The 144,179-nt window shown below is 33.3% G+C and overlaps 9 protein-coding genes, 1 non-coding gene and 1 pseudogene across 12 annotated transcripts in view; 3 read left to right on the forward strand and 8 right to left on the reverse strand.

Annotated features, from left to right (window-relative positions):
* Positions 1–3,174: 3,174 nt before the first annotated feature.
* LOC110661276 (7-deoxyloganetic acid glucosyltransferase) lies at positions 3,175–5,299 on the reverse strand. Its single transcript, XM_021819871.2, has 2 exons — positions 4,603–5,299; positions 3,175–4,481 (listed from the first exon to the last, which is right to left on the reverse strand). The coding sequence occupies exons 1-2, from the start codon at positions 5,126–5,128 to the stop codon at positions 3,523–3,525; spliced, it is 1,485 nt and encodes a 494-aa protein (XP_021675563.1). The 5' UTR covers positions 5,129–5,299; the 3' UTR covers positions 3,175–3,522.
* Positions 5,300–54,032: 48,733 nt separating this feature from the next.
* LOC110661311 (7-deoxyloganetic acid glucosyl transferase-like) lies at positions 54,033–56,370 on the reverse strand (annotated as a pseudogene).
* A 1,006-nt stretch (positions 56,371–57,376) lies between these two features.
* LOC110661277 (7-deoxyloganetic acid glucosyl transferase) lies at positions 57,377–62,534 on the reverse strand. Of its 2 annotated transcripts, XM_058133682.1 has the most exons (3): positions 61,885–62,534; positions 60,289–61,155; positions 57,377–59,860 (listed from the first exon to the last, which is right to left on the reverse strand). In XM_058133682.1, the coding sequence occupies exons 1-3, from the start codon at positions 62,390–62,392 to the stop codon at positions 59,841–59,843; spliced, it is 1,395 nt and encodes a 464-aa protein (XP_057989665.1). In that variant the 5' UTR covers positions 62,393–62,534; the 3' UTR covers positions 57,377–59,840. The 2 variants fall into 2 exon arrangements, with proteins under 2 accessions (XP_057989665.1, XP_057989664.1); XM_058133681.1 differs by lacking the exon at positions 57,377–59,860 and having other exon boundaries at positions 60,072–61,155; positions 61,885–62,533.
* A 1,627-nt stretch (positions 62,535–64,161) lies between these two features.
* Positions 64,162–64,979, forward strand: LOC131172576 (18.1 kDa class I heat shock protein-like). Its single transcript, XM_058133683.1, has one exon. The coding sequence runs from the start codon at positions 64,305–64,307 to the stop codon at positions 64,950–64,952; it is 648 nt and encodes a 215-aa protein (XP_057989666.1). The 5' UTR covers positions 64,162–64,304; the 3' UTR covers positions 64,953–64,979.
* Positions 64,980–67,412: 2,433 nt separating this feature from the next.
* Positions 67,413–67,519, reverse strand: LOC131173526 (small nucleolar RNA R71). Its single transcript, XR_009143842.1, has one exon. It is a non-coding gene; the product is annotated as a small nucleolar RNA R71 (small nucleolar RNA).
* Positions 67,520–77,171: 9,652 nt separating this feature from the next.
* On the reverse strand, positions 77,172–78,077 carry LOC110661281 (17.3 kDa class I heat shock protein). The gene has a single exon (XM_021819874.2). The coding sequence runs from the start codon at positions 77,864–77,866 to the stop codon at positions 77,372–77,374; it is 495 nt and encodes a 164-aa protein (XP_021675566.2). The 5' UTR covers positions 77,867–78,077; the 3' UTR covers positions 77,172–77,371.
* A 474-nt stretch (positions 78,078–78,551) lies between these two features.
* LOC110661283 (uncharacterized) lies at positions 78,552–81,005 on the reverse strand. The gene is made up of 3 exons (XM_021819875.2): positions 80,524–81,005; positions 80,040–80,405; positions 78,552–79,416 (listed from the first exon to the last, which is right to left on the reverse strand). The coding sequence occupies exons 1-3, from the start codon at positions 80,806–80,808 to the stop codon at positions 78,775–78,777; spliced, it is 1,293 nt and encodes a 430-aa protein (XP_021675567.2). The 5' UTR covers positions 80,809–81,005; the 3' UTR covers positions 78,552–78,774.
* A 5,626-nt stretch (positions 81,006–86,631) lies between these two features.
* LOC110661284 (uncharacterized) lies at positions 86,632–91,314 on the reverse strand. The gene is made up of 2 exons (XM_021819876.2): positions 90,411–91,314; positions 86,632–87,129 (listed from the first exon to the last, which is right to left on the reverse strand). Exons 1-2 carry the CDS (start codon positions 90,782–90,784, stop codon positions 86,895–86,897), a joined length of 609 nt encoding a protein of 202 aa, XP_021675568.1. The 5' UTR covers positions 90,785–91,314; the 3' UTR covers positions 86,632–86,894.
* A 20,201-nt stretch (positions 91,315–111,515) lies between these two features.
* Positions 111,516–112,839, forward strand: LOC110661285 (L-type lectin-domain containing receptor kinase S.4). Its single transcript, XM_021819877.2, has one exon. It carries the CDS (start codon positions 111,654–111,656, stop codon positions 112,683–112,685), a length of 1,032 nt encoding a protein of 343 aa, XP_021675569.1. The 5' UTR covers positions 111,516–111,653; the 3' UTR covers positions 112,686–112,839.
* A 24,355-nt stretch (positions 112,840–137,194) lies between these two features.
* Positions 137,195–141,497, forward strand: LOC110661286 (proline transporter 2). 2 transcript variants are annotated; one of them, XM_021819879.2, is made up of 8 exons: positions 137,195–137,213; positions 137,471–137,694; positions 138,252–138,476; positions 138,628–138,722; positions 139,109–139,298; positions 139,830–139,954; positions 140,656–140,871; positions 140,974–141,497. In XM_021819879.2, exons 2-8 carry the CDS (start codon positions 137,598–137,600, stop codon positions 141,349–141,351), a joined length of 1,326 nt encoding a protein of 441 aa, XP_021675571.1. In that variant the 5' UTR covers positions 137,195–137,213; positions 137,471–137,597; the 3' UTR covers positions 141,352–141,497. The 2 variants fall into 2 exon arrangements, with proteins under 2 accessions (XP_021675571.1, XP_057989667.1); XM_058133684.1 differs by lacking the exon at positions 137,195–137,213 and having other exon boundaries at positions 137,242–137,694.
* A 197-nt stretch (positions 141,498–141,694) lies between these two features.
* LOC110661287 (probable sugar phosphate/phosphate translocator At3g11320) overlaps positions 141,695–144,179 on the reverse strand; it is a 3,954-nt gene continuing 1,469 nt past the window's right edge. Inside the window, exons 2-4 of the mRNA XM_021819881.2 lie at positions 144,133–144,179; positions 143,777–144,005; positions 141,695–142,260 (exon numbers count right to left, since the gene is read on the reverse strand). The exon at positions 144,133–144,179 is cut by the window's right edge and continues 57 nt beyond it. Of these exons, the coding sequence (XP_021675573.2) occupies positions 142,114–142,260; positions 143,777–144,005; positions 144,133–144,179 (423 nt within the window). The 3' untranslated portion in view covers positions 141,695–142,113. The remainder of the gene's footprint in view (positions 142,261–143,776; positions 144,006–144,132) is intronic.

Genomic DNA, 144,179 nt, shown 5'->3' on the forward strand with positions numbered 1-144,179 from the left:
GATCATTAGTATTGAATTGGGTTGATCATAATTGCTGTTGGATAATAATTGATTATTATATATATATATAAGTTATTATATTTTATTATTATTTGATATTTTTCTTTAATATTTTGAGTGTATAGGAGATTTGAATATTCAATCAGTCAGTTGAAATTTTCTCTCTTCAATTGAAATAACTATTATCTTGGAGGTTCCAGGTGAGTGGTAATTATAGTACATGACACCGTTTTAGTCCCTTTTAAAATTTCTTAGTATTAAGTTTGTTATTAAATGAAATTTTAAATCAATATTTTAACAATTATTTTATATGTGATTTTCTAGAGTTTATTTTACTATTGAATTTTATTTCGATTTTGATTAAATAATTGATTTTGTCAACTATCTCTGCATTAGACCCATTAGGATTTCGGGAACAGGCCTTTAATGTATTTATATTGATTGATATTTGACTATAAAAACTACCGATGTGTTACTGAATTAATTTGAGATTGATTTGATTTTATTGACTCTCTGAAACTATTGAAATACACTATTGGAATTGCACTATCAGTTATTATTTGCTATCTGAAATTTTTTTATTGATTTTGATTGATTTGTACAAATTGATTTTCTATTTTGAATTGATACCTGTGCCCAGTATCTGTTTCTGTTATCTGGCCCCGCCGTGTGGACTATCACGGTATTAGGTTGCATTGTCGAGTTATGCATCATTGCAGTTTATGGTTTGCAATATCATATGCATTGATATCTGTGAAGGAGGAGGAAGGTATCTAATATCTGGTAGCGTGCTTACCATCTGGCCTTTGGTGATGTGGGGTATCATCACCCTAGTGCACTGTACCATAAAATTTTTATTGAATGAATTTCTTTTATTTATATGTTTTATGAAGTTATTTTATTAATGATTTTGACAGCATGAGCATGATGTTATTGAATAGAAAATTGTGAAATTAATCAAGTGTCTGCCTGTTCCTATTCCGTTGTGTGCTATAATTATCATTCACTGAGCATCTAGCTCAAACCACATTTTCTCTGTCTGTTATCTATTTCAGATTAGTAGAATTATGCAGCTGATCCAATATTCAGTCCATTTTCTGAAGAGGGACAACTTTGATTTGTTCTCATAGTATGCCCGAATTCATGTTTTCTCGGGCTAATAATTAGTTTAGTTTATTGAACAGTTTAAGTTTTTATTGAAATCTGTAGAGACTCTGCAGTTTACCTATGGGATATTTATGATGTTTATTCAGCATTTTGTTTTTTTAGATTTTGGCTATTTTTGGGATTAGTAAGTGACAATATATTCATTCAAGATACTCTGATAAGGCTTGCATGATTTAAGAATACTTAAATTATGTGCCCGTCACGATTCCGAATTTTAGATCGTGACAGATTTGATGTCAACTTATCTTCTTTTATTTATATATACATGTGTGTGTGGAAGAGAAAGAGTTGAAATTGGATATCGGATGAGCATAGCATATCCGTTCAATTTTTATTAATATTAAAATTCGAAATTAGTCCTTTTAAAAATAAAAATTTTAATTTAATATACAGCTCATTCTATTTATAACCATTGGACATATATATATTGTTTGGTATGATTTCACTTCTTGTTTATAATTCTAGAGATGTGTCCTGTTAATTTATAAATTCAGAATAAAATGAAAATCATATTTAGAGGAACAATTTCTCAATCGAATAGATGTAGCTCATATTGGGTTTAATTTACCATATCTCTATAGGGTATTCGTATAATACTCCTCCTTATAACAATCATCTTGTATAATTTGAGACTATGTGGGGATAGGTATGCATTTAAATAACTGAAGATTTGTATTTGTATTTCAAATAAAAAATTATAAACTTTTTAACATGATATATATAAAATTTAAATACCTCATTATTTAACATATATTCAAGTAGATCCTAATTTATTTATAATTTCAAATATAATATATTTAAAAATTTAATTAAAAGATTTCATTGATATTTTATAATTTTAATTTCATGAATTTGATTATATTTAAGTTAAATTCCATTAATTGAAACAATTTTCAAAATTGGATCAAAATAAAAATTGCAAAGTTTGAAATTATTTACATTGGCTTTATTATATATAATAAAAATTACAAATTGTGTGGTTGTTTTCTCAAGTTTATTTATTTATTTTTAAACCTGTGGGGAGAGAAAATTTAGCGTGCGAAAGATTTTGGAATTTCCTTTTTATTTGTGATTTGTTTTCTTTAATTTATTACTTTTTCATTTCATAATTTTCATTTATGATCATAGTTATTAAACTCGATCGGGAGTTTAACCTCACTAAAGGCTCACTAAAGGATTAAATCAATAAATTATTGATTTAACTAATAGATCAACATTAGTAAATCATTAAAACAATAATTAGATATATATTTTAATAATTAATGTTTAAATATATATATATATATTAAATATTATAATTATTAATATAATTAAATAAATTTAATCAACTAAATTTTATTTTTTAGAAGCAATAATTCAACATTTATTAGGTTGTATTTATATTTTATAAGAGAAATATATTATATTTAAACTTCAAATATTTTTGTTCTCAAATTTTATAATTAATATGTTAAAATAAAAATATTTTTTTATAAATGAATAGCTATTTTATTAATATTTATGAAATATTAATTATATTAAAAATAAAAAATAAATGTATCATTTTATAGAACTTCTTATATTAATTATAAAAAAATAATGGCTAAATAATATCTTATTTATTAACTCAAATATAAATTTAAATTTTAACTATTAACTAATATTTTTAAAAAATTTTAAATTTAAAATATTTTAAATTATTGAGGTCAACTAGTCACTAAATCATCTGGTTTTTTCAAGTCAATTCTTTATTTGATTCAATGAAAAAACTGATTCAATTTTATTTTCAAATCGCTGATTCACTGGATCAATTCATCGAGTTAGTTTGAATTTTATATACACCAGGTGAAATTATTATTAGATTTTTAATTATTTCTTCCTTGGTCAAATGAAACCAGCTCCAGTTCAAGACCAACCACTCACATCAGTGTTATTATAATTTTTTCAGGGTGAAAAAAAAAAAAATCTCTCACAGTTTCTGCTCAATTGCTGCAATCAACTCGCAATCATACATGAACAACAAAGGAATTTAGCAATAGGAATCTGAAAGCGGAGCTTTTATTTATCATATAATTGTCACTAAACAGTAAACACTAATAAATTGATGACTGATAATTAAAACTAATTAAGCAAACCACAAACACAAATTTCCAGAACTTGAAAAGGATGCCTGGAATCATTCCGTGTCGCTTTCAGGATAGATATGAGATAATACCAAATCATTACTAGCCAACTACAAGCTGCAACTTTCAATACACCATTCAATTCAATTCAATTTTTATCTGCAGGATTTTTACCAGTACTAGCTTGCTTTATTCTTGAACTCTGAAACATAAAAGTAGAGCTCCACACTTCAGGGGAAGAAACAGCTCTCTGTCAATTATCATGTGCTTGCACACTGCTCATCAACCTTATATCTTCAATCAAACGATTCAGATTGCAAGAAGAGGACCCACCTTCACTCACACCCTTTGTTGCCAACTCTGCCATCCTAGCTGTTGATCTCACAAACTCTTCCCTCCTATCCACCATCAGATCATTCACCATCTTCTCCACAACCCTTCTATCGCACACATCCTTCATGTCCAATCCTAGCTTCCAAACCTCACTCACATACCTGCTATTCATTTGCTGGTCTGCAAAATAAGGCCAGCAAATCATAGGCACGCCAGCCACTATACTCTCTAAGGTGGAGTTCCATCCATTGTGTGTTAGAAACCCACCAACAGCTTTATGTGCCAAAACCTCTTCCTGGGGTGCCCATTTCACAACGTATCCCCTTTCCTTTGGTCCCTCCTGAAGCTCCTCAGGAATTTTTTCAACATCACCATCCTTATTAGTAACAGAGTCAGGCCTTATAACCCACAAGAATCGTTTCTTGCTATTAACAATACCATGCCAAAATTCCATGAGTTGCTCTCTTGTCATCACCGTAATGCTTCCAAAGCTTATGTAAAGTACAGATTGCGAAGGTTGAGTATCCAGCCATGTGATGCAGCTTCTGTCCACTTCCCAGAGACTATTCGAGGATTGATACGATGATTCTTGTGTCTTTATGCTTCTAAGTTTAGTTTTCAAGAGCTCGTGGAGGGGTCCAATGGTATAGGTTTTTGGGCAGTGTTTGCGGATTTGAGATAGTATTGGTGCTTCCAGGTCTTCGAACGTGTTGAGGATGAGGGCTTGTGCTCGAGGGGATTGCCTTGTCTCGTTCACGACCATAACGAGATGGGGATCCGTCAAGTCGCTAACTCTGCAGAAACTTGGAAGATCTCGGCACCGGAGAAACTTCTCCATGCCTGGCACTTTTGTTATGAGTCTGTCCATGTCTTCTTCTCCTTCAATTTCAACAAATAATTGTTCATTTATACAATTAGAATTATTATCAAATATCTATTAACGATATTAAACTCACCTGTTCCTCCTGCAGAAGGAAACACTGGAGACATAGATTATTACCTTTGATGGGAAGTTCGCAGCTTTCAATCATATCAGGAATGCAAAAATAACTCCAGAAACAACAAGCACTAATTGTACGGAACCAAAAGATTGGAATTCCTAGCTCAGCGGCAACATCAAGAGGAGATCCCAGGATCCCATCTCCTATGATAAAGTTTACTGGTGGCCTAGTTTCAATCAGAAGTCGTTTGAAAATTGGCTTACTGTTCACTTCCAATGACGTAATCACTTCCATTATGTTACCCGTTCGTGGGTAATCTACAGGCAGACAGTCAGGTATGGTCATGAATTGGAATCCTGGATACTTGGTAAAACGGGCTTGAACATCTGTGGAATGGGTCAGAAGTTCATGAATATGTTCTGTGTTCAGGAAGGAAACTCTAAGACCAGCAAGGCTTAGAAGCTCGGCTAGCTTGAGCATAGAATTCACATGGCCCTGGGCCGGGCAAGGAAAGATAAACACATGAGGAGTAGCAGCACGAGGAGGGGGAGGAGGAGGAGCAGGATTTGATGAGCTTTGTTCCATTTTTGCCTCTAGAAGTTTGTTCTCAGTTCCGTGAATATTGATCAACTTGAAATAAGCTTTAACCAGCACGTTTTCAAATATAATAAGTAAAATTGGGTAGATAAATTTTGGCAATGGTTTCTGAATTTATTTAGTTGTAATATTACAACCCCCTCAACTTAAGAATGCAACATAAAACAATTTCAGCATGGAGTATAGTCAGTATTTCTTTTTTCTCTCTTAAGTCATGCGTAAATTGAATTATTCTTCTCTCTATAGGCAAAATAATTTTTCATACGTAAATAGAATAATTTTACACTTTGCATAAAAGAGGAGAGAGAAATATAGACTAAGCGCATGTGAGAGCTATTGATATCAGTTTCTAACTAAAAACTCAATAATTGAATGTCAGAGAGATTTTACTATGCACAATTTAAAAATTTAGAAGATTTTATATTACATTTTAAAGTTAAAAAATTGTAATATCACAACAATATAAATTCAAGAATAATTGTTGAAATTTATCCAAAAGCCTCAACTTTTGACAGAATTATTTAAGTGTCCCTAGGCCTGGCACGGTTTGTTTCTGTTGGTACCCCTTCATCGGAATATGAATCTAAACTTGCCCCTAAAGTTCTTCCACAATTCTGATTTCGGTTTTGATTCAAGTTTAGGTTCACTTTTGATTCAGATTTTGAATTTGATTTGGATTTAATCAATATAATTCAATTCAATTTTTATCGGTTCAATAGTTTAGATTTATTTTTTCAATTTTTTTTTATCTTCTATATGAAAAATACAGTTTTAGTTCGAATAAGTCAAATTAATCATTATTTTCACTGATTTTAATCCAATTTAAACCAATCCGATTCCAGGGCGAACTGCCCTTGACCGGGGCTAGGTGTACCTGTTATTTTTTCTACTGTGGACAAAAGATTCCTGACAATTTTCACATTAAAGAAAATAAAAACTCATACGTACAGGCACATCTAATATAGACAAATACGTTGCCATCCGATTAGTGACTTAATGGCCGGGCACCTGTCATGTAATACAATAGCTCAAGCTTCAAAATATCAAAGACCGAAGGAAAAAGACACATTCCTAAAATTGGAAGTTGATTGGCGAAAATCACCCGAGGTAGAGAGAAATAAGCCTAGAAGCAAGAAGCACCAATAGTATACGAAAATGAATAATTGGGATTTGAAGTTCATTAGCAACAACATCAATAACAGGTCCCATGATTCCATCTCCTATAATGCAATTCAAAGGTGGACTAATCGTAATCAACATGTCTTTAAAGATAGGCTTAGCTATCAATTTCACTGATTCAGACATCTCCATGAATCGATCACCTGAACGTGGGTGATCTGGAAGACCATCCAATATAGTCCTGAAGCGGAAACCAGGATATTCAGCAAAACGAGCTTGAATATCTGTGAACTGAACTAGACGTTCATGATTGTATTGAGAGTTAAGAAAGGCAACTTTAAGCCTAGAAGGCCAAGAAGCTCAGCTAGTTTAAGCATGGAGTTTACATGGCCTTGGGCTGGGAAAGGGAAGATTGTGACATGAAGAGGAGCAGAATTTGGACTAATTTGTTCCATTTTTCTCAAGCGGGCACCCTAAATTTGGAGTAATTTATTCCATTTTAATTAGTTTTTACAACTAGTTTCAGGGAATGTTAATGGACTTGAAATTGTTCTGCAAGAAACGAGGGAGTCGTGCAACACCTGCATGACAGAGAAGAAGGCAATTTCTTGTCCTAGTTGAAGATAACACTGACTTGACATGTCACATGGTCGTATACTGCACATAAATTACGGAAACTTATGATGACGCTTTCTGTCTGGAGAAATTATAACGGCAGTACAATAATGGGCGGAGATATATATATATATATATATATATCTTAATAAGTGAATACATATATACGCTGCTTGGCTTTAATTCAGTGATAAAGGTATAATAAATTTTGGATTACGTCCCCGATTCTATCCGCTCTTTCATTTATCTATTAAAAAAAAAGAATATATATGTAAATGAGTCCTAAAAATCTACATCATTTTACATATATCTTTTTTGGAAAAAATATAATAATTATATATTTATTTTAATTATTATTTATTTGTCATTTTATAATTTCACCTTATATTCTTATAGGAGAACTTCGCCTAAGTAGTTTGGACTTAGTCGGTCCCAAGCTCGAATAAAAAAAGAGTAGGTGATAAGCAGCGTAAAAATTACACCACATCTTATGATATGGATTCAAATGATATAAACGTTGGGGCGTCCTCTACATACGACGCGCTACATCGGAGTCCGAGTGTAGTGAGAAATATGCAAGGGTGTAGGGCGTTCACCAAAAGTGACCCGCCATGCCGGCGCTCGGGTGTGGTGTTAAATGAGCAAGGGTTTTCACATCATGGACAGGTGTGGGTAAAGAAGTTAGTCTATAGGACAGATAATAGAACAGATAGTAGAATAGAACATCAGATAGGCATAGAGAACAATAGAAGATATCATAGAAGGAGATCAATTAGAAAGGAACATGACAGGAGGAGAATCATGGTTGGTACTTGAAATATTGGATCACTTATAGGAAAATTAATGGAGCTTGTGGATACATTGGAAAGGAGAAGGGTGAATATTGCTTGCATTCAGGAGACTAAATGGGTATGAGAGAAAAGTAAGGAAGTGGGTAATTCATGGTACAAACTGTGGTTTACCAGAAAGGAGAGAAATAAGAACGGTGTGGCCATAATCATAGACAGGACGTTAAAAGATGCTATAATAGCTGTGAAAAGAGTAGGAGATAGAATTATACTAGTAAAGTTAGTACTATAAGGAGAAACAATAAATGTAGTTAGTGTTTATGCCCCACAAATAGGACTAGATAGTGAGAGTAAACAAATGTTTTGGGAAGATATGGATGATCTAATGCAAAGCATACTGAATGAAGAGAATGTTTTCATCGATAGAGATTTGAATGGACATGTAGGAAGTGATAGGCAAGGCTATGAGAATGTTCATGGAGGTTTTGGATTTGGCAATCGAAATGAGGAGGGAAAAAGCATTCTGGATTTTGCTATGGCATACGACCTAATACTAGTAAATACCTACTTTATAAAAAGAGAGTCAAATTTAGTGACTTTCAAAAGTGGGCAACATAGAAGCCAAATTGACTTCCTCTTAACCAGGAAGACAAATAGAGCTCTATGCAAGGATTGTAAGGTCATTCCGAAAGAGGCTTTAACAAGTTAACATTGGTTAGTGGTCTTGGATGTCAAGTTTAGGAACAATTAAAGTAAGGTTAGAAGAAATAGTGTAGTTAGAACAAAGTGGTGGGAGTTCAAAGGAGTAAAGCAAGTGAAGTTCAAAAATGAGCTTCTCGAGTCCAAAGCATGGAAGTTGGATATGGGGACCAATGATATGTGGATACAGATGGCATCAAAGATTAAAGAAGTAGCTAGAAAAGTACTTTGAGAGTCTAGAGGACATGGACCACCCTCAAAAGAGATATGGTGGTGGAATGAGAAAGTATAAAAGGCAGTAAAGAGAAAGAGAAAATAGTATAAGAAATTACCTAAGTGTGATAATAATGAAGCATATGAACAGTATAAGATAACAAAGAAATAAGCAAAAAAGGCAGTTAGTCAAATAAGAGCGCAGGCCTTTAGAAAGTTATATGAGAAATTTGAAACTAAAGAATGAGAGAAAGATATTTATAGATTAGCAAGGAGAAGAGAAAAGAAATGTCAAGATTTCAATCAAGTTAGTTGCATTAAGGATAAAGAAGAAAAAATGTTGAACAAAGATGAGGACATTAAAGAAAGATGGAGAAATTATTTTGATGATATCTTTAATAATAGTTAAAATGGTAATAGCGTGAATATAAAATACAGAGCAATAGAAAAGAATGTGAATTATACTAGAAGAATTAGATCTTTAAAAGTAAAGGAAGCACTTAAGAGAATGAAAGTAGGTAAAGCCTGTGGACCTAATGGAATACAATTGAAGTGTGAAAGTGTTTGCGAGATATGGGAGTGGTATGGTTAACTAAATTATTTAATAATATTCTAAATTCAAAGAAAATGCCTGATGAATGGAGTACGAGTATTTTAGTACCTATTTTTAAAAATAAGAGAGACATACAGAGTTGCTCAAACTATAGGGGAATTAAACTCATGAGCCATACTATGAAGTTGTGGGAGAGAGTTGTGGAACATCGACTACGTCGTGATGCTTCTATGTCTCCCAATCAATTTGGCTTCATGCCTAGTCATTCAACTATGGAAGCGATCTTTCTCATTAGAAGCTTGATGGAGAAATATAGAGATGCGAGGAAAAATTTACACATGGTTTTTATCGATTTGGAGAAGGCTGATGATAGTGTTCCAAGAGATGTCTTATGGAGAGTGTTAGAATAAAAGGGGGTATCTATTAGGTACATACAAGTGTTGAAAGACATGTATGAAGGAGCAACTACTATTGTGCACACAGTGGAAGGGGACACAAGAGATTTTTCTATCTCAGTTGGATTACACCAAGGTTTAGCTGTAAGCCCTTACCTTTTTACATTAGTTTTAGATGAATTAACGAAACATATACAAGAGAGTATCCCTTGGTGCATGATATTTGTGGATGATATAGTTCTGATAGATGAGACGCAAGAAGGAGTTAATAGAAAGCTAGTGTTTTGGAGAAGTACTCTAGAGTTAAAGGATTTTAAGTTAAGTAGAATGAAGACAAAATACATGCATTACAAGTTTAGTTAAGGCCGAACTGGTGATAGAGAAGGAGTTAGTTTGGATGGAGTGATACTGTCCCAAAGTAATCACTTTAAATATTTCAGCTCAGTCATTCAAGTAGATGGGGGATGTGAGGAGGATGTTAGTCATAGGATTAAAGCCAGATGGTTCAAGTGGAGACGTGCCACGGGAGTTTTATGTGATCATAAGATTCCCAATAAGTTGAAAGAAAAATTTTACCGTACAGCCATACGACTGGTCATGTTATATGGTAGTGAGTGTTGGGCACTGAAAGAGTCGTACGTGTCTAAGATAAGAGTTGCGGAGATGAAAATGTTAAGGTGGATGAGTGGCCAAACTAGACTAGATAAAGTTTGTATTAAGAGTATTAGAGAAATGGTAGGAGTGGTACCAATTGAGGATAAGTTGAGAGAAGAGAGATTGAGGTGGTTTGGTCATGTGAAGCGTAGACATACGGAGGCTCAAGTTAGACAAGTATAGCACATTGGGGTAGAAGATAGAAAGAAAAGAAGGGGTAGACCTAAACTGACTTGGAGGAGAGTAGTACAACATGACCTAGAAACATTACACATTTTCGAGGATTTAACCAAAATCATTTAAAGTGGAGAAAGAGAATTCATATAGCTGACCCCAAATTTTTGGGATAAAGGTATAGTTAAGTTGAATTGAGTTGTATTCTTATAGGAGAAGTTTAATTTAACATATTTTTAGTTTTTTGTTTAAATTATTTTAAAATTTTAATTAATCTCCATTTAATTTAAAAATAAAGAAAATTAAGAATTTAAATTTTTTTATTTTTTAACTTAAATTAATAAATAAAAAATTTAACGTAAAATAAAAAAAATTCTTAATTTTAAATATAAATTAAGAAATTTAGTTTATAAATTTTAATTTTTGAATAAATTAAATTTAAATTAAAATTTATAAATTAATTTAAATAAAAAATTTTTTAAAAAATGGGTTAAAAATTGAACCTTTTGCCTTTCAAATCAAAATAAGTGGAGGATATGGAAATTATTATGTTAACCACATGTAATACTCATCCCAGGCTTGGTTGTTCATGTGTCAAATACAATCATATAGATGGGTATCTTCGATTAGATGTCAACCAATCTGTTTATCATTATTATTTTTTTAATTAAAATTTAAATGAAATTTAAACTCTAAATTTTATATTTTTGAAGATAATTATCATTGAGCTAGAGTTATTTAAGCTTGAAATTTTATAATTTTTTAAATATAAGTGGTTATAATTTAAGCATAAAATGCAAAATGCACTATAATTTATCAATTCAATTCACAGTATAATAAAGATTAAGTGTTTGTTTGGCATTAAATTAGGGAAGTCAAAACTGCTTTTCTAAATAAAAGCATCATTTTAGATGTTATTGAAAAAAACAGTTTGAAAATAACTGTTTTGTTATTTTAGTGTTCTTATAATTAAAACTTATCAAATTTAATTTTTAATTATTTTTTAATACTCTTTAACTAGTATATTTAAAAAATATATATTTTTTTCAACAGTAATTTCAACAGTGATGCCAAACATATCCTAAGTACCTTTCCAATTATTTGAGTTTGACTCTATAAAAATTGACTTGATTCAATTCTATGAAATTTCTATTAAATTTAAATTATTTATTTAAAGAATTAAATTCAAATTTAATTTTTTCATGTGTATTTACAACAACTAAGGGGAATTTAAATTTATTAATATTCTATATATTTATGAGTTAACTCATTTAGAGATGACAAACATGTGAAGCCAAATAGGTGTGGATTCGAGTTGTTTTGGGTCTCACCATTTGTAGATCTAAGGTCATTTGGGATAAAATATAAATTTTTAAAAATATAATTTTATTAACTGTAGATCCTTATTTTATTATTTATTATGAGTATGCGCATTAAGGCCTTGAGAAACCCGATGATAGAAAAATTATATGACTGTAAGATATAATTGGAGGTATGGAATTGAATTATTAATTTCACGGCATGATCTTGAAAAAAAAATAATAATATGTTTTTTTTTAGAAATGAATTTAATTAAATTTAAATAAAATTTTGTTTTGTTTAAGTTTAATATGGGTAGTTTTTAAATATACCTAATTAAGTTTAATTGAGCCTCATGAGTCTAAGAAAGCCTAGTTATGAATTTTAAATATGACCCATTTAATTTATTTTTTGAAAATTAAAATAAAAAAATATATTTTTCTCTATCCCTCTCCCATATAAACTCTCTCTCCCCTTTTGGTCCCACTCTCTTCCTCACTCCCTATTGGTGCCACTCCCTTTCCCTCTCTTCCTATTGGTTAGAACACCTCACTTATATCCCAGTCTCACCCAAATTCCTCAATCCCAGTTATTTAAGTTATCTGAACCTTATCATACTAGGACTTCAAACCCTACCACACCTCTTCCTCACCCACTATTGGTGCCTTCCCCTTTCCCTCTCTTCCTATTGGTTAAAACATCTCATCCATATCTCAGTCTCACCCAAATTCTGCAATCCTAGTTGTTTAAATTATCTGAACTTTATCACTCTAGGACTCCAAACCCTATCACACCTCTCTCCCAAAACCCTATAAATGCCCTATAAATACCCTACTAGAGAATGAAAGAAAGAAGGTGGAGGAGAAGACAAAAAAAAAAAGGAAAAAAATTAAAGAGAGAAATAGTTAAAATTTTTTTAGTTATTCTTTCTTTCTCGCGATATTTCTTGAAAGTTAGTTATTTTATTTTCTTTTCAAGATCTATGCCCTATAATATTTAATTCTATGCTTATTTGTCTTTTAATTTATCTTGCATGTTCATGTGTATCATGTAATCATATTTAATTTGAGGGGATACACAAATCTGCACATATTTAATTTTCTATCTCTCATATTTTTATTATTTTTTGTTATTTTTTGAATCTGTAAAAAATTTTAAAAAATTATATTCATATTTTACACGAAGCTTTATTAATTTTAGGCTCAAGAATCACTAAAAAAGCTTTAATATTTTGTAAGTCATGGCTATTTGAAGTTAGGAATTCTGTAAAATCCGATTTGCAGGATACCCGACTTGTGGAGCCCATATCTCCCTTGTTTCTTAATATTTTTATGTAAATCTGATGTCTAAAATTAAGTTTGGAATCTTGTGAATTTTTTCCAATTAGTTTCGTATTCATATCTGTTATGGTTGGTGAGTTATGAATTTTACAAAAAAGTAGTGTGATTCTGTTACTGGAAAAAGTTACGATTTGTATAGACTATTCGGCTAGGGTTTTGTTTGGTTTATAAATTTTATGATGTTGTATGATGTTTTGGCTATCTATTGTAATTTTTTTTTTATGATTTTTAGGCATGTCTAACTATTTTTCAAAAATCAAATTTCTTGCTACTGTCAATCTACCGGAATCTTAGAATTGTATATTTATGTATGTTCTTGTGTGTTCTTGAGTTCTAATTGATATTTGATTTATTTTTCTGAGTTCTCTTAATTCAAGAAGTGGTATGAAGTGTTTGGATCATGTTAGAAGACCTGGACCCTTAAGTAGTTGTAACTAATTAGGAATTTTAACCCCTTAGGAGACTAGAGTTGGAATCCAATATAAATTGTTATTAGTATTTTCTTATTTTCTTTAGTTTCTTTACTTTTTAGTTTCTTTATTTTTATTACAAACAAAATTGGTAAGTAGCCCTAAGGTAAGTTCCAACTTAGGTATTTTCGTGGAGCTTATGTGGAGCTAAACGGGAATAAGCCAGGGATATCATTGGCATATTAGAAGAGAAGACCCTTTTTTAAGGGTAGCTTGCCCCAATGGCAACTGCAATTACTAACAAGTAAGTAATCTTAAATTCCTAGAATAACCATTGGCATGAAATTATAGTAATAATAGGATTTTTATTTGGTAAATTAAAATTAACTTTGTTTTTAATTTAACTGACTTTTGCATGTAATTAATTTAAATAAATACTTTGTAAATTAAAATTAATCTTGTTTGTAAATTAAACTAACATTGGCATGTAAAATAAATTTAATTTAATACTTGGTAATTATAAAATAAATTTATATGTTAGAAATCTTTATTAGGTTATAATTGTTTGGGCCTTATATGATATTAGAATAAATTACACATGTACATAATTAATTTAATTTAATTATCCTTAGGGTAACTTGGTAAAAAATTAATTAATTAGGTAAAATAGAAACTTAGGGTTATTTGAAATTGAATTTGTTTGTAAATTAAATTTTCAATAATAAATTAATTTTAGTCATCTGGTAAATATCATTTAAATAATTAGCAACCCCATATATAGGAATTACTTATGTATGGAAATTATTTGTAAACAATAACCCTTTTGTGAATTACTTATGTGTGTAGGATTAGAATTGCATTTTTAGGATAAAGTTTAATAAGTGAATAATAAATAAGACTTCTAGAAACATTAGTAGAGGATTGGCACTCGAATTAATGAGGTTAAACCAGGAGTAAGGGGTGCCTAACACCTTCCCCTTACGTACCCATTATCCTGAACCTAGACATTGGGCTATGGTAATGACAGTTGTGGAAACTGTGCAAAGAGTAAGTTGGCATCCATGACCCTCGGAAGAAATACTGAATATGGCTCGGTTATTACCTAGGTGGCGACTCCTGCCTATCTATGCATTCGTGGCATAAATCCTTAGTACCGTGGTAGTGTTATGGGAAGACGGTACTTACTAGTGGTTTGATTTGATTAGGATTGTATGTAGTGCATGTTTAGGAAATGTTGTCTAAGGAGGTGGTACTTAAGTGAGACCATTGTGACTCCACCATCTTTCCTGGGTATTACGTAGTGCATTTTATATAATTCTAGTGGATGTTATTACGCCTCACGCCCTTCCCCCCCCCCCCCTCACACTTTGGCGACTCCACTGGGGACTAAATGGATAGTTACTCCAACATGTTTCTATTAGTCTAATATTATTCCTCTGTTAAACTTTTTGCATTGCACTACACTATCACATGGATCACCCTTACCCTTTTTAGTCCTGTCAGTACTAGCCAAGGAGACCATAGTTCTACTCGAGCCATGACGAATTGGTGAATGCTAGCACCCCATGCCTGTACCTTCGAGTATATAAAAGAGCCACAACTCCGGCCATTGTGCTTAATAAACAAGCTCTTGCATGGGTGACCCTTTTCCTACCCGATGAAGCCCATGAGCCATAGATTTCAGTCCTAGGTACCCCGTAGATTTTTGTTGTGCTGGATTTATAACCTTACTGTTCAAACCATAAGTTTTAATGGTAGTTGAGATGAACCTAGGCCTATGCATAAACCCAATATGTGTATAAGCCCAAGTCCATCTCAAAATCCGTGTTAAGCAAGTGGATGCTTACTTATGGTTACACTTTAAGGATATAAATCCTTTGTTTGTGAGGGAAGGATTGTCCTAGACCACCCCCTGTTGGTGTGTCTAGTGTACCGTAGCCTAGGATAGAATTTTTTTCTTACCCTGCGCGTGAGAGTTGAAGGTATAAGGGGGCGAAGATTCAGTTTTGGAGATTTTTTTTTTCAGTTTTGATTCAGTCTTTGGTCCAATCTTAGTTCAGTTTATATGGTTTGGTTTTTGTTCAATTTTGGTTCTATTGGTGTGGTTCGGTTTTGATTTTGTAAAATTAAAGGCAAAAAAAGAAAAAAAAGGAAAAAATGGTCCATTCATGCATTGCATTCATGTACATAGCATACTTAGGTTAACTCTTAAATCCTATTTTTTTGAGCAAACATAGCCTCAAAACACACCAAAGAGACTTCCAATCAGGTCACTTGGGTTAGGGAAGGGAAGAGACTAGTAAGGATTTCACCTGCACTACTTAAGATGGAAGCAACTATGGCCGTGCTTGATGAAATATTGAATGCCAAGATGTTTGAACTAGAAGAGAAAATTGTGGTCAACTTTAGAAAGAGGCCCCGAGGTAGGCCAATCAAATGGCATTAAAGTTATTGAGGTTCAAATTGTGTCTCACACCCCAAGAAGATTTACTCAATTCAACCAACCCTTATCCAAAGTTTGTGAGCGTCTCAAAACTCAAGACCTCCTACAGCTCTTAGAACCCAGACTACCACCAAATTCACTCCCACATAGCCATGATATCAATCAATATTGCTAGTTCCATCAAACTCATAATCATGATACCAACCAATTCTTCCAGCTTAAGCATGTGATCCAAGACCCAATTGATGCCAAAAAGATAACCGACCCGGAAACACGACCAAACATTTGCACTGGCCCTATGCCTAACCATAATTTTCTACCTTTACCAGCCTTTACATGATTTCCACCAACCTTGAATAACCCTGATTGAATTATTGACCTTACCCAACCCATCTAGAAGCTTGATGAACCTCAATCTATAATGGTTATTGACATTTGGGATAGTTCTAGTGATGATGAGGGTCCTTTGGATGTGACCAATTCTGATGGGAAGTAGCTACATTACAAGTAGATGGTTCAACTCTAACTATGTATGGTTTTTAAGTTGTTGGGATCTATGAAAATTGGATGGATTCAAAAGTAGATACTATAATGAGGGGGATGAAGTTTTTTTCTGGCATAGGCCTAGGAAAACATATAGATGGCCTGGTGACTTTTCTTGAGATGAAAAGGCAGATCATGAGGTATGGTTTTGGCTATGAGCCAACTGAAGAGGAAGAAGAGCCAAAGCCTCCTAAGTTCTTGAAAAAGTGGGGCAATTACCTGGACATATGATTAGGGGTTACTATATGTGAAAGTGCTAAAGCGGAAAATTAGGACCATTGATCTAAGGACTGCATGGAAAGCTAAGCACCTAAAGCTACATCCGTAAGTTTGAGTCTGTCCTTTGTAATGCTCACAGTAGTGATACTGATGTTTCCAATTCTGATGTACTTGATAAAGATTTTGAGGCAAAGATCAATAACTTGACCAGTCCTTTTGCTTACTTGTTTGATGTTTATTCTAATGAGCATATGCATGGCATTCATAATCATTAAGAATCAGTTTCTATTAATGCATCAAAATCGATCTCTATTAATTTGGGTGCACCAAATAATCCTAAAGACATTAAGTTAGTTGAAGATTTAACCTAAGAAGAAAGAGATAAATTTATAGCCTTGTTAACAAAGTACTAAGAAGCAAATACCTTGAGCTTAAAATCAGATGGCCGATTCCCAAGCCACACTGGTATCCCCATAGGAAAAGAGTGATCAAAAGTTAACTTAGCTAGTTATCCTAATGAGGAGTAAAATTTTGTGCTATGAAGGATTAGTAATAGCACATGTGGACCTAAAGGGAGAAGGAAAATGGTATGAATGTCACACCTTACCCCTCTGTAAGGCATAACATGATCCCATAGAATACCTAATGAACTATCGAACTTCACCTACCGATAACTCATTAAGTACCCTACAAGGGATTTTAAAACAATTTTCTTATTTTTGATGAGTGGTGAGCATTTTCTAATAAGTAATTAAAACATTTAGTTAAAATTAAAACTAGTTAATATTTTTGGCTCATTTTATTTTTTCACAAATTTTATAAAAATTTTGACAGAGTTCCATCTGTATTTTGAGAAAACAGTTCTTCAAATACCTGAAATAAAAGCACTTCCAATAATTTTCTCAACAACTAATTCAATTTCACAATCAAACTCAATCAATTTCAACAACTCCACAATCATTTCAATCAATTTCTCAAGTTTAATAATCAATAATCCTCAAGGTACTGTCAATCAATTTCATACATTCATATTTCTTTAAAGATAAATAATTTATATATACATCATACAAAAATTTACATTAAGAAAATCCAAACTAAAATTTATTACGAATTTTATACAGATTTTGTACAAGCTGCTCAAGACCCATTTTCACATGTCCATACATTTCTGTGCATTACATACATCAAAATAAATATTTACAATCAGGGTATAAATTATACCCGATAGCTTCAAAGCAGGAAGATCCTCAATCCTCAGTAGCTCAGTCTGCTGCTCCTCTAGTCTCTATATCTGCGACAGTAATAAAAGCTATCGCTGAGTACTAGGACTCAGTGGTGCACAACATACTAAAATAATCTTTATGCCGAAATAAAATCACATTTATTGAAAATTTGAACTGAGCATGCGAGTTAAACACAAAACATAATTTATGAGATTTTAATCCCAAACAATTTCATTTTGAAGTGTCAAATCACATTTCATAAAACTCACAGTTAGATCATGCCATTCAAAACAAATAGAATCTCAATAGCCAAAGGCTAAAGAGAAATCACATCACAAGGCTAACTAGCTCAAATATATGGATATCCATTCACATCCTCTTCTACTGACACACCTCAACACTTCTCCAGAGAAGGAATCAAAATTTGAAACTAACTACCCCCACTAGTCGTGCTAGTGAGGTGTTCAAATATATGGTCATGATACTGTGGTTTCAAAACTTATCTTAACAATTTGCTAAACATTGTCATTTCAAATATACACAATAACTTTCAACAATTTCGATTAAAGCATCATAAATAATGTCTCAATTCACTTTTTCAAATCATTCAAAACAATATGCAGCAAATAATTTACAAAAATTACATGTTGTGCTCAAACCTCAAGCGAGTCGCCTCTTGGCCTCGACTCGGTTCCTCGGGTTCTTTCCCGGTATTCTTTCCAACTGAAACACACAATTTTACAATGTTTCAGTATTAGAACTTAAAATAAATCCAAAATAAATTTAGCTTCACTTTTACCTAGCTCTAACGCGCTTAACTCGACGTTCTTGAAATTTTGTATTTCGGGTTACTATTTACTACACTATTCAAGTCAAATTGTTGACTTTCTAAGGCTTAATAGGTATGGGAATTCCAACTTCACCCACATACCACATTTTGGTTACCAAACTTGTTGGTTTTGGTCATTTTCTCAAAATTTAGGTCTTTTAGGCAAAATTGCCAAATTTTCAATTTTGAAGTCCTAAGTTGCACTGTTTCATTGGTCCTTTTACTGTTGGAATTTGGCAAAACTTTCTTCATAGAAAATGTTTTCTATTGTCTTAAGTTTATTCTCCTTTTTGAATCACTCCAACTAGAGTTTTTTAGCTCAAGTTATACCCAAATTACGGTTACTGTTCATGCTGCATAATTTTGTTATGGCAGATTATTGATTCCAACTTCGTTCAGCAATTTGATCAAGTTAAGTCCATAATTTGGTCTAATTTTCTTCATATGAAATGTTCTACTATGTCTTAGGTTTCCATAGGTTCAAGAATCACCTAAATCGAAGTTTTCTAGAGAGAGTTACAGCCATTGAAACTTTACTGTTCATATGGCAAATCTGCAGTTCTGCAGATTCAGGTCACTAACTTTGCTCAGTAATTTGAGTGGGTTAATGGCATAATTTGGGTTTGTGTTCATCATGAAAGTTTTAGGTCTATATCTCATCTAACCACTAGTAAAATTTCAGGTCATTTTGACCTGCCTAGCTCGAGTTATGACCAAATGAACAAATACTGTTCATTTGGTCAGTTTGTGCAGAGGCAGCCTGCAATTTTTCAACTTTGATCAATTTGTTCACTAGGTTTTAGTCACTTTTTGGGCATGCTTCCTAAATGAAAATTGTGTCATTTAGTGCCTATTTTCATCACCAATTGGTCCCATATCAATTGGACTTGTAAAATTTCATTTTTGGTCCCTCAAAGTTGACTTTTGGTCATGGTGCATACCCAATCCGAATTTGACTTTGATTCAAACACTTCTAACACACTTAATTAGGTCACAAATGGCCATTTCTTTCCTTAAACTATGTCAAAGACATCATTTAGCACTTCTTCACATTTTTGGTCCCTAAACCCTAATGTCCAAACCCTAATTCACACTAATTTTTGCATTTACTTGATTCCATGCCTTTAACCATAGTCATTCAACTAACTAAAGTTTATATACCCCTTTCAAACCATTCAATTCATGCAAATCATCCTCATAACCAAGCTGGCCTAAAATCAGTTTAGTCCCTCTACATGAAAATTTTTCATGTTTTTATGCAATTAAAATCTTGTTTAACCACAATTTTATACTAAAAATTCAATTCAAATTCAAATTAAAAGATGAAACTTACCTTAATTGAAGCTTTTTCAATCTCCCTCAAATCTTCAAATTCTTTTAATTTCTTGCTCCAAATCTTCTTCTTGAGGGTCAATTTAATGGTTTCTATAATTATTCTCAAGGATTAGGGGGTGAAATCTAAAGTTTAAGAAGCTTAAATCTAAGCTTTAATGGTGGAACAAAATAAGAAGAGAGGGAGAGGAGAGAGCTACGGGAATAAGAAAAAGAAGAAGTGAAAAAAAATCTTTTTGAATTTTTGTTTTCATGCCACATAATTGACTTGGTCAAAGATTAAATTAAATAGAATTTATTTTTAATGTCATGCATGATGTCATTTGGGTGATGTCATAATCCTATTTTCTTTTCCTTTTGTTTTGTTTTTTTTTTTTTAGCTATTTGACTTGGTCAAAAAGGTTGAAAAATTAAAATTAATTTTGACATCTTATATGATGTCATCATCATGATGTAATAAGTCTCATTTTTATTCTTTTTCTTTTTCTTTAATTCTTCAATAGTTCTTTAATTTAATTCTTGATCCCGAAATTTTCTTTTCTCTGATTTTATTTGACAGTCAGGTCAGGAGTCAGCTCTCGGGGTCAATTGACCAAATTGCCCTTCGCCGGTTCAACCCAGTTTGTAAATAATTCAATATTTCCTTCGGCTCCCTGACCTAATTATTTGACTGACTTAACAATTCTTTTTCATGATTTTCTCTTTTCCACTGTGTTTGTAAGGGTCCTAAGGATCGCAGCGTCACATTTTACGGTTCGAAATTTGAGTTTAAAACGACTTCGCAGTCCTTCCCAAGAAGGTCACCCGTCACTGTGACTCTCGGCTAGTTTAACTTCTTATGTTCTATTTTTCTTGTTTATACTTAACTAATTGGAAATTACTAATTATTTGTGTTTATGGTTTATCTAGTTGTCTTAAGTGTGGTTCTAATTTCCTTAATTGTCCGGACCGACTCCGGTCACCGGAACAGTGAAATATACTAGGCTATACAAATAGGGGTGTTACAATGAAGACATAAGGAGGTCTCTGGAAGTGAGAGAATACTCACAATAAGCCAACAAAAGAGATAGAGCAATAATTTATAGATTAGCCACTTAACTTACTTTAGCTGAGAGGTAATTTTACAAAATCTTATGTGTGATAGAAAAAAAAGACTGAGCAAATAATGAAAGAAGTACATGCAGGAATGTGTGGTCTCCATATTAATGGAAAGGTTCTAGTTAGGAAAAAATGTTCAAAACATATAAGGATTGGCCTGAAAAACTCCCTTATGTTCTTTAAGATTATTGTAGTACTGCAAGGACATCCACGGGGGCAACCCTATTCTCTTTAGCGTATGGGACTAAAGCAATGCTATCCATTAAGCAAGAGATCAGATCCTTAAGAGTGATGCTAAAAGCTAAGATCCTAAAAAATGAGTGGACTTAGAAGAGATATGAAGAACTTGCTTTGATTGATGAAAAGAGAATGTGAGCCTTGTATCATATGCAGGCTTATTAGAGGAAGATAGCCAGGTCCTTTAATAAGAAGGTGAAGCCAAGAAAGATCAAAGAGGGAGACATGGTTTTGAAACAAGCTCGACCCGTCCCTTATGATTTAAGAGGAAAGTTTAACCCAAGCTAGGATGGTCCATACATAGTCAAAAAGATCTTGCAACAGTAAGAATATCAGACCTGGATAGGAATGAATTTCAAGAATCAGTCAATTTAGACAGGCTCAAATGGTACTTTGTATGAGATAGGCCCGCTAGGCTGAAAACCTACAAAAGGCGGTCTAGGCAAAAGTAAGGGTTAAAAGAGAAAAAAAGAAAAAAAGAAAAAAAAAATGCTAGATTGAGAATCTGCATAAGGTGATCTAGGCAAAAGGAGAGATAAGAGAATATCTTGATGGAAAACATAAAAAGGCCATTCAGTAGGTTATAAAACTTATTTCTAATTTTGGAAAGTTGAAAATTTGGTAAAACTAAATGTAAGAGGGATTAATGGTGTACCTGAATAAATAAAAAAGCTTTTATTGCATTAACTAGGAATATGTTTTATTTAATTATGATTGTGAATGTTTGTGTCTTGAGGGATACATCAAAAGATTAAGTAATTGAACTACATTGTTTTGATTTAACTTATTGTCTTGTGAGCATGACAGAATAGCTGCTTGATATGAATGCCTTGGTGATTGTCTAATTTAAAAAAAAAAAAAAAAAAAAAAAAAAAAAAAAAAGAGAAAAAGAACAAGAAAAAGAAAAGAAAAAAAGAGAGCTCGCTAAGTGGGAAACCCGAAAGGGACGCTTAGGCAAAAGTTAGAACAAGCCCGCTGAAATGAAAACTCGAAAGAGCATTTCAGACAAAAGTTAAGGCACAAAGAAATGAGTTCATAGAAGAGAAAGGAGTCAAGGCAGAACAAGGTTTTGAAATAACTATAAAATAATGAAGCATGGGGGAGAGAAAAAAAAGAAAAATCAGAGGAAAATTGTATTGTGATCTTAAGGAAGTCTTTTTTTGGTGAACAGTTCTTCTCAAAAATTTTGAGGTTATAAGAAAGTTTTTACAGAAAGAGGTCCCCCAAAGGACTAAGTTTTTTTTTAGAATCTCTAGCAAAATCAGCATGCCCATGATAGGAAGTAGCATACAAGAAGCACAAAAATCACAAAAAGAGTTTTGAGATTCAATCATTTCAATTTTTTTCAAATCATAAAATAGATATTTTTTTGTAAGTCCTTAAACGTTGTTTAGGGCGCATGACATAGTTGTGTAAGGCATAGAAGAACATGCATCAACATGTCACCTGTAGGTGTGTAAGGCGTAGAATAACATGCATCACCACAGTTTCAAGTGTCGAACTACGAGGGGGTCTGATTCTTCCTCAGGATAGAGAGAAGGATACATAAGTAGTTTAGGATTGCGGTCCTAAATACGAACCCATAACATTTCATGACAGATATTTTTTGGTAAGTCCTTAGACGTTGTTTAGGGCATATGGCATAGTTGTATAAGGCGTAGAAGAACACGCATCAACATGTTACCTGTAGGTGTGTAAGGCGTAGAAGAATATGCATCACCATAGTTTCAAGTGTCAAACTACGAGTGGGTCTGATTCTTCCTCAGGATAGCGAGGGGGATACGTACGCATTGATTTCAACTTTCGCCAAAGTGGGGGGCAAACTGTAGACCCTTATTTTGTCATTTATTATGAGTATGTGCATTGAGGCCGTGAGGAACCCGATGATGAAAAAATTATATGATTGTAAGATATAATTAGAGGCATGAAACTAAATTATTAATTCCGTGGCATGATTTTGAAAAAAAAATAATATGTTTTTTTTTTGGAAATGAATTTAATTAAATTTAAATAAAATTTTGTTTTGTTTAAATTTAATATGAGTAGTTTTTAAATGTACCTAATTAAGTTTAATTGGGCCTCATGGGCCTAAGAAAGCCTATTTAGGAATTTTAAATATGACCCATTTAATTTATTTTTTTGAAAATTGATGTGGCCCAACCGCAAGTGCACGGGTCGTACAAGTAATATAGAAAAGATATCGTTCCCACGAGAAGTTGTGTTAATGATTGAATTTTTGATATAAAATGTTGACTAAATTGAACTATTTTTGAAATTAAAGCAATAAATTGATGGGTATTGGAGTATGAAATCTATATGTGTAAAATTAATAATCTATTCAACTATGTAATGATTTAACTAAATTTGCATCAAATTAAAATAAGCAAATTCAAATATGGCAATATTTAAAATGGCAAGTAATTAAATTCAATTAGAAATTGACAATGATAAAAAGGTGATTCCGGAGTTCGGGATTTCATATTCAAGCTATTTTGGGATTTTAAATTGGTTATCCAATCTTGTAGAACTTACGGGTTTTAAGGAGATTAATTCTTAAATCCTTTGAATACCCTTTCGAGTGAGACAAAGAGTGCCTTAATCAATCTAATTCTACTTTCATGGAGTTAGAGTTAATTAAGACCCATTAGGTTCTTTAATTAATCTGTGAATCCTCTTAATCCTTAGTCTATTTCTAGATCTAAGTTAATTAAGTCCAATTTCTTGATTATCTATCACAAGGCCTTCTCCTTTCGGTGCCTCAACCATGGATTAACAACATCACTTAATGGGATCCTACACTAAGCATGTCATTAAGCACACAAGAAATGAATAAAACTCATTAAGACCACAAAATATGGATTACCCAATCAAAATCTACAAAATATCTCAAATATTACATCCCTTACTCCAGAATCTATTTAAAATTACTCACTACCCATAATATTTACAAGATATTATGAGTTAATATGGAAATAAAGCTTTAATCTAAGCTAAGAAACAAGAAACCCAATGCTAGAAAGGTAGGAAAAATGTAAGAAAAGAAAGAAATCTCCAAATTTGGTTGGAAATGGTGTGGGAGATGATTGTGACTCTTCAGCTGCTGCCTGCTCCTTTCCCTTTTCTTCCTCCTTTTTTTTTTTCTTCTAAAATGGGATATGGGGCTATTTATAACTTTTTCTGACATGGAGCCCTAAAATGATGTGTTTGAGGTGAGATTTTCTGAGGGAATCTTCTGCCAGCTCATTAATGAAGTCTTTGTGGGACTGCATAAGTGGACTGCATAAGTCATGCAGTCCCTTATGCAGTTTTCGGCTGGTTTCTGGCTCTCTTATGCGAAACTGCATGACCAAGCACATAAGTTATGCACAATTCTGTGAGGTTGCATAAGGGAGGCACGAATCTGCATAAGTTATGCGACAACTTATGCACAATTCGGCAGGTATTGGAACAGTGTTTCTTCTCCTTATGCAGATCTGCATAACTTATGCTGCAAGTTATGCGCAATTTGGCCAATACATACTTCAACTTTGAAACTTGTTTTTGACATCTTTGGCTGCAGAAATCATTCCTCAAAAGTAAAATTTCTTTTTAGTCCTTCAAAAACACCATTTTTCCTACAAAACAAAGTAAAAATTACAAATTAATCTAAAATTGGCAATTATGAAAAACAACTAAATAACTAATGAAATTAGCTAAAAGTGACTAATAATCAAATGAAATGGCTATGAAATTAAACCTAAATGATTATGCAAAATGTATGAAAATATATTTTTCTCTATCCCTCTCCCATACAAACTCTCTCTCCCCTTTTGGCCCCACTCTCTTCCTCACTCCCTATTGGTGCCACCCCCTTTTCCTCTCTTCCTAATGGTTGGAACACCTCACCTATATCTCAGTCTCACCCAAATTTCTCAATCTCAGTTATTTAAATTATCTAAACCTTATCACACTAGGACTTCAAACCCTACCACACTTCTTCTTCACTCCTTATTGGTGCCTTCCCCTTCCCCTCTTTTCCTATTAGTTGAAACACCTCATCCATATCTCAGTTTTACCCAATTTCTACAATCCTAGTTGTTTAAGTTATCTGAACCTTATTACTCTAGGACTCCAAACCCTATCACACCTCTCTCCCAAAACCCTATAAATACCCTACTGGAGAAGGGAAGAAAGGAGGTGGAGGAGAAGACAAAAAAAAAAAAAAAGAAGAAAAAAAAGGAAAAAAATTAAAGAAAGAAATAGTCAAAATTCTTTTAGTTTTTCTTTCTTTCTTGCGATATTTCTTGAAGGTTAGTTTTTTTATTTTCTTTTTAAGATCTATGCCCTATAATATTTAATTATATGCTCCTTTGTCTTTTAATTTATCTTGCATGTTCATGTGGATCATGTAATCATGTTTAATTTGAGGGGATACACAACTCTGCACATATTTAGTTTTCTATCTCTCATATTTTTATTATTTTTTGTTATTTTCTGAATTTGTAAAAAATTTAAAAAAATTATATTCATATTCTAAACGAAATTTTATTAATTTTAGGCTCAAGAATCACTAAAAAAAGCTTTAATATTTTGTACATTATGACTATTTGAAGTTAGGGATCCTATAAAATCCAATTTGTAGGATACCCAACTTGTGGAGCCCATATCTCCCTTGTTTCTTAATATTTTTTTTGTAAATCTGGTGTCTAAAATTAAATTTGGAATCTTATGAATCTTTTCCAATTATTTTCACATTCATATCTGTTATGATTGGTGAGTTATGAATTTTACAAAAAAGTAGTACGATTCTGTTACTAGAAAAAGTTACGATTTGTGTCGACCATTCGGCTGGGGTTTTGTTTGGTTTATAAATTTTATGATGTTGTACGATATTTTGGCTATCTGCTGTAATTTTTTCATGATTTTTAGGCTTGTCTAACTATTTTTCAAAAATCAAATTTCTTGCTACTATCAATGTGCTAGAATATAACAATTGTATATTTATGTATGTTCTTGTGTGTTCTTGAGTTCTAATTGATATTTGATTTATTTTTCTAAGTTCTCTTAATTCAAGAAGTGTTATGAAGTGTTTGGATCATGTTAGAAGACCTGAACCCTTAAGTAGTTATAACTAATTAGGAATTTTAACCCCTTAGGAGACTAGAGTTGGAATCTAATATAAATTGTTATTAGTAGTATGCCCTAGAACATATCATTTAGTATGTATCTTGTATATGTTTTTATTAATAAAAGGCATTTTCACTTTTCCATTTATATAATATATTTATGTGTAATAGAAAAGGTCCATTGATATTTTGTTAGAAATTCTATTCTTAAGTTGTTAAGAATATGAGTGACAGTATTTCTAGCACAAAGTATCATAAGTTGATTCACAATCGAGGATACTTCACACAAAATATGACTTATCCAGAAAGATTGTATTTATGTTTGTTCCCTATGTATTTATATGAGATATAGATAAGATGTAATGGTGAGTCTCATGCCATATAACAAACATAATAGGCACTTATGCATGATAAGTTGGCCGAACCAGTAACATTTATGACAAGCACATAGAGTTTATTCTTGTCAATGTATTGTCATAAATCATATCAGTGTATATAATCTTTAGACCTGAGATAGCACAGTTATCTTGTATATAGGTGGTTTAAGTTTGATACTGCTTTCATACTTGTACTGTGTATAGGTATATGGGCATGTGTTGGCTCCTACTAGTTATATATGGAGGTAGGTATTGATCAAGATGGAATCTGTTACCCTAAGTAAATAGGAATAAAATCCTATGTTCATTTAACTGTTCTTGATGTTACAAGTTCCTGGCCAGGACAGATAGATTTAATCAAAAAAGAGTTTCTGATGAGAAAATCTTTTAATCAAGAACTGGAATTAAATATTCATAGCAAATGGGGTTTGACACAAACCATGACTCCAGCTCGAATTGGGATTTTGTAACAAAGAGATTCTAGTGCATGGTAGCATATGATTATAGGTTCATTTAAGGTAAACCTTATTACTGATTGGGTGGCCATGGCATGCTATGCTAGGTGTTAACCATGGTCTATGAGGTGCATAAAATGATTTAGAGAAATCATTTATGGTAAGAAAGAGTTCTGATAATATTAAGAGTTGATATCATATCTCATTGCCAATTAGTGATGAGCCTAGTGAGTCACACATATACACAAGTAATCACTAAGTTAAATATGATTTAATTAATTAGTTAAAGAGTTTAATTGATTAATTAAATAGGTTTGGTTTGCAATTAGATTGCAAAGTCCCTAGCATGACTTGAAACCAAATTTAGGTTATTGGATGTATAGTATAAGTTAAATTTATATTTAAAAGTGTTTAAATATGAATTTAATTATGAGAAATTAATTAATAGAGATTAATCAATTAATTTATATTTGATATAAATTGATTAGAAGGAGAGAAATAATTATTTTGGGTTAAGAACTCAAAATTAAGACACAGGAGTATTTTGGTTATTTCACAGGGTGACATGTGACACCATGAGATGGTGACACATGACACTACACATAAGCTTGCCATTTGTCTTTTAATCATGTAAGATGATCAAAGTCAAGATTAAATCTAGGTTTGACACTTGGCACAATGTGATTGGGTCAATTAAACTAAGAGTCATTCAGTACGTGACATGTGGCAAGGGTTTTAAGTGGTGACCTAGCTATATAATGTGTTGTTATAAAATAGTAAAATAATAAGGTTGCTATTCTTCTTTGGTGCAGCCACCCAAAGGAGCCTCTCCCTCTCATCTTCTTCATCTCTCATCAATTCAAAGAGAATTGCCAACATTCTCTTGAATTAAAATTGCTAGAAATCGTTTCTAGTATTCTGTATACATCTGTAATCTCTCAAAAGGCAAAACCTAAATTTCTAATTGATTGGAAAGGCTTGAGAAGCTATTCAAGGGGCTGCCATTGGTGATCTTAGTGTGGACAAGCTAGAGGGACAACATCTGGTGTCCTAAGCGAATCCCAAAGGTGCCAAACACACTGCAGTGCATCAAAAAAGGTTAGTGCATTTGTTCTTGATCTGATCTAGGGTTTTAATGAATTAATCTGTTAATTCTAAAATCTTAAATGGTAAATATAGATCCAAAAACATATTAAAAGAGTTTTAATATATTGTTTATTATTAAAATCAAATAGATAAAAATGAATCTTGTATGATGCATTTGACCTTAGATGAAAATTTTTGAATTCAATGATCTAAACTTATGTTTTTCATGCTTCCGGTCCTTCAATTGTTATTAGTATTTTCTTATTTTCTTTAGTTTCTTTATTTTTATTACAAACAAAATAGAGGGCATTTGCGTGGAGCTTATATGGAGCTAAACGGGAGTAAGCCAGGGATATCATTGCCATACTAGATGAGAAGACCATTTTTTAAGGGTAGCTTGCCCTAATGGCAATTGCAATTACTAATAAGTAAGTAATCCTAAATTCCTAGAATAACCATTGGCATGAAATTGTAGTAATAATAGGATTTTTATTTGGTAAATTAAAATTAACTTTGTTTTTAATTTAACTGACTTTTGTATGTAATTAATTTAAATAAATATTTTGTAAATTAAAATTAATCTTGTTTGTAAATTAAACTAACATTGGAATGTAAAATAAATTTAATTTAATACTTGGTAATTGTAAAATAAATTTGCATGTTAAAAATCTTTATTAGGTTGTGATTATTTGGGCCTTATGTGATATTAGAATAAATTACACATGTACATAATTAATTTAGTTTAATTATTCTTAGGATAACTTGGTAAAAAATTAATTAAGTAGATGAAATAGAAACTTAGGGTTATTTGAAATTGAATTTATTTGTAAATTAAATTCTCAATAATAAATTAATTTTAGTCATCTGGTAAATATCATTTAAATAATTAGCAACCCCATAGATAGGAATTACTTGTGCATGAAAATTGTTTGTAAACAATAACCCTTTTGTGAATTACTTGCATTTGTAGGATTAGAATTGTATTTTTAGGATAAAGTTTAATAAAGGAATAATAAACAAGATTTCTAGAAATATTAGTAGAGGACTGGCACTCGAATTAATGAGGTTAGACCAGGCGTAAAGGGTGCCTAACACCTTCCCCACTATCTCGAACCTAGACATTGGGCTACAGTAATGACGGTTGTGGAAACTCTGCAAGGAGTAAGTTGTCATCTATGACCCTCGGAAGAAATATTGAATATGTCTCGGTTATTACCCGGGTAGCGACTCCTGTCTATCTATGCCTTCGTGGTATAAATCCTTAGTACCGTGGTAGTGTTATGGGAAGATGGTACTTACCAGTGGTTTGATTTTTAAATTAATGAATTTTGAAGTTAATAATATTGTAGTCAATTTTAGATTTATGACATCTTAAATTTAAATCTTGATTAAAGTTAAATAATCTAAAAATATTTTTAAACATAATTATTTTTTTATCAACTTCGCCTAAGTAGCTTGTGCTTAGCCAGTCCCAAGCCCGGATAAAGGAGGAGGGTTGCGGTAGGTGACAACCAGCGTAAAAATTTCATCACACCTCATGATATGGATTCTTATGATATAAACGTTGGGGCGTCCTCTACTTACGATGTGCTATATCGGAGCCCAGGTGTAGTGAAAAATATGCAAAGGTGTAGGGTGTTCACCGAAAGCGATGCGCCATATCGGTGCCCGAGTGTGGTGTTAAATGAGCAAGGATTCCCACATCATGGATGAGTGTGGTAAAGAAGTTAGTCCATAGGATAGATAGTAGAAGAAATAGTAGAACAAAACACAAGATAGGCATAGAGAACAATAGAAGATATCATAGAAGGAGATTAATTAGGAAGGAATAGGATATGAGAAGAATTAGAGTTGGTACTTGGAATGTTGGATCACTTACAAGAAAATTAATGAAGCTTGTGGATACCTTAGAGAGGAGATGGGTGAATATTGCTTGCATTCAAGAGATTAAATGGGTAGGAGAGAAAAGTAACGAAGTGAGTAATTTATGATATAAAGTGTGATTTACTGGAAAAGAGAGGAACAAGAACGGAGTGAGCATAATCAGATAGGATATTGAAAGATGCCGTAATAGCTGTGAAAAGAGTAGGAGATAGAATTATACTAGTAAAGCTAGTACTAGAAGAAGAAACAATAAATGTAATTAGTGTTTATGCCCCACAAATAGGATTAGATAGTGGGAGTAAATAAAGGTTTTGGGAAGATATGGATGATCTAATGCAAAGCATACCGAATGAAGAGAATGTTTTCATCGGTGGAGTGAATGAACATGTAGGAAGTGATAGGCAAGGTTATGAGAATGTTCGTGAAGGTTTTGGTTTTGGTAGCGGAAATGAGGAGGGGAAAAGCATCATGGATTTTGCTATGGTGTATGACCTAATTCTAGCAAATACCTACTTTATAAAAAGGGAGTCACATTTAGTGACTTTTAAAAGTGGGCAACAGAGAAGCCAAATTGACTTTCTCTTAACCAGGAAGACAAATAGAGCTCTATGCAAGGATTGCAATGTCATTCCGGGAGAGGCTTTAACAAGTTAACATCAGTTAGTAGTCTTGGATGTCAAGTTTAGGAACAATTCAAGTTAGGCTAGAAGAAATATTGTAGCTCGAACAAAGTGGTGGGAGTTCAAAGAAGTAAAGCAAGTGAAGTTCAAAAATGAGCTTCTTGAGTCTGAAACATGGAAGCTGGATGTGAAGGCCAATGGTATGTGGATACAGATGGCATCAAAGATTAGAGGAGTAGCTAGAAAAATACTTGGAGAGTCTAGAGGACATGGACCACCCTCAAAAGAGAGATGGTGGTGAAATGAGGAAGTACAAAAGGCAGTGAAGAGAAAGAGAGAATGGTATAAGAAATTACATGAGTTTGATAATAATAAGGCGTATGAACAGTACAAGATAGTAAAGAAAAAGTCAGTTAGTCAAGCAAGAGCGCAGGCCTTTGAAAAGTTATACGAGAAACTTGGAACTAAAGAAGGAGAGAAATATATTTATAGATTAGCAAGGAGGAGAGAAAAGAAATGTCAAGATCTCAATCAAGTTCGGTGCATTAAGGATAAAGAAGAAAAAGTATTGGTGAAAGATGAGGACATTAAAGAAAGATGGAGAAATTATTTTGATGATCTCTTTAATAATAGTCAAAGTGGTAATAGCGTGAATATAGAGTACAGAGCAATAGAAAAGAATGTGAATTATACTAGACGGATTAGATTTTTAGAAGTAAAGAAAGCACTTAAGAGAATGAAAGTGGGTAAAGCCAGTGGACCCGATGAAATACTAATTGAAGTATAGAAGTGTTTGGGAGATATGGGAGTGGCATGGTTAACTAAATTGTTTAATAAGATTCTAAACTCAAAGAAAATGCCTGATGAATAGAGGAGGAGTATTTTCGTACCTATTTTCAAAAATAAGGGAGACATACAGAGTTACTTAAACTATAGGAAAATTAAACTCGTGAGCTATACTATGAAGTTGTGGAAAGAGTTGTGAAACATCAACTACGTCATGACACTTCAATTTCTCCCAATCAATTTGGCTTCATGCCTGGTCGTTCAACTATGGAAGCGATCTTTCTCATTAGAAGCTTGATGGAGAAATATAGAGATGTGAAGAAAGATCTACACATGGTTTTTATTTATTTGAAGAAGGCTTATGACAGTATCCCAAGAGATGTCTTATGGAGAGTGTTAGAACAAAAGAGGGTATCTATTAGGTACATACAAGTGTTGAAAGATATGTATGAAGAAGCAACTACTAGTATGCGTACAGTGGGAGGGGACACAAGAGATTTTCCTATCTCAGTTGAATTACACCAAGGTTCAGCTGTAAGCCCTTATCTTTTTACATTAATCCTAGATGAATTAACGAAACATATACAAGAGAGTATCCCTTGGTGCATGATGTTTGCAGATGATATAGTTCTAATAGATGAGACTCGAGAAGGAGTCAATAGAAGGCTAGAGCTTTGGAGAAGTACTCTAGAGTTAAAGGGCTTTAAGTTAAGTAGAACAAAGACAGAATAAATGCATTGGAAGTTCAGTGAAGTCCAAATTGGTGATAGGAAATGAGTTAGTTTGGATAGAGTGGTATTGCCCCAAAGTAATCACTTCAAATATCTCGGCTCAATCTTCCAAGGAGATGGGAGATGTGAGGAGGATGTTAGTCATAGGATTAAAGCTGGATGGTTGAAGTGGAGACTTGCCGTGGGAGTTTTATGTGATCACAAGATTCCCAATAAGTTGAAAGGAAAATTTTACCATACAGTCATACGACCAGTCATGTTGTATGGTAGTAAGTGTTGGGTAATGAAGGAGTCGTATGTGTCTAAGATAAGAGTTATAGAGATGAGAATGTTAAGGTGGATGAGTGGCCATACTAGACAAGATAAAGTCCGTAATGAGAGTATTAGAGATAAGGTAGGAGTGGTGCCAATTGAGAATAAGTTGAGAGAAGGGAGATTGAGGTAGTTTGGTTATGTAAAGCGTAAATATATGGAGGATCCAGTTAGATAAGTAGAGCACATTTGTTTAGAGGATAGAAAGAAAATAAAGGGTAGACCTAAATTAATTTGGAGGAGAGTAGTACAATATGACCTTGAAGCATTATACATTACTAAGGATTTAACTCAAAATCATTTAAAGTGGAGAAAGAGAATCCATATAGCTAACCCTAAATAAATTTTTAAGATGCATGCTTAGTTGAGTTGAATTATTTTTTTATCATAAAAAGTTTAGACTAGGAGACTCCTTTAGTTCAGCCCAATATATATCATCAATTTCATTAAGAAAGTACAGAAATTGGTAAAACTTGAACTCTTAATAATGAATCAACCTAAGATTCCTTTTTCTTGTGTTATTTCATTTGGCCGGGTTCGTAATGGTTTGTGATCCGTCCTTTTTTTTTTTTTCTGCATTGTATTTTTTATTACTTTGAAGCTTTTGGTACTATAGTTGCTTTTGTTCTGATTTTTTTTTTCAGATTTTTTTATTTAATATTCATTGTTCTAAGCGAAGTGTTTTAGGTAGTCTGATGATCGAAAAGTAGTTGAATAATATTTACTAAATTTTTCCTAAATATTTAATCAACAAAAATGATTGCTTATTAAAAAAAAAAATCAACCTTATCAACATTTTTCTAAGGACCGTCAAATTAAATCTTAATTTAATTTTAAGATGTTTGTGAGTACCATACGAATTTCACTAGAAAAGATAAAAATTTAAGGGTGTGTTTTGTTAAATTTTCTTGTTTATAGGAGGTTTATTTTGAGGGGTCAATTATAATTATTAATAATTTACAAAGAAATATATCTTTTTAATATATTTCTATTCAGAATTTCTCTCATAGCAATTTTACGTAAAATATAGTTAAAATTAAAAGAAAAAAATTTTATTTATTGGCGTGTGTATAATTTAATATGAAGACTTATTTTATTTAAAATTAAAGAACTTATTATCAATACTGTCACGACCCAACCTATGGGCCGGACCGGCACTAGGACCTGGGCCAGCCTAAAGCCTCTGAGGCCCGTAGTAAGCCTAACTGTTCATTAACCCAACTCTAAGGCCCATTTGGGCCCAGTATCAAGAAAACAAACGGACAGAGTCCGGCCATAAAATGGACTTTCCAACGGGGAGTTTTCGACTCACTCGACCTATAAACACAATAAATACTCAATTGGGGAGCTCAGCTCACCCTCCACATACTCATATCCTCATAATAATAAATGGGAGCTCAGCTCCCTCATCCAATCCATCAAACATGCATATCATTATACGTTTACAGGTCCAACATGATAATAATATTACAGACCATAATCAATAAATACTTCTAACACATGCGGAAATTCTAGGAGTAAATAAAATTACACAAATATTGATAAACAACCTGCGAAGGAGAAAAGCAGGTTAACCAAAATAAAATCCTCCTGTAGCCTGAAAAAAATATTGAACAGGAGTGAGCGTTCGACTCAGAGAGTAAAATATCAATTTTAACCATAATCTCTATAACTATCTAAAACTAATGCAACCTGTGGAATGAAATGCAACATCAGCAATAAATTCACATCATAGCATCAGAAAGGTAATTTGGAGCACTCACTCACCCTGTAGCATCAATCATAATATATGGGAGCCGATCCCCTATACAGCTCTCTTAAATCCAACCTGGTGCCAGCGAAGAACTCAGCTCGGACTTCCACTTAATAACCAAATCGAGGGTCCCAGCGAAGAACTCAAGCCGTGACTACCCCTCGAAGGATCGGGTCTCAACGAAGAACTCAAGCCGTGACTACCCGTCCTATCCATAGTCCACACCACATCACACGCACGCCAACGCACGCACACTGCTCCAAATTACCACAACAACATCATGGCACTTTAACAGTTATCAATGCATCATAAATCGTGCCTAGAGTTTAACTACATAAATATATGCATATAAGTGATGCATGGGCAGGCTGAACATATAATAATATCGAAATTACAATTAAAATTAATATTTTACTCACAGACTTGACGGCAATCACTGTGGCGGCTGGGCGGAGGAAGAAGGCTGTCCCGGCTCACCTGACAATTATATTACAATTATTTAATACAAATGACCCAATACAAATCAAGAAAAGACCCAATACGTCCTAAGTCGTGCCGAAAATCCGGCAGAGTCTCCCCTATACCTAGGACCTACCCAACCTGCAAAAGGGCTCAAAACACACTTCTATATCCACAATCCATATATCCACAACTCAATCACATCACACAGCCCCTCCTGGGCCCATCAAATCAATCATTCATCACAATATGTAAAATTTTAATTTAGTCCTTATAATTGATCATTTTTGCAAAAACTGCTCAAATAAGCTCTAAAAATTATAAAACTCTGCCCCGCGGTCCTTAGAAATATTACTAAGCTATTGCAAAAAGAATCGTAATTTTCTAAGCTACCACGAATATTTTATGGATTTTTAATCCTATTTAAGCACTAGAAAATTACGAAAAAGCAAGGTTCGGGTTTACCTTTGCCGATTCTCGACTTCTAAACGCGCCGGGATGCCTAACAATGGTGGGGTAGCCAAAACCTCGATCCATTCAATTGGAGAGTTTTCCTAGAGTGGTCTGTTCGCCGGGAAATTCACGCATCCGGACAACCGTCGAATTTCCGCGAATTGAGGATACCTACACGAAGCCCAATAATAATATATAAAAATCGGGTGTTACATTCTTCCCCTTACGTAAAAATTCGCCCTCGAATTTTACACAAGGCGTAATAAAGCACATGATTATACATTGAACAGATAAGGGTACTTGCTACGCATGTCCCGTTCTAACTCCAGTGCACTCTTCCACCGATCGACTCTCCACAAAACCTTAACCATAGGGATCTGCTTTGATATCACCGTCTCACTTGGTAGTCCACTATGGCTACAGTCGCTCCTCAAATGTCAAGTTCTCTTTAGCTCTATCACATCCTACTGCAGACATGAGAAGGATAGGGAATGTATTTCTGAGCATGGAGATGTGAAACACGGATGAACGTGAGAGAGGTTGGGTGGTAGCTCCAACCGGTAGGCAATGCTCCAACTCTATCAAGAACCTCAAAAGGTCCAATATACCGAGGTGCCAACTTGCCCTTCTTTTCAAATCTCATGACTCCTTCATTGGAGAAATCTTCAGAATACATAGTCGCCATCGCAAACTCCACATCCCTCCGTCTGGGGTCTGCATAACTCTTCTGCCTACTAAAAGCTGTTTTCAGTCGTTCCCTAATTAAAGGAACTATCTCTGAAGTGTACTGCACTAGGTCTACATCATGCACCTTCGCTTCCCCCATTTCCGTCCAACACAGAGGAGACCTATACTTTCTTCCATATAGTGCCTCATAGGGTGCCATCCCTATGCTGGAATGGTAACTGCTGTTGTAGGCAAACTCCACCAAAGCTAGCTGCTCATCCCATTTACCTCCAAAATCCAAAACACTCATGCGAACCATGTCTTCCAGTGTTTGGATTGTCCTTTCGGACTGTCCGTCTGTCTGAGGGTGGAAAGTCAGATCAAGTTCAATCAGTGTGCCAAGTGCCTCCTGCAACTTTCTCCAAAATCGAGAAGTGAATCAGCCCTCTGTCAGATATTATGGAAGCCGAAACTCCATGCAATCTGACTATTTCTCGAATGTAGAGCCGGGCATACTGTGCCAAAGAGTATGTAATCTTTACAGGCAAGAAGTGAGCTGATTTGGTTAGACGGTCTACAATTACCCATATCGAGTCATATCCTCGCGTGGTACGAGGCAACCCAGTCACAAAATCCATAGAAATCATTTCCCACTTCCATTCTGGGATAGGGAGCTCTTGCAGCTTCCCTGACGGTCTCTAGTGTTCAAACTCACCTTCTGACAAGTCAAGCACTTGGACACAAAGTCTGCTATGTCTCTCTTCATGCCATTCCACCAATAGCTATCTTTCACATCATGGTACATCTTGGTGGAACCTGGGTGGACACTGTACAGTGTGTAATGTGCCTCTCGCATGATTTCATTCCTGAGGTTGTCCACATCGGACACACATATCCTAGAACCTTGCACTAGGGCGCCATCATTGGCAAATCCGAACTCACCACCTTCACCTTGCTGTACTCTTTCTATAATCTTCATCAATTGTTGGTCTCTGTGCTGGGAAACTCTAACTCTGTCCCTCAAGTCTGGCCTTACTGAAAAGTGAGCCAACAATATCCCCTCATCTGAAAGATCTAGGATTAAACCTTGATCCATCAACTCATGTACCTCCTGAATCAACGCTTCTCTCACTGAAATGTGCGCCAAACCGCGTAAGATTTTCTCGCTAAAGCATCTGCTCCTACATTGGCCTTCCCAGGGTGGTACAGTATGGGTCAATCATAGTCTTCCAGAAGCTCCATCAATCTCCTCTGTCTCAAGTTTAAATCACTCTGTTGGAAGATGTACTTCAAACTCTTATGGTCGGTGTATATCTCGCACACTTCACCATACAGGTAGTGTCTCTAGATTTTTAGTGCAAAGACTACAGCCGCCATTTCCAAATCATGGGTGGGATAGTTCTGCTCATGCCTCTTCAGCTGCCTTGAAGCATAAGCCACTACTTTTCCATTCCGCATCAAAACACACCCTAGGCCAACTCTGGAGGCGTCACAGTACACGGTGTATCCTTCACCGCTCATAGGTAGTGTTAACACAGGGGCAGTGGTTAGACACTCCTTATCCTCATCATTATAACTGACTCTATCGAGCTCTCTTCCTGTCCTTTGCATCTTATCCACTTCCCTTTTCCTATTTTTGGTATTGTTGGTATCATTTCAACCTGCTGTACTTATTCCTTAACTTTAGTCCTATCTCATCCTTACACCTTTTCCTTCAAAGATGTCTATCCCATCATCAACTTTAACTTTCTTTTTATTTCTTAGTCTTATCTTGAATACTAGTTTCATTACTTTAAGAATTCTAACCCTATTATTTACTCCTACCAGCACATTCTTCACCTTATGTAACACTTATAATTACCCATAGAAATTTTTTTTTTTTCTTGTATCCCCTTTTTTCCAACTTAACTATCAGAACACTATCATTCCCTACCAACCTTAGTAGGAAATTGCTTATCCTGGATGAATATGAGCCCCATAAACTATAAGTTCCATCTGAACTAACACGACTGTAGGAAATATGTGTCATGCCTTAATTCCAAACAAGATACTTCACGTGTTCATTCTCCTTAATATAATCATATATACTGCCCATAGCTTTCTAAACTTCAACCTCAAATTACCCATCAGCAACAATTTCATCTATTGAAACTCATCCATAAATAGTACTTCATCTAGCTCATAGTTTAAAACAGTCACAAGCCTTAGTAGCTAACTCAATTTAACTCCTGTCATTACTCTGATCGTCCTTTCATACTTAACACTAGGTATGCACTTACTGTCATTCTCATATCAGGAAATTGTATATGAATTGGTGCCTATCAAAATCTCAAATAACTAGGTCTCCTTGCCTCAGTCTCTGCTCCTTATATAATGCTCTGGAATAAAAAACACGAGCTAAACTTGAAAAGAAAGAAAAATATCATCTATATTCAACTACGCCCGATTGTCCATATAATAACGTTTAACCTATGTTTCTTAGTCTTTCTCTTCAAATTTCATCATCTCCTAGCACAATTGTGCTCTACCTATAAGGTATCATCTGCATGAACCCTTTACTGTACCATCGTCCTTCCTGACATAATATTTTATAATTTATTAACTTTACTTATACTTGACCTATGATTCATATCTATCATCGTTTATATTGTGCCCTTAACCCTTGTTGAATCCTGAAAGATTTCTCTCGCTAATAGATTCTTTCAACACTAATTCCACCCTTATCTATGGTCATTAATTTGATCCTTAAACTTTCTAGTGATTTATTACCATCCATACTTGTCACTTTTTATTCTACCCCTACTATTGCACTGTCGTTATTGCTTCACTACAAAGTGATTCTGTTGATCACACTAAAAATGTTTGCCTGACATTCATAACGAACCTCTAACTACCTTCTCACTATCTCAAAAGTCTAACCTAAAACCTATGTGTCATTATCTATCATTCTTTTCCTCTCATCATACCTATTTGATCCCTTAGACTGACTTTTATTCAACTTACTGCTTACTAACTTCTCTTTCTCTACCTATTTAGGTAGTCCGCAATACCATCGCACACCTTCTAACATTTACTCATTATTATTGTATTCCATACCTCCATCACTTTTCTCACTAATGTGGTCCCATTTTGGGTTTTCCATCCTTGTCATTCTCCTTGCCAAGAATAACACTTAGCCTATCCTATATCTTAACTTTGTTCCTTTTATTATGTGCTCTTTAGATTGTCCTTTCATTTATTTCCTTTGTCTTACCCAAAATAGAACTTGACTATTCTATCCCTGGTTCCATTCTTCTTCCTAACATAATAGTTGTACTTGCTAACTATATCTTTCAGAGTCTCTATCGCGTTATCATATGTCTGTGCTACTCAGATTTGGTCCTTTGACCACTCTAGCTAGTACTTCCACTAGCATTTAGATTATATTGCATCTGCAATCAATTGTCCAAACTTTCATTATGCACTTTCTTTATCCATTGGCCTTCTGTGATTTATCTTCGCTAATTTATTACTCTTAACACTATTATAATTAGATTATACTATTGTTTTGAATAATTTGAAATTAGAAAGGAACTCAGCAAATTACAGTCATACTTTTATTGTATGATCTCTATTCTTATCATTTAGCTTACATAATACCCTTACCACCTCGAGAACTGATTCTGCAGTAATTTTATTTATTATTATTTTTATTATTATTATTATTATTATTTTCCATGTTTACTCAATTCCAAAACTTAAGATTTCGGGCACCCAAACCCGTCATCCAATTCAAAGGATTTACATCCATCGTGATCTGATTATATATGATTCCTATAATGAAACTTGTATCCTCTCCAGGATACCCGAGCCAACTACTCTCTACCACACTCTACAGTCCCATCTGGGACACTATTCCATAAGTCATCATTATCAGTAATAACCTTCGATCCATTCTGAAAAGATAGGACTATATCCTAACTTGCTGCAACAAAGATACTACATTTACCACCTTGCCCAAAACCATGTCAAATTAATGACTCTCCTATCATATTATAGCTCTGTGAATCATCAATTCATAGTTCCGACTTTCCCTAGGTAGTAGGGTTGTACTTTATTCCATACTGATACACACAAGGTATACTATTCTCACTCTATAAGTGTCACCTTTACTTTGCAACTAGTCCGAAACCTTTGGTCTGATGGCAACTCTTGATGTAACTCTAGCTCATGCTGGGGTAACTGAGTCACTGACTCTAGTTATCACCCAACTGTGACCTTTCAATATTCTAACTCTAGACTCTTAGCCAGGAGTTCCCAACTCCTCTGCAAATATAGAACTGCTCGCATAAGCTGTACCAAAATGTAAGCCATCTCAAACACCCTCATTATGGAGCACCATGGGGATGCACGCAGCTCTACACAATAATCTCATGTCAGTACTGTAATCTGCAGCTTACAGAGCAGACATCGAGAACATTGTATAGTTACTACAATACGTCCTGACCAACTAGGTCTCTTAATCTCTTATCTCTCCTGAATCTTCTATTATCACAAACTTATTCTGACTGGGTCATCTACTGATGACTGCCAGTAGTGGTATCCTCATTCTTATCTAGGGCAACTGTACTTTTAAAACTCACTTTTATGTACTCGTGTCTTACACGAAATGGGCACACCATTTAAACCCATACTGACAAAAATATAACATTTCTTGGAGTACGTATCCTCATGATAGATCTCACATGTCTACTAACTCTATTTCACATTTCTGTACTCCACGAAAATCAAGACACTAACGAGGTAATCTTATATTTCCCGAGGTATAACGTAGAATCTAGAAACAAAGAATTACAGAAAAGACGAAATGTAATCCTATACTCCGCATGTGACTCCTAGTAGACTCTTCCCAACACTTAGATAATTTTTCCCTATGAATCTGGAGCCTAAGCTCGATACCACATTTGTCACGACCCAACCTATGGGCGGACCAAGACTAGGACTGGGCCACCCTAAAGCCCCGAGGCCCGTAGTAAGCCTAACTGCTCATTAACCCAACTCTAAGGCCCATTTGGGCCCAGATCAAGAAAACAAGCGGACAGAGTCCGCCATAAAATGGACTTTCCAACGGGAGTTTTCGACTCACCCGACTGTAAACACAATAAATACTCAATTGGGGAGCTCACCACCCTCCACATACTCATATCCTCATAATAATAAATGGGAGCTCGGCTCCTCATCCAATCCATCAAACATGCATATCATTATACGTTTACGTGTCCAACATGATAATAATATTACGGACCATAATCAATAAATACTTCTAACACATGCGGAAATTCTAGGAGTAAATAAAATTACACAAATATTGATAAACAACTGCGAAGGAGAAAAGCGAGTTAACCAAAATAAAATCCTCCTGTAGCTTTGAAAAAATATTGAACAGAGTGAGCGTTCACTCGAGAGAGTAAAATATCAATTTTAACCATAATCTCTATAACTATCTAAAACTAATGCAACTTTGTGGAATGAAATGTAACATCAAGAATAAATTCACATCATAGCATCGTAAAGGTAATTTGGAGCACTCACTCACCTGTAGCATCAATCATAATATATGGAGCCGATCCTATACGACTCTCTTAAATCCAACCCGGTGCCAAAAGAACTCATTTCGGACTTCCACTTAATAACCAAATCGAGGGTCCCAGAAGAACTCAAGCCGTGACTACCCCTCGAAGGATCGGGTCCCAATGAAGAACTCAAGCGTGACTACCCGTCCTATCCATAGTCCACACCACATCACACGACGCCAACGCACGCACCGCTCCAAATTACCACAACAACATCATGGCACTTTAACAGATTATCAATGCATCATAAATCGTGCCTAGAGTTTAACTACATAAATATATGCATATAAGTGATGCATGGGCAAATGAACATATAATAATATCGAACTTACAATTAAAATTAATATTTTACTCACAGACTTGGCAATCACTGTGGCGGCTGGGCGGAGGAAGAAGGTTGTCCCGCTCACTTGACAATTATATTACAATTATTTAATACAATTGACTCAATACAAATCAAGAAAAGACCCAATACGCCCTAAGTCGTGCCGAAAATCCGGTAGAGTCTCCCATATACCTAGGACCTACCCAACCTGCAAAAGGACTCAAAACACACTTCTATATCCACAATCCATATATCCACAACTCAATCACATCACACAGCCCCTCCTGGGCCCATCAAATCAATCATTCATCACAATATGTAAAATTTTAATTTAGTCCTTATAATTGATCATTTTTGCAAAAACTGCTCAAATAAGCTCTAAAAATTATAAAACTCGCCTGATCCTTAGAAATATTACTAAGCTATTGCAAAAAGAATCGTAATTTTCTAAGCTACCACGAATATTTTATGGATTTTTAATCCTATTTAAGCACTAGAAAATTACGAAAAAGCAAGGTTCGGGTTTACCTTTGCCGATTCTGACTTCGGGAACGCGCTCGGGATGCCTGACAATGGTGGGGTAGCCAAAACCTCGATCCAATTCGGAGACTTTTCCAGTAGCTGGTCTGTCTGGCCGGAAATTCACAGATCCGGACAACTGTCGAATTTACGCGAATTGAGGATACCTACACGAAGCCCAATAATAATATATAAAAAAAATCAGGGGTGTTACAAATACAAGCTATTAAATCATAATCAAAATAATTATTATGAAATTTAATGAGGTAAATACTTATTAATTAATTATTAAAAATATAAATATTATGAAATTTATTTCCTTAAAAGAACTTATACAAACAATTGTTCTTAAAAAATAAAATTTAAAATTTATAAGATATAATTTCACTAAGAATAAATATTTTATCAAATGTAGAAAAACTTTTTCTATGTAATTCTTAATTTTTATATATAATGAAAATAAAATTTTTAATTTTTTCTGAAATCATGATTCTCAACTTAATATGAGCACTCTTACTAACAGAACCAATTTTCATTAGTTAAATTTTAATTAATAAGAAAAGGAATTATGAGCCAAATCATTCTATAGAATTTAATCTTTAATTTCAACAATGATATAATATTTATGCACAAGCGTTTGTAAAAAATTTGCAACCATATAATGTTTAAAGTTTACTTGTAAAAGAAAAAAGTTAACGTTTTACTTGAGAATTATATTATAATTAATAATTTTAATGGATTGATTATATATCTTGAAAGGAAATTAATATTAAAAAAAAATATTTGTGGTATGTTTAAATTAAGTTTGAATTTTATATATTAGGTATTTATTATTTAAATTTATTTGTATAGATATTTAATTAAATATAATATATATTTTTAATAATAATATTTATAAATTTATATTTTTATTTTAAATAAAATAATTTAAATATTTTATAAAATTATTAAAATTTTAAAATATAATAAATTATTAATAAAAAATAAATTTTTATATAAATTATTAATTAAAATATATGAAATTAAATAAAGTTAAATATTTTTTAAATATGGTAATAAAGTTTGAAATAAATTTAAATAATGGATAATAAATTTTAATACACTTCAAAATAAATTTAGTTTTTTAAATTATAGTTAGATTCAATTTGAATATGATAATTTACGTGAGTAACCTAATCGTTATTATCTCTGCGCACAAACTCAAAAAAATCACCTAAAGGTCCATCTCAAATGTAGAAATCCTATTACCCGAAAATCAAAACCCAACTAATACAACCCGAGAAAATACTGAGGTCTCGCTGAAAGCCATGGAGCAATGAGGTTGATAAGCAGGGACAGAGATGATGAGCACGCAGCAGCTAGGAGTCTTGAAATAAAAGAGAATAACATATATCTTAAGAAAAGACTAAACCCTGCTAAGAAATAAAAACCATCTCCAGCCAAGGAAAAGAACATCTCCTTCAGAGGATCACCAAGCAATCGGCAGAGCTTCGTAGTCTCTTTCAATCTCTTTTAGTCACTTAAGAGACATAGTGCTTCACCGATGGCACAGTAGTGTCCCTGGAGATACCAACCCATAAATCAAAACCCAATAGTCGTAGACCAAAAGGCACACATTCACAGCAAGTAAACCTATTCTTTGCTAAGTTAAGGAACTGAATAAAAGTGCTTGCATCCCTCTCGACCGATGATAGGTTCGGACAACCCAGCAGTTCAGCCTGTTGTAGATCCTCAAAGTCCCTTCCAGTGAAAACTAGACTTGCAGAAAAACAAAACCCAAAAGAAGAGAAAGGGAAACCCACACTCCGAGCTAGAGAACAGAGCCATCCCTTATCCGAAAGGGACAGGTAAAGGCCGATTACAGAGGAAGAGACAGACGCTGATAAAGAAAACAAAGAAGGGAAAATTATCTTTCCAAAGCCGGAGACAGAAGAAGTCAAAATTAGCCAAGGCATTGATTTGACTACTTTTTCATAGTTTTGAGAGACGTGCCCTATTAATTCGTTAATTTAAAATAAAATCATAATTTATAAATTCCGTCTATGCTGATGGCAGCCCATGAGCGCGTGTTGATTCAATTGGAGGATCAGTTTTTGTAGTGGTCATTGACATCATATGTCTATTTTTTTTTTTTTTTCTGAAAATGATATCTTTCGTTACTCAAGAAATGACTGGGAACATTCTATCCTCAAATGCATTAATTGGCTGGTAATGTTGGAACTCCAAGCTGAAAAAAGCTTGTCCCTTCTCATTGAATTAGCTATCCAATTTGCGTATTTATTAGCTGATCTTTTAACATGAGTAATTTTTAACATGAGTAATTTTGATCAAAGGATAGTTTGATAGAATATATTGCACATCATGAATAATAGCCTCAATTTCCCAAGGAGGGGACTCTTGAGGAGATAAAAAAGCCTGAACAAACTGAAAAGCATCTGATTCTATAACACAAGAAGTCCAACCCCCTACTGATAGCAAAATCTACTGCTTTCTTGATTGCCCATCCTTCCGCCGCTAAAGCAGATAGGCTAAAGGAAACTGACGCCCATCCATCTATAAACTCTCCTTTAGCATTTCGAGCTAATACCCCCATACCTGTTTCAAAAGAGATGTTATCAAAAGATGCATCTACATTCAGTTTTACTTCCCCAATAGGGGAAGGTGTCCACACTATTGGGCTGCTTTGGAGAATGGTCTGAGGCATAGCCAAAGAATGCCTTTGTGGAACTGTTATAGAGCATAACTCCTCAACTTCATTTTGAGCCCTTTTAAAGGTCGTCTCTGGTTCTGGAACAATGTCTTCAAAAATAGCCTTATTTCTTGTTTTCCAAATATACTAGCTAAGAAGACAAGCTAACCTTAGTTCCATTTGATCTGGATAATTGGCCATCTTCTGGCGATATTGCAACCATAACCAAAAAGATTTAAAACCATTAGCATTTGGACCAAACCCTAGTCTTGAGCCAAACCAAGTTGCAGCTGCATGAGTGCATAAGAAAATCAAGTGTTCTACAGATTCAACTGTTTGATGACATAAGGGGCAAAGAGGAGATGAAGCACTACTACGAGCATACAAATTTACTATGGTTGCTAAGGAATTAGTACAAGCCCGCCCAATAAAATTCCTGACCTTTGGGGGGACTGGGATGGACCATACCATCTTCCAGAATGAAGGAGGGGGAGATCTAGATGTTGATGGATCATATTGATTCCTTAATCTACTAACACTTTGCAGCTGGTAGTACACTGACTTGACTGTCAATTCTCCATCCTTCGAGAAATGCCAAATCCTTTTAGGGTCAAGAGGCTGTTGACACAAGGGAATTTTCCTGATTGCTGCACACTCTTCTGGAGTAAAGGATGTATATATGATGGGCAAGTCCCACTATTTTGTGCTCGCATTAATTGAGTCTGCTACATAAAGAACTGGGCTATCAGGAGGCCGTTGACTTCGAATTCTGAATTCTGACAATGAAGGAACCCATGGCTCTTGCCAAACATTGATAAAGGAGGGGCCATAAATGTGCCATCGTAATCCTATCTTTAAAGCTTCCCTTCCCATTAACACACTCCGCCATCCCCATGAAGCATTGCCTCTAACTTTAGCATCCATAAAGTCAGAGTATGGAAAATATATACCTTTTAGGATACGAGCATATAGAGAATCAGGGAATTGGATGAGTTTCCATGCCTGTTCTGTCAATAAGGCTTCATTAAAAATACTAACCTCTTTGAACCCCATACCTCCCTCTGATTTACTCTTAGTAAGATTCTTCCAATTAATCCAATGAAAATTGGATTTATCATTGAGTGCCTCCACCAAAATCTCGCTGCCAACTGATGAAGCTCTCGAATTATACTCAAGGGAAGCTTGAAAACTTGCATAATGAAATTTGGGATAGCCTGAACTACTACCTTTATCAACACTTCTTTCCCTGCTTGTGAAAGAAATTTGCTCTTTCACCCTTGGAGTTTGCTGCTTATTCAGTCTTTGAGAAAAGATAACGTATGGCTTTTTTATCTTCCCCATGAGGTTGGAAGCCCTAAATATTTAGAAAAGGCACCAGAGTTTTGAAAACCCAAAATCTGGCCTATCTGATACTGAATGTGTGGCTCTGTATTCTGGCTAAACATAATGTCTAACTTTGATGCATTGATTTTTTGCCCCGATGCTAGACTGTAAGTGTCCAGAATCTGCTTTAACCGAGTTGCTTCCTCTATTGTAGTTATCCCAAACAAAACTGTATCATCAGCAAAAAGAAAATGGGAGATAGGGGGGCAGTGCTTCTTGATCTTGTACCCTTTAATCTGATTTTGGTCCAAGGCCTGCTCAATAAATCTTGAAAGAACATCTGAGATCATAAGGAAGAGATAAGGTGATATTGGGTCACCTTGGCGCAACCCTCTAAACGTCTAAAAAAATGGAGAAAGCTCTCCATTAATCATCACTGAGTATTCTACCGTTGAGACACAGTGAAAAATCCAGTTCACCCATTGCTCACAAAATCCCATTTGACGCATGACAACCACTAAAAAATTCCAATCCACACTGTCATATGCCTTGTGGATATGTGCTTTAATTGCCATGATCCCTATTCTTCCTTTTCTTCTTAATTTTAAGCCATGGAAAACTTGATGAGCGATACATATATTATCCTGGATACTTCAGTGGGGAATTAAAGCTGACTGTGCTGGGGATATGAGATCCCTTAACCAGGGTTTCAAGCGATTTGCTAAGACCTTTGAGATAATTTTGTAAGCATAGTTACAAAGACTAATGGGTCTGTAATCAAAGAAAGACTGTGGGTTGTTATTCTTCGGGATGATAACAATATTAGTGGCATTCAGGTGGCGAGGAAGAACACTATTCTGATAAAAATCCTGCACCAATCTTACCACTTCCAGTTTGATCGTGTCCCAGTATTTTTGAAAAAACAAACCTTGGAACCCATCAGGGCCAGGGGCTTTATAAGCGCCCAAAGAGAACACTGCTAGCTTTATTTCCTCCTCCATAAAGGGGGCACAAAGGCTTTCGTTAACTCATGAGGAAACTACTTGTGGAACAGATTGCAGGATGTCCTCGAAAACCCTCAAATGTTTAGCAGAATACAACTCTTGGAAGAAAGACAAAGCTTCCTGTTTAATTATCCCATCATTACTAATCCACCTACCCCTGCTATCTCTAATTTTGACAATCTAATTTCTTTGTTGCCTCTGATTTGTTGTTGCATGAAAGAAGCGCGTATTTCTATCCCCATAAGATAACCAGTTCACTCTCGACTTCTGGAACCAATACATTTCCGCCAACTGCCATAGGTCATTTAGATTATGCTTGATTTCCCTTACTTCATCTAGATCTCCATTGAATGGATTGGAGTTAATATTGTCAAGCTGACGAGATAGCCCCTAGATTCTCTTTGCTGAGTTACCAAACCTAATATGACTCCAATTAATCAGCTGATCCTTGCACATAGATATCTTCTCCAACAAATTACCTTGATTAGAACTCCAACTATCTGAGATAAGTTGATCACACTCTGTGGATGTAACCCACTTTATGTCAAAAGCAAAAGCCTTTCCCACTTTTTTAACTTTCGGCTGAAGAATGAGAATCAATGGGCGATGATCTGAAGCTATCATCTTTTCTTGGATGAGTTGACATTGACTAAACTGATTCCTCTAGTCCGTGTTGATCACTGTCCTGTCCAACCTTTCCATGATACAGGCCTAACCTCGCTACTTATTTGACCATGTATATCTCTTCCCTTTAAAAGGCAATTCCTCCATGTCATTTTCAAAGAGAAAAGAGTTATAAGCTCTTGCAACAGCATAATTTATGCTTCTATTCCCCCATTTATCAACAAGGGAATTGCAAATGTTGAAATCACCCATAATTAGCCATGGAATTTCTTGCTACATGTCCAACTTCCTTAAGTTATTGAGAAAAGCAAAACGTCCTCGAACCTCAGGGTCAACATAAACAAAGGAGACATGCCAATGGGAAACATCTACTACCAAAACGTCAATCCATTTATTTATTGAATGTAAAATTTGGACTGGTAAATCATTCTTCCACCATAAAGCTAAACCACCAGACAATCCCTCTAGAATAACATAAAAGGAAGAATGCAAATCAAACCTGTTTTCTCCACCGTTCTAGAAAAGGCGTCCTTTGTTTAGTTTCCTAAAAGGAACACCATCTTGGGCTGGTAAACTTTTATTAGCTCTCGCAAAGCTTTCCTTGTCAGGGGATGCCCAAACCCCTGACAATTCCAACATAGGATGGTCATGGTGCTCTGGGTGGCTTTGGGCTAGGCACCGAAGCCTCAGATGAGCAGGATGGAACATTATTCAACTTGTTGTTTTCACCATTAAAGGGAGGGGTTTGTTTTGCTGACACCTCCTCAACTGTTTCCACCAAAGTAACAAGGGGCTTGCGAGCCAAATTTTTCAAGTTTGGTTTTCTAGGGCCTCTCTTTTTTATGTTCCTTTGATCAGCATGCCTTTCATTAGAGAGAGTCAGGGGTTCCAAAGACGGAGGGCTGGGTTTGCAAGCTTGCAGTTCTTGTAAAGATAGGATTGGATTCCCTGAGGGATTCTGAATGGGCTTGCCAATGATTTGTGCCCAAGAAAGGCCTATAAGAGAGCTTGGAATGGGTTGGATTTTTGGGTTTAAATTTATTGCTGGGCCTGGTTTTAGTTTTTTGGGGTTTAAAGCGTTAACATCACTTGGTTTTCTTTTGTGGGTTTGGTTTGCAGCAGCTGAAAGTTTAACTGGGTTAAAGGACATCTGTTGAGATACATGCCTTGATTCCTCTTGGATGACAGTAACTTTTTTGGTTTCTTGAACCTTTGAAACAGCTAATTGATGGCTATTATGGGAACTCAAATAATCTAATGATGGCTTTTGAGTAGGTTCAAGGCTATGGTAGGTAGGTAAGGGGTTTATTTCTGGTATGGATTGTACAATGACAGCTTTGCTTTTGGGGTTGAGGTTTTCGAAGTTTAGTTTGCTCAAGGTTGATGGGACAAGGTGGCAAGTTTCAAAGGGAGTCAGAAGGCCATGTGATAGAGGCGCTTGAGGATGACGGGCCACTGGTTTCCTTTGCAAGCCCATCGCACTGGTTTAGGCTGATCCTTATTCCTCCATTTTTTACTCCCCATATTGTTCCTGAAACTTTGAAGAGAACAGTTCTGCTCGCATCCATGGCCCAAACTCCTATCTCTTACTCCTGTTTTCTGCATTGGTTACTATGGAAATATTGGGGCAAGTTTGTATTTGATGGCCTAACACATCATACATATAGTAGAAATCAGGTAATCTCTCATACCGGAATCTGATTCTTTCCACCGACCCATCTGCTTTTTTACTAGTAAATCCTTCCAACAAAGGTTTGTTAACATCCACCTCTACCCGAATTCTTAAACAGCTACCCACATAGATATCATGGTTAGAGACCAAATCCACATCAACAAGCCTTTTAAACAGAGTCCCTATCATCCCTGCATTTTGCTTTGTCATTTGATTCAGAGGCAAACCATGTACTTGAATCCAAAAAAGGGATTGAAGAGAAATCCACTTCTTCTAACCTCATATGGGGGGACCAGTCTTTCAACACTAATAGAGAATTATTCACAGACCATGGTACCCCTTCCATTACTCTAAATTTTTCCCTTTCATCCCTTTCATGAGAGAACTTAAACAGGAAGGAGTTCTTAAATTCTGTGATCAGTTTAACATGAAATTCAAATGCCAAGGTCCAAATCTTCTTTAGAACATTTCTAAAATGATTGACAGAGAGATTTTTATTAGATAGGATCTTACCAACCAAAATAATATTTGATAGAGACTAAACCGCCAAATCATCCATCCCCAGCTCTAGAGAGACATCCTCCCACGAAAGAGTATTAGTTTTTTCGCATACAGAATTAATAGAGTCTGCTAACTGCTCCATTAAAGCTTCATAAAAGCTCAGATATAATCCAAGCCAATTCGTTGCTGAGAATTCAAGCCAGACTGAAGAGACCCACAATAGGAAGACTGCTACTATTGACACACCTACTCACCAAATCTCCACCAAAGACAGCAAAGCTTGGGCTGAAACTAAACTATTGACATCATATATCATTTCAATACTCTTGTTAAATTTTAATTTATTTGTAATTATAAATTATTGAATTTTACTAATTTTAGTTTATGATAATCATCACTGTAATTAGCTAGAGTTCAAGCTAAATATAGGACAAAAATGTTAATGGAATGATCATTGAATTAACATGTTTAGTAAAACCATCAAAATCGAAGTCAATAATTGCTAGACTATTTATTAATTATTGATTTTCATCGATGCTATTTTTAAAATTTTTTTTTTATCAGCTGATAATTTATTTAAATTTTATTTTATTTAGGTTATATTTTTTTTATTAATTTAAATTTTTTATGCTTTTAAATTAATTCTTCTATATCAATAAATTATTTATAATTCTTAAAAATAATATAAAAATATTGAAAATAATAAGTAAATTACTTATAATGTTTATTCTTATATGATAAAAATATATATATATACATTAAAAACAATGATATTTTTTAAAAATTATATTTTAATTCTAACAAATTAATAATTATATACCTATTTCAATAAATAAATAATATAATATTTATCCTTACTAATCATTTTATATATCAATAATGTAGTTTTACTAAATGCTTATAAAATTGAGTAAATTTTGTTCAAATAAAAAAATTCGATTAAATGAAATTAATTTTAAAAATTTAATTTTTCAGAATTTAGTTTAATTTTTCATTTTAAAAAATTTGATATATTCAATTTGCTCGAAAAAAATCGATAGAACTAAATAGTTTTTTTGATTAATTAATATTAACTCTCAAATTAAAGTAAAAATATAACAAAAATTATGTATAAAATGAGTTCAAAATAAGAAAAAAAAATTAAAGACCAGACTAATAAATCTAAATGAAATCAAATCACATTCGTTCGATTTAATTCAATTTTTTTCTAATTTAATTTGATTCTGTTTAATCCATTAAAAATTTCAATTATTCTTTTTTTTTTTAATTTTTCTAAAATAAACTGAATGGAGGAGGAGTATTTTAGTACCTATTTTTAAAAGTAAGGGAGACATACAGAGTTGCTCAAATTATAGAGAAATTAAACTCATAAGCCATGCTATAAAGTTGTGAGAGAGAGTTGTAGAGCATCAACTACGTCATGATACTTTTATCTCTCTCAATCAATTGGGCTTCATGCCTAGTCGTTCAACTATGGAAGCGATATTTCTCATTAGAAACTTGATGGATAAATATAGAGATGTGAAGAAAGATCTACACATGGTTTTTATTAATTTTGAGAAGGCTTATGATAGTGTTTCAAGAGATGTCTTATGGAGTGTGTTAGAACAAAAGAGGGTATCTATTAGGTACATACAAGTATTGAAAGATATATATGAATGAGCAACTACTATTATGCGCACAGTGGGAGGGAACACAAGAGATTTTTCGATCTCAATTAGATTACACCAAGGATCAGCTATAAGCCCTTACCTTTTTACATTAGTTTTAGATGAATTGACGAAACATATACAAGAGCTTATTGCTTGGTGCATGATGTTTGCGGATGATATTATTCTGATAGATGAGACGAGAGAATGAGTCAATAGAAAGCTAGAGCTTTGGAGAAGTACTCTAGAGTTAAAAGGCTTTAAGTTAAGTAAAACGAAGACAGAATACATATATTGCAAGTTCAGTGAAGGCCAAACTGGTGATAGGGAAGGAGTTAGTTTGGATGGAGTGGTACTGTCCCAAAGTAATCACTTTAAATATCTCGGCTCAATCCTTCAAGTAGATGGGGGATGTGAGTAGGATGTTAGTCATAGGATTAAAGCCGGATGGTTGAAGTGGAGATGTGTCACGGGAGTTTTATGTGATCACAAGATTCCCAATAAGTTGAAAGGAAAATTTTACCGTACAGCCATACGACCGACTATGTTATATGGTAGTAAGTGTTGGGCACAGAAGGAGTTGTATGTGTCTAAAATAAGAGTTGCAGAGATGAGAATATTAAGATGGATGAGTGGCCATACTAAACTAGATAAAGTACACAATGAGAGTATTAGAGAAAAGGTAAGTGTGGTGCTAATTGAGGATAAATTGAGAGAAGAGAGATTGAGGTGGTTTAATCATGTGAAGCGTATTAGGTTAGACAAGTAGAGCACATTAGGTTAGAGGATATAAAGAAAAAAAGTGGTAGATCTAAATTGACTTGTAAGGAGAGTAGTATAATATGACTTAGAAGCATTACAAATTTCTGAAGATTTAATCCAAAATCGTTTAGAGTGAAGCAAGCGAATCCATATAGCCGACCCCAAATTTTTGAGATAAAAGTTTAGTTGAGTTGAGTTTTCTAAAATAAACTGAATAAAAGAATTTCTCTATAAGTTATAAATAACATTTATTGCTTCTTTATTTATAATTTTTATAGTACATAATTATTATTTAAAATAATATTTAATTTAATAATATTATAATCATCTATAAAATTTTATACAAACTTGAATCAAAATCATAATTAATTAAAATTAAATGAATTGTAATCCAAATTAAAAACCAATAAAAAAAAAATAGTAGTCGAGTTTTCGCCCATTAACATGTTGAAAGTACTAGACAAATTGGGCTGACAACCCAACTATTCGGCCCTCTTTTCATTGATCGCGGAAGTTGTTATTATTATTTATTCCTTAGCACTTCTCTTGATTTTTTAATTGGCTAAATGATTAAAAAAATTCAAATATTTATAATTTTTTTAATTTTAGTTACATATATTAATTTTATAAATTTCATTTTAAATATTTCATATTATTTTTAATTTTACTATTAAATTTAATTAAAATAAATAAATTCATAATCAATAAAAACAATTTAAAATATGTTCACTAATTATTAATTTTAGTTAATCCTTTTAATTTTATTTATTTATTCAATAATTTTTAACATTTTTAATAATTTTAGAAAATTTCATATTAATAGAAAAAATATTTAATAATAAAATAATATACCTAATATTATTATAATAATTTTTAAAGTTTTCCCTAATTATATTTATAATTTAAATATTTCTCGTTATTTTATTTCAAATTTTAAAATTTAAAAAAAATCAATATATTATGATTTTCAAAATAAATGTATTTTTAAAATAAGTGTGTTATATATATATATATTAAACTGATAAAATTAAAAAAATTTAATTTAAACTAAAAAAATTAAAAAATTTAAATTTTTTTAATCATTCGGCCTTTTCAATATCGAGTATGGAATACTGAATAAGTGATATTTTAAGTCAATTTTTACGTATGATATCTGATTGAATATTTATTTGATAATTTATAAAATTAAATTCAAAAATAAAAAATTTATTGAATTTATATTTTCATCAATTAATTAGATAATGGAAACTATATTATTTATTAAAAAGTAAATAATTCTTTTAATATAGTCCTAAAATCCAATCCTGCTCAATCAGGCGAAAACAAAGTCATAATTATCCTTCTAATCATCACTAGTACTATATGCTTGCATGTTTATTAACCTTATATCCTTGATCAGACGATCCAGACAACAAGAAGAAGATCCACCTTCTGACACACTCATTCTTGCTAACTCTGCCATCCTCGCAGTTGATTCCACAAACTCCTCCCTCCTATCCACCATCAGATCATTCACCATCTTCTCCACAACCTTTCTATCACACACATCCTTCATGTCCAATCCCAGCTTCGAAACCTCACTCACAAACCTACTATTCACTTGCTGATCACCAAAATAAGGCCAGTAAATCATAGGCACGCCAGCCATTATACTCTCCAGAGTTGAGTTCCATCCACAATGTGTCAAAAACCCACCAATTGCCTTATGTACCAAAAGCTCTTCCTGCGGAGCCCATTTCACAATGTATCCTCTTTCCTTTGGTCCTTCCTGAAACTCCTTAGGAATTTCTTCAACACCATTATCATTGGTCGTAACAGATTTAGGTATTATAACCCACAAGAACTTTTTCTTGCTATTTTCAAGACCATACCAGAATTCCATGAGCTGCTCTCTTGTCATAATTGCAATACTACCAAAGCTTACATAGAGTACAGAATGCGACGCTTGGTTATCCAGCCATGTGATGCAGGTTCTGTCAACTTCCCGGAGAGTGTTTAAGGATTAATAAGGTTCTTGCTTTTTGACGCTTCTTAGTTTTGTTTTCAGGAGCTCGAGGAGGGGTCCAATTGTGTAGACATTAGGGTAACGAGTGCGTATTTGGGAGAGTATTGGTGTTTCTAGCTCTTCAAAGGTGTTGATGATGAGGGCTTGGGATTATCTAAACTCGTTGGTGATGACTAAGAGATTAGGATCTGATATGTCGCTAACTTGGCAGAAACCTGCAGGAAGGTCTCGGCATCGGAGAAATGTTTCCATGCCTGGTACTGTTGTGATTAATCGGTCCATGTCTTCTTTTCCTTTCAGTTTCAAAATATTAGACTGGTAAGTAATACAATTCAATGGAATAAATTAAAAAAGCTTGTAGAAACAAAGACTTCATCTCCACAAGGACACAAAAACTAGAGAATATTTTGGTTAGAAATTTTAAGTTTAGGCTACATGCCTTTTGTTCGTGTATCATACACAGATTTTATAATCAATTGAGTCTAGACAAAGAAAAATTTATCTACAGATAGTTTTCACTGTGAATATTAGACTCACTTCATATGAATGGTGATACATTAAAGTACATTAAATGCATTCAAAAGCATAACATAATAATGGATTTAATGCAAAAGAAAACATGCAGAATTCTTGGACACGAATTTGTTCTGAAATCAATTTAGATGATCTTCTTGGGCCATGAATGGTTAAATATATGTTCATAATTTACTTTATATATTATTTTCCCTCAAAAAATTTTTTATACATTATTTCTTTATTTATGTCGATTACAAATCAAACTCAAGACTTCTTGCTCTAAAATTAATTTCAATATGATTAAACTAAAGCTAATTAGTTTTTAAAATTCATTATTTTATATAGAAACAAGAAGATAAATTAGATTGAAAAAAAAAAAAAAAAAGAAATGTAGATATGAAGGAAGGTGAATACCTTTTGTAACAATCCACACTCAACTATTTTCAATAACTTTTAGTTCCCACTCATTCAAAATAATTAACTAAAGGCCTACCAATTCAGCAATTTTCCGAGCTAAACCCTATGTTGAATTAACACAAATAACTTTCAGGCCTTATCATTGACTCAAAGTAATTAAATTATTTGTAAGTAATTAGAGTTAAGTGATTAGATAGTGATGATTTGAGCATTACTTGGAAAATGAAGAGGATGGCACAGTAGTAATACCTTTGATAGGAAGTTCATGAGCTGCGATAATGTCACGAATAGAAAAGAAAGTCCAGAAGGCGCAAGCACTGGTAGTATGTAATTGAATAGCAGGAATTCCAACCTCAACAGCAACATCATAGACAAATCCCATCATACCATCTCCTATGATATAATTAACTGGTGGGTTACTCTCAATAACCATCTTCTTGAAAATTGGCTTGCTCTCCACTTTCATTGCCTGAAGTAACTTTCTCACCAGGTCGGCTGGTCGAGGCTCTTTTGGCAAACAATTTGGTATGGTTTTGAATTGGAATCCATGATATTTGGTGAAACGAGATTCAAAATCAGTATGACGAACTAGATGTTCATAGATAAAATCGAAACATATGAAGGTAATCTTAAAGCCAGCAAGGCATAAAAGCTCAGCTAGCTTGAGAATGGAGTTTACATGACCTTGGGCAGGAACAGGAAAGATAAGTACATGAGGAGGAGGAATGGACCCTTGTTCCATTTTTCAGGTTTTAGCTAGGTGATATCTGTTGTATATCATAATTTAATCTTAAAACCTAAACTTTATCTCCATATTTTGACCAGATTTTTTTAGTAATTTGTTAAGCTGATTTATCTCCTCTTTTAACCTTATAAAATAAATTTTTATTTGCTCCTTTATTTTCTCTAACTTTCGATCTTTTAATTTTTTATTATAAATATCAAAGTTTTATTTTTTCATAACATGATTTGCACTTCACTCTCTTTTTGGATAAATTATATAATAAAATCGATGTACATACAATGATTTCATTATAATCATTAACTATGGTGAACTCACGTGAGTTCTATTAGAATCAATGATTATAATTAAATTATTGTATGTATAACAATTATAATGGATAAACATTCTCTTTGTTGGATTTTATTTTTCTCTTGCTGTGCTTGTTCATCATTTTCACTAATATTTTTATTATTATTTTAAGATTATGAGGTTTCTGTAATTTGTTACGCATTTAGATCTGATAATAAGAGGTAACTTCATTTTTTTTGAACTTTTTTAAAAAATGTAAAAGAAGTTGAGCTTTTAAATTTAAATGATTTATTTAATTATTTCCAAATTTATTATTGATAAAATCAAGAGAATTATTTTTTTTTACTGAATATTCTATTAATTATTTATTCTATTAGATTCTCTTAATTAAAGAAAAGAAATTATTATGTGAGTTAACACAATAAATCCACTTACTTTTCTCCAAGTTTTTTTTTTTTTTTTTTTTTTGATAAGCTGGTGTTTTATTAAAAATGAACATAAAGAAAAAGAGGGAAAAATCACCAATTTAAGGACCCAGGACCCATAGGTCCAACCCCGTACACCCAACGTATAAACTACTTCAATTGGTGATGAAAAAACCCCAACAACACAGCAGCAAAACCATCACATCTGCAGATTCTTGAAACCCAAGGGATCATGGACACATGCATGTGCAGACTATACACAGCTTAATAAAGCAGCAAAGAAGGATGAATAGTGAACCCAAATTTCTTCTTTCAGTAATCAATAACTTCATTTGGAATTAGAAAATTGTCCATTATTTGCCGCCCCTTTATAAACACAGATTGTTGTGGGCTAATGATGGAGGCAATAACTGATTCTAATCAAACCCAAGATTTCTTCCCACCTCTAATGTGAGAGGGGCTTCTTTAATTAGTTGAATAGGTTGATGGGAAGGTAAAGTAGCTAAATGCTTAGAGTTCACACGCCTAATATCCTCATCAGAAACTGTGAGAGGTTTACATGTAGATTGCTTTACTTTACCGTTGGATGTCAATTTCGGGTACAGGTCCCAAAGGTCTACAACAACTCTTCCTTTTCCTCTCTGTTTTGGCAATTTGTTAAACTTTGAATTGAGAGAGAGGAATATTGGATTCTAAAGGGCTATGGACTAGAAAGTGCTTGGGCCCAGTATCATTTCTTCTAATTTCATTAGAGTTGGGCTCCAATGGGCTTGGGAGATTATTCTCACTAGAAGCTAACTCTAGCTGCGGGTGGGAGCACTGTCTCCAGCTCATCAAGGCTTAAAGGATTGGAGAAAAGCAGCGTGACCTGCTTAGTAATCATTGCCAATTCAGAATCGGCTGCTGGTGACTGGTTGCCTGCGGATAATGGAGTCCCAGTTATATTATCGATGCTGAGGGAGACATTAGTGTTTTGCTGATAGGACCCGGGTTCTGTATCTCCCAAGTTTAAAGGATGACAGTTAAGATGACGGCTAGAGTCCACCGAAGCTTCTTCACGCAACGTCCCCATTTTCTCAGGATCAAGGGAATTGTCTGCAAAATTCAGACGTTCAAAAGCGACGTTTCCATCTCCCGGTGTAACACCCAAGCCCTTCACAATCAGACTCTGATGATTCCAAGGAGGATCCAGTGGCCGATGAGGATTCTACACCTCTGGTACTGGAATTAAAAGAGGACAGAGCATCTCTTCCACCAATACAACGTTAAAACGAATTTTATCCATATCCAGTGCAATATTTTTATTAATGAAATCTAAAGAGTTAGAACAGACTAGTAATCTTGGACTTACACTGTGTAGGACCATCGACACAGATAAACTCCCCAACTTGATTCCCCATTTGTCGGAAAAACTCAAGGTTCCAACAATGCAGAGGGACACCATAAACTCTCAAATAAACAGGGCGCTTTGTGGGAGTGTGGATGGCTTCCCAAGGTTGAATGTCCATGAACCATTGCTTGAGCCAGGATTGATCACCACTAAGGAACTGATCCATGATTGCCTTGTCTTCAAAAGTTAAAAGAACGGATTTGTCACCTAGTGGGAGAACTTTAACTGTAAAAACCTTTTCAGATTCGAAGTAATGCTGTAAATGATGAATGGTATGGACATTAAGGGCTGTAGCAACAGCAGAACGCGATAGCCAATCCATATTTTCTTGTGCAGATGTAAAACTTCCAACCAGCAGGTAGGCCTTAGAGGAGTTGGGATGTGGTACTGGTGGACAAATATCAAAAACTTGCACGTTCTGCTTATTTTGGTTTCCGTAAATCGGCTGTTTCCTTGTGTACCTTGAGATGAATGCCCGGAGTTTATAGCCGCCTATCCATATATTTTTTATGTCCTTCATGGTTTGCTAAAGAAGCGCCATAGATGGAACGCGAACAAACCCAAATCTCCTTCTCTTCTGCTTAGTTTATTTGGTATGAAAATCCCAGCAATATCACCAAACTTGCAGAAAGCATTGTGTAGCCCCTTGGCATCCGATGTTGGAGGGAAATTCTCAAAATAGATGGTTGGAAGATTGCGGGTTTGGGAAAGGTGCTTCTGGTTTGGGACGTAGAAGTTTTTTGGGGGTATGTGTCGTTGAGATGGCTGGTTGCCGACGGAAGGGTTCAGATGGGAGGAAGCTGAGGAACTTGGGACTGGTGGAAGGTTGCCATTTCTTTACTTAAGCCGCCTTTTCTTCATTTGTTATTTTGCAGCTCAAAAAACCAAATTCTGAAGATACAAAATGCAAGTACCCAGAAACCAAGTTATATGCATGGTCCTTCCGCTGCTCCCAATCCAACTGGAAATTTGTGCTTTGTGCTTTAAGTTGAGCAGTAAGCATTTTACCATCCTTTTCCAAGATATCAATCAACTGGTTCTGGACAATGGTTGTTTCTTCATCTTCATCTGTTGTAAGTCTTTCCGTTTCCAATTCTCATGTGAAGCAAAACCCACCTGAGGATTAAAAGCTAGCTGTTTCTCATTTGTTGCACCTGTAGAGAGCAAAAAATTAAGTCTGAAAAACAAATTTATATATCATTAACAATAATAAAGTGAATGAGTATGGCGTCAGATGAAGGATAAGCTGCGGGAATGGCAAGGTAAGTGCGGGAAGAAAAAGATTGCAGATAGTTTCAGTCTCCCTAGGATTGTGCTTCCTATGAGTAATGCCTCTTCAATCCTTGTTTGTGATGCTTCTCTACTTATGCACGATAATGGGTACCTGCCCATCAAAGTTGTGCACTTGTTAATTTCTTCCCTTCAATTACAGAATCGCATCTTACTGTTTAGCAGTGACTTTTGATTTTTATTATGGTCCACCAAGTTTTTGTTGTTTTGTCTCAGTGAAGATCATGTAGGCCTACTATGATTTGCTCAAGGATTTCAGTTGGCTTTAACAATACTTTTACTTTTCTCCATGCTTAAGAAATAAATGACAATAATTAATACAATGCCATTGATTAAGCAAAAGTCACCATGAGTTTAATCAAGACAAATTGCTATAGTATAATCTACACACTTGTATATTAATATAATTACATAAAATCACTATCTTTTAATAGATAAATATGTGATACTAACTATGCCTATCAATGCTCATCGATTTTATATCTTGGATCAAATGCTCTAAAGAACAAGAAGAAGATCCACCTTCTGTCACACTCTTTCTTGCTAACTCTGCCATCCTAGCAGTTGATTTCACAAATTCCTCCCTCCTATCCACCATCAGATCATTCACCATCTTCTCCACAACCTTTCTATCACATACATCCTTCATGTCCATTCCCAGCTTCCAAACCTCACTCACGAACCTGCTATTCATTTGCTGATCACCAAAACAAGGCCAGCAAATCATAGGCACACCAGCCACTATACTCTCCAGAGTTGAATTCCATCCACTATGTGCCAAAAACCCACCAATTGCCTTATGTGCCAAAACCTCTTCCTGCGGTGCCCATTTCACAATGTATCCTCTTTCCTTTGGTCCTTCCTGAAGCTCCTCAGGAATTTCTTCAACACCGTCATCATTGGTAGTAACAGAATAAGGTCTTATAACCCACAAGAACTTTTTCTTGCTATTTTCAAGACCATACCAGAATTCCATGAGCTGCTCTCTTGTCATAATTGCAATACTACCAAAGCTTACATAGAGTACAGAATGCGACGCTTGGTTATCCAGCCATGTGATGCAGGTTCTGTCAACTTCCCAGAGAGGATTTAAGGATGAATAAGATTCTTGCTTTTTGATGCTTCTTAGTTTTGTTTTCAGGAGCTCGTGGAGAGGTCCAATGGTGTAGATTTTAGGGTAGCGAGTGCGTAACGGACACAGTATTGGTGCTTCTAGGTCTTCGAAAGTTTTGAGAATGAGTGCTTGGGATTCTCGTGTCTCGTTTGTGATCATCAAGAGTTTAGGGTCAGCTAAGTCGTTAACTCGGCAACAAGTTGGAAGATCTCTACACCGGAGAAAGGTTTCCATGCCTGGTACTGTTGTTATCAGACGATCCATATCTTGATTCCCTTCAATACGTATTCAAAATCCATCATCAATACAACTGAATAAACCAAGTTCCTATTTCCTACTGTAGAATTACGTTTTGTTGGAGCTAGTAGTGGCAATTAGTCAAGGCCAAAAGTCCAGTCTAATCTAAATCGAAATTGGACTAAAACCAGAATGAACTGATTTGACTGAAATTGGATTTAACTGGTTCTTTTGGCTGTAGGTCAAAATCTTATCCTGAAATTTATTCAGAATAAACTGGCAGTGGCAGCCATATCAAAGTGATAATAAAAGAAATAAATAATCATAATTTAATCATTACTGTAACTATTGACTCTAACTATTACGTAAGACTTATGATCAAAACGAATAATTACTCTAATAATTGAGGCCCCGATCCTTACAATTACACTAATCAAATTATAATCAATTATATAAAATAATTGCCATTTTATTACGTGTGTGTCTATATATATAATCAAACATGTTTTGTTTGATTATACACGGCAAACAAATTTTTATTGTTTAAATCTAATTCACAATATATATATATATATAATTGAGCCACATAATTTATAATAATATTCATCTATTTACATATTTGACTGAATATAAACAAAAATTTTCCATAGTGAATATTACTATAAAAAGTTAAAATTTCAAACTTTGGTGACTCTCTTCCAATAAAAGAATTTTCAAAATTAAAAGAAAAAAAAAAGAATTGATATAATTAATATGTGAAGGGATACCTTTAATAGGAAGTTCTCCGGCTGCAATAATGCGAGGGATAGAAAGAACCGTCCAGAAGGAGCAAGAACTAGCATTTTCAAAAGGAATAACTGGAATTCCAACCTCCTTGGCAACATCATGGACAAATCCCATAAGCATATCTGCTATGATACAGTCGATAGGTGGACTATTCTCAACCAGTATCTTCTTAAGTGTCTTGCTCGATGTTTTCATTCTCTCTATCAAGTCTTTAATTATATCAGCCATATCTTCTGGCCTTTCTGCTCGAGGAACTGACATACGATCTGGAATTTTCTTGAATTGGAATCCTGGATATTTTGTAAAACGAGCTTCAATATCTGCATGAAGGAGTAGTTGGTCATGGATGAACTGAAAGTTTAGGAAGGTAACTTTAAGACCAGAGAGGCCTAAAAGCTCAGCAAGCTTGAGCATCGGGTTGACATGACCTTGACCTGGACCTGGAAAGATTAGTACATGAGGAGGAATAATTGAGCCTTGTTGCTTCATCTTTGCTTGCAGGAAGTTGGAAACGAGTGGGGAATTAAAATGAGTGGCCTAACCCAAGCAGGTGAAGTATATTATGGCATCCACATCAAAGAAGGGGAAATTATTGGGTATACCATGGGTCCTTTTATAAATCATAGACGATGATCTTTTAGGTTAATCTTGATTTCATCATTGATGCAGTCACTTCGTTGAATATTAAAAATCAATGAATAAATATTTCGAATTGAAATATTTTATATATAAAAAATTACTTTAACAGTTGAATTTTTGAAATTATTTTAATTTCTAATATGACATCTGAAATAAAGCAAAAGGCTTATTTTGATTCTTAAAGTATGGGTTAATAGTCATAGAAGTCCTTAATGTGTTTCAAGGTCCAAATAAGCTTTTCAAGTTCTAAAAAGGATTAATTAAGTCTTTTAAACATTAAAAATAGATTAAATAAATTCTTTTACTATTTTGTAGGCAAATAAGTCTTTTAATTTTTAAAAATAGATAAAAAAAACTATATTTTACCTCTAATACAAATCCAACTAAGGATGTTCACAAAAATTTTTTAGTGCACAGGATATCATCAGTAATTTTGTGTATGTAATTTGCAACATCCTTGTGAAAATTTGATGCATCTTAAAGTGGATTGATAATTTGTTATTTATAGAATGATTTAATAAGTTTACTTACGAAAGTTTCTTGAACCTATAAAGAAATTTCTTAAATTATTTGATAAATAATAACTTATTAATTTTTTTAAAATGTTATAAATTAGATATATAGAATTACTGATAAGAACCCATAAACTAGAAGATTTTTATGCACGACCTTAGTTAGATTTATATTAGAGACAAATTATAGTTTAATCTTTTTTTAATATATTTGTAAAAGTTAAAAGATTTATTTGTCTCTAAAATAATAAAATGATTTATTGGATCTATTTTTAATAGTTGAAAGATTTATTTAATTTTTTTAAAACTAAAAAAATTTATTTAGACCTTAAAATACTTTAAAAATTTATGTGATGAATGTAATCAAGTCTATTATGTGTTATTATATTTTATATTAAAATAATATATAAGATTTAGAAAATCTGGTAAAGTTGACATAGTAGCTATGTTAACCGATATGCGGGTTATACATTTATTAATAATAATAATAAATCTAGAAAGATATATTTAGAATTATTATATGTAAATATATATATATATATAAGAAAAGCAAAAAAATAAAAAGAAAGGACCATTGATAACACTCACAAATGATCACTCAAAAAGGAAATGAATACAAAAAAAGAGATTATGAGAAAGTTTAGGAGAGGTGAATTGTGAACGATTCAATTTTTAGTTGATACGTAGCTAAGACAGCTCCTAATTTATGGGTTTTGTGTTTCTGGTCAAGTGTTATCAGCTTCGGTGTTTCAAGCTATTCAGCGTTACAGAGTTAATTTAGCTGGTTAATTAAAAATAAATAAATTGTGATTATTATTTAAAAAAAAAACTAACAGTTAATTAAATGGTAACAAGCTGCTTTCCTAATAAAGAATATATGTATATCCATCCAACAGGGCATGCATGCAGATGCAGGTGGAGCCACGAGCCCCACTCTGCAGCCATATGGCCATTTCTCAAATCGCATAAGATTGAACTCTGCAAGATGTGTAAGGAGTAGCTTGAAACAGGACTTTCCCATCCAACACGTATTTCACGATAAACGAGCTCAATTCCAGGATGAGGAATACCTTAAAAATGCTGATTAAAGAAGGACCAGACTCTTGCCTTCCACCTTTATATATAACTCATTCATATATATCATTTTCATCAAGAAAACGAGAAAAGAAGCAAGAACACTAGCACTCACTCTCAAATCCAATCACGACCAAAAAGCTAGACTCTCTTGGTAATCCAGGAGTCCATCGAGAATGGCACTAAGCCTAGGAGGACGAAGGAGCAATATCTTCGACCCCTGGTCACTAGACGTCTGGGATCCATTTGAGGGTTTCCCTCTCTTCACAGGAGCTGTGACCAGTCTCCCATCCACCCAACGGGAAACAACAGCTATTGCCACTACACGGGTCGACTGGAGGGAAACCCCAGAGGCTCACATATTCACAGTTGACCTTCCTGGGCTGAAGAAAGAGGAGGTGAAAGTGGAGATTGAGGATGGCAGAGTATTGCAGACCAGTGGAGAGAGGTGCAGTGAGTTAGAGGACATGAATGATAAGTGGCACCGTGTGGAGAGGAGCACCGCCAAGTTCTTGAGGAGGTTTAGGTTACCAGAGAATGCAAAGATGGATCAAATTAACGCTAACATGGAGAACGGTGTGCTTAAAGTAGTTGTGCCTCAGGAGCAGGCAAAGAAACCTGAGGTTAAGCCTATTGAAATGGTTAGAACAGCAGTCTCTTTTCCTGGTGCTAGAATAAAACTTTTGCACTTCCAGTGTGGTGCCGTCTGTATGATAGGGTACTGGTTTAAGCGTTTTGTTTGTGAAACATGTATCCTCCCTTTTGGTGTATTTTCAGTAGTGCATAGTTTTCAGAGGTTGTGTGAAGTTGCGTTAAAAACTTGAATAAATAGCTGCTTTCTTTCTGTTTAACATGATATGAAAATTTAATATTTTACTTTATGGGTTTTTCAGGAAAATTTTACAAATTTTTTAGCATAGCCAGATGATGCATACATTTTGCATAGTTATTTAGATTTAATTTCATAGCCATCTATTTGATTATTAGTCACTTTTAGCTAATTTCATTAGTTATCTAGTTAGTTTTTCATAATTGTCAATTTTGGATTAATTTATAATTTTTACTTTGTTTTGTAGGAAAAATGGTATTTTTGAAAGACTGAAAAGAAATTTTGCCATTGAGGAGTAACTTCTACAGCCAAAGATGTCAAAAACAAATTTTCAAGCTGAAATATACATTGACCAAATTATGCATAACTTGCCGCATAAGCTATGCAGATCTGCATAAGGAGAAAAATCACTGTTCCAATACCTGCCGAAATGTGCATAAGGAGACTGCATAGCTTATGCACATTCACGCCTCCCTTATGCACTCTCACGGAATGGTGCATAACCTATGCACCAAGTCATGCAGTTTCGTATAAGTGAACTGTAACCAGTAAAACTGCATAAGGGACTGCATAACTTATGCAGTCCACTTATGCAGTCCCATAAAGGTTTCATTAATGAGCTGGCAGAAGATTCCCTCAGAAAATTCCTCCTAGAACACACTATTTTAGGGCTCCATGTCAAAAAATGCTATAAATAGTCCCATTTTCCCATTTTAGAAGGGGGGACAAGGAGCAGAAAAGGAAAGGGAGAGGAGAGGCAGAATTTGAAGAGTCACTTTCACCTTCCATACCATTTTCAACCAAGATTTGCAGATTTCTTTCTTTCCTTATATTTTTTCTACATTTCTAGTGTTTAGTTTCTTGTTTCTTAGCTTAGATTGAAGCTTATTTTCATTTAAACTCATAATATCTTGTAAGGATTATGGATAGTGAGTAGTTTACCTTAGATTCTGGAGTAAGGGTTGTAATATTTGAGATATTTTGTGGATATTGATTGGGTAATCCATATTTTGTGGTCTTAATGAGTTTTATTCATTTCTTGTGTGCTTAATGACATGCTTAGTGTAGGATCCCATTAAGTGATGTTCTTAATCCATGGTTGAGGCACCGAAAGGAGAAGGCCCTGTGATAGATAATCAAGAAATTGGACTTAATTAACTTAGACCTAAAAATAGGCTAAGGATTAAGAGGATTCACAGATTAATTAAAGAACTTAATGGGTCTTAATTAACTCTAAGTCCACGAAAGTAGGATTAGATTGATTAAGGCACTCTTTGTCTCACTCGAAAGGGAATTCAAAGGATTTAAGAATTAATCTCCTTAAAACCCATAAGTTTCATAAGATTGGATAACCGATTTAAAATCCCAAAATAGCTCGAATATGAAATCCCGATCTCCGGAATCGCCTTTTTATCACTGCTAATTTTCAATTGAATTTAATTGCTTGCCATTTTAGAATCTTGCCATATTTGAACTTGCTTATTTCAATTTGATGCAATTTTAGTTTAGTTAATACATTGTTGAATAGAATATTAATTTTGCACATATAGATTTCACATTCTCAATACCCATCGATTCATTACTTTAATTTCAAAAATACTTCAATTTAGTCAACTTTTATATCAAAAATTCAATCATCAACACAACTCCTCGTGGGAACGATATCTTTACTGTATTACTTGTACGACCCGTGCACTTGCAGTTGGGCCACATCAAGTTTTTGGCGCCGTTGCCGGGGAGTTGTTTGTTTAAGATTGAATTCTTGATTATTTTAATTGTCTATAGTTTTATTTTAGTTTTTGTTATCTTTTCATTTTGTGTTTGTTTGTTCTTTTTCAGGTACTTTTAACCTTTTATGAGAAGAGCTAGAAGCACAAGTGACACATCCTTATTGTTCAATCCAGAAATTGAGAAATTTTGTAAAGCCAACAAGAAAGAAACCAGAAGAAGGAAAGAAGCTTTGAGAGAAACTGAATTAGAAGCAGACATGGCTGATGAAAGAATTAGAATTGGTGTTGGTAATGCTGGAAATGGTCAAAACAATGAAAATGCAGCCCAAGGTGAAAAGGTTGTAAATGCTAATGTACCTAGAGGAAGTATGATGGATCATGCTTTTCCTCGTTTTGATGACTTGAGAGAAAGCATAGCAAGACCAAGAATCAATGCAAATAGCTACAAGATGGATTTTGGAGTTCTTCAAATGATTCAGAATTCTCAATTTAGGGGACATCCTTCTGAAAATCCACACACACATCTAAAGAAGTTTGCTATGATTTGTGACATGCAAAAACAACCTGGAGTGTCTGATGATGCAGCAAGATTGAAGCTATTCCCATTCTCTTTAAAAGATAGAGCATTGGATTGGCTTGATTCTTTACCTCACAACTCCATTACAAATTGGGAGCAACTCACTGATGCATTTCTTGCACAATATTTTCCACCTGAAAAAACTCAAAAACTGAGGAATCAAATGACAGCTTTCAGACCAAGAGAAGATGAAACTCTCTATGAGTCATGGATGAGATGGAAGGAATTAGAGAGATAATGCCCACATCATGCCATTCCGAAATGGATGATAAACCAGAATTTTTACACAAATGTCACTCCTGCAATTAGAGGGATTATTGATGCTCAAATAGGAGGAGAATTTATTATGAAGCATGAAGATGAAGCTTATGAGCTATTGGAGAAAATTGCAAAGAATACTCATCTTTGGAGTAGTCCAAGAGGACCAGCTCCAACTCAAAAGAGGCAAGCTGCTGTAATGTATGATCTTGATCCGTTCAACATGATTAATGCAAAGTTTGATGCGCTTACAAATGTTTTGGCTAAGAAGATGGAAGATTTGAGTATGTTGGTTAGTTCATCATCATCATTTGGAAGTTCACAACAAGTAGCTTATGCAGAGGGAACTACCAGTTGTGGAGTAGACTATGGAGAGCAAGCAGCATATGTTGGTAATTATGGAAACAAGCAAATGGGGAATTCTTATTCTCAAACTTATAATCCAAATTGGAGGAATCATCCCAACTTTTCATGGGGAAATCAACAAAGTCAAGTTCCAAATCAGAATTTTCAATCACAACAGCAACAAGGAATTCCATATCAGCAAAATAGGCAACCATTGCCTAATTTTCAGCAAAGAAACATGAATCATGCACCTCCACCAAAACAGCAAGAACAAAGTTCCACCACAGAAGCTTTATTACAACAGATTCTTGCTAACCAAACTAAGCATGATGAGGAGATAAGAGAGATGAAAGCAAGGCTAGAACAGATGCAAACACATAACAGAATGTTGGAAAATCAGATTGCACAACAAGCATCTTCCTCAGGTACCAAGTCTTTTGGAAAACTTCCAAGTCAACCAGAAAACCCAAGAGAGCAATGTCATGCCATTACACTGAGAAGTGGTAAAATAGTGCATAATGAGAAGAGTGAAAAAAGTGAGAAAAGAGAAAATGAGGAAGTTGTTGATGAAAATGAAAAACAAGAGAATGAAAAGAAAGAGAGTGCAAGAAAAGAGAAAGAAGAGAAGTATATACCTCCAGAGCCTTACAAGCCACAGCTTCCCTTTCCACAAAGATTTCAAAAAGCCAAGCTCGATAGGCAATTTGGGAAGTTCTTAGAGGTTTTGAAGAAGCTATATATAAATATGCCTTTTATCGATGCTCTTTCCCAAATGCCCTCTTATGCAAAATTCTTGAAAGAAATTCTCTCAAATAAAAGAAGACTTGAAGATTATGAGACTGTAGCCTTAACTGAGGAATGCAGTGCTATCCTTCAAAGGAAACTTCCTCCAAAGCTCAAGGACCCAGGGAGTTTTTCAATTCCATGCCACATTGGGGAATCATGTTCTATAAAAGCTTTATGTGATTTAAGGGCTAGTGTAAGCCTTATGCCCCTCTCCATCTATGAGAAGCTCAACTTGGGAGATCTTAAGCCAACCCACATTTCTCTTGAGTTAGCTGATAGATCAATTAAGTATCCTGAAGGGATTTTAGAGAATGTGCCTTTGAAGGTTGGGAAATTCTATATACCTGTTGACTTTGTCATCTTGGACATGGAAGAGGATTCTAATATCCCAATCATTTTGGGGAGGCCTTTCCTAGCTACAGCTGGTGCTTTGATTGACGTGAAAGGTGAAAAGCTTACTCTCAGAGTCGGAGAGGATCATTTAGTCTTCAACATTGGCAATGATAAGAAGAAGCAACATGAAGATGTAGACTCTTGTTTGAGAATTGATATAGTTGATGAGTTAGTAAAAGAGCACTTTAGAAAGAGCTATCCGAAGGCCTCTCTTGAAAGTTGTCTTATCCATGAAGGGAGTATCAATGATAAAAATCCAAAAGAGGCTGCATTTGCACAACATTTGAATAGTAATCCACCTTGTCCTATAGCACCAATCTTTCAAGTTGAGCAAGTAGAGAAAAGTGAAGTAAAGCAACCATCTCTCAAAGAAAAAGATACACCAAAGGTTGTCAAGAAAGAAATGGTCGGATTTTTATATAAAGCAACAAGGATCTTCTTATGTGATGGAAAGAAAATGAAATATAGATTCATTGAAGAACCTATTGGAAACAGAGGCAATGAATTCCAATTTCAGCCACCATGAAACATGAAAAGAGTCTAGCTAAGGACTATAAATTAGCGCTCTTGGGAGGCACCCCAAGTTCTTTTATTTTGCTTTTGTTGATTTACTTTTATTTGCATTACTTTTGTTTTTATCTTAAATCTCCCCAAATTCAATTTTTGACATTATTGAATCTTGTCCCTTGTAGATGTATTTCAATGGAGGAAGGTTGGTAAACTGCAGGGGAAGTGATTCTTAACTTGAAAATTTTGTCCTTCAAACTCTCCCAAAAACTGATTGGTTTTTGCTGCATAACCTGTGCAGGAGCTGCAATCTGGTTTATGCAGAGGAAAAATGAAATCTGCAGCAAAAAGGGTGTCTGCAGCAAATGGCTTGTGTTTTTGGTGAGGTTGGGTGTGTAACTTTTAAGTATATGTGCTTTTAATGTTAATATGGTGGAAAGTTGGTCATCTTTGTAGTTTTGAGATTATTTGGGTTGTGGAATTCAAGGTGGACAATATTGCATTCTCTTGGCATAACTTGGAGAGTTCATTTCATCATTTGTGGATAGATGCAACTTTATGCAGATTTTATTGAGTCTTTATGTGCTAAATGTTGATTTGCAGAATTTGAGTAAAAATGGCATGGTTCTCAAAGGCTTTTTATGCAGGATCCATTTTCTACATGCTTGTGTGATGCATTTTTGATGAACTTTGTATATATTGATGTGTTTTTGGTGAAAATTTCTCATGGTTTATGCTTCATAGAATTATATTTCCTCATTCTAGGGTATTTTTCACACTGGCAATTCATGTTCCATTGCAATCTTAATCTTATTGAATTGTGCATAAGCAATTTCATAGCTTATGCAATCCTGCATAACCACAATTCTTGCCATTTTTCACCTTTATTGCAAGTGCATAAGGAGAGTGCATAGCCTATGCAATTCTGCATAACCTCATTTTGTCAAATTTCATATCTGTCAAAACTTGCATAAGGTGAGTGCATGACTTATGCACTTTTGCATAACTTCAAATTCTACATTTTCTCTCTCTGCCGAAGTCTGCATAAGCAGAGTGCATAACTTATGCACTTCTGCATGACCAAAAACTCTGAATCTCCAAACCTGCCGAGGAGTGCATAAGCAGAGTGCATAACTTATGCACTTCTGCATGACCAAAAACCCTGAATCTCCAAACCTGCCGAGGGGTGCATAAGCAAAGTGCATGACTTATGCATTTCTGCATAACCAGAAATCCGAAAATTCCAAATCTGCTGAGGGGTGCATAAGCACAGTGCATGACTTATGCACTTGTGCATGAGCTATTTCTCTAAAGTCCAAAACCCACCGAGAGGTGCATAAAGAGAGTGCATGACTTATGCACAACTGCATGACCACCAACCCCAAACACCAAAATCTGCCGAAACCTGCATGAGCAAAGTGCATGACCTATGCACTTCTGCATAACCACCTTCCACAAACACCAAAACCTACCAAGACCTGCATAAGGAGGGTGCATGACTTATGCACTTCTGCATGACCACTCTCCCTGAAGGTCAAAACTTGCCGAACTGTGCATAAGGACAGTGCATGACTTATGCACTTGTGCATGAGCTATTTCTTTGAAGTCCAAAACAAGCCGAGACATGCATAAGTAGGGTGCATAAGTTATGCACACTCACTTTTCACTTATGCAGTCTTACACAACCTAATCCAAAACTCTCGTCGGCACCCATTTCTCCCGCCTCCCGTATTTTCTGTTCCCGACCGTCCATTCCCCTCCATTTCTCCCGACATTTTCCTCCTTCCCTTCTTCTCCACACCTATTTCCGCTGCCTAAACCCTAATCTCTTCGTGCATATTTTCTTTTCCCCTCTTCTCCTCCATCTTCTCCATCGGCAATGGAGTCGCCTCCCCATTCCCGTCCAGCTTCTCCTCTCGAGGTCTCGCCATTGTCAACGCTACCTCCCAATCCCGATTCCCCTCCACAAGCGACACCCCCACCACCTCCCACAACCACCTATAAGCGGAAAGTTAGGTCGAAATCTGTACGACCCATGTCCTCTGCACCTCCTCTATCCAAACGCAAGGAACCACCCACCCCATTTTCAGAACCACCACCCAAAAACCCCAAAACCTTAGCCTCCACACAAGCCAAATCACCCTCTTCCAGCAAAAAGCAAATGTCAGCAGTCTCATTGGTTTCAAAACTACCTTGGCCTCTTCCTGATGCAGTTCAAAAGGCAGCCTTTAAGAGACTTAAGGAAAGAAAGGTGCAGCCCACTAGGTATATTTCTGTAGATTCTCTACAGTCATTTGATTTATTTGATAATGTGGTTGCCTATCTTGATGGTATGGGTTGGATGGAATTTGTGCACAAGCAAGAAATTGTTTACCCAGTCTTAGTATTGGAATTTATTTCCTCATTCTCTGCCAACCTGAAATTGCATGATGTAGATTTTAAGCCAACTATGAAATTTCGATGTTTGGGGCAAAATAGAGAGTTATCATTGGATCAATTTCATAGCATTCTTGGTTTTGCAATGGATGGGCTATTTAGAGTGCCATATACTGGGGTAGAGGTAGCAAACAAGGGTATTTGGAATGCTGCACAATTCTGGAGAATCATCACAAACCAACCTCAGACTTTTTCTGCTGGCAGATCAAAAACCTCTCAAATACTTGACTCTGCACTTAGGTTTATTCATAGACTGATTGCTAGCACTATTTTGGGCAGAGGGACTAGTTCTAGTGCTGTGGGGAAATCTGAATTATTCATGTTATGGTGTGCTTTCCACAAGGTCAAGGTCTCTCCTGGTTATTTCTTTTGTGAGCATGTGTTGCATATTGCCACCAAATCCATAGGTGACATTGTCTTGGGTGGGCTCATAACTGTCATAGCCAAACATTTTGGTTTTAATCCTGAAGAGCACCCAATACCAGCACTTGTGGACACCTTATATTTTGATGCTGCACACCTATCTAAAAGCGGTTGATTTGCCACATTCTGACATTGCACAACCAGCAGCAGAAACTGAACCCACTGCACAACCAGAAGCCCAACCTGTCCCATCAGTCCCACAACACTCCACTGAACCTACCCCACCCCCTCCATCTGCACAGGACACCCCAGCAGCTTTTGCACAGCCCACACCTCCTACAGCTGAACCTTCCTCATCCACAGCCCCTCCTGCCTTCAACACTAAAGCCTTATTCACCTATCTTGAAAGGCTTAGTGATGATATATACTTTGTGGATAGGAAGCTTGACACTGGTCTTGATACCCTCAAGGATCGTCATGATCACCTATTTGACCTTGTCATGGAAACCAGGGACAAGCAGAAAGAATTGAAGGAGATGATGAAGAAACTCATGATCTTTCTGGGAATGCCACCTCCACCTCCATCACCTCCTCCAAAGACCATCATTTCGAAGAACCACAAAGAACCAACCCTTAGCAACATCCTTGGACAAGGGCAAAACAATAGAACTAGATTAGTTTTTGTTTTACTTTTGTTCAAACTTGTAGGACTTTTCCTTTGTAAATATGTTCAAACATTTATAGTTTGTTTTCAATTATGTTTGTTTGTTTTGAATTAGTTTGTTTCAAATTCTGTTTTTCTTGAAGTTTCATTGGATAGCTATTACATTAGTTTTCTTTGATTTTCATTGCACTTATTGCCCTTTTGTACATATTTGCCCATACTCTGTATATATTTCAATGCTTCTACTACTGGTTGTACATTTCCTCTTTCTCATCATCATGCAGCAACTTTTGTATACACTGCACAGGCTATGAATTTCCTTATGCAAATATTTTGCATAGCCTGTGCAACCCTTTCTGCTACTTATGCAGAACTGCACAGGCTGTATTCCCCTTATGCAAATGTCCTGCATAGCCTATGCAACCCATATTGCCACTCATGCAGAACCGCACGGCTTATGCACCCTACTTATGCACTTGATCTGGACAGCATTTTACTCTACATAACCTGTGCAGCTTCTTATGCATCCCCTTTATATCTTGAATTCTCCTCTGCTCCATACCAGGTAACTCTTTCTTTTTGCTCTTAATTTTCACAATTCCTGGTAAATATCACTTGCTTTGAGTTTCGGTTATATACTGCATGAGACATTGGAGGCAATGTCTAATTTTGAGTTTGGGGGTGCACATTTTGATTTTTGCTTCATTGTTCACATTTTGAGTATAGGAGCATCTCATCCCATTCCATTTACATATATTGTAAATATTTACATATACATTCATACATACATACATATTGTACACATTGCACACAAATAGACAAATAGACTTCCTCCGTTTAGTTAATGCATTACTCATTTTTAGGAATCATGCATCATGCATTAAAATCTTTTGCCAAATCCCTTGAGTATTGAAAAGTTGCCTATGAGAGTGATTTGACTCACCCTTTAGTTGGGTTTGTGGATTGAAAGTTTCCTAAGAGGTGCAAGGTTTTGAAGTGTCTATCCCTTGCTTATATCTTCTTAGCCAAAAAGCCACCCAACTAGTCCTTTAGAGATTGAAATGTTTAGAGGGAGTTATTGGATATAAGGTAGTCAAATGATGTCTCACCAATCCTAGAACAAATTTTCTAAACCTTTCAAGGCGAAATACCAGCTTGTACTTGAAAAGAGAGATGATTAGGTATTCTTTGATTTAAACCTTCTCATTTTAAACCTTTGGCCCTTTTTCCTAATTAAAATTGACCTTTGAAAACCCCTTTGAGCCTTTTTATCCCTAATTTTTCTTGAAATCCTTATTGCTACCTAGCCAATGAACCAAACACTCCAACCCTTTTCATGAGAATAATATTGAATATTAGGTACACTTTCTAAAAAAAATAAAAATAAAAATAAAAAAAAGAAAAAAATATACAATAAAAGGGAGAAGAAGTGTTTGTCATCTTGTAAAAGTGCTAATATATGTGCTTTTCACTATTGCCATTCAAAATGAAAGAAATCCACCCAAAGTATTAAAAGAAATGAGTTTGGGGGTGGCATTTTTAGGGACAATCATCAAAAGAAAATGCAAAATACAAGTTTAAAGTATCAAAATGTCCCTCCATTTTTATGTGTTTTGCTAGCACTTGACAATTCTCATTGTGTACTTCTCTCCTCCATATATACAAAAAAAAAATTATAATAAAATAAGAAGTGTACCTTATGTTGTTAAGATTGGAAATATTCTCATGCTTTGAATCCTTTTTACCCATTCTTCTTCTTAGCCTCATTTTGAACCCCATGGCCCCATTACATCCCTAAAAGACCTTTGATCTCTTGATAGTACTTGCTACATTAGTGGAGATGGGAGTAGAGAATTTGCTTATGGGATTGGAAAAACTATTCATTCATTCATTCAATTCCATCATTCCATATAGAGACACTTTGACCATTGATTGTTCTAGAATTCCTTTTGAGCATGACTCTCTCTTTTGATTGGTTGGTTTGGGGATTTTGAATGATAATTGACTTGATGGCTAAGCGGTGAAAGCTTGGATAAGCATTAGATTCTTTGCATTTTGAAGGATTGGTATATGGATTGTTGGTATGGCTAAAAGGGTGTTAAGTTACTTTAATAGGTGATTTTCATAGCTCCTTGGATAAGGCACCCCTAAAAATTTTGCATCACATTTTAAAGTTTGCTTGAGGACAAGCAAAAGCTTGAGGACAAGCAAAAGCTTGAGTTTGGGGGTATTTGATGCATACATTTTGCATAGTCATTTAGATTTAATTTCATAGCCATTTTATTTGATTATTAGTCACTTTTAGCTAATTTCATTAGTTATTTAGTTAGTTTTCATAATTGTCAATTTTGGATTAATTTATAATTTTTACTTTGTTTTGTAGGAAAAATGGTGTTTTTGAAGGACTGAAAAGAAATTTTGCCATTGAAGAGTGACTTCTACAGCCAAAGATGTCAAAAACAAATTTTCAAGCTGAAATATGCATTGACCAAATTGTGCATAACTTGTTGCATAAGCTATGCAGATCTGCATAAGGAGAAAAATCATTGTTCCAATAACTGCCGAAATGTGCATAAGGAGACTGTATAGCTTATGCATATTCACGCCTCCCTTATGCACTCTCACGGAATTGTGCATAACCTATGCACCAAGTCATGCAGTTTCGCATAAGTGAACCAGAACCAAATTAAAATCGCATAAGGGATCAGATAACTTATGCAGTCCCATAAATGTTTCATTAATGAGCTGGCAGAAGATTCCCTCAGAAAATTCCTCCTAGAACACACTATTTTAGGGCTCCATGTCAGAAAATGCTATAAATAGTCCCATTTTCCCATTTTAGAAGAGGGGACAAGGAGCAGAAAAGGAAAGGGAGAGGAGAGACAGAATTTGAAGAGTCACTTTCACCTTTCACACGATTTTCAACCAAGATTTGCAGATTTCTTTCTTTCCTTATATTTTTTCTACATTTCTAGTGTTTAGTTTCTTGTTTCTTAGCTTAGATTGAAGCTTATTTCCATTTAAACTCATAATATCTTGTAAGAATTATGAATAGTGAATAGTTTACCTTAGATTCTGAAGTAAGGGTTGTAATATTTGAAATATTTTGTGGATATTGATTGGGTAATCCATATTTTATGATCTTAATGAGTTTTATTCATTTCTTGTGTGCTTAATGACATGCTTAGTGTAGGATCCCATTAAGTGATGTTCTTAATCCATGGTTGAGGCACCGAAAGGAGAAGGCTTAATTAACTTAGACCTAGAAATAGGCTAAGGATTAAGAGGATTCACAGATTAATTAAAAAACTTAATAGGTCTTAATTAACTCTAAGTCCACGAAAGTAGGATTAAATTGATTAAGACACTCTTTGTCGAAATTCAAAGGATTTAAGAATTAATCTCCTTAAAACCCATAAGTTTCATAAGATTTGATAATCGATTCGAATATGAAATCCCGATCTCCGAAATCGCCTTTTTATCACTGCTAATTTTCAATTGAATTTAATTACTTGTCATTTTAAAATCTTACAATATTTGAACTTGCTTATTTCAATTTAATGTAATTTTAATTTAATTAATACATTATTAAATAAAATATTAATTTTACACATATAGATTTCACATTCTCAATTCCCATTCCATCGATTCATTACTTTAATTTCAAAAATACTTCAATTTAATCAATTTTTATATCAAAAATTCAATCAATAACACAACTCCTAACGGAAACGATATTTTTATCGTATTACTTGTACGCTTGCCACATCACCAGACAGGTGCTCAATGTACCTATTTGAGATTTTGTTTTAACAGATGGAGTTGATCAGTCTGGTATATCCTACAGAATTGAAATTGTGGACATTTACACCCTAATGCAAAGATTTTGTTTTGACAGATGATAGAGGATTTGATTAGATTCACATATCCTGCAGAACTGAAATTGGGGACAAAACACTAATGAAACTCATGCATCCAAATTTCATCTGTTTTTACTAATGAAAAATTATCGGAATATGAAATTCACTTGGCTTAGAGATAGCATCTTAACCAATCATATGCTTAATATATGTCTCCAAGTGAAGAATGTTCTCTGAAATTGTGATGAATGTTATCAGAAATTATAGCAGAAACCAATTATACAAATATCAGGCATAGAACATAGAAATGATGCATGTATTCAGTACTCAACAAGAACAGCTACATCAACAAAACAAAATAAAAAAATAAAAAAAAAAAACAGAAGCCGACTTCCACAGTTTTCACAGCAAACCCACATGTAAAAAACCCCTTTTTTTACCACATTAACAAAGGAACAGAGGCATACCCAGTGATCTAAGCCAATGAGAAATTCTTCAACCAGAAATCTGAATAGACCTCACATCAGCCTTCTTCTTCTCTTCCTCTTTAGGCACAGTCACAGTGAGCACTCCATTTTCCATGCTGGCTTTCACATCCAGGACTTTAGCATTCTCCGGCAACCTGAATCTCCGCGAGAACTTCCCACTGCTCCTCTCAATTCTGTGCCACGCGTCCCCAGATTCTTCCTGCTCTCTGCTTCTCTCCCCACTAATCTGTAAAACCCTTCCGTCTTCAACCTCCACCTTCAGTTCCTCTTTCCTCAGTCCAGGAACGTCGGCCTTAAAAATGTGGGCTGCTGGGGTCTCCTTCCAGTCGATTCGTGCGCTTGCAAACGACGACGTTTCCGCCGGAAAGGAGAGAGGGAAGTTGGGGCGGTCGGTGGCTGTGAGAGAGCGGAAAGGGAATCCGTCAAATGGGTCCCAGATATCGAGGGAGAATGGGTCGAAAATGTTAGATCGACGGCCACCGAAGAAGGGATTGATCGACATGTTGACGGTGATTGTGTAGCTGTGATGGTGTATTCGCAGTCTGCCTTGATAATTGAACGGTAGCGTTGTTGGAGTTGAATATATGGGTTATGGATAGGTGTTGATGGTTCGAGAGAGTTCTGGGTTACGTGGTTCTAGAAACATCCTATCATCCTCCCTTGGATTTGGATGGTAGTTGTAGATAAACAAATGGTTGTAGGTCTTTGGCTGTTCTAGATACTTCTATTATCCTCCCCTCAGTATAACTTACTGTCTTTTTGATATTTGTACACACAGATTTGCTTGGCGGTCCGATTCAATTTCAAATTATTGGTTTTGATTTAGGGTTTAGAGTTAATTGAGATTGAATTGAAGGATTGAGATGGTTTTGATTAAGGGTTAAAGTTAATTAGGAGTAAATTAAAAGGTTGGTCTCTATTTTAGTCTTAATTTCAATTTCTATTTCGGTGATTTGATTTAATTTTGATCAAAATCAATAATTCAACTTTCTTTAAATGAAAAAAAATTAAAAAAATGAATGAAAAAATGATTTTACTTTGGCTTAGAGTCGATTTTAATTAATTTAAATTTGATTAGTTTCGAATTTGAGTTAAATATTCCAATTCCAAATTAAATCACGGTGACATTTAATGTATACACAGATGCTATAGACGGATGAAAATTTTATAAAAAAAATCCATGAATATAAAAGAATTACATTTAATTAATTAAGAAAATAATTAAAAGATTAAGAAAAAGAAAGACAAAATGCTACTGCCAATCAAAGAAAGGCCAACAACAATCTTTAAAAGCCAACAGGATGAGAGCGTCTGTAGAGAAATTGAATAGGGTGAGTCACGTAGAAGACAGAAGTAAGCATATGAAAATTAACACGGTATATGTACAAATGGAAGCAAATTTACATTTCTTTAATAATCATCCTCATGATCATCAGCATCTTCAGTATTATTTTTCGAGTCATCAACATCAACAGTAACAACCTTAGAAACACTAATCCTAGTGGAGGCTGATCTTATCTTCAATGGTAATTTTCCTTTATTGCAAGTCATAACTCCATAACCTTCTTCTCCCTCTTTCTTTAAGTCACTAGGGGGCAAAAAGCAGTCCATGGACAATCCTTTTATGTTAAAATCCACTTCTTCTATAGCCCAAACCTCTTCCATTCTTGTTCTTGAATGTCTTTCTGAGTTCTCACCAAACCTATACAATGAAACTGATGTTCTACCACCGTGTGCTATGTTGATTCCATCAATGGTTCTGTAATCTTGAATTTTAGACTCCATTGTGGTCTCCCAGTAAATGCTATCGTTTCCTGAGGCTTTGATCCTTAAAAGGTGAGAGTCTTGTAGTTGGACCAAGAGCCCTGTTCTTTGGCTAAAGTATCCCCAAACTGTATGCCTTATTATTTCCACATTGCCTGTGCTTCTTGCTCTTAGTGATGAAGGTTCAGCTTCAAGTTTTAGTACGAAACAGTCCTCGTCGTTGATCGCCTTCTCGCCGTCACAAATGGAGTTGGAAAATAAGTTGGCTGTGGATTTGGGATCAAGACCCTGTTGATATTGATATGAGATTTTTAGAAAATTTTGTGAACATATCAAGAAATCACATGTTGAAGCTCTAAGCTATTCACTTTTATGCAAGAAAGTAGATTATATCTTATATTGGGCTTCATATAATGGGCTTTTCAAATGGGCCTGTTGAAAACATGACCAAACTTCAATGGGATGGCAGACCAACTATGCTGTTGACTTCTGTGAACTTTATTTTTAATCCACCGATGTTGTTGACTTTCTTGATTAGGATCAAGAACTTGGTGAATAATGGCAAAATTTTACAATCCCATAAACTATTTAAGTACCATTATATTAAAGTTAACTGATAAACTTAGTAATTTGATAAATTAGGTACGCTAGATCCCACATTACAGCAAGACATAAGGAGCTATGGCAAATTTGGGGTAAATGTGAACAAAGAATTCGCGTCCCCCGGGTCCTTTCCTTCTTTTGAGAAAGTTCAGAAGAACACAAAAAAAGATGGGAGCCGAATAGCTTTAATTTTACACGAATCGGCCAAGAAAAGCCCATGAAAATGCACAGAACCATGAAAATCAGTGATTTTTTTTCCCAAGTACTCAAAAGAGAAAAAAGTAAAATTTTGATAAAGGGGGAGCTACCTGGAGGAAACGCCTGAGGGGCCTAGGGGGGCCTCTGGAAGCATGGGAATGGTGCCATGGGGTTTGCCTCCAAGCCACCTTACCATCACTGCCTGCACTAATCTTGCAACCTGAAACAACTAGCTCCAGGCACCAAAAGTCAGGCCTTTTTTCCCAAAGAACAAATCCTCCCGTCTCTCCATCTCCATTCATCAAGTTCTTCACTTTCACCACCTTATTGTTCAGGCTCCCTTCTCCTGCAAAGAATTCTAACGCTCCCATTTTCACTTTCCCCATTGCATACATGCTGTCTACAGAATTCATTGCCCTCTCCCCTCCCACTGCTGCTATATATTGTTGCACTATGTATTTTGCCATTGATGCCCCCTGCAAATCCCAACAAAACAAAAAATCATTCCAGAACCTCTCGGTCTTGAAAAAGCCAAACATTTTGAGGGTTATAATTAAAATCATTCCAACATTTAGTGGGTAATTAAATACTTACAATAGGTTGATCTTTGATGTTACAGTTGATGAACTGGTGATCAAAGCAGATAGGAAGAGGAATCAAAGGAGCACCAACAATACCAAGCAAGAGTTGGATCTCTGTATTTCTCCTTCCAAATATGTCTGCCAGAGACCTATCAGTATGTGGTCTCATCCAAGCTTTCAAGTTCCGCCGTGAACTATTCCCATTCTTGTTTGAACCAAACATCTCTTCTGGGATTGGAACCTCGAGGACTGTCTCCAACCCATCTTCTCGATCAAAATTTGGACAAAGTTTCATCATCAAAAAGAGAGAATGATTGCAGAGAGAATTATGGATGATGAGTTCTTTGCTTCTAGTTACGGAAGCTTTCGAGTAGAAAAGAACGAGAGAGAGAGAGAGAGAGAGAGAGAGAGAGAGAGAGAGAGACTTGGATTGAAAGGGAGGGAGAGGTGAGTGTATTTGTAATATAGTGTGTTTAGTGAACTTATGACCAACCGACCATTGGCCACTACTAACTTGGTGCACTTTCTCTTCATGTCGTGTTTGCACGCTTTCCCTCTAATTTTCTTTTATCATAAACTTTGCTATGTTTCTTTAACAATATATTCTTTTCTTATTCTACCCATTAATTATTATCAAATCAACTTTTTCTAGTTAATTAAGGACCTTATGGATGGTTTAAGGGGGTAAGAAAACTTGGACTTGTGATGGGTATTGGTTACCAATTGGTACCTTATTTTTAATTATAACCACCAAACTATGTTTCAATTTTTCTCAAGAAATTTGTGTTAATCTCAGCATAAATGTTGATTTTCATTGAGTAACTGTCTATTTTTTCAGTAAAAAAATATAATTTTAAATACTATTAAAAAATAATTAAAAAAATTATTTTATTATTTTAATATTACTATATTTGAAACTTATCAAAATTATTTCTTAATAACTGCAGTAACAACAATACTAAATAAACCCATAGCCAATAATTATAGTTGAACAAATATCAACTTAATTTTTAATTACCTTTACTTTTTATTTATTGGGATGGGCCTGGTAGGTTTTAAATCATTTTCATATTTGAAGTACAAATTTGTCAAGGATTTAGAGATATGCATTTGACATTTGGATCAAATTTTGAATACATAGAAGAAATGTGAATTGGATAGTCTTTGCATAACTATTATGACCTTTAACAGCAGAATCTATCCAACACTGTGATTCAAGGCTACTACTAAAGCAGTTGTACTTGGCGGCTAGCTCTAGGACCCAGAAAAAATAGACCTCTTACCCAACTCAAACTTGATAGGTTTGAACCCTGGAATAATAGATTTTCTTATTAGGTTAGATTAAAATTTAAACTCCGAAGTTTATAATTTTTGCAATAACAATTTATCAATACATTTATTAAAATTTTTTTATAGAAAGATACAATTTAATATCTATACTTTCGTATTTTTTAAATTTGAGGATTGAAAGTTTTGCAAGAAATCAATTATTAAACTATTTCACGTTTAGCAAATTAAGTGAAAAGTAACTAACATCGTTAAGTAAGCTTACATAATATAGATGTATCAAGCTAATATTAGTGTCACGTTTAATGTGTCATGCTGACATCAGCATCACATTATTGGGATATGATGATATTTGCACATCATGTCAGATACTATATTGATATCAACATGCTATGTTAGACATAATGCTGATGTTAGCATGCCACATCAGTATAGTTAATGGCGTTAGCCGCTAAATTCCCAAAGTGCTAACTGTGTGATAGTTCAATTCACAATTTGTCACAAAACTTTCATTAATTTTTGAATTAAAAAAGCAAAAAAAATATAGTTATTAAATTATACATTTTCAATCTTTTATTATTTATTTAACTTTAATTTTAGTATTTATATTTTCATTTTTTTTAATTCAAATATTAAAAAAAAAATTATGATAAATCGATGATTGAACTATCACATACATTAGTAAATCAAGTTAAAAATGACTAATACTGTTAAGTTAGCTTACATATTACTAATTTGTCACATTAACATTAGTGCCACGTTTAATGTGGCATACTACGTCAATATCATATTTATTAGGACATAATGACGTTTACATGTTACGTCAGATATTATATTGATATCAATATGTCATATCAAACATGATATTGATGTCAGCATATCACATCAATTTAGTTAATCACGTTAATAACTAAATTTCTAAAATGTTAATTACGCGATAATTCAATTCTCAATTTGTTACAAATTTTTTTTATTTTTAATTAAAAAAGCATGTAAAAATACAAGATTCTAAATTGTAGTTTTTAACTTTTTTTATTATTTATTTAACTTTAATTTGACCTTAAATCTGATATTTTTTTTTCATGATTTTAGAAATAAGTTTAAAATCTTCAAACTAAAATTGATTGATAATAAACCTATAAAGATTCTAATAAAAGCAATACTTAATTAAACAATAGACTTTACATGAATTATTAGTGGGGTAATTGGATTCAACTGATTATTCATTGTATCCAACCTTTACACACCTAAGCATAAGATATTAAAGTATCTTTTTAATTGTAAAAGAACAAAGCTTCCCATAACTTTGAAAGTGATGTCCTCAAGACAATGAACACTTTCCAGCAGTATTTCTAACCCCCAAATTAAGATTGGTATTAAATTGGATAATAATATTATTAAATTTAATTAACATTAATTCAAATTATCGACCTACATTTCAATTTTGTGTAGCATTTTCTGTGTAATATTAGCAATTACAAAAAAAAATAATAATGGTGTAATACTTAAATTCACCCTTTACTTATCGAGAATGTTCGATTAATTTAACTTATTTTTAATTTTTTTATAAAAATTAATTAAAAAATTTTAATTTAAACTCAATTTAATTTAAAATTTAAGAAAATCAAAAAAGTAAGTTTCTTGTTTTTAGGTTAAATCAATAAATAAAAAATTAAGTTAAAAAATAATAAATTGAATCTTTTTAATTTGTGGTCTAAATTAAAAAATTAAAAAATTCAGCTCGAAAAATTTAAATTAATTTTTAAGCTAAACTAAATTTAAATTAAAATTTTTAAATTAATTTAAATAAAAAAAAATTAAAAACAAATTAAATTGAACATTCCAATATAAGCTGAGATTGCACCATTAGCCAGTTTATCTATCTTCTTTTTGGGTAGTGTAATATATTCTTAAGATTTGCAAGATAATATTATAATTAAAAATTAATGAGTTTTATTTTTAATAATATTATAATAAATTTTTAAAACTATAAAATCTTCAATGTAAATTTCAATTAAAATTAAATGAGAAAAAAAAATTCAAAATGATTAGAGATATGGTGTTTTGAGATCAAATCTCATCTAAACATTTTAGGCTTCATGCTATGTTGCTCCCAATTTATTACTTATGATTAAGAAGCACATGATGAAAATGAATGATTGAGATTGTTTTGCAAGGAAGGGGCATTATCACTTGCAATGTAGCCATCACCATCAAACATAAATCCTTGATTGCCATTTTTCTAAATATTAATATTTTTTTATATCCATTTTACAGTAAATAAAAAAATTAATTCTTTTAAAATTCATGATTATTTCTTTTAATAATATTTTTTTAATTCAAATATAAATTTTCATCTTAAAAGTATAGTGAGTCTTATCACTACACTTAATCCTTATTAATTTTAATTACTTTATTAGTATTATAATATAATAATTTATACACTTTCTATATGATGTATTAAAATAAAGTTTAATTAAATAATTATTTTTATGTTATTTTAATATTATTGAACTGAAATTTATTACTAATATTAGTTGTCTTAATTAGTCAATATAAAATAATTAGTAAATTGGTGCTAATAATTAAAAATTCTTATAATTTATACAAATATAAAATTTTATTTACTATTATTTACTTTTAAATTCTAATTATTAATAATTTACATACAATTATAATAAATTAATAAAATATAAATGAGAGTAAATATGATATTAATGTATAATAACATATTTTGTTTATTTATAAATTATCGTTTGACATGAAAAATCATATAAATTAAAAATACTTTGTAAGTTGACATATGAGAAATATATCCAATTATTAAATATTATGTGATACTAATAAAATTAATGTCAGAATAAATTATTAAGTCCCATCACAATAATTATAACAACACATTAAAAATATTGACATAATAATATAAAGGAAAATAATTAATAAATATTAATTAGTAGAATATTCTCTTTTTAGAAGATGTCACGTAGCTATATATAATAAATTTGGTGCTTAGATTGGTAGTGTGTCGTTTTATATGAGGTTCATTTAGAGTTTGGTTTACCAGAATGGGTCCACTAAAATGTCAACTCATGAAATCCAATTATTAGTTTAGTTAATAAGTGGATTAGATTAAACTAATAATTGGATTCGCTAATCTCCTTATCAATTAGAGTTATTTTATTTTTAATTTAAATTTATATAAATAATTAAATTATTTTATTTATTAAAATAATTAATTAATTTAATATTTTAATTATTCTTTTAATTTTTTTATTTTTTTCGATGTGATATATATAATCCCAACAGAATTTTAAGGCTACAATTATTTATAAGTTAAAAAAAAAAAATTGTGAATCTCTTGATTAATGGTCTATTTTTAACAAGAAAGATTTATAATGCAATGGACGAAAAATTAATTTATTATATTATATCATTATAATAATAAAAAAAGGATATTTTATAAAAATTCAACTGAAATTAAGTAAAATTTATAAGTTCATAACTGTTGTTTGAAAATCTAACAATTTAATCCATAATTTTTTATTCTGTTATCTAATTAATTATTTTGTCAAAAATCAATAATTTATGTTATTAAATTGAAGGGAAAATATAAATTTATCTGGATATTCAAAATTATTTTTTTTATTAAAATAATTTTATAAACTTTGTCCCCTATTTGGAATCTAAAGTTTTATAATAATTTAATTTAATTAATTTCCTTTTTAGCCAATTCTCATGTTCAAAAAGAATTCGATTCTTTTTAATTTAAAAATGATAATCAAATATAATTATGTGAAAGTTCAATTAATTTTTTTTCATGCAAATAATTTATTCTAAATGAAGTAGATGTATATTTCAATTTCATGTTACTAAATAGGTCAAAATTATTATTATTATTATTAGAAGTTAAAATTGATATATATATAATTTAAGATTTTTTTTTAGTCATTAAGCCAAACCAAAAATAGAATTGATAGCCATCATTTTCAAATGAAAGATTAGTTGAGAAATCCTTCAAATGTCAAAGTTAGTTAATTATAGCCTTAAAGGCATTGCTGCCTTACAGCTATTTTCTTAGGAAAGAAGAAGCTCAGTGCTTGTAATTGTTGAAGATCAAATTATGCCTTAATTTACTTCAACCAAATGATAACATAGCCAGTGGCTAGTGCATTGTCCACTTGATACCTCTCCAATCATTCCTAGGAGTGACTACCAAAAGAACTTAGGCCCATGCTCATTTCATTGAGCAAGTCTTTTTGTACACTTAAGAGTTTCCTGCAGGGCTCAGCTTCTTCAAGTTAAAAAAAATTTTGCAATAATAAGATTGGTATGCATCAGAAACTTTCTTGCATCATTATCAGGAAAGCTCTTTATGTAGGTTCCATGGATATCACATCCATACACTTAGTTGAAATTAATGGATAGTATATAAGAACTACTAGCAACTAAACCAGAGATAGGAGGTGGCAAATTTTAACCCAACCCAAACCTTCTGCTGAATTCAGTGAGGCGTTGAGAAAATGAGAAGCATTGCATACAAAACTATTTGAGATCGGCTACGTGGATTTCTTCTCTTCCATTTGAGACTAATTCTGTAACCAAATTCAAAAATTATAAATCTTTTCCCTCCACGTCATTTTAAGCCTCCTGCTTTTCCCCCTTACTCAACCACTAATTCATCAGATCTTTATATCGGAGCATTTGACCTTTTATGTTAGACATGACCAAACCATTTTAATTGATATTTTCTCATTTTTATCTCCAACATATACTATATATTATTTCTAATTCTATCCATTATCGTAATACAAAATAAGCATTGCATACAAGAGCCAAAAAGCAAAAGTTCCAACAGTACATGATATTCTTCTTGATTGTGTAAATCCAATAACCATTAACATAGGACAGATTATAGAAAAGTCATGTTCAATCTCTAATACTAATATAAACATCACATAGATTGGAGAATCAATGACATTTTAAGGACACATTAAGCTCCAATTGGTATAGAGCTGGTACCTGCATAAGCTAGGAGCTAAGGTTCCTGTCATCTTTTCAATCATCAATCCAAGAAGGATTACAATGCTTATCATAGAATTATGAGGGTACATTGAAGTGAAAGAGCCAAGAGATGACAAAGGCAAACACCATACATGCTAGCAAGAAATTCAGGAATCGATGGCCCTGCCAGAAGTTCCGGGTTTCAGTCGTGTGCACTGACGGAGCTGCAGCTGCTACTGCAATTTCGTTCACTTCATTCCACTGCTCTACCAACTCAACCTCATTTGGACTGGCTACATTTCGTGCAATTGATCCACAGATCTCACAGGTTCTGCAATTAAACAGAAAATCATCTCAGTGAGACAGTGACTTGAACTAAATGATAACAACATCCCTATATATTTTTAATTTTGAATCACTATGCACAAATCAATCAGAAACCAAATCAAACATGATCAGAAGGAATATATTTCCCTCGCAAAACACAAGCTCAAGACGAGAAATAGCTACGTACATCCTCCTAACTTGTTCTCAATGAAATCAGGGGGAAAAAAAACTACAGAATGCGGAACATTTGGTGCCAAAATAAGCATTCAACAAGGTTAAACATCAAACAAAATTCACCAAGAAACATACAAAGCAAAGACAATAACTATCTTTGATTGTCAACATGCAGGGCTGAGGCATTCAAAAACAGAACTGGACAGATAAAGCCATATATTCATGGAGAGTAATTTTCCATTTAAACAGGAAAAGAATGAAACAATGAATCACAAATAGAATACACGACCTTGTCAATTTTAGTTCATTCTAATCTTTGAAGGAAATTTAAAGTCATCACTCAGTTGTGGTCCTATGCAAGCAAGCTCCTAGCAGTGATATCAGGATATGGTTCAATTCTTGAGCATTCTTGCCAGAATTGACTGTTTGGACAATAATAATAATAATAAATAAAAACAAAACTGTCAAATACATTGGTGCCTCAATTACAGCTAATTACTCAGATTGATTTGCTCATCATGCAGCCCGTTCATATTGTGCATGTTGATTTACTATAATCAATATTGATGCATTTACTTTACCAGGGCATACATATATATGAGAAAATTGAGTTTCCAAATGTGAATATTTACCTATAATACAAACTCAGAACAGTGGACAAATAACTTTTAGGGTCAAAGAGTTACAGTTGGTTAAAGTTGAAAGGGTATTGTAGGAGCACTGTAGAAAACCAGGATAATGAAAACAAAGAAGATGGCGGAAATGAAATCAAATGAATTCATACATAGTTAATGAGTATATTCGTGCACAAAATACAGATCTTCCACAACCTACAAAAATGCAGTGACAAATCATGCAAAAACTTGTCTTCTGTTTCAAAAAATGAAAGGAGAATAGTTAAAAGAAATTAAAATTATGCTATAGAGTAGAGGCCAACTTTTCCAAGGCAACTAGCCAGTGGACTGAATAGGATTAATTGAACACCTGTTATTCTATATGAAATCAAATTTAATGCATGCTCATTGAAATTCAACTACAAAGTGTGCATTTAGGAGCACGACAGATGCAGTTCATCCTTAATCCTCAAATTGGATTTGCTGGGAAGAGCAATGCATTGCCTGCTGTACAACACACAAAAATGCACAGGGTGAAATATAGTTTTACCCCTTATTGTTTTAGAAGCAGTCATGTTATTGTAATATTGAAAATTCTTATCAACATAAGTAGATTGATTCCACAATAGAATTGTGAGGGAAACACCTGTAGAACCAACCATATGTTCTGCTTTTGTAAGACAGAAGTCCAAAACAGAAGTGACAGAACAGAAAAGCACTGCTTGACCTGGAAGGTTTTGAAATAAAAGAATATCCTGGACGTTAAACCCTGAAAACCCATTATACATTCCTGTAGTAACATACCAAATGTGGTGGAATAAGATATACAACAATGCCAGATTACAAATTACAGCAGAAGTGAAATATTTCCAGCTTGAACAAAATGAAAACATCAACAAAGAATAGCCAAGCGTGACATGCATATCAGATATTATGCATGCAGCCTTTCAAGAAGTTTCTCAACACATAAATATATTTTCATATTTAATGCAAATCATCCAATTCACTATAAGTTACTAAGAGCCATTATTAGAAAGTAGGAAAAAAGGCAATGGTTGTTGTACGTTTGTCATAGCATATTAAGACTAAAATAGAAAAGTGTAAAGAATTTTCATATTAGAAATGGTCCCATTGACAAAGGCCACCCAACCAAACTTTTCTTCTTTTCCATAAGCCACAGATGTTGCAGGACAATGATATCTAATGCATCATCACTTTAGACAACATGACAAATTGCAAGGGGTACCTGAATATCTTAAATGCACTCATTTTGAAAGTACCGAGTTCAAGATACATAGATCCAATTCTTACAAAATAAATAAATAAATATGCCCTGTTACATTTATGTCAGGAATATCTGCAGATGCCAAGTACGTTAACCTAGAAATATATATCATATTGCTAAGAGTCAAATCACAACTTGAGTCATAGAGAAAAAGTGAAATAGTAAGGAAGAATTTATTTCCACAATTTAATTATAGCAAAGCAAATGACTGAAGGAACATCTGCAATTGCATAATTGAAAATATATATGGGAAATTCTGGTGGTTTCATCTTTTGGTTTTATTATTTCTCATATTTCCTTGATTTAGTGCAGAAGCTGCTTTTGCTTTCTTTTTCTATTTAGTATGTAAAAGTGGAGTTTATTCTAAATTTATTTCCATTTACTGGAGAGAGAGAGAGAGAGAGAGAGAGAGAGAGAGAGAGAGAGAGAGGGAAAGCAAGTTTCCAATGAGCAGATTTCCATTCATGTCCTTCTTGGTTCTTGCAATCTGCATGATCCTTGTTTCCAATTTTTTCACCAAATATGGCTCCACAATTTTATGCTAAAAAATATCTCTTCTGTAACAAAAAAATGTCTATATATTTCTGCACCAACAAAGTCCAGAAACAACTTCAGACAACAAAGAAACATGGAGTTCATAACATCACCATTTTCTTACACAACTAATAAACTCTAGCGCACTGCTTCCTGCTGGGAGTGTGGAATAGCCTACCTGCTTTCCATTTTATAAACCAGACCACAAGAAAATGTTTCTTATGCCAAATTTTTTTACTGGTTCAATTATTTAACCTGATATGACATCTTTTTATTCATCACATTCCCAATCTACCTATGAAATTTTAGCACAAATTGATAGTGTGTGCCTATACCTTTTTGCCACATCAGATAATATAAAAAGTCAGCAAAAAATTAAGCAGAGACTAATTTTGCACAAAAATCCAATGAATTGAGCTGACTTTTGCACATTTTCAACTCCAAATTAGAAAACATAAACTCAGTTGTAATCGTTCAAAAAAATCTAATTTTATATGATATAAAGAAGCCAAAGATTGCATCTCCATAACGCAAGTAAAAAGATCAACTCAACTCAACCCAACTAAGCCGTTATCCCAAATTAATACACATACTAAAAAGCATTAAATGTACCAAATGCTTAGAATCCCCAAAAGAAACGTGTAAAAGCTTCAATTTATTTCTCTTTTAGCTACTTACTTGTTTCCCTTAATCTTGAACCAGGCTTCTGCACACTGGTTGTGAGCTGCAGCCAAATCATCCTTGCACGAACAACCCAACTCAATAGGCAAACCAGAATCCTGATTACTAGCATCCAAGCTCAGATGACAAATCCTGCAATCTCTTTCAACCTTTGCCAAATGTACCTTAATATCGGGCACCCCACAGTCCAGATCCACCCCAGACACAGAGGATCTGCTTTCCTTTACAATTTCACTGCTAGAGCCAGACTCACTTGAAGAGCTTTTTTGCTCTTCATGATCTGACTGGTGATGGTGACTACTTTTCTCTACATCAGCATCATCAACATCAACAACAACATCAACAACATGGGGTTTCTGTAAAGGTTCCATTTTCAAGACCCAGATGGTGAATCTTCATGTAATGGCTTTGCGAAGCAAATATCATAAATACCAACCAGAACAGCTCTATGTAAACTCTCACAACCTCCGTTAAAGTATCTACTATACTCTGTTTCTTTCTCTTCCCCTCCGTCAGTTTTGAACAGAACTTGAAGTGGAGAGAGAAAGATCAACAGAGAACTTAAGGTGAAAATACTGTATTATGCAGAGAGTAGAGGAAATCGTAATGAAACTTGTTTCCTTTTCTTGTTTCTGCTCATGAGTGTAAAGCAGTGATGCCCTTCATTATTAATTACCTATATGACAACTGGGCTAGTGCAAGAAAAGATAAGATGGGCAGCTAAAATGATTGGGAGAAAGAGAAAATCGCTAAAGAGCAGAGGATTTGGGAGATGATTTGAAGTTTAAGTGACCAATTAAAACTGTTATTTTTCCTCAGACAGCATAAGATGATGTATGTGCAAAAAAGCAGATTTTTATTTGTCTTCTGCTGTGCTGTTTTCTTTTTTTACTTGCATCATGGACCTCAACAGCCTATGATTTTGATGGGGTGAGTATCCTTTCATGCCCTAAGAGGCCAAGAGGACAACACTGTCCTCCCCTTTTCTGATAAAAATCTTGTTGGAGGAGGGTAAAATGGTCTTTTCAGTGTAATCACGTGTTTGATAAGGGTTGCTTCCTTGCTTTATGAAAAGCAGAGTTATGGCAGATCAGCAGCAGCTTCATGATTGTGCATGATTTTTCTGAAGTCTACTTTGGGTTTTACCTTATGCTATTGGGGGCACTGTCCTAAGTTAACCTTTTGGTCAAAGTTGTAATCCGAAGACAGACACGGGACCAGTCTTTTTAATTTTTTTTTTCTTTAATTTAATGCAATATTTTTATTCGTAGTAGGAGTGCAATCCTGGTTTGAAGTTACATAAAAATCAAAATTAATATGAAATTTTAGTATGAGTTTGGTTATTTTTTTAATATTTTGATTTTATTCAATTTGATTTTTAATTTTTTAATTTTAATTCACTTTGATATGATTATAGTTTAAATTTTGATTTAAATGTCATGTAGGTGATAAATGAAGAAAAAATAGGTATAAGAGATGATAATGCATGTCTGTAAAAACTTGAATTAAATGAGATAAATGAGTAGATTTTAATTAAGTATGACTATTTTGTTACTTCTTGGTTTGGAAGTATCCCTCTTTGGAGGACTCTATTAGGACATGATAAGGGATAAGTGAGAATATTTTCACCTATTAAAAAATAATCTGTATTTATTGAGGTAGAGAACCGATGTGTGCTTGACACATATAAAACTCTCTATTAATGAGTAGTCTCTATCACTATTATTCATGTTAAAGTCAATTCATAATATATCTTAATCGATAACTGCTCTGAGGTGCATGAACTTATATTACTTGAATACGACCATCAAGCTGTTAGATGATAGTTCCACTCAGCAGTTTTTTGATAAATGTGTATGCCAACCTTAAGAAGGGGGTAGCTTGACTTAAACTGGCCGATAGGGGGTGTAGCTTGACTTATATGATACTCTAGCTCTTGGAATCATACTCCATCATACGACATATTCCCTGATTTTATAAGAGTATTTCTCTTCATATCGTCTGAGTCCATAGTTATTTTGGCTACTTAACATTGACAGTTCTTGAAGTGTTGAAAATCAAAAGTGGTGTTATTTCATAGATGATTTCCCTCAATATATCATGTGTTGACTTGGGGGCCTGTTATTGGTGTGTGGTCAGATTGATGACTCATTTCTATACCTTATCCTTAGGTGATACTGCCCCAATTGTCAATATATGGGGTAGATATTTTCTCGTATAGATACGCGTACGCTCTCCATAGGTGATCCAGCGGGTAGTATATATATTAAGATCTTTTATTTAAGATATAAATGTTCCTTATCAGAGATCCCGTTTTATTTTATAGTGTATCAGAAAAATATTTGAATAAGATGTTGACTCACTAAATGTAATTCTAACTCTTTATAACATAAAACTATAAGCGTTATGAGCTATTTAAGTGAGATGTTAACTCAATGATTTATTCTCCCTCAATGTTAACCATAAAATACATATATAATATTAAGTTTTATATACATAGAGAGAGCGAGAGAGAGAGAAAGGTATAAACCTCATACTGTTTTAATTTAATTTACGATGAAAAATTAGAATCAAACTAAAATAGAAAAATTAATTGAATGGGATACCATTTAGCTTGGGACCCAAGAAGGCAAGCATTATTCATGCCCACGTAGGGAAGGACTAGCGGACAGAGATCCGATATCTCAAGGCTAAGCTTGGTGGCACATAATAAAATACACTAATTAAATATATATTCATTCCAGAAGGAGGAGAAAGAACTTTACCAGTTCTCGACAAATCCCAGCCGCCCGTTTATTGCAAAACTATAATGGGAAAAAGGAATTGGAATTTGAATATAAACCAAGTTTTCTGGTTTCCCGCAGATATTGAACTATACTCAGGAAAGTAGTGGGTCTACACTATATCTATGTCTTTGCCATTGAAAATCAGTTAGCTACAAGTCTACAACATCTGATTGTATCTTGATTCCATTTATGACGGATCAAATCGATTTTGGACTGGAAATTGGAACAAACCTTGCATCCCAGTCTCCCATGCAGCATACGTAGAATAGAACAAGATTTATGGCCTGTCATGGACTGAAAGATCACACTCACACATAGTAGATAATCAAGACTTACAAAGCGTTGGCACCAGAATGACTTGTCTCAACAATTTTCATTTCCTTAACTGAATCAATTCTAAATATATTTTTTAGAAGCATAATGTAACAACCCAAAATTTTTAAAATTATAAATAAAAAAAATATTATGTTATTAATATTATAGAGTTTATTTGAATTAATTTTAAAAATAAAGGAAGATAATAATAATAAATTAATTAATTAAAGTTAATTTATTAAATGATAATAAAATAATTAAAATTTCATAGATTATATTTATTTTTATCATTACTAGAATTTTATTAAATTTTAACATAATAAAATAATTTTGGACCTAATTGTAAATCTCTAAGAAGTTGAGAGATTAACAGTGTAATTAGAAGTAAAAAAAAAAATTCAAAATGCAGTGCACAACACGCCCCCCCCCCCCCTACTTTCCTTTCTCCCCGACTCTCTCTCCTCCTCCCTCCCGTTTTTCTTCTTGCCGACAAGAGATCCGCTGTCGGTGACCACTCTAGCAGTTTCAGCGTGATCGGGCGACCACCAGTGGATAGGAAATGGTAATGGCAGAAGGCGGTGGCGACGAGAATTGAAGAGAGAGAAAGAGCGACGGCACGAACTTCCAAGGCCATTTTCGGCTGTTTCTAGTGGCCTACCGGCATGGGAAGGGTGGTGCTCAACTCCTAGGACCACGAGCTTCCCATCCTGACCAGCGCTGCTCCATTCCATGGAGGTTTCCGATGAGTTTCTAAGAGAGAGAAAGAGGAGAGAGAAAATTAGGTAGTGGGCTTTTCGGCAAGTTTCCGGTCGATCCGACCATCAGATCGAAAATCTGAGGCCACCAATGGACTTAGAACGGCGAAATCTTCTAAATAAGACCGGTTCTGCTCCGATCAGACACCGTTTGAAAAAGGCAATAATCGGACAGTCCAGATCGCTTGATGAGATTTTTAAACTTTTTCGATTTTTAAAATTTAAAAATAATTTTATGATAATTATTAACAAAATTTGAACTTAATTTAGGTACAATCGGATCAATGATAGGTCATTGGCGCTGGGATTGTATTTTCAGCCAGATTTGACTGCTCGGCGGCTCGTCTCAGAACGTGATCGATATTATAGTCAATCCTAGCATTTTCAGACGTTCTTAATGCGTTCTAGGTGTCAGATTTGGTACAGGTAAACCCGAACTGTACATTGCTCAAATTTTTTTTTTATTGTGTACTATATTACAATAAAATTTACAAAATATTCTTAGATGATCAGAAAATTACGATTTCTTTTGTAATAGCCTTATAATATTATTAAGGACTGCAGGATAAAATTTTATAATTGTTAGAGCTCGTTTGAGTGGTTTGTGCAAAAAGGTTAATTTCAAGAATTAAAACGTAAATTTTGATTTTGTGAAGTTTTGCTTGGATTGGATGGCCCAGGAGGGCCCTGTGTTGTTGATGAGATGTAGGTTGAGATATGTGATTTTAGAAGTGTTAATTTAAATCACTTTGCAGGTTGGGTAAGTCCCAGGTATAGGCAAAATTTTGTCTAATTTTCAACATAAATTAGGCTGTTTGTTATCTCTTTAGAGTTTTATTTTGACTTAATACTAATAAATTTATAATATAATTATTTAGGTGATCGAGGTTAGTTATTTTCTTCCATCCAGCAATCATAATAGTCATCGGTGTATTGTGAGTAAAATTTTAATTTTAATTATAATTTTGATATTATTATATGTTTAAGCATGCCCATGAAACTCATGTACTGTCTAGTTTTGTTCAAGCATGCCCATGAAACTCATGTTTGATATTATTATAATTTTAATTATAACTCGGTGTACTGTCTAGGTTTTTTTTTTTTTTAAATCAATTTTATACCCGATGAAAGAAGTCTCTAAATCAATGAAAAAATTTTAAAAATACTAAATTATTTTTATAATATATAAAAAATTTTACAATAAGAAAGGTATAAATAAATAAAAGTCAAAATTTGATATGCTGTAATCATTGAATTTTTATTTTTTGACATGTGATTTATATATACAAGATTTTAAAATGATTTTATAAATACTTTTAATAAAATAACTTGTTGACTAACTAGGAATCAAAATTCTAATAATCATATTGAGTAAATGATGAATGAATTATTACTATTAACCCAATCACAAATTTGAGTTTTAAAATCTGATAAAAATATAAAAAATATAATCTAAACTCTTTAAAACTTAGCCTAATTAATTTATATTATATTTTTAGTCTAATTATTCCTAAGATTAGCTTGAGAGTTGAGACAGGTTTGAATTCTTCATTTCAGTTGAAAAGGATGATGAGCCTTGTTATTGATTAAAGTCTATTTGAAGATGAAATGTCAAAGTCTATATTTATTTTAGTGGTTAAAAATACAAAAATCACACAAGCATTAAATTCAAATGGGCTTTGACCAATGTAAAAATGTGATTCTGTATTCTCATATGTCCACTGGCCCAAACCCATGTTGGGTATTGTGCAAAAAATTAAACCCAATACAAACAAAGTTTAAAATTTTATAACATTAGAGAGTAGGCCAAGTTCATCAATCCCATTTTGCTAAGCCCATCTTCTGCTCCTCTACCTCACCCCACTTCTAAATCATCATGACCCAATTGTATTGGCAGTGCCTAAAAAAATATTAGAAAAGCTATTTGTTACTGTTAAAGTACATGAGTTGAATGTTGGGATGGCAAAAGGTAAGATTTTTATTAGTATTCAATTTGATTGAATTTTGATAGAATGAATTTTGAAAGTGTATAATCGAGTTCGGAATGAATTTAAATTTAAAAATTAATATAATAATAAATTTAAATTTTATATATTAGATATTTATTATTTGAACTCGTTTTTATAAATATTTCATTAAATATGAAATATATATTTTTATAATAATATTTATAAATTTTTATATGTTTTATTTTAATAAAATTAAATTTAAATATTTTATGAAATTATTAAAATTTTAAAATATAAATTATTAATAAAAAATAATTTTTATATAGACTATTAATTAAAATTTATAAAATTAAATGATGTTTTGAATTTGGTCTCAATCGAAACAAACTAAATAAATGAAAAGGGAGAAAAAGAAGACAATTATGAATATGTTTTAATTCTAATTTTTTTCGTAAAATTTTAGTTCAAATGAACATTGGCTTCCTTTGAAAATCATACGTAAATAAAATAATTAATTAAATTTCATATAATCATATAAATTTTTATTTTTTTAAATAATTTTTTAAAAATTAAAAAATTTAAATTCTTTTACTTATTACATTTCGAACATGAGATGATAAAAAAGAAATCAATTAAATTAATTTTTTTTAATTTCCTCCATCCTATTAAGTGTTTTTTAAGATTTTTCCCAAGGATTAGGGAAATAATTAGACAACTTTATTTTTATATAAAAAAAATTAATAATTAACTAAAATATATTTATATTTAATTAAAATAAAGAAAAGTGATAAAAAAAAAAGATAAATGCATTATAAATAACAACAGGTAAGAATAAAGTTAAAAAAAATATGTTTCCTAATTTTTTTAAAAAAAATAAATAAAGTGGAATAATTAAAAAAAATCACTTGAAATTGAATAGATAAAGCATGAAATTAAATTAAATTTTTATAAATTTCTAGTTTTAAAAAAGAATGGATCTCATAATTCTTAGGATAATATCAATGGATGCAACAACATTAATTGATAAGGCATCTTCATCTACTAAGCTAGAGTGGCAATTGGGAAAACAGTCTAAAACTAAATGTGTTGAGCTATTTGTCTAGTTAAATTTGTCAATCTTCAATCTTTTTCTTGAAAAAGGGTTGTAAGGTAGCATTGCTTCCCAGAAGTTACCTTAAGAAGAAAGGCTTATTTGAATATTGCTTTTGAAAATTTAATAACTTGCCATATATTTGTTAAAAAAATTAACCCAAATCAAGCCTTTAATGGAAGAAGAAATGGGTATTAGCAATTCATTGTCCTTTTTCATTTCTTTGTCTAGAAAATGAAGTAGCTATCTTATCTTTATTAGCTTAAATGCCCAGACATGCAATTGTGTGAGTCTGTTTCAGTTAAGGGAAGGAAAAAAGAATGGACAAGACAAAAACTTATTTCACTTGAGGTGCTGAGTTGTTAGATTGTCTTCCTTGTCCGTTCATTTATGGGATATATGCTAATTTTGATCTTTCCTTTTACCCACCTGTCTGAATTTTATTATTATTATTATTATTATTATTATTATTATTATTATTATTATTATTATTATTATTACAACACCACTTTTATTCATCAATGAAACTCATGTTGGATGCTAATGGCTGTTGTAATAATATTGTTTTTAGAGTTATTTTTCATTGACTCATAGTTTATTTGATTTTATTTTTTATTTGAATTATGTTATTTTTTTAAAAAAATTATTAATATAAAATTTATGTCTTTAAAATAATTTTTTACATCAATAAATTTTTTAAAATTATAATAAATAATAAATGAATATAAAATATTATAAATACAATAATTATAATATTCATTTTTATATATACTTAAAAATAATAATATTTTTAATATATTGTATAATAAATTAATAATTATATATCTATTTTAATAGTAAAATAAATAATATAGTATATATTTTTATTAGTTATTTTATATATAACAATAACATTTAGATATAGTTTTATCAAACGCTTAAAATATATTAACTACAGCTAAATCAAATAGATACTAAATCTAAAATGAATAAATGATCGATGACGATGACAAATAATGAAAAATATTTTAGATAAATTTTCAAAATTTGTACTTGAATTTTATAACCATTAAAGACTAACATTGGATTAAAACTTATGATTAGTATTCTTATAATAGTTTTTTTTTTCGAAAGAATATGAATATTTGTGTGGTCCAAGGCTTCACTTCGCTTTCAAAATCATTTCCCTTTCCAATCTTAGGGCAAACCTTTACCAAGAACAGAAAGCACATAATTTCATAAAAACAAATAAGAAATCAAAGGCAAAGAGAGAAAGAAAGAAAGGAAGGAAGAATTTGATCACTTTAGGTATAAAACCAAGCAATAGACAGATCAGAGAATTAAGCAGAAAGACAACACAAAAAGATATGTTCATATTTTCCAACCAACCAAACTGCATGGACAGTGTAATTCCTCATAATCTTAAAAAAAAAAAAAAAAAAATCCTCTGCTACCCCCTTCTTTCCTCCACTCCTTTCATATTTTTCTTTTCTCTTTCAAATCTCTTTTTTTAACTAGCCACCGATAAGTTTCTCTTAGATTGATTTTTTTTTCTTTTTTTTCTTAATAAACTCTCATATCTATATCTATTTGAAATATATATGAGTTTTCACTCAGAATTTGTGTCTGTTAGAAACATATTTGAAATTTTTTCTCTAATATTAAGATCATTTTCTCCCATTTATTGGGTTTTTTTTTTTTTCAGTATTTGAATAGGATATTTAACTATTCGAAATACAATATGTATTATTAATTTTTTACTTTGAATTTTCAAGTATGAGTAATGATTTTCTACCGATAGAATTTGATAGTGCGACTTATTTTTCCATCGATGTTAGGTGATTTAATCTCTTTTAAGGTCATAGAGCTAAAAAAAATTATTGAAAAAGCAATATCACACAAGGATTCTATGGTTTTTCAAAATGAAAAAGGATTAGGTGAGCAAAAAATTTTAATTGTATATATTTATATATTTTTTTTATTTCTTATGAGACTAAACTCATCTTATGCTTCTTATTAATTAATATATTGTCAAATTTTATTTTATTTTTTTTTAAATAGCAACCCAAATTTAAAGAAAGGACCACTCTGGCGCACACACACACATCACAAAATGCATCAAAGGGCCAATTATCACTTTTTTTGGGTGGGCATGGATGCCCCGCCAATGCGTTTGTGATGGCTAAGTGGAGGCTATAAATTTTATATGTGGCTTGCGATCTCTCCCTTTAACATAGACTCAGATTTGCAGAATCCTTAGTAAAGTGAAAGTCGCACCACACCATACAGACAACAGTTCTTGAAAGCAAGTGGCTAGGAAGAATGTTCTCTTTTTGGCAAGTATAGGAGTTCTTTATTTATTTATTTTTTTTATAAATAAGCCAATTTTATTAATAAATCTCCCGTTAATATTTAGCATGCATCGTTTAATTAAAACTTGATTATTAGATCTCTTCAATATACTAAATTTAGAACAAAGTATGTTAAGTGAAAAAATTTTAAATAGTACATGATACAGAAAATGAAAAAATTCTTAGATATATTGGGATATATAAGTTATTTTATATACACAATTAATTAAATATTAAAGAATTATGTTTTTTAATGTAATTTATAATGTTTTATAGTATGATCGACTATTATTTCAATGATGTATTAATTTTTAATTAAATTAATGTATACATTTAAGTGCAGATAAGAATAAAAAAAGAATTATTATAGGAGGTAAAAAAATATTAAATATTATATGCAACCATTATTTGCATAATGAATAAATTTTTATTTATATAATAAATAAATTTATAACCCACAACTCTTCGATTAATGTATAGGATTTTATTGAAAATTTTATAAACCAAAGTCTAATGACTACTTTAATTTATATACAATTTCTAGTGTTGATTAAATTTTGAAAATTACTTTTTTCTTTTATTATTATTATTTTTTTCTATTAATTGATGCTCCACTCCCTAGATATGCACACCTGATTGAAAGCTATATATGTAGAAGTGACTCCAGTCAAATTAGGAGTAGTAGTAGGGCAGATTGGTGGGGTAAGTGTGTGTCCTTAGCACTTATTGAATTGTCCTTTATTAGACACTCCTAATTGGGTCCATGTGACATTGAAAATTATTAATCTGTTACTGATAGCGAATCTGTTCTTCTGAAACTGCTCATTCACATCCTTAGGGTTTTTCAAATTCCAAATCAAAACCCTAGGGCATCTTTCTTTTTCTATTTGTTTTGTTCTCAATTAAGCCAATACCCACTTCACAGTCTGCAAGTTGTTGTATTGAACGATCAAAACCATTTTCAGACCTAGAAATATTGCATATCCATCATTTCTAATTTTGAATTTCTAATTTTGAATTTTAAATTTAAATATCGTACTCATGACTCCAACTGAATTTATTTATAGTTGTGTCGATTGAGCAAATTTAATTAAATATTTTATTTTTTCCCTTGATATCATTTTTTTTTAATTTAACTTTAATTAGAATTCAAATTCAATAACTTAGGATTTTAAATATTAAATTTAATATAACTAAACTGTTTTATTACATATTTATTTAATTCTAATTGGTTTGAGATTAAAACTTAGTTGTTATTATCAACACAGATTGCTATTTCTGCACCATATAGGTTGATGCATCACTTCAGCTGGTCCCAAAAAACTAACAATCTTCTTCAATGGCCTGCATATATATATATATATATATATATAGACAAGTTCTGGGAATTTGCAGGTTAAAAAGTTTAGTACTTCTACACCTGCATATATATAAACTAGCATGGAAATCAAGGTAACTACATAATATCATTTATATGTAATAATTATGAAATTTTAGCTCTTGTTAGGGGTGAGCAGATTTTGATTTAAACAGAAAAATTGAACCAAATCAATTTAATTCGGTTCAATCAGTTTGGTTTTAAAATTCAATTCGTTCGGTTCGGTTTATAAATTTTGATAATTTCAGTTAATTAGTTCCGTTCAGTTGGTTATTTTTATATAAAATCGAACCGAACAAAAATTACTAATATATATATATATATATATATATATATATCAAGGAAACCCTAAGATTTCTAAGTTTTTTTTTTATATTTTTGTTATTGAGATTTAATATTGAAAATATGAAATTTTATAAAATTCAGTTTGATTTATTTAAAACCAAACTGAACCGATATTTATCAATTTGGTTATATTTAATTTTCTCTTAATAATCGATTTTGTTCGATTTTTAAAATTTTTAATTTTCAATTTTTAGTTTTATCGATTTGGTTCTGAACCGAACCGACCTTTTGCACAAATTCAGTTCTTGTCCACAACTCTGAATCCAAATGAATAGGAGAACACTAAAAAAACATCTTTTTTTTTCCTTTTTTCTATCTAATACAGAATGATGCCAGAATTCGTGGTCCATTGCCCTTGAAACGTCCATTGAAGAAAATAGTTGTAAGAAGGTAAACCACAGTAGGACCACTAAATGATGGTTTCAAATGACACAAAAGGAAGAAACCAAAAAAAAAAAAAATTAAAAGAAAAACAATGATAAGAAAATACAATTTATCATCAATAAGCAGGATTTCATTATGTATATACATGTGAGTGCTAGCTAGCTGCTTCTGTTGCTGCTGCTTCTGCTTCTGCTTCTGTCTCAGCCTCATTAGGTTATGATCATAGAATAATAATAATAATAATAATAATAATAATAAAGTAGGTGACTTATCATGAGTACCCACTGAGCTGAAGAGTCCATTTCTAACACTGAATCCAAACAAGAAAGAACCGCGTGTGGAAGGTTAGCTTAGCTAATATGCTACAATGTGGCAGGGCTCCCCTGAAGGTCCTTGTGCGGTACCAGATGGGTAACAAACACTGGGTGGATATAAAATTCATGTCCTGCAAAGAAGGGACATGGATTCTCAGAAATGTTCCTTGTGATGGATACAAGCCAAGATGCAACCAAAAATCTTGCTTTTAAAATCACTGTGTATTGGACAGAATCAGGCAATAACCACAATATTTACCCCCACTATATTTGTGTGTGTGTGAGAGAGACTAAATATGTATACGTGGTGGTGGGTGGGGTCTGTAGAGCACCATGGAAAGCCCTGCACTGTGCTTTGTGCTCCATTTATGCTTCACTAGTGTGGACAAGATCTATCACCATACATCATAATCTTAAGAGGTCAACTAGGAGCTTTAGAGATATGGTTTTTCCATCAAATGGCTGATATCACTAGCTTTGATGCCTTGCTGTTGTAGCTAATTAAGCTCCATTACTTCAAATTCTCTTCAAGTTTGGCTTGGAGTTTACATGCTTGGAACTAGCTTGCTACCCTTCTCTCACTTTTCTAGTTAGAAACCAAGAACTTCTGATGTACTAGGGAAAGGAAGGTGATATGAAAAACTAAAAATTCATTGGAATTTATTTCATTATCAGTGTTATCTCATTTTTCAATTGAAAATTAAATTTAAAATTTTATAATTTTAAATACGGTTTATATATCATTAACATAAGATTGATATTACCAATTTTATGAAAAACGGATGATGTTACATGTAAATTGAAAAAAAAAATAGAATTCTGTACCCTTTGGTAAGGTTTTCAGTCTATTAAATCATTCATCTCTTTTTTTATATATTTATTAATATCGTCAAATTTTTTAATTATAAAAATTGATATTGTCAGATGGGATGGTCATCCCAATGAATAATGTTTATATTTTGAAATGCTACCATATCAGATATATTAATTTTAATTAAATCACATATGAGAAGTACTTTTTTTTCCCATTTTCCCATTCAATCTCAATAATCATGTATTTATTCACAAGGATCCTAATATTTTAGCACTCTTAAAACACATGTATAGGACTGGGCTTGAATTCAACTTCTGGCCTCATGTTTAAATTAATTAAGGCTTTAGGTTAGGTTTGGATACATAATTATTTTAAATGAATAAATTTAAATTTGGTATTTATAAAATATAAAATAGTTTAATTATAATAAAAAAACTTTGATTTATAGTATTTCATTAAATTAATTAAATCAAAATTATTAGAATTAATATAATAAAAAATATAAAAGTATTAACTCAATTTCAAAAATATAATAAATATATAGATATAAATATCCAAATCCTTAGACACATGAGTATATATAATTACTAATGAACAATATATAATGGCCCACAAATATAATTCATGACACATTTATTTGGATTTTTTTAATTAAGTTATAAAATAAAATTATTGCCCTTTTTGGGTGGCACTAGTAATCATATTGGAAGTTCTCTGTCTTTTCATTGATTGTCCTCCCGTTGACTACTCACCAAAAATATTATAATTCCACCATTTCAATTATCAAATTTAAATATTTTCTTCTTCAGTTGCAATAAATTAGTATATCACAATTTAATTTCTCACAAATTATTAAATACATTTCCTCAATTGAACATCTATAAACTATTCATATTAAAATTATAAAACTCACAAAGAGAAATTATTTATGAGATCATATTAAAATTGAAATTTACTAAATAAAATAAGAAAAAATTAGGGTATATATTAACAAGCTAATGTAGTAGCTTATTTTTTAATTAGGGTAATTATATTTCATGCTAGTTTTATTTTTTTTAGTCTTAATCTCTGAATTTTTTATGTAATATTTTTTTTGTCTGATGTTATTTTAGATTTTTTCATTTAATATTTTAAATTAAGTGTATTAAAAAGTCTAATGATTTGGGTTTAATTTAACTTTTTATTTTAAATTTTTCTTAAATTTAATTAATAAAATTATAATTTATTTTATTAATAAAATTATAATTAAAAAAAAAAAACTAGCTAGATCATCAATTCTTTAGAGTTGTTTAAACAATTTTAATTATTGCTTATAAAAGGTCATTATGCAGAGAAATGCAGTATGTTTTGGGATTATCAACCTCAATCAAGTGATATAATTATGGCACCTTCCCTTTTCTAAATCACTTATACCTACAAGAAAATGAAGAAATTCATTTGAGTTTTTTTTTTTCATTTACTTTTGGTTAATTTAACTTTGATTAAAATTTAAATATGAAATTTTATATTTTTAAAATAATTCAAATATTATTTAATTTAATGATTATAATATTTTTTTTACACTAGAGGAAAACATCATTGTGATTATAGTTTATTATTTTTAATTAAATCTTACCACCCTAAGCACCATAACACCAGAATATATTCGAAAGTTTATTTTTACTATATTAGTGGGTGAGAAGATTTGATATCTTTGTATTTAGAAATTCCACTATAATGGTAAAAAAAATCTCATTCATATTCAAGGCTCTTCATTCCTTTATATCTATGAAAATAATCAAATAAATTATACTTATTTTTTTTTATGCTAAAAATAATTTTATGTCTCTATTACACAGGCCATTTTACTTTATATTCAAATATTCAATTAATAAATTGGATTATTAGGATTCAAACTCTGTGCTTTTTAATCTAAGATAATCTGACATCATGTTAAAAAATTATCCAATTTAAAAATTTAAATTTATAGATAAGAGTCTTAAAAATAATTTTATATCTCTATTAATATATGAGTCTAAGATGACAGCTAACATTTTCCTTGTTGGTGCGAATCAAACCTATTTTTGCATGCATGTGAGCCTAAATCTTCTAGCTCTTTGAAGGAAACCTAATTAATCATTCTTCTTTCCTCTGTCTATCACGAGAAATTCAAGAAAGAAGCCCACTGATTATTGTCCTACAAATGGGATTCAATCATGGTTCTTGAATTATATTGATTTCTATCGACTCTATTCTAATTTAGCTAGCTCAACAAGATGGAATGTGTAGCATCTATGCTTTGATCAATTTGAATTCAAGAAGTCTGCAGGAAGACCATTGTTAAGCAATTCTACATTTTGGTAAAAGCCCATTTTCCTCTTCTTGTAGGAATGTTTTGTATCCACTCAAAATATAGTTTTAGTTCAATTCAATACTATGATCATACCATTGACCTGGAAAAAAAAAGGCACAAAGAGGACTAATTTTTTTTTTTTTTTTTGGATAAAGGAAAATTGGGGAAGTATTCCTTGTGAAATAAGCATAAAAAAGGGTTTGGTGTAAGAAAGGGAACATGGAATGGACCACATAACCTTCATAAAAATAATCAAACAACAAAATAAAATTAATAAATATTGCCACCCAACTTGTTGGGGGTATTTCTCAGATGAGATAGCTGACCCATTTCTGCAAAAAAAAAGACCTTTTCCATGTGTCTTGTTTGTTAGGGAATGGGGTCTCTGCAAATAAATAAATATCTTTCCTAAAAAAACATTTCCTCAGTAATTATTAAATCTAAAGGTATAATAATTAATTTAATTTGAAATAATAATAACAATAATAATTAGGAAATTTTATTTTTATTATTTATAATTAAATTTTAGTCACTGTTAGAGCACTTAGTCTCTTTTATATTGAACCCTCCCCTCAACCCACTTTCCTCTACAATAAAGAGAAGATAGAGAAAGAAAAGAAAAGAAAGAACACAAGAATATGTTCTTGTTGGGTTTCTACACTACTGCAACTACAGGAGACATCCAAAGGGATCGCATTGATCCTAAAAGTCTTCTCTTCTCTTCCATAATTTCATCTTTTGGATCATGCTATCCCTTTGGATTCCTCCTTTGGTAGCTTCTATAAACATGGGGTTAACTTTAATGCTGTGGTGCAGTACTACCACTACTTCATCATGCAGCACTACCACCATCATCATCAACCGCCAACTGATCATCGGAGGGCGAAAACTCGCCGGAGAACAACCCAATATTCAAGTATGTGGGGAGAAGAAAATGCAAATATTGATAGATGAGTAAGTTATATATATGTATGTATACATATATTTATCTTTGTTTTTTTATATATTTGTTCTTTATATTCTTTGGTTGGGCTGTGTTTTTTCTCCCTCAATTAATTTGCAATATATATATATATATATATATATATATATTTCAAAATGTACAATTAATATCACATCCACCATATGAAGAACTCTTTTATTTATTTATTTATTTATGTATATATCTTTTTGTTTTGAAGCCTCATTTAGCTTTTCTTTTTTTTTTTTTGAAGCCTCATTTAGCTTTTCTTTTTTTTTTTTTTAAAAAAAAAAAGTCATGTAATGAAACCTGCACTTGAGAAACCCAAAATCCCATATGAATTCACTGGATCTGATCTTAGTTACAGGATGCATTTTGTCCCCAAGAAATGAAGAGAGATCAGTTCCAAGAAAAGTTCCAAAAAGGTACTCTCTCTTGATCTTCTCCTTCCTCATATGTATTGCTGTTTTTTACAGTTGTGATGAATTGATTTAATTACTAATTCTGCACATACATGGCTACACTACTTCTGGTTCAAGCTAAGAGCTAATAAAAGTTTAACCAACGATTTATACATAACTCCATATTTCACAAACAAGAATTATGTCTTTTGAGGAAGTATCTGTACATAGGATCTTCAGCTGATCTGTTTTTTTATTTAATTTCTTTAAAAAAAGAAATATATGTATCAATTATTTTCAAGCAGCTAGAATATAGCTGGAAGTAATATTTTATCTTTGATGGAGGTTCTTGGGCACTTATTTCACTCCCCTATACTAGACACCCACCTCCTCCTACCTACACACTTTGCACTGCACCTTATTTTCTATGAAAATTTTCTTTCTGTTGTTGTTGTTGTTTTTTTTTATTTTTTATTTTTATTTTTTTTTTTACATGCATACGCAAACACTTTGTCTCTTGCAAATGGGTTTGGGGAGTTTTCTTTGAAATAATCAAGAATCTTCATTAACAAGATAACCAAGTGGAAGCTTGCTATTTGATAAAACAGTGAACCTCATATATCATATGTAGTGAATACAATAATTTCTACAGGCTTTGACGAGAATTCAATTGTCCCATTTCTGGAAACTTTTGATCATTGCATACTTCCACCAAATTGATTTCATCTTTTGAAAAAGTAGCCTTTTTTTCTTTTTCTTTTGTTCATAGAAATGACTTAAAACACAAAAATTAATTGCAGAAAAAATGAAAGTTTTTATAGTTTTCTGGTTAAGCCTAAAAATATGTGTTTTTGTTACTTTCTGCTTGCCTAATTAGCTATCCCTAAAAGCTGTGAAAGTTGGGTTAAGGTCCTTAAACCAGAGTAGCCTAGCCATGTCTCATGCCTGGTGTGGCCCTGGGTCAAGAGTACAAGTCCAATAAATCACATGGTTTGAGGACTTTAATTAGAATCCAAGGCAGTGAAAGATGATAACTAAAGGACTTCTTTTTTTCACTCTGGGCCTCAGATTGAGTGTCCCAAAGGCAAAGGAATCATCCACATGTGGTAAGACCTTAAAAAAAAGTACTTTAAATCTTGCCCTAATTTCAAATAAAAGGCTCTTTTTGTGATGCATTTCCCTAGCACATGACCCCCAACATTCTAATAATCTCTCTTGCCCATTCGAAAATCTCTCTTTTGTCACATGGCCTCAACCTTTCTCCATTCATAATTCTATTTTTATCACCAATCCCAACTATTTGATGCATTTCTTAATTCAACAATTAGAAGGCAAATCACCGAGGCATGAATTTGGAACTCTCCCTTACAAATTTTATAGCCTTCTTATCTTTTCATAAACAAATGGTTACTGCTGTTATAAACTAGCTATATGAATGTTTGATATAGTTTTCCAGTTTTTCCATGTTTACTAAAAAATTATAAGATCTAAACCCTAATAAAATATTCATTTTCTATGAGACTTTATCATTCCAATCTTCAATTTCAGGTCAGTGTATATATATATATATAGTCATTATGGACTAGATTATCATATAATCTCTCTCTCTCTCTCTACACATGTTATATAGTAATGCAATACTATACAAATTAACTTTATGCTCTCTCACAGAAAGAGTAATTCTATATTATTGTATTTTATGAAAAAATTCATAAGTTTTAAAAATTCTTCATGACTGAAACACAAGAATATAGCCCTCTTCTCAACTGATTTTTATCTCATGTATCATACAATATCAACTAATACAACCCTCTTTATTCATAAAGTTGCTAGCAAGCTAATCAAATACGTAGATTTCATACATTTTTTTAAAGGAATAGGAAACGAGCATCAATATATTTTAATTTCCTTTATTTAAAATGCTAATGGATGCTATTAATGAACTTTGTTTAGTGATATTAGATTCATTTTTTAAATTATAATTTTTCTAAATTTAAACTCTAATCAAAATCAAATTAATAAGAAAATCTAATGCATATATTTTTTTGTTGTATGACCATTAATCCTATTAATTATGAGAAAGTATGTAAATATATGCATATATTTTTTGAATAGGAGAATTGAGAAAGTGTAGAGTCAAATATGATTTTATTAAATAAGTAATATATCTTTAACCATTGAATTAAACCAGACTAAACAGTATATTTACTTTGTTAATTTGAGCTAGAATGAAACAAAACTTGCATTGCTAAGTGCATGCTACAACTATTTCTCATTCTAATGGGTAATGTGTTTTTATAAAATTGGGCATTGTGTGATTGGAAGTTGTGCCATTGTACATTCAACTATTCAAGCATGTGGACCTAAACCTGCTTTTGTTTAGGTAATTAGGTATATAATATATAGTAGGCCGAGCTATATATGGTGATTTTTTTATTTTTCATAGCCATAAACAAATGAGATTTAGTCCAATTCTTCAATGAAATGAATGGGAATATATAATTGAATTGGTATACAAGAAAGTAAGAGATAGGATGCTTAGGCTGAGGTAAGAATTTTTTGGACACAAGAGTGTACAAAATGTCTTCAAACGTGTAAATTTGAAGTCCAAAATGTCTCCTTCTTGGGCTACATAGGCTCTATCAAGGACACAAAACCTGCAAAAGGTTTTTTTTTTTTTTTTAAAAAAAAAAAAACTCTAGTGTAGATGATTTTAATTTCCAAGTCCTCAAAGGAATTGGATGCTCCTTGCCTTGGGGACCCAGTATTTCTCTTTTCTTTGTAAACTCATTCACACCAATTAATGAATCATAGAGGATTTCATTGATTTATTACAAAGTTGGAGGGGATCATATACCCTATATACATTTTATGTACTCTTCTTTTTTCTAGTAAAACTGATATAGATTGATCATTAAACGGTTTAATAAGACACCAACTTTATAAAATGTATATAATTAATTCACCTAATTTAATTACTATGGATTATTAACATTTCAAACAAGAGATGAAGCATGTTTCATTTCAAGATCCTATCTATGAGTATAACATTCTTCAATTTTATTTTTTTTTATGAGTAAAATTTTATTAATAATAAATTTAGGAAAAACTTAACATGGATAGCACCGTTAATCCATGTCAACAGGCGACCCTAGTACACACAATTCACTTTTTCACATTGAATCCTTCCTAAATGTTTTGACCATTTCTCCTTCATTTATAGGGAGTACTATTAAATCATAAATTGAAACAGATGATCCTATTATGACCTGACATTCTTAAAAGCTCATCCATCAGAACTTCTATGGGAGTCCCTACTTCATTTGATGTTATGATCAGTTAATTTGATGAGTTCACTAAGAAGTGGGTCTAATCTAATTATTAAGTCCCAAGTATGGGCTATAGTCCGAGTGCTCTTTCATTGAAGTGAGACTAAAGAAACATAAGAAATTGTCAAAGCAGAGAAGCATAACTGGGTTCGATTAAAAAAGGGTTGCTAGCTAGGGATGGGCTAGGCCAGACAAAGATGGTGAAGATATTTGTCCAACAAATATCCCCAAATTTATGGTGGTTTTGCACCTTAGCTGGTCCAAATAATCAAAAGAAGATAACATATATAAATATACTGTCTGGTGAATATTTTTTCCTCAGTATGGAACATAATCTACATAGAATCTTCTCCACCATTATTTTGCATTTGACCATAACTTTGCCTATGTCACCCACATCCATTTCTATTAAGCACACAAGTGAAGATATTGTGGGAGCAAGTTCATGTTCAGGGAATTAGGAGCCTCACACCTAAAAATTCTAACTTATTTTCCCATTTCTTTCTTCTCTCTTATTTGCACAATTAATAAGATGGTAATAACTTTTTTTAGAGTTCCAAGCCACCAAAGGTTAGTTTTAGTCTATTTTGGCAGCAAATTTTGCAGAGATCATCAACTATGACAGAGATAGAATTACTTTAAATTCATTGATGTTTCTGGACAGGACCATATAGTAGCAGTTTCTTTTTTTTTTTTTTATTTGTTTTCTTACTTTTTCAATGTGGCTAGGTGATATGTATTAATATTACAGATAGGATTTGATCACCTGGTGTTTTTAGAATTTCTTCTGTTGTAACCATTTAGGTTAATTGAGATAATCTCTTGCAACACAGTAGTTGATTGATTTATCTTTTTCTTTCTGTTGTATTTAAATATTTTAACTCAATGATACTAAATCGTCTCAGGTCAATTACACTTCAAATTGGATGTTAAGAGATCTATTGCTGAACAAATTACTTATTAATTCATTTTAATCTAAATTTATATAAGTGATTGAGTTATTTTACACATCAAAATGACCAGTGAAGTCAATATTGCAATCTATCAACTTATATTCACCCTTTAATTTTTTAATTTTCTCAATGTGGAATATATAATTCCAATATGAAAGCACATTATTCACTTGATAAACTCGATTTTGAATTTTCACCCTTTTAATTCTATTATAAAAAAATCAGATGTTAATTAACACAAAATAAATATTTGGAGGTTAATGGATTCAAATATATAATTTTTATTGAATTTTAATTTTGTATTGTAAAATAATTTATAAATGAAGTTAAGGGATTCATTTTTATTTACATTTCACTTTTTAACTCCCTTTGAATACCTAAATGTAAAAAAACTTAATGAAAATTAAATATTTATATTTATCAACATCTAAATATTCATTTTTTTAATTCATGATTTGGAAGTTAAAGAGTCTACTGTTATGTAAAGATTTTAATTAATCTTCTATTTTTTAAATAAATAGAAAATTCTTTATTTTTTTTATTATAATAGCAATTTTGATTTTTGAGAATTTTTGTGCATTCGATCAAAGGCCTGCTCAAAAGCGTTGGCCCAACTCATGCCTGGCCTGAACCCAAGTTCTGAAGAGACACTTGGCATTTTGTCGAAGTTCATTCGTTTCTGAGTAAAGCTCGAAATTTAGCCATTTTTGTTTGCCTGAGGGCCCTTAAAAATGGAGTCTTTGTAAAATTTGAACCACGAAATCACTCGTCCCTTCGCTCAGTCTCAAAAATTTCCTTCAAATCATGGCTACATTACACATTTTCAGGTCTGCATTATGGTTTCAGTACCTGATTTTTCATCTTCTAACCCTATATCCCATTTCTGGTTACTCATTTGTTACCCTAATCACCAGCAACCCCAAATTCGATCCCCAAATTGTTCTCCTCGGCGACGCCAGGATATCCGATGATGGTTCTCGTGTGCAACTCACGAACCCTCGTGCCTCAAGCTCTGGTCTTCTCTTGTGCAAGGATCCCTTTAAATTTCTCGGTTCCAGTCCCAGCAAAATGTCGTCGTTTTCCACGGAGTTTGAGTTCACATTTACTGGTAATGGGGATAATCTTTCTCTTGTTATGGGTCCCTATAATTTTGCATCAAAATTTCTGGGTCAAGATCCATATGAGTTTTCAAGAGAGAAAGGGTTTCTGGGTATCGAATTTGGCTTTTCAATGGATGGCAATGTAGGTGAATCTAACACTACTCTTGTATCTGTAAGTGTTAATAATGAAATGTCCATGCATTTGGGGACAAATAGTGGAGAGAAACTGAAGTCTTGGATTGACTATGATCCGAGTTCCAAAAGATTAGAGATTAGGTTAAGTAAATTTAGTGATAAAAGGCCATATAATCCCATTATTGCATATTCGATTGATCTGTCAAAAACATGGGAAGTTAATGACGTTTATGTGGCCCTAGGCTCAAGAAATGGAGGCAACTCCTCAGAGACATATTATGTGTATTCGTGGAGGTTTAGGTTGAGGAAATTTCCTAATTGGATGCATTCCTTACCAGTTGATCCTCATGGTTCTGTGGATAATGGTAATCAAAGTTTAAGAGTGCATAGTAGGAGATTTTGTCCTTTTACTTTTCTTGCTGGGATGATTTTCGTGACTGGATGTGGAGCATTACTGGCATTTATGGTGCTATTTATGTGGGCAATCTTTGTCAACAGGCGCACTGTGTTTCCAATTGAAGGTGATGTGCAGCCGGTGGATTTCAGTTATAAAAAGGTCAGTGTACTTGTAGAGAAAGATGGGAAAGTGGTTAAGAATTAGAACATCCAGTATATGAACTTTTGCTGTGAATTTATTTGGCATTAGTGTTTGTAGTAGATGAAGCTCTGTTATGAACTATGAAGTACTTTGTTGTTTTTTTCCTTATCCTTATTGTACTAACTGATCTAATGAAACATACAGTTTCTTGTGTGCACCTGATATGCGGTATGCTATTAACTGCTTTGTCTCTGCTCAATTTGATCATTAGTTCATATGTACATAACTTGCTAATCTTTTTAATTTATCTATGAAGTCTTATTACCATTACAAGGAATTTTATTGCTTAATGATGAAACCAGATAAGCATGAAATGGAGTGGCAACAAGTTTGCTATGAAGAGTGTTCATGGTGTTTATGCATTCTGTGGACAAGTAATGTGATTGTTTTTCTGGAAAATAGTTAGAATGCCTGGCTGTAATAGTGTCTTCTTCTCCTATTTACTTATTTTTCTTGAAGATGCAGAATGGAAAAAAATGATCCGCAAAATGAATCCCAACTAGTTCAGGACAAAAACGTAGTTGACTGAGTAAAAGCTGAATTAGCTAATTAAAAAAGGTTACTCCATTAGTATAGCATTTTCAATTTTCTTAAAGCTTGAAGCATTAAACTAATAAACTAATGCAGGTATTTCCTTGGTTCCTTGGTTAAGAGCATTAGGAGTCTTCCTTCATGTAATCAGGTGATAGTATTGGATTGTTATCATATATGCCTAGCTCTATGGATTTGTATAGTCAATTTGGCTGTGATTGATTTGTAATAGCTTAACGGTAGCCAACTAGCCACATATATGTGAATTAACCTCCATATTGTTGTTGTGGAAAAGTTGCATATCTGATTATTATAAAATATGGTATTTTTTTTATTTTTTTAATTATGAATGAAATAATTAACATTCAAGAAATTACTCACCCTAGCTATTGGAATTCGAACTTAGACAATTCCAATAAGTAAAATTCATTGGTAAGGTGAGAAGATTTTGTCTTAGCTTTCTCTTTGAAACTTCTCTTTCGGGTCACCGACCCTACTTCCCTGTTGGGGGCCTTTCTCTTCCCTAGCCTAAAGTTTGCGTTGCTCCATCTCCACCTTTAGGTTGGGGTTATATAGTCTGTTCAATTTTGTGCGTGCAAGAGAGGGTTTCATTGGTGTGGATCTGAGTGGTTCTGTGTTGATCGAGGTTGTTCATGACCGAAAGCAGTGAGCATGGAGGCTTAGGCTTTACTTGAGGATGATATCTGACGAAGGGTTAAAATATTGAAGGTGGTAGGTTTCGGTGCCATCCAACATCCCCACATGTAGATTGACACTGTCGGTCTCATCTGATGGCTTCTGTGCGAGCTCAGTGCTTGAGCCAATGTTTGAGCCCTTGTTGCTGGTTTTGGTTATGGTTGGGTTATGGTGTTTTGTTTCTTGCTCAGCCGTCTACGATGGCTGGTGGTCTGGGTGCGTTTTGTCTGTGGGTTCTCAACCTGCTTTGGTTGTGTACGGCTGCTGGACTCAGGGCTTCTTTGCTGGGTCCTTTCTTTGGGTCTAATTCGTGTTTTTGTTTTGCTCACGGGGCCATGTAATGCTTTTGGCATTAAAAAAATGATTCTTAAGGTTGTTTTTGAAGTATGAATGGTATTGGCATAGGCGTGACAGGACTGCGGGATATCTATGGCCTCTATTTCGTTATCTTGCTTTACGAAGAGGACAACCTCGCCACTGTAGGCCTTCCACCCAATTCAGAATTTTTTTGGCCTTTAATGCCGTATGCATAAATCTTTTTGACCCCAGAAATCTTTTATCAAACATTAAATAGTCAAGAGGACAACCTCGCCACTGTAGGCCTTCTACCCAATTCAGAATTTTTTTGGCCTGTAATGCCGTATGCATAAATCTTTTTGACCCCAGAAATCTTTTATCAATATTAAAAGTCTTTTTGAACCCAGCACTTTCACAATTTTTTTTCTTTTTTATCAAAGCTCACTTTCACAAGATAACTCTAAATTTAAGTAATTTTTATAGTCTCTTCTTAATTTTGTTTTTTTTTTTATTTATCACTTTTAATTTTAATTTATTATTAAAAATATTTCATAAATTTTAATTTTATCTTAAAAAAAATCTTTTAATATATAATAACATGTTTTTATATTAAAAAAATCTTTTTAAATTAGTATGATATTTATAAAGATAATTTTAGCATTTTTTAATGAATGTAATAAAATTATTCTTCTTTCTAAGAAGTATATCACTGTAGGAGTATTGGTATTTTTGTAATAAGATAAGATTTTACGATGATTTAAATGGTTAGAGTGTTTTTACTATGACAGAAGAAGATATAAAAATATAATTTTATTTTTTTTAAACTAAAAATTTATTATAATAAGTTAGAGAGATTTTTATAAAATAAAATTAAAATTTAATAATTTTTTATAACAAATTAAAGTTAAAAGCCATTCCGCAAGCTTTAAAGGAAAAAGAAACTATCAAAATAACATATACACACACTATGATATATCGACAATTTTTTAATGAGAGTACATATTATTAAATATTTATTTAATATATGTAATTATCTAATTCATATCAAATATATAAAATTATATAATAAAAATAAATATTTAACATTCATTGTTCTACAATTATTTTAAAATTATATTATTAATATAAAAAAAATGTAATTCCTGATCATTCCGTATAAGATTGTGAATTTATTTTACTTATTAATGATTATGTTTTAGGAGCATAAAATAATAAAGATATATTTTCTTAATGATTCGTAATAATTTTTTATTAATTTTATTATAAATTAAACTGAATATTATTAAATTTAAATATATTAAAAAATATGATTGCACTAATAATTAAAATAAATGTTTAAGCATAAAGATATAAATTGAATCACTTTTTATATTTGAATATTAATATCCTTTTCCACTAAATAAAGATGAATTATCATTTACATGTTGTATTCTAGTGACTAACAACATTATGGAATATTATGAATTGAACTTTAATAAAAAGCTTCATACAATTTGCAATTTATCTATGAATTTCACAATTTGAAAATCAAATTGGCATCCCTTTTTCCTCTTTTTATGTAAAGATAATTAAACAAATAAACTTTTAAGAAAATGGAATGGTCAAAGATAAAATCTCTTCATTACAAAAACGTCAAGCCACTAAACACCTCATATAATGGGTTGGGAATCTATTTGTAGAGCCACTAAACATCAAATCTATTTATCTTTACTAATCAGCTTTAGCTCATAGTACGGAGTAGCTACTATAATGTATCGAAAAATTAATTGTATCATAAAATAATTTATTTATTTTTGTTTTCTTTTTTTTTTTTCTAATAGCAGTAGAAAGATTGATTTTTTTTTTTTTTAAATAGATGTGTGAACTCAAACATAAATACATTAGTGAGTAATGTTATGCTTTTAGACACTAAACTAAATTAGATTTGCCAATTTAATAACTAATTCTCAATTAATGTCCTAAAAGCACTTATTATGTATATATATATTATTCTAACTCTGGTATTGTGGACTTCGCGTATGTACTTTCATTTCGTGGAAATTCGATTGTCACTCGGATCTGCAATTTCGAGCCGAGCAGATAAGCTACTGGAATTATTTCAGAACCAGGTCATGATTATAGGCTACCCCACTGTTTTCAGACCTTCTAGACGTGCTCCAGTTGTCAGATTTGGCATAGGTAAACTCGAACTCTACATTACTCAATTTTTGCCTTGTACTGGGTTAGAATAAAATTTATAAAATATTCGTGGATGATAAGAAAATTATGATTCCTATTGCAATAGCCTTATAATATTGTTACGGACCGCAGGGCAGGTTTATAGAATTTTTAAAGTTAGTTTGGATAGTTTTTGAAAAATATTAATTTTAAAGTCTTATAATTGAGTTGTCTGATGTTGTGATTATTGCCTAGTTTAGAGGGCCCAGGAGGGGCCATATAATGATGATGAGATATGGGTTGAGTTTATAAGTGTTATTTGAACCGTTTTACAGGTTGGATAGGTCCCAGGTATAGGGAAAACTCTGCCGAATTTTTGGCATGAATTAGGCTGTCTATTGTCTCTTTAGAGTCTTATTCTGAATTAGTGCTAATAAATCCATAATATAATTATCTAGGTGATTGAGGACAGCTATTTTCTCCTACCTAACAGTCGCGATAGCCTTTGGTGTATTATGAGTAAAATATTAATTTTAATTGTAAATTCGATATTATTATATGTTCAAGCATGCCCGTGCATCACTTATAAATATGTATCTATATAGTTAAACACTAGGCACGTTTTATATTGCATTCATAATTGTTGAAGTGCCATGGATGTTTGTGGTAATTTGGAGCAGTATGTATGCATTGGCGTGCGTGTAGTATGATATTGGATATGGACAGGACGGGTAGACACGGCTTGAGAGACACTCGCTGGGACCCCGCATTTGGTTTATTAAGTGAAAGTCTGGCTTGAGAGACACTCGCTGGCAGAGGTTGGATTAAGAGGGCTGTATAGGGGATCAGCTCTCATATATGTATTGCTTGACAGTGTTGGGTGTGTGAGTACTCCAAATTGCCTTTTTGCTGTTATGATGTAAATTGTATGAAAATTATGATGATATTACATTTCATTCCACAGGGTGCATTAGCTTTAGATAGCTATAGAAATTGTACTTAAAATTAGTATTTTACTCTCTGAGTCTTTTCCAGGCTACAGGAGGATTATTTGTTGTGGCTAACATGTTCTTCTTCTTCGCAGGTCCATTGATAGTATTTAATGTATTTTGTACAATCGAGTTAAAGTTTAGACTCCACATATATTATAAGTACTTATTTTTATTTTGGGCCTGTATTATAAAAGTTATGTTGGACCTTTAAAATTATTAATTGTATGTATGACTGGATGGGATGAAGGAGCTGAGCTCCCATTGGACTTTTGATATAAGCATGTAGAGGGTGAGCTGAGCTCCCCAATTTTATTATATATTATGTTTACCGGTCGGATGAGTTAAAAACTCTCCGTTGAATAGTCCATTTTATGGTCGGATTCTGTTCGGTTGAATTCTTAAAATTGGGCCCAAATGGGCCTTAGGATTGGGTTGAGGAATAGTTAGGCTTACCACGGGCCTTGGAGGCTTTAGGCTGGCCCAGGTCCTAGTGTCGGTCTGGCCCATAGGTTGGGTCATGACAAATGTGGTATCAGAGCTTAGGTTCCAGATTCATGGGAAAGAATATACTTGGGAATGTAAAAAGAGTCTTGTTAGGATTTTACATGCGGAGTATAGGATTCTGTTTTGTCTTTTTCTGTAATTCTTTGTTTCTAGATTCTACGTTATACCTCGAGAAATATAAAAGTGCCTCAGTTTGTGTCTTGATTTTCGTGGAGTACATAGAAATCTGAAATAGAGTTAGCAGACATGTTGAGGCTTGTCATGAGGATACGTACTCCAAGAAATGTTATGTTTCTATCAGAATGGGTTTAAGTGTCATGCCTATATGTTGTAAGACACAAGCACATAAAGGTGATTTTTGGCAATATAGTTGCTTCATATGGGAGCGAGGATACCACTGCTAGTAATCATTAGTGGATAACCTCGTCAAAGTAAGTGTATAGTATTAGTGAGTTCAAGAGAGATAAGTTATTCGGGAAATCTAGTATGTGGGACGTACCGTAATAACTATACAATGTTCTCGATGTCTGCTCTGTAAGCTGCAGATTACAATACCGATATGAGATTATTGTGTAGAGTTGTGTGCATCCCCGTGGTGCTCCATAATGAGGGTGTTTGCGGATGGCCTCTGTTTTGGTACAATTATGCCAGAACAGAGTTCCATATCTGTAAAGGAGTTGGAAACTCCTAGTTAGGGATCTAGAGCTAGAATATCGAAAGGTCACAGTTGGGTGGTAACTAAAGTCAGTAACTCAATTACCCTAGCATGAGCTCGAGTTACATCAAGAGTTGCCATCAAACCAGAGGTTGTGGATTAGTTTCAAAGTAAAGGTGACATCTATAGAGTGAGACAATCTAGTCTTTGGTATGAAATCTTGGATGGTTTTTGCAGTAAAATAGACATTTTGCTTAGAGCCTAGTGAGAGTAGTATCCCTTGTGTGTATCAGCAAGGTGTAAAGTATAACCCTACTACCTAGGGAAGGTCAAAACTATGAATTGATGATTTACAGAGCTATGATATGATAAGAGAGTCATTAATTTGACATGGTTTTAGCAAGATGGTAAATGTAGTGCCTTTGTTGCAGTAAGTTAGGGTATAGTCCTATCTTTTCAGAAGGGATCGAAGGTTATTACTGATAATGATGACTTATGGAGTAGTGTCCCAGATGGGATTGTAGCGGGAGATAGAGAGTTGTTAGCTCAGGTGTTCTGGAGAGGGTACAAGTTCCATGTAGGAATTATAAGATGTAAGATCAAGATGTATGTAAGCCTTTAAATTGAATGATGGGTTTGAATACCTAGTATTTTAAGTTTTAGCTAATTAAATGGATATGAAAAATTAAAGTTGCTACAGATCCCCTCCCTAAGGTAGTAGGGGGTAGTATGTAGTCCAAAAGGGTAAGAATAAAGATCACGCAGGAGAAGTATGACTGTTATTCCCTAAGTTCATCCTTAGCTTCTTAATGCTTAAGATTAAAGTATACTCCAAATAAAGTAAAAGATAAAAGATAAAAGTTAGCATCGATATATATATAGATGGAGTGCGGTTCAAATGTAGTAGGAGAGATAGCCTGAATGCCAGTAGAAGTCTAGCTAGGGTAGTTAGAGGATCAATTCTGAGTAACATTAAGGTATAGATGACGTGGTGGGGATAGTGGAAAGGTATAAGTTTCTAATATGACAATCAAGTTAAAAAAAAAATAGAGCTAAAGGATGGAAGAGTGGAAGTTTGGATTTGGGTAAGATAAAAAGAGTTGGCTAAAGAATAAATAGGAAAAACGAATTAGGATAAGATTAGGAAGAATAAAGCCAAAATACCGAGGAGGTGGATGTGGTTCTAGGAAGGGTAAACGAGATAAAAAAAAAAAAGGATAGAAAGCGTAGAAAATGATGGCATTAGGAAGAACATTGTTAAGTTATGGAACCCAGAAGTACAGGACTTAGAGCAGGTCATAATTGATGTAGTGTCAGGAGCCTAAGCCTAGAGCTTAGAGTTACAGGATCTGGATTAGACCTTATCTGTTTTCTACCCCCAAGGTAGGATTATAGGGCAATGACATAAGAATCCTTTTGGTTGTTGACAGTATAATGGAAATTAGGTGAGGTGTGCGATCAAAGTAAGTAGTAATTGTTGAGCGTGCTGTGGTAACTTGAATTGTATTGTCAGATAAAAAAGCAAGATCAGTAGGACTAAGTTGGATAAAAGTCAACATAAAGGATATAAATATGCAAGATGAGAGATAATGTCACAGAGGCTTGATATTAAAATTTAGAGTGGTGAAACCTAGAGTCAAAAATTGGAGTTAGACATATATTTTTAGTGTGATCGATAGAATAATTATGTAAAAAAAAAGGAGTAATAATAAATAAATAAATAAATAATAGTGTGATAATATATAGCAGAACGCTAATAACGGTCAGGATAGGACAAGATAGGTATAGGTGTAATTATAAGATATTGAGAAGTACATGGATTAAAGGAGTGATTGTTGGTAGGATTGGATTAGATATGAAAGAATCTGTGAGTGCTTTTATCTTCTAGAATATAACTAAGTATAAGGAGCATTGGATAAATAATTATAAGTATGAAAGATAAATGGAGAGTAAAAAGGAAATAGTAAATTCTAAGATGATATGTCAGGCAGGACAACAGTATAACAAATGGTAGATACAACTGATATCTTGTAATAATGCACAATAATTACAAAGAAATAATGAAACTAAAAAGGGAGACTAAGGGGTATGAGCTAAATCTTGTTTATCAAATAATAGTATACCATAAATGGTGGGAGAACATTTCTCCTTCTTTTCAAATTGGCTCGTGTTTCGATTTTAGGAGATTATGTTAAGAAGAGAGGTAGTGTCAAAGTGACCTAATTAATTGAAAATTTGATGGGCGTTAGTACATATCCAATCTTTTGAGGCGAAAATTACGATAATGGTGTACCTAATGTTAAGTATGAAAGAATGATCAGAGAGGTGACGGGAGTTAAATCGAGCTAGTTACTAGGACTTACAACCCTTTTGAACTATAAGCTGGAGAAAGTGTTATTTGCTAATGAGTTACAGCGAATGAAATTGTTGCTAATGGGAAAAGTTGAGGCTGAAGTTTGGAAAGCTATGGGCAGTATATGTGATTATATTAAAGAGAATGAACACATGAAGTATCTTGTTCATAATTAAGGCATGGCATATATTTTCCACAGCCGTGTTAGTTTAGATGAAACTTATAATTTATGGGGCTCCTATCCATCCATGATGAGCAATTTCCTACTAAGGCTGGTAGGGAATGATAATGTTCTGATAGGTAAGTTGGGAAAGGAGATACAAAAAGAATTTTCTATGGTTAATTACAAGTGTTACATAATGTGAAGAATGTGCTGGTAGGAGTCAATCGTAAAGTTAGAATTCTCGAAGTGATGGAACTAATAATCAAGATAAGACTAAGAAATAAAAAAAAAAAAAAAGAAAGTTAAAGTTGATGATGGGATGGACATCCTTGAAGGAAAATGTATAAGGGTGAGATAGGACTAAGATTAAGGAATAAGTACAGCATGTTGAAAAGATATCAACGATAGCAAAAATAGGAAAAGAAAGTGGATAAGATCCAAAGGACAAGAAGAAAGCTCGGTAGAGCTAGTTATAATGATAAGAATAAGAAGGAATAAGTATGCTAGGAATACACTAAGAGATGTTTGAAACAAGTTATTATGAGATGATAGATTAAAGGAGTAGTAGAGCCTCGATCTAAGTGCCAATGTGTCAGAAGTAGGCCACATACTAAGAAGCTTTAGGAAGAAGTCTAGATATTTTCATTCCAGAGAAGGAGTGGGAAACAATAAAGTTGCATTAACTGGGTTGTCAGGGAATACAAATATATTTATCCTATAAGAGAAGAGACCTAGTTCACTTTTCAATATTGATAAGTGATGTAGGGTACGTTTGACACTTGGATGGAGCTCTACATAACTAGTTACATAAGATGGACAGGAGCTGGTCTAAGGACCTTAGTAATGACACAAAAGAGATTGAAAATTTGAAGTATCATGGGAGTGAAAAGATTTATAGGCATTGACCATTGAGGTCATAGGACAAGTAAAGGTTTCAAACGAGATGTATATGATAGGTGCTACAAGAAACCATTTCATAGGATACTATAAGGTAAGGAACATAAGTCATGTTTTTGGGAAATAGAGATTATTGAAACAAAGGAATGAGGACTGAAGTCACCAAGAGACACATTAAGGCATAATAAAAGTGAGGTAAGCGCCAAAGTTGATTAAAGTTATTAGATATCAAGAAGAAAGTAGTGGAGTTATAATGAGTACTAGAGATGACCAAAAAAAAAAAAAAAGAGGGGTAAATGAGTAGTCAGATGTGATGGTTTAGACTCAGAAGGAGGATGGTAGCTGGCATACTACGACAGGGGCAGATAGACATAAAAAATTTTAACCATCCATGCAGATCCAAGGCAGAAAGACCTAAAATTTGCAATGGGTGACCGTATTCTTGAAGGTTTCTCCTATGAAAAGGGTTATGAGATTTGGAAAGAAAAGACAAATTGGCACTCCGTTATATAGTACCTTTTAAGATCATGGACAGAGTGGGAGCAGTTGCCTATCAGTTAGAGTTGCCACCAAACCTTTCTTATGTCCACCTAGTATTCCACATTTTCATGCTTAGAAAGTATGTTCCCGATTCTTCTCATGTGCTGCAACCAGACACAGTGGAGTTAAATGAGAATTTGATCTTTGAGGAGTAACTACTAGCCATAGTAGACTATCAGATGAGACAACTTTGGTCAAGGCAAATCCCTATGGTTAGTCCTGTGGAGGAGTTAATCTATGGAGGAATGCACTTGGAAGTTAGAGTGGGATATGCACAGCAAGTACTCATAAGTTTGATATGCAACTATGTGTCATTGTTCTACCTTGTGTAAAATTCGAGGACGAATTTTCTATAAGGGGGGAAGAATGTAACATCCCTAATTTTCAAATAATTATTTTATATTTTTTTTTTATTCTAACCCTGATATTGTGGACTTCGCGTATGCACTTTCATTTCGTGGAAATTCGATCGTCGCCCGGATCTGCAATTTCGGGCCGAGCAAATATGTAACACCCCCATTTGTATAGCCTGGTATATTTCACTGTTCCGGTGACCGGTGTCGGTCCGGACAATTAAGGAGATTAGAACCACACTTAAGACAATTTGAGAAGCCATAAACACAAATAATTAGTAATGTTTAATTAGTTAACTATAAATAAGAAAAATAGAACATAAGAGGTTAAACGAGCTGAGAGTCACAGCGATGAGTGACCTCCTCGAACGATCACAAGTCATTTTAAACTCAAATTTCAACCGTAAAAGTGACGCCATGTCCTTAGACCCTTATGAACACAAAGTGGAAAAGAGAAAATCATGAAAAAACTGTTAAGTCACCAAATAATTAGGTCGTGAGCCTAAGAAATATTGGATTATTTGCAAACCGGGATGAACCGGCGAGGGGCAATTTGGTCAATTGACCCCGAGAGCTGACTCCTGACCTAACTGTCAAATAAAATCGGAGAAAAGAAAATTTTAGAATTTAGAATTAAATTAAAGAACTAATAGAAAAAAAAAAAAGAAAAAGAGATGAAAATGAAAAAGTCAAAAGTTATGACATCATGCATGATGCCATAACTAAATTAATAAATTGAATTATTTAATTGGGATTTTTTTTGTGGTCTTCCATAAATTAAATTAGATAAAGGAAAAAAAAAAAAGAAACAAAAAGGTCTTCTTCTTCCCTTGGTTGCCGCCCACCTTCTCCCTCTCATCTCCATGAAATTTTCTTCCTTAAGCTTACAATTAAGCTTGATTCTCTCCACTTAATCAACATAACTCCCTTAAATGCCTCACTAGATCTTGCAATCTCAACTTAAGCACAAGGATTATAATAAGAAAGAGGAGTTAAAGATAGGGTTTGGAGGATTCAAGAAATGTTAGTGTGCTAACTTTAAATTTTTTACTTCAAATGCATGTTTAGGTATTTAAGTGAGCTTAGAACTTGATTTAATGAAATAAATATGGGGAAGGACCATTGCTGAAATTGTGGCCTGGTTGATGAGAGTATGATTTGGTATGGTTTGAGGTGTTTAAAGGGAATTAAAAATGTTAATAAACTTACATTAGTATGGTGGTAAGATGGAAATGCACCAATTGTGGTTGAATTAGTGAGATTAGGGTTGAATACTAGGGTTTATGAACCAAAATTTGGAGAAATGCATAAATGGCATGTTTAACCTATTGTGAAATGAAATAATGGTCAATTATGACCAAATAAGTTGTGTGGGAATTGTTGGAATAAAAATCAAATTCGTAGGTCCAATGGTCATGCTGCTGGCAGCATGACCAAACCCACTTTGAAGGACCAAAACTCAAATTTTACAAGCCTAATGGATATGCCACCAATTGGAGATGAAAATAGACATAAAAGAGCACAATTTTCATTAAGGAACCATGGCCAAAAACTGACCAAAACTTGGTGAAACAATTGACCAAAGTGCAATGATAGCAGGCTGCCACTGCACTAAACTGACTAAATGAACAGTAACTGTTCATTTGGTCATAACTCGAGTTAGACAGGTCAAATTGACCTGAAATTTGGCCAGGGTTTAGAGGAGATATAGATCTAAAACTTTCATGAAGAACATCACCCCAAATTATGCCATTAACCCATTCAAATTATTGAGCAAAGTTGAGTTATCAAACCTGCAACTCTGCAGATTTTCATTTGGGCAGTAATGTTTGGATAGTTATAACTCTCTCTAGAAAACTCGGATTTAGGCGATTCTTGAACCGATGGAAACCTAAGACATAGTAGAACATTTCATATGAAGAAAGTGAGACCAAATTATGAACTTAACTTGATCAAATTATTAACCAAAGTTGGATCAAAATCTGCCAGAACCCAAAATTGCAGCATGAACAGTGCACGTGAACAGTAAATTTATTTTGGCCATAACTTGAGCTACAAAACTCCGATTGAGGTGATCCAAAAATGAGAATACACTTAAGACAATAAGGAACATTTTCTATGAAGGAAGTTTTGTTAAATTCCAACAGTAGATTGACCAATGGAATAGTGCAACTTCAGAGAACCAAAACCGAAAATTGGCAATTTTGCCAAAATGACCTAAGCTTTAAACAAATGACCAAAACCAACAAGTTTGGTGACCAAAATGTGGTATGTGGGTGAAGTTGGAGTTCCCATACCTATTAAGCCTTAGAAAGTCAATAATTTGACTTAAATAGTGCAGTGAATAGTAACCCGAAACACAAAATTTCGAGAACGTCGAATTTAACACGTTAGAGCTAGGTAAATGTGAAGTTAAGTTTATTTTGGATTTATTTTAAGTTTTAGTACTGAAACATTGGAAAATTTCGTGTTTCAGTGGAAAAGAATACCGGGACAGAACCCGAGGAGTCGAGTCAAGGCCAACAGGCGACTCGTTTGAGGTTTGTGCACAACATATACTTTTATAATCATCTTTTGCATATCGTTTTGAATAATGTGAAATATTGGATTATGGCATTCTTATGATGTTTGATCTAAATTGTTGAAAGTTATTATGTATATTTGAAAAGACAATATTTAGCAAATTGTTAAGATAAGTTTTGAAATCACAGTATCATGACCATATATTTGAACACCTCACTAGCACGACTAGTGGGGGTAATTTGTTTTGAATTTTGATTCATTCTCTGGAGAAGTGTTGAGGTGTGCCAGTAGAAGAGGATGTGAATGGATATCCATATATTTGAGCTAGCTAGCCTTGTGATATGATTTCTCTTTAGCCTCTGGCTATTGAGATTCATGTGATTTCTCTTAGCCTCTGGCTATTGAGATTCTATTTGTTTCGAATGGCATGATCTAACTGTGGGTTTTATGAAATGTGTTTTGATACTTTGAAATGAACTTGGTTTACATGTAAAATCTCACAATGCATGATTGTATTTAATTTTCATGTTTAGCCAAATTTTTGAATGAATGTGCTTTAAGTTTTGCATAAAGATTATTTTAGTATATTGTGCACCACTGAGTCCTAGTACTCAGCGATAGCTTTATTCTTTGTCGCAGATCTGAGAGACTAGAGGAGCAGCAGATCGAGTCTTTGAGGTGTGAGAAGCTACCACCTAAAGTTTTCAGGTATAATTTATACCCTAACTGTAAATATTTCTTTTGATGTATATATTGCACATAAATGTATGGACATGTACATGGGTCTTGAGCAGCTTGTACAAAGTTTGTATAAAAGTTGTAATAAATTTTAGTTTGGACTTTCTGAATGTAAATTTTAGTATGATGAATATATAAATTGTTTATCTTGAATGGAATATGAATAAATGATATTGATGGACAGTATTTTGAAGGAATTATTGAACTTGTGAATTTGAGAAACTGATTGAGATTGAGTATTAAATTGAAGCAGCTGTTGAGAAAAATTTTTAGAAGTGCTTTTTACAGGTATTCGAAGAACGGTTTTCTCAAAATACAGAGGAAACTCTGTCAAAATTTTTATAAAATTTGCGGATAACTAAAATGGACCAAAAATATTAACTAGTTTTAATATTAACTAAATATTTTAAATACTTATTAGAAAATGCTCACCACTTATCAAAACTAAGAAAATTGTTTTAAAATCCCTTGTAGGGTACTTAATGAGTTATCGGTAGGCGAAGTGCGGTAGTTCATTAGGTATTCTACGGGATCATATTATGCCTTACAAAGTGGTAAGGTGTGACATGTTTTAGTGGTATCAGAGCAAATTTTTGAATTATGTTTTAAATTGTGAATTTCTGTCTTTTCTTTGTTAAGTACAACTGCTCAATGTCCATAATTGTTACATACAGTGCATTACATCATGAATATGAACTAACGGAGGGAAATCTCCTTGTGTTACTTGTTTAGAAGATACCCTAACTTCAGATTGAAATGGAAGAAGGGGATCGCTCAGTTGAGCAGTCTGTTGAAGCTGAGGCACAAGGAAGCCCACTTTACGAATGTCGGTGGGTCAAGAGCACCCACCCACAAATGCCGCAGTTCCCTGCACAATTCGCACAGCAGATGGCTGCGATGTTTCAACAAATGGCTGGGGGTATGCCCGTTCAAACTCCTCCACAACCACCTGTGGCATAACCATTGCCTTCAGCCAGACAGTATGACAAGTTATTGAAGTATGGGGCTGCAGAATTCAAGGGTACAGTGGACCCTTTAGAGGCAGAGCAATGGCTTGAAAGAATGGACAGAGTGTTTAAGAAATTACACTGCCAAGATGAACTAAAATTTGAGTATTCTGTGTCTCTACTGCAAGGGGATGCGTATGACTGGTGGAAGACCATCCCCACGACTTTGAACCACCGATCTTGACACAGGATGACTTCATTAGAGAGTTCAGACAGAAATACATCTCAGATGCATATGTTGATCAGAAGTTGCAAGAATTTTTGAGTTTGAAACAAGGAAATCGATCAGTGGCAGAGTATGAGAGGGAGTTCTCCCGCCTGAGTCATTATGCTGAGAGTCTCCTTACTACCAGCAAAGCAAGATGCAAGAGATTTGAGACGGGTTTGAAGCCCAGCATGAGGATGCAAGTTGTGGGATTTAGACACAGTAACTTCTCAGAACTTATGTCCCAAGCACTTGAACTGGAAAGAGTTGAAGCAGAAGCAACCCCAGTGAAGGAAAAAGCTGAGAAATCAGAAAAAGACAAGGGGGAAAAATCAGTTGAGCGAGTTACGTGCTACCTGGAAAGAAAAAGAAGTTTAGTGGACCCAGCAGGGGTCGAGGTGGAAGATTTGGTAGGGGCCGATTCACTGGACAAAGACCCCCTAGGTCTGGTCAGCAATCGAGCAGGGGTTCACATTCTGCCCGCCCCTGTGAGACTTGTGGCAAGATTCATGGGGGGGAATGTTATTGGGCCACTGGAGCCTGCTTTAACTGTGGAGGCAAGGGTCATTTAGCAAGAGACTACACTAGTGCTCTGAGATATGGTCCAGCTCCTACTACTGCCGAGGGATCTATTCAGAGTCCTGCTTCCAGAGGTTCACAGTCATTTGGCAGAGGAAGAGGTAGAGGTAGAGGCACTGCTTCAGGCAGTCAGGGTACAGTTGGTCAATCAGCACAAGGAAATGCTTCAGCCAGAGTCTACACAATGAGACAGCGAGAAGAGGCTGAGACTTCTAATGTGGTAGCTGGTACATTTTCTATCTCTGATCAAGAAGTATTTGTATTGTTTGATCCGGGTTCAACCCATTCATATGTTAGTGCTAGCATAGTCAGTTCACTTGCTGTTCCATGTGTGCAAATGGGTTTTGAAGTGCTAGTAACTAGTCCGTTAGAACAAGAAGTCCGGATCAACAGAATTTATAGAGACTGTCATTTGGTGATCCAAGGACATGTTTTTCTGTCAAACTTGATTGAAATGCCCTTCAGAGAGTATGATATCATCTTGGGCATGGATTGGTTAGCCAGGCATCACGCCATGATTGGTATGGCGAAGATACACTTTTGGTCTCCCTTTGTACGGTGATGTGGTAATACACGGGGAGAGGCATTTACTGCCATCAAACATCATTTCAGCTGCACTAGCCAGAAGAATGATTAGAAAGGGGTGTGAAGCATATTTGGCACATGTAATAGACACCCAAGTGCGGAGTCCAGCACTGAAGGACATCCCTACTGTATGTGACTTTCCGGATGTATTTCCTGATGAATTGCCAGGATTACCTCCAGAAAGAGAGGTGCAGTTTGAAATTGATGTTATGCCTGGTGTGGACCCAATCTCCATAACGCCATATAGAATGGCACTGCGAGTGAAAGAGTTGAAAGTGCAGTTGCAAGAATTGCTTGACAAGGGCTTTATCCGCCCTAGTGTGTCACCTTGGGGAGCGCCAGTGTTGTTTGTAAAGAAGAAAGATGGCACTCTCCGCTTGTGTATTGATTATCGGCAGTTGAATAAGGTGACAATAAAGAATAGATATCCATTGCCCCGCATTGATGACTTGTTTGATCAGTTGAGGGTGCGGTATGTTATCCAAAATTGACCTGAGATCAGGTTATTATCAGCTGAAGGTACAAGAGCAAAGTATTCCTAAAACTGCCTTCAGAACCCGCTATGGCCATTATGAGTTCCTAGTTATGCCATTCGGGTTAACTAATGCTCCGACTGCTTTTATGGATCTGATGAACACTATCTTCAGACCATACCTCGACCAGTTTGTAGTGGTATTCATAGATGATATATTGGTCTATTCGAGGAATGCAGAAGAGCATGATAGACATCTGCGGATTGTACTGCAGACTTTGAGGGAGAAACAACTATATGCCAAATTGTCGAAGTGTGAATTTTGGCTGAAGGAGATATCCTTTTTGGGGCATGTAGTATCAGAAGAGGGCATTAAGGTAGATCCAAGTAAGATTGAAGCTGTCCTTAATTGGAGGCCACCCAGAAATGTCACAGAGATTCGTAGTTTTCTGGGTTTAGCTGGATACTACCGTAGATTTATGAAGGGATTTTCCATGTTGGCATCTCCGTTGACCAAGTTGCTCAGAAAAGATGTAAAATTTCAGTGGACGGATAAATGCCAACAGAGTTTTGATGAATTGAAGAGATGTTTGACAGAGGCTCCAGTCCTGACTTTACCTACACCGGGTAAAGAATATACAATTTATAGTGATGCTTCTCACAATGGGTTAGGCTGTGTATTGATGCAAGATCGAAATGTCATTGCCTATGCATCACGCCAGCTGAAACCGCATGAGAGGAATTATCCGACACATGATTTGGAGCTTGCAGCTATAGTGTTTGCTCTTAAGATCTGGAGACACTATTTGTATGGGGAAGTGTTACATCTACACAGATCATAAGAGTTTGAAGTATTTGGGCACCCAGAAAGAGTTGAATTTGAGACAGAGGAGATTGTTAGAGTTGATAAAAGACTATGATTTTCTGATAGACTATCAGCCAGGGAAAGCTAATGTTGTGGCTGACGCCCTAAGTCGCAAGACTATGGCAAGTCTACAGGTTACTCCTTTGTCTTTGGTACATGAGTTGAGATCATTACATGCCAGTTTAGAGATTAATGATGATGGGCAGACAACAGTTGCATGGCATGTACAGCCAGTGTTGATTGATCAGATTAGAATGGAGGCTCAGAATGATGAAAGGTATCAGAAGCTGTTGGAAGAAGTCCAGCAGGGCAAGAAACCAGAGTTTTCAATCAGAGATAATGGTTTACTGCTACACAAAGGCAGAATGTGTGTTCCTAATGATGTTGATTTGAGGCAGATCATTTTGAAGGAAGCACATGAGTCTCCTTTTGCCATGCACCCTGGTGGTACAAAAATGTATAGAGGGCTAAAGGAGCATTACTGGTGGATGGGTATGAAGAGAGATGTGGCAGAGTTTGTGTCCAAATGCCTAACTTGTCAACAAGTAAAGGCAGAGCATCAAGTACCTACTGGGTTGTTACATCCACTACCAGTGCCGGAATGGAAATGGGAAAGAATAACAATGGATTTTGTAATGGGACTTCCGCGGACACAGAAGAGTCATGATGCAGTATGGGTCATTGTCGACAGACTAACTAAGTCTGCTCATTTTCTGTCAGTCCGGATGGACTACAGTTTGGACAGATTGGCCAGGTTGTACATTAAAGAGATTGTGAGACTGCATGGAGTACCAGTATCCATTGTATCAGACAGAGATCCTAGGTTCACTTCTAGATTCTGGGGTAGTCTTCAGAGAGCCCTAGGAACTAGATTGAACTTTAGTACTGCATTCCACCCACAGACAGATGGCCAGTCTGAGAGGGTAATTCAGATCTTGGAGGACATGCTACGGGCTTGTGTGATTGAGTTTGAGGGTAGTTGGGATACACACTTGCCTTTGATTGAGTTTGCTTACAACAACAGTTACCAATCAAGCATTGGGATGCCTCCATATGAAGCTTTGTATGGCAGGAAATGTAGAACCCCGTTGTGTTGGGATGACGTGGGTGAAAGAAAGATGATCGGACCCGAAATTGTTCAACAGACTGAAGAGAAAATTAGGGTGATCAGAGATCGACTTAAGACTGCATCAGACCGGCAGAAGTCCTACATTGATTTGAAAAGAAGGGATATTGAGTATGCAGTGGGTGAGAAAGATTTCCTCAAAGTTTCTCCTTGGAAGAGAATTATGAGATTCGGCAGAAAGGGGAAACTGAGTCCTCATTTCATTGGGCCATATGAGGTTCTGGAAAGAGTGGGTCCTTTAGCATATCGTTTGGCACTACCTCCAGAGTTGGAGAAGATACATAATGTCTTCCATGTGTCCATGTTGAGGAGGTACCGATCAGACCCATCTCATGTACTACCAGTAGAAGAAATAGAAGTGAATCCAGACCTCACATATGAAGAAGAACCCATAAAGATTCTGGCTTATGAGGTGAAGCAGCTACGGAATAAGCAGATACCATTAGTAAAAGTGCTGTGGAACCATCATTCGGGCCAAGAAGCTACTTGGGAACGAGAGGAGGACATGAGGAGACAACACCCACAGCTGTTCAGAGATTGATACCAGGTAAAATTTCGAGACGAAATTTATTTTAAGGGGGGGAGAATTGTAACACCCCCATTTGTATAGCCTGGTATATTTCACTGTTCCGGTGACCGGTGTCGGTCCGGACAATTAAGGAGATTAAAATCCCTTGTAGGGTACTTAATGAGTTATCGGTATGCGAAGTGCGGTAGTTCATTAGGTATTCTACGGGATCATGTTATGCCTTACAAAGTGGTAAGGTGTGACAAAATAAGCTACTGGAACCATTTCAGAACCGGGTCAAGATTATAGGCTACCCCACCATTTTCAAACGTTATGGACGTGTTCCAGTTGTCAGATTTGGTATAGGTAAACTCGAACTCTACATTACTCAATTTTTGCCTTGTACTGGGTTAGAATAAAATTTATAAAATATTCGTGGATGATAAGAAAATTATGATTCCTATTGCAATAGCCTTATAATATTGTTAAGGACCGCGGGGCAGGTTTATAGAATTTTTAAAGCTAGTTTGGATAGTATTTGAAAAATATTAGTTTTGAAGTCTTATAATTGAGTTGTCTGATGTTGTGATTATTGTCTGGTTTGGAGGGCCCAGGAGGGGCCATATAATGATGATGAGATATGAGTTGAGTTTAGAAGTGTTATTTGAATCGTTTTACAGGTTGGGTAGGTCTTAGGTATAGGAAAAACTCTGCCGAATTTTTGGCATGAATTAGGCTGTCTATTATCTCTTTAGAGTCTTATTCTGAATTAGTGCTAATAAATCCATAATATAATTATCTAGGTGATTGAGGACAATTATTTTCTCCTACCCAACAGCTGCGATAGCCTTTGGTGTACTGTGAGTAAAATATTAATTTTAATTGTAATTGTAATTTCGATATTATTATATGTTCAAGTATGTTCATGCATCACTTATAAATATGTATTTATGTAGTTAAACACTAGGCACGTTTTATATTGCATTTATAATTGTTGAAGTGCCATGGATGTTTGTGGTAATTTGGAACAGTGTGTGTGCGTTGGCGTGCGTGTGGTATGGTATTGGATATGGACAGGACGGGTAGACATGGCTTTAGAGACACTTGCTGGGACCTGGTCCTTCGGGGTAGACACGGCTTGAGAGACACTCGTTGGGACTCCGCATTTGGTTTATTAAGCGAAAGTCCAGCTTGAGAGACACTCGCTGGCAGAGGTTGGATTAAGAGAGCTGTATAAGGGATTAGCTCCCACATATGTATTGCTTGACAGTGTTGGGTGTGTGAGTGCTCCAAATTGCCTTTTTGTTGTTATGATGTAAATTGTATAAAAATTATGATGATGTAGCATTTCATTCCACAGGGTGCATTAGCTTTAGATAGCTATAGAAATTGTACTTAAAATTGGTATTTTACTCTTTGAGTCAAACGCTCACTCCTGTTCATCTATTTTTCAAGGCTACAGGAGGATTATTTATTGTAGCTAACCTGTTCTTCTTTTTTGCAGGTCCATTGATAGTATTTAATGTATTTTGTACAATCGAGTTAAATTTTAGACTTAGCATGTGTTAAAAGTACTTATTTTTATTTTGGGCCTGTATTATAAAGTTATGTTGGACCTGTAAAATTATTAACTGTATGTTTGACTGGATGGGATGAGGGAGCTGAGCTCCCATTGGACTTTTGATATTATGAGCATGTAGAGGGTGAGCTGAGCTCTCCAATTTTATTATATATTGTATTTACAGGTCGAGCGAGTTAAAAACTCCTCGTTAAATGGTCCATTTTATGGTCGGACTCTGTCCGATTGAATTCTTAAAATTGGGCACAAATGGGCCTTAGGATTGGGTTGAGAAATAGTTAGGCTTACTACAGGCCTCGGGGGCTTTAGCCTATCCCAGGTTCTAGTGCCAGTCCGGCCCATAGGTTGGGTCGTGACAAATAACTTTTAAAATTATTTTTATAATAAATAACTTTTATAGTATATTAATAAAATTAAGAGTATTATTTTAAAATTATATTATTAATATAAAAAAATGAAAAAATGTAAAATATACTATTCCTGATCATTCCATATAAGATTGTGAATTTATTTTACTTATTAATGATTATGTTTTAGGAGCATAAAATAATAAAGATATATTTTCTTAATGATTCGTAATAATTTTTTATTAATTTTATTATAAATTAAACTGAATATTATTAAATTTAAATATATTAAAAAATATGATTGCACTAATAATTAAAATAAATGTTTAAGCATAAAGATATAAATTGAATCACTTTTTATATTTGAATATTAATATCCTTTTCCACTAAATAAAGATGAATTATCATTTACATGTTGTATTCTAGTGACTAACAACATTATGGAATATTATGAATTGAACTTTAATAAAAAGCTTCATACAATTTGCAATTTATCTATGAATTTCACAATTTGAAAATCAAATTGGCATCCCTTTTTCCTCTTTTTATGTAAAGATAATTAAACAAATAAACTTTTAAGAAAATGGAATGGTCAAAGATAAAATCTCTCCATTACAAAAACGTCAAGCCACTAAACACCTCATATAATGGGTTGGGAATCTATTTGTAGAGCCACCAAACATCAAATCTATTTATCTTTACTAATCAGCTTTAGCTCATAGTACGGAATAGCTTTCATACTGTGATATATCGGATTTGAGTCTCAATCAGAATTAATTATATCATAAAATAATTTATTTATTTTTATTTATTTTTCTAATAACAGTTGAAATATTGAATTTTTTTTTTAAATAGAAGTATGAACTCAAACTTAAATACGTTAATGAGTAATAATATGTTTTCAATCACTAAACTAAATTTGATTAGGTAATTTAATAACTAATTCTCAATTAATGTCCTAAAAGCACTTATTAGAAAAATCTTTTAGTTTGGTACAAAATATTTATGCTATACATAAGATTTTGACAAACCTTCTCCCTTTAAATTAGCTTTTGTGGTGAAGTTAGATCTAATTTATTTTTTTATATATATAATATTGGAGCCTACTTTGCTTTCATGTTGGGCTAGATGTGTTTACTTGCAAGTCTCATGCTTCAAATGATCATCTATGGGCGTGAGGAATATGTTGCTTCAAATTAGTTTGGTATAAAGCATTTGTATTATATATAAGATTTGAGTAAATCTCCTCTCTTTGAATAAACCTTTAGGGGTGAAATTAAGTCCAATCTATTTTTTCTAGAAAAAATTTAAAATAGTAATTCAATCAAATCAAATTAATTAATTAAAATCATAAAATGACCAAAATAAGATTAGGTAATAGAAAATTACAAATAATATAAAGATTTTTTAACGCATGCCTTCGTAATATTGTTTAAAGTATAATCATTTGAATTTATCTATATTCATTATTATAAGATTTTTTTATCATAAATTAATTATATTTTAATCACATTTCATTCTTCTTTATTATTAAACCATATTATAGTAACTAAGATAATAACACATTACAAGACGTTAAAGTATTTTTATTACTCCTTAACTAATATTATAAAACAGTTTTAGAAAAATCTATAAAATAATATTATTATTTTTATATAATTGACTCTAATTATAACTCAAACTCAATATCTCATAGTCTCGAATGTGACTTTAATACCACCAAATTAAAATTTATTAGTAATTTTATTTTTTTGAAGTTATTATTTTTATTTTATTTATTTAAAGCATTTTTGTAATGAATTTCAAATAAAATTATTTTATAAATTATTTTAAATTCATACTTAAATAAGATGCTCTCCACATTTATAAGTCTAATATAAATTTATGACTCTAATCAATTAAAGAAAATCTGTAATTTTTTAAATTTAAATATCAAATTTTAAATTCTCCATCCAAACATAACATATCCTAAATTTATCATGCTTATATAGAGGAGTGTGTCCTTAAAACCATTTAGAAAAAATAATTTCAATATTAAAAATTAATCTTAAATAGCCCTATTTGTAAGTTAAAAAAAAATAAAGTTGTGAAATGCACTAGATATCATAAGATTTTGATTTATTAATTATAAAAATTTATTTTATTTTAATAATAACAAGGATATCCCTCTTCCATCAAGTGAAGTATAAACATCCACCGCAATTAAAATATTAAACATAAACTTCCTCCTTTAACTAATAATTGTATACTTTTCTTTTTTCATATATAACTTATTAAATTGGTGGATTTTATAAGAAAACAAAAGCACACATTAAAAGTTTTTTTTTTTTAAGATACAATGAATGGATAATAATTGATGTATGATATAATAAAGATTAATTACCTCTTTTTTATTATAAATATAAATAATTTTAAAATAAATAAATAAATAAATTGAATTTGAGATTTTCCCATTTTCCATACTTTAAATGTGAAAGAAGATGGATTATTGAAATAACAAGCAAATTATCTTGAATGTCTTGTGTTTGTTTGGTATAAAAAATTTGAAATGAAATTTGCTTGGGAGTCCCATTATAATGAAAAGGACAAAGCTAATCAATGGTTACTTGTGAAACTTGACATTTTCATGCCATGGAAGAAGAGGAATCCATGTCATTTTCCACTTCCAAATTATTATTTTATAAATAATAATTTTAAATTATTTAAATTAATATGAAAGAATATATTTTTAAAATTATTCAAAAAATAATTTCAAAACTTGAAAATTATTTAATCCTTATTTTAATTAAATTATTAGTGTGTTGCAATTTTTTTTTTTAAAAAAAGTTGCTGCAATTTAAATATATTAAAATACTAATAATAAAAAAATTCTAAGGTTTCATCCAATCATTGGAGCAGTGTTTTACCAAAAAAATTATCATTTTTATTTTGTGGATTGTTGAAAAAGGAACATATTCTAAGACAAAAGAAGGGCATTTGGTATTTGCCTAATGATCACTGACTCATTATTCTGCTCTTTGAATTGACCACACTAACTCCATCTTCATTTACAATAAATAATTAATAATAATAGCAATAATTTAAATAAAAAAAATTATAAAGAAATAATAAATTTAGTATTTCAATAATTGAATGACTATCTTCAAATATAAATAATAAAATTAATAACTTTTTTTTTAATAAAAAATGGTTTAGGAATAGAGGGTATTTCTGGAAAGGCACATGCAAATAAATTACAATTATTCTGTGTTACTGATCACGTAAAGAATATATTCAAAATTATATAATAAAATAATAATTTCATATCAATATTTGATATAAAATAATAAATAAATAAATACTATTTAAATAAATATATAAATATAATTATATTTTTTATAAAAAAATTACAAAATAGTTATAAAATTATGAGACCTACGCATGCATGTATAGTATAGTTACAACAAGGAAAGGAGTCTTATTAATTTCTTAGCTCATCAACATATCAAGAAGGATAGGATAGAAGTTAGATGGGATAGGATACCCTTATCATCCATTTCCACTAAAAAGCTTACATACTACTAAAAGTTTATAGTAAAACTCATATGTTGTACACTTGCTAGAAATTATTATAATAAATTCTTAAATGTTTGAGTTTATCTTTAGACTTAAAATCAATTACTTTTTATTTAATTATACTGATTTATTCATATATTTATAAAGAGTTTAAATTTTAATTAAAAAAAACATGCATAATAAAAAATTTCAAATATTGATAATTGTTAAAAATTTTATATCTAAATTAACATATTTTAGTTTAAGAAAAGGGTTGTGAAGTAGTGTCTTCAAAGGTTTAGGGGGCATAAATATGATAATGAAGGTGAGTTGCAGAGAGAGAGAGCAAGAATTTTTTTTTTTTTTTTTAAATAAGAACTTCAAGTTGACATGGCACATAATCGAAGGAAAAATCACAAAATTCCAACATGTTTTCCAACTATGGGAGACTGAATATCATTACAAACTGACCACTCTGACACCCGAAAAAATCTATACATAAATACTTTATATTATACAATTTCATTTAACAGTCTTTGATTATTGGCTGTGCGTTTAATTCTTTTCCCTGTTGGGTGGTAGATTCTGAGAGCTATATAAGGAGGGGAATAAGCTGGCTGTGAGGCAGGTCATTCTTGAGGAAGAGAGCGTATCGCTCTTAGTAGGAGAAGGGAGGGAGAACTATTACCACCACCAACAGCGGAGAATAATGGATGGGGATAGAGAGGATTCTTGGCCCCGAAAGGTTCATGATGAGGAACAGTTGAGTGTTGAGATTCCTGAGACTGCTCATCAGATTAGCAGTGGTTTGTTTTGTTCCCATGTCTCTTTCATATTTTGGGCTGGGCTGGTATTTCTGTTTTGGTATTTCCATTTCTGTGGTGTCTTGCCAGATTTGTAGAGTCTTCCGGTGAGAAGTGTGTGTAAATGATTTTAATGATATGGGATTCTTGTAAAATGGTGTTTTTGTTAATACCTTTTTTTCATTGATCATATTTGATGCTGAAAGAACCTTAATTTTCGTTGGAAATTGCGTTTTGATTGGCCTTTTCAACCTCTAGATTCAGATTTCCTTTTATTGAGATGTTTTAGGACAGATTCAATCTGACATGCAACCATTTATAGCTTTTTTTTTTTTGGGCTATTTGGTTGTTTTTGGTTCAACATCAGACTGAGCAAATGGAGTAATGAATTGTCTTTGTTTAGGAAAAAGTATTCTTCAAATATGGTTTGTTGGTGAAAACAAAGACAGGAAGACGGTGTTTGTTGGTGATTTTTATTTCTTTTAGCATAGTTTTATGGCATTAAGTTATTGTTTGCATTTAGCTCATTTATTTGTTTGTTTGTTTATTGCAATTTACAGATTCATGGTTTCAAGTGGGTTTTGTGCTCACAACCGGTGTCAACAGTGCCTACGTACTGGGATATTCTGCGACTATTATGGTTCCTCTGGGTTGGGTTGTTGGTATAGTTGGTTTGATTATAGCTGCCGCAATATCATTGTATGCAAATTCTCTTGTTGCCAATCTTCATGAATTTGGGGGGAAGAGACACATCAGATACAGAGATCTTGCAGGATATATTTACGGTGAGTGAGCAAAGATGAAATCTAAAAGAATAAACAATTGTACATCTCTCGTATTCAAATTAATATCATGTAATCAGTTATTTGATTTTATAAGTTCGTTAATTATTTAGTTCGCCTATGTTTGATAGGATAGGACCTTTTTTTATTGCAGGTAAGCAAGCATATTCTATTACATGGGGATTGCAATACGTTAATCTTTTCATGATTAACACTGGATACATTATTTTGGCTGGTCAGGCTCTCAAGGTAAGATCAAATTGGAAAATTGGCTGCCTTTTCCTGCAATGACAGGGCGGCAATTTTACATAAAAAGTTTGTTCAGAAGGCTAATCAAGTATTTGCATTTGGTTATGTTTCTTTGAAAGGAAACTCAGTCCTTTCTCACTGTACATAAAAGCATTTGAGGAGGTAGGCAAGAGCAAGAGTCTTAAAAATTCTCCTTTATGCTATCGGTTCGTTCAACTTATATTTCATAGTCTATAATTAAACTAAGAGCTAGGAGCTAAAACTGGAAATTTTTTGCTTCATTAATTGTAACATTACTGAACAAGTGTAATGGTTACATTCATTTGATGAATGAAGTTTAAAGTCATTTGCAGCTCTCTGCTGATTCTATTTACTTGTTTATGCAGGCCGTCTATGTTCTTTTTAGGGATGACAATGAAATGAAGCTCCCATACTTTATTGCCATTGCTGGATTTGTATGTGCTTTGTTTGCCATTTCGATTCCCCATTTGTCAGCCCTAAGAATTTGGCTAGGAGTTTCAACAGTCCTCAGTCTGATATATATCAGTATAGCCATTGTTCTCTCAATTAGAGATGGTAAGTCAAGAAGCTGAAAATTATTGTACTAGGGTCATGCGAATTTTGAAATTGATTCTGGTAGGTAGGACCATGCACCTTATTCTACGTGATTTCATTTTTGGTGATCTATACTTGCTTGTAATGAAGAATAGGAGGATTTTTACAGAAGTCTTAACAGTACTTTGGATTAAAATAGAAAATGGCATCTCTTGAATGAGCTAATACTTTATGCAATGAACCCTGCATGCCTGTATCTTTTTTTTGTTGCAATCAATAGCATCAACATGGTAGTTGTCATCATATTTGTAGCATTTGGATAATCAGTTCTTTGGCTGGGGTCGTCTCTCCTCGCCAATGCACAAAAATTTTGTTACTAAACTTCTCCTGTTCTTCAATTTTATGTAGTTGTCATTATATCTGGCTGAGTAAGAAATGGCAAAATGGCACATTTGATCTGATCCTTTCAATGCTTCAAAACTACGCTGTGGATTTTGTGTTTTAATTATTAGTACTGTGCTGAATTTGAAATTATTAAATATTCTATTGTAGGCCTCAAAGCACCACCGAGGGATTATAGCATTCCAGGAACCTCAGCATCTAAAATATTTACATCAATTGGGGCAGGTGCTAGCCTTGTTTTTGCATTTAACACAGGAATGCTTCCAGAGATACAGGTATGAGAGGAATTGGAATGCATTCGAATTCTCACTGATCATGGGCATGTTCTTGATCCATCTAAATAGCAAAATACTGGATTATATGCATTTATTGTTGAATAGCTATGGCTTCTGTTCACTTTCATGAATTCAGATTCACTGATAATTGTCTGGCTGGCACAATTATGAATGCTTTTAGGGGCTAATGTTTATGATGCTACTTCCTGAAAGAAATAGGTTGATGTGGGGAATAATCGAAGGGGTGCCTGAACAGACTCATAAGCACACACACACGTGCACACACAAATAGGGACACCAAGGTGAGTATGGCTGGAAAGTGACTCTGGCATGGATCCTTGGATGGTTCAAATAGCAATAGTGGAGGAATGGAACTAATTCAATGAGTGAAGTACTTGGTGGGTGTTCAGAATGCTGTTGGGGTATGTTTGAAAAACAGATTAAATGAAAGAAGAGGGGAAAATTAACATGTTTAGATGCTCTAACTATCGATAAATCTTTCTTGTTCTTACAGATGACCAAGTTATTATCTTTCATTTTTTTTTTTTTTTTCTGAAGACCTACTTAGAGCTTTAGACTAAGGATAAGTTTTGATGTCTCCAAGCTGATGTGGGGCCTGATTGTTGGCATAAATACCTTTTGCTACTTTGTTTCTGTTTCTGCCCTCAACTATATATCTGTTGCTGATTAATTTAAAACAGGCAACAATAAGGCAACCTGTTGTTAGTAACATGATGAAGGCACTGTATTTTCAATTCACAATTGGAAGTTTGCCATTGTTTGCTGTCGCCTGGATTGGTTATTGGGCTTATGGAAATTCAACAACAACCTATTTGCTTAGCAGCGTCAATGGTCCAGTTTGGGTGAAGACAGTAGCCAACATTTCTGCTTTCCTGCAATCTGTCATTTCTTTGCACGTAATTCATCAACACTAATGATATTCTTGAAAATCCTTTCATGACTTGCTTTCCCAAAAATTTTCACTAGTTTTGTGCTAATTTAACCCTTGCTTCTTGCAGATTTTTGCAAGTCCAATGTATGAGTACTTGGATACCAAGTTTGGGATTAAAGGTAGTCCATTAGCAATCCGCAACTTGTCTTTTCGATTTGGGGTGAGAGGTGGCTACCTAACCATTAACACATTGGTGTCAGCTCTTCTGCCTTTCCTTGGAGATTTTGAAAGCCTTACTGGGGCTATCAGCACCTTCCCCCTTACATTTATCCTAGCTAACCACATGTACCTAAGGGCAAAAAAGAACATACTAACCAATTGGCAAAAGCAATGGCATTGGCTCAATGTTTGTTTCTTTGGCTGTATGTCTCTCGCAGCAGCAGTTGCAGCTCTGAGGCTTATTGCAGTAGATTCCAAGACTTACCATTTTTTTGCAGATTTATGATGATTTTTGTAATGGGGAGATTCAATTAAACCCCTTCTTCAGAAATCAGAAAATGTGTCACAGTGATCAAGTAACGTTTAGATTTCTTCTTCTATTTGGCTTTTGCTTGTAGCTTTAAGCATGGAATAAAATAGTTTATTTTTCAATCATCCTTCTTCAGTCGTGTCTCTGAATTTGCAAAAATTGAGCTAAACCACTCTTCCTCGTCATCATTTGCCTTCAATTCCCATAATGATTAATGAATATAAACAAGCAATTAAACAATAATATATTAATAAAAATAATAAGAAAAAGAGCGATGCAACCAATATAATCAAACGCTGAAATCACAAGACAACACAGATGACAGTAAAAATTTGGACGGTTTTTTTCATTAATTAATCAATATGACAAATATCAACAACAAACTGATTCTGTAGAAAGCCAATTCTACAATCATTTCCTGAAAGAATTAACCAAAAAAAAAAAAAGGTAAGAAGGATAAAATGATATTCCTCTACAACCCCTATCCGGGACTAATAGAGATAAATCAGTCGCTTATTTGAGTTTTCTACTTCCTGCTAATCCTGAACTTGTTGCTGATACAAATGGAAACCAATCTCCAGGTTTCCCTGTAAAAAAAATAGAATTTAGAGGGCAAAATCCATAGCACCGTTCGCAACCCAAAGTCCCTTCCGAAGAAGTTGTTACAGTCCTGGCACTGATGGAAACAAAATATATATTTGGGGAAAATTGCAATAAAAGCTTTCAGTGATTTACGCATCATTTGCTCCGTTTCTTGGCTTCACTGTACAGGATGACTCCAAAGACTGTAAGTGTGTAACCAAGCATTCCAGTTACAGAAACTGGATTTCTGAAAATTAAAATTGAAACCACAACAGCCACAGCCCCTTTTGCATTTCCTAGAACCTGGCAGATCAATAACACTTTTAATGGTAATGATAAAGGCAGCCTTGAAAAGAATAACTTAAGGATGATGGAAAAATACTGAGTTCTTAAAAAAAAAAAAAGAAACATAGGACAGATATCCAAGTCATGACAGACAGTAATTCAGTTGATCTTGAGACTGGTGGTAAAGTAAAGATGGTTTGTATACCTTCTACAGTAAAAAGGGATTCATAAACAACAAAGATAATCAATAAAAAGTTACGACATCATAATCTCAACATGATAAATTCACTTCTAAATGTGATTTGAAAAATCTTTATGGGCATGACACAAACAGCAAAAGAGACCCCACGACATTATAACTTTGCTTAACCTGCAAATCTGCTGTCATTCTCTTGTCCTCTCCTTCCTTTCAACTTATGACAAAACCACTTCTCAGTGGTACAGACCATTAATATTTTGTTCGCACTTAATGAATTCGCATCATATTCTCTTTTTCGCATCATATTCTCTTTTGGTGTCGCATAGGGCTTCTTAAAACAAAATTGGTTTATCATTCTCTCTCAGCTTCCAATGGACCAGTCAGTAGAGTTCCTCAAACACTAAAAAATTAACTTCCACGTATAGCTATCAGCAGTCTAGCCCAACAAGCTAATGCCACAAACACAACTTTTGTTGTTGTCATTACATTTCTCTTACCTAAATAGAAATTCAACTGTAACAATCCCAAATTCATAAATAAAACTTTTGAAAACTTGGTCAGATCAATAATTCCGGATTAGGCTTGAATCACTGTTCATCAAATTAGATATTGATCCAAAGTACCAGGAAAAGAACAACCATAGAAACAACAAATGAGGGAAAACCATAACGAATAAAATTTGAAAATTTTTGGGGAAAGAAATGGGAACAAAATGGACCAAGAAAAAGAGGCAACTGAAATTGTTAGCTGATAAGAATATCTGAAAAATTCACAATAACACCACCAATCATTGATCAAACGCATTATTCAATAAATTTCAGCAAATTAGCCAGCTTTACAATATAAAATCCTCTAGGACTGTAGGACATGTTCCAGACTGCAACAGCAGTTGTGAATCTAAATTTTCAATTGACTAAAGTTGCATCATACTCTCTGGATGGATGTTGCTAGTCTCATTACCTAAATAAGACCAATCTGACCAATAACATGCAAAAATTATGCAAACATTCAAATTCTTATAATCCATCAACATTTCCTTCAGAGTTTAAACTTTTGAACAAGCACCAGAAACTGTCTATTCCATATGCAGCAAATGGAAAAGATGTGCGAAAGAAGTTTCAAATTTGTTTAGATTCTTATAATTTCATGCTTCACTTTGGATAAATTTAACACCCTAAAAAGGCACTCTACCTTCTGTTTTTCAGATAGAGGGAAATAACTGCTTTCTTAAAGACCACTCTTCAAAGCACGCACAAGCATTATAATTCTATGGCATCATCATGTGTTTGGAAGGGGAACAAACAATTGAAGCATGTCTATGAAAACAAGGAATACCTGTAAAGTCAAAGCACTGGTGTGTTTTGTGACCAAAAAATTGGTCAAATTTACAAAATATGCTAGCGCTGAGTTGAATAGTAGGTACCAAACAATCTTGATATCGTCTCTGGCAAGAGCCAGTGTAATACCAACCACATTGTCTTCCATGATAAGAGTTGCCGGAAGTAAAAAGACAACAGCTATAGGAGCCATGTATAGAAGAAGGTTCATAGAATTCAGCTTCTCCCTAGAAAAAGGTTACAAGCTTTTCAGTATCCACTTTGATTTTCAGATCATTTAAAAGCAAGAATGAATTAGTGCAATCATTTTCAACTGAAAGAATAATGCAGAAAACAAAAAACAAAGATCCTTACCCCTCAGAAGAAAGCAAAATCCCTTGTAGCACTGATTTGAGTGCCCT

Source organism: Hevea brasiliensis, chromosome 14 (assembly GCF_030052815.1).
Source record: "Hevea brasiliensis isolate MT/VB/25A 57/8 chromosome 14, ASM3005281v1, whole genome shotgun sequence".
NCBI classification, from domain to species: Eukaryota; Viridiplantae; Streptophyta; class Magnoliopsida; order Malpighiales; family Euphorbiaceae; genus Hevea; species Hevea brasiliensis.

What these genes read in the sequence shown, in the direction of transcription:
- LOC110661284 (XM_021819876.2), bottom strand. Translation starts at nt 90,784, where the DNA reads ATGGAACCTTTACAGAAACCCCATGTTGTTGATGTTGTTGTTGATGTT. An exon ending in TTCAAGATTAAGGGAAACAA is followed by an intron (nt 87,130 to 90,410) that starts GTAAGTAGCTAA and finishes GTTTAATTGCAG; the next exon opens with AACCTGTGAGATCTGTGGAT.
- LOC110661276 (XM_021819871.2), bottom strand. Translation starts at nt 5,128, where the DNA reads ATGGAACAAAGCTCATCAAATCCTGCTCCTCCTCCTCCCCCTCCTCGT. An exon ending in CTGCGAACTTCCCATCAAAG is followed by an intron (nt 4,482 to 4,602) that starts GTAATAATCTAT and finishes TTGAAATTGAAG; the next exon opens with GAGAAGAAGACATGGACAGA.
- LOC110661285 (XM_021819877.2), top strand. Translation starts at nt 111,654, where the DNA reads ATGGCTACATTACACATTTTCAGGTCTGCATTATGGTTTCAGTACCTG.
- LOC131172576 (XM_058133683.1), top strand. Translation starts at nt 64,305, where the DNA reads ATGGCACTAAGCCTAGGAGGACGAAGGAGCAATATCTTCGACCCCTGG.
- LOC110661283 (XM_021819875.2), bottom strand. Translation starts at nt 80,808, where the DNA reads ATGATGAAACTTTGTCCAAATTTTGATCGAGAAGATGGGTTGGAGACA. An exon ending in ACATCAAAGATCAACCTATT is followed by an intron (nt 80,406 to 80,523) that starts GTAAGTATTTAA and finishes TGGGATTTGCAG; the next exon opens with GGGGCATCAATGGCAAAATA. An exon ending in CCCTCAGGCGTTTCCTCCAG is followed by an intron (nt 79,417 to 80,039) that starts GTAGCTCCCCCT and finishes CAATATCAACAG; the next exon opens with GGTCTTGATCCCAAATCCAC.
- LOC110661277 (XM_058133681.1), bottom strand. Translation starts at nt 62,392, where the DNA reads ATGAAGCAACAAGGCTCAATTATTCCTCCTCATGTACTAATCTTTCCA. An exon ending in CGGAGAACTTCCTATTAAAG is followed by an intron (nt 61,156 to 61,884) that starts GTATCCCTTCAC and finishes TACGTATTGAAG; the next exon opens with GGAATCAAGATATGGATCGT.
- LOC110661286 (XM_021819879.2), top strand. Translation starts at nt 137,598, where the DNA reads ATGGATGGGGATAGAGAGGATTCTTGGCCCCGAAAGGTTCATGATGAG. An exon ending in TGGCTGGTCAGGCTCTCAAG is followed by an intron (nt 138,723 to 139,108) that starts GTAAGATCAAAT and finishes TTGTTTATGCAG; the next exon opens with GCCGTCTATGTTCTTTTTAG. An exon ending in TGTTCTCTCAATTAGAGATG is followed by an intron (nt 139,299 to 139,829) that starts GTAAGTCAAGAA and finishes ATTCTATTGTAG; the next exon opens with GCCTCAAAGCACCACCGAGG.
- LOC110661281 (XM_021819874.2), bottom strand. Translation starts at nt 77,866, where the DNA reads ATGTCGATCAATCCCTTCTTCGGTGGCCGTCGATCTAACATTTTCGAC.